Raw genomic sequence first — 144,179 nt, forward strand, 5'->3', positions numbered from 1 at the left:
TCACAGCTCAATATGCAGAGCACCTTCATACATTTCACCCCATTCCTATGCTCTTTCCATATCTATGTTATATTCCCCCCTCTTTTCTTTGAGTTTTCATAGGACACAATTGATCTTGTCACAGTAAAGCAATCTTGGGGTGTACTTACAATGACGTCTATGGGGCAGTAGTCATTTCTGCATATTGAGATGGTGGTCACTATACAGTTATATGAAAAAGTTTGGGCACCCCTATTAATCTTAAGCTTAATGTTTTATAAAAATTGGTGTTTTTGCAACAGCTATTTCAGTTTGATATATGTAATAACTGTTGGACACAGTAATGTTTCTGCCTTGAAATGAGGTTTATTGTACTAACAGAAAATGTGCAATCTGCATTCAAACAAAATTTGACAGGTGCATAAGTATGGGCACCTCACCAGAAAAGTGACATTAATACTTAGTAGATCCTCCTTTTGCAAAAATAACAGCCTCTAGTCGCTTCCTGTAGCTTTTAATGAGTTCCTGGATCCTGGATGAAGGTATTTTTGACCATTCCTCTTTACAAAACAATTCCAGTTCAGTTAAGTTTGATGGTCGCCGAGCATGGACAGCCCTCTTCAAATGATCCCACAGATGTTCAATGATATTCAGGTCTGGGGACTGGGATGGCCATTCCAGAACATTGTAATTGTTCCTCTGCATGAATGCCTGAGTAGATTTGGAGCGGTGTTTTGGATCATTGTCTTGCTGAAAGATCCATCCCCTGCGTAACTTCAACTTTGTCACTGATTCTTGAACATTATTGTCAAGAATCTGCTGATACTGAGTGGAATCCATGCGTCCTTCGACTTTAACAAGATTCCCGGTGCCAGCATTGGCCACACAGCCCCAAAGCACGATGGAACCTCCACCAAATTTTACTGTGGGTAGCAAGTGTTTTTCTTGGAATGCTGTGTTTTTTTGCCGCCATGCATAACGCCTTTTTGTATGACCAAACAACTCAATCTTGGTTTCATCAGTCCACAGGACCTTCTTCCAAGAGGAAATTGGCTTCTCCAAATGTGCTTTTGCATACCTCAGCCGACTATGTTTGTGGCGTGCTTGCAGAAAAGGCTTCTTTCGCATCACTCTCCCATACAGCTTCTCCTTGTGCAAAGTGCGTTGTATAGTTGACCGATGCACAGTGACACCATCTGCAGCAAGTTGATGCTGCAGCTCTCTGGAGGTGGTCTGAGGATTGTCGTTGACTGATCTCACCATTCTTCTTCTCTGCCTTTCTGATCTTTTTCTTGGCCTGCCACTTCTGGCCTTAACAAGAACTGTCCCTGTGTTCTTCCATTTCCTTACTATGTTCCTCACAGTGGAAACTGACAGGTTAAATCTTTGAGACAGCTTTTTGTATCCTTCCCCTGAACAACTATGTTGAATAATCTTTGTTTTCAGATCATTTGACAGTTGTTTTGAGGAGCCCATGATGCCACTCTTCAGAGGAGATTCAAACAGGAGAACAACTTGCAAGTGGCCACTTTAAGTAGCTTTTCTCATGTTTGCATACACCTGGCTATGAAGTTCAAAGCTCAATGAGGTTACAAAACCAAAAAAAGCGCTTTAATAAGTCATTCATTAAAAAGTAGGTAGGAGTATTTAAAACAAGAAAATGATAAGGGTGCCCATACTTATGCACCTGTCAAGTTTTGTTTGAATGCAGATTGCACATTTTCTGTTAGTACAATAAACCTCATTTCAAGGCAGAAACATTACTGTGTCCAACAGTTATTACATATATCAAACTGAAATAGCTGTTGCAAAAACACCAATTTTTATAAAACAATAAGCTTAACATTAATAGGGGTGCCCAAACTTTTTCATATAACTGTATATGAATGTTTTTGCATCTGTAGGTGTCGGCATCCCCTGTATATGACTCATTGCCACAATTGATATTCTTTATAGTCAGTGTTTTGGATTGCCTAGGTGCGGTGTGTAATATTTTCTATCAATGGTGTGTGTGCCCTCCTCTGTGCGGTGTCCTTCCATAACCATGGATGTACTAATAAAGGGGTTTTATGTCAATTCCTTTAATGACCTTTTGTTCGGCTTCTTTGTAGGTATTATGTAATTCTCCGAATGGTCAGCCATTCTAAGCCTGAGCAGACATATGGCAATGTAATTGATGTGTGACTGACATTGTTCTTCCCTATGTTGCGGTGACATATTTATGCTGCCATTGTGCAGTATTTGTTCTAATTAATCATCCTAAAGGTGTTTAGTGGGGTTGAGGTTGAGAACGTGTGTGAAACAGTTCTGCTCTTCTATTCCCTTAGGGTTGGAAGCTACAATTGTTTAAAATGTCTTGTGCTGAAGCATTAAGATATCTTTTCACTGGAGCTAAGGGGCCTAGACCAACCCCTAAAAACAAGGCCATACCCCCACCAGCAAACTGTACAGCGGGCATAATGCAGTTAATAGGGTAACGTTCTCCTGGCATTCACCAAATCCAGACTCGTCCATCAGATGCCAGATAGAGAAGTGTGATCCGTCACTGCACAGAACAGGTCTCCTCCAGAGTCCTGTGGTGGCGGCTTCACACCACTCCATCTGACGCTCGGCATCGTGCTTGGTGATGTAAGGCTGCATGCAGCTGCTCGGCCATGAAGCTCCTGGCGGGGGCGCAGTGTTTGTGGTGATGTTACCAATGGAGTCAGGAAAGCGTTCTGCCCTCTGCTCCTCAGCACTCAGTGACCCCGCTCTGTAATGTTCCGGGGTCTCCTGAGTTGCTGCAGTTCCTTCTACTCCTTAATAATATCACTCACATGTGATGGGGGAAGATTTAGGAGGGAAGAAATTTAATATCCAGACTTGTTACCCCGGTGGCTCCTATTACAGGACCGCGCTGGTATCAGAGAGCTCTGCACCACCAGCCGTTCTGTCATATGTTAGTAACAGCACACAGCATGGGAGGGCGGATGTTATACACCGGGGGGGCGTGGGGATTGATGTTATACACTGGTGGGGGGCGAGAGTCTTAATGTTATACAAGGCCGAGGGGCCAGATGTTATACCCTAGGGGTACGAGGGGCTAGATGTTATACATGTCCGAGGGCTGGATGTTATACACTGAGGGGCAAGGGGACGGATATTATACACCAGGGGCGAGGGGACGGATATTATACACCGGGTCGAGGGGCAGATATTATACACCGGGGCGAGAGGATTGATGTTATACACCAGGGGCGAGGGGACGGATATTATACAACAGGGGAGAGGGGATGGATATTATACACCCAGGGCGAGGGGATTGATGTTATATACTGGTGGGGGGCGAGAGTCTTAATGTTATACAACAAGGCCGAGGGGCCAGATGTTATACACTGGGGGTACAAGGGGCTAGATGTTATACAAGTCCGAGGGCTGGATATTATACACCGGGGCGAGGGGACGGATATTATACACCGGGGCGAGGGGACGGATATTATACACCGGGGCGAGGGGACGGATATTATACACCGGGGCGAGGGGACGGATATTATACACCGGGGCGAGGGGACGGATATTATACACCGGGGCGAGGGGACGGATATTATACACCGGGGGACGAGAGGCCGGATGTTATACACCAGGGGGAGGGAGCGCGGGTACAGATGTTATACACCGGGGCTGGGGGCCGGATGTTATACCCTGGGGGCCGGATGTTATGCAAAGGATGGCTTGGGGTTGGATGTTATACAGTGGGGTTGAGGGGATGGATTTTATACACTGGCGGGGGGGCGAGTGGACGGATGTTATACACCAGGGGAGGCGAGGGGACGGATTTTATAAACTGGGGGCTGAGAGTCTGGATGTTATACACCGTGGGCAATGGGACTAAATGAAAAAAGCAGAATTCGGTGACTAGGAGTTTTGTCCTATAATGTATGTGCATTTGCCTTCCCTTTAGAAACTCTCCCTCGTGATTCTGCAGTGTCTTAGAGGTTGACTATCTTTTCCTACATTGCTCAGGAGTTTCTCATGAAACAGACTTCCAGTGGCTTGCCCAACTCCGCTATTACTGGGAGAATGAGAATGTGAGAGTGCGAATCATCAACTGCAATGTGAAGTCCGCCTATGAGTACCTGGGCAACTCCCCACGCCTGGTCATCACTCCGCTCACTGACAGATGCTAGCGGACTCTGGTATGATGTTATGGGTTATGCTCAGAAATCTTTTTGACTTTTGCATGATGCATGAAACTTATTAGAAAGTTTATTGATATTTCATACCAGTTCTTTCATGTTTCATTGGTAGATCGGTGCTTTTTATCTAAATCTTGGTGGAGCTCCAGAAGGTCCGGCCGGCACAGGAAAAACTGAGACCACCAAAGATTTGGCCAAGGCGCTGGCCGTGCAGTGTGTGGTCTTTAACTGCTCTGATGGTTTGGACTACATAGCAATGTCAAAGGTACATACAATGTTAAGCTGCTCCATTGCAGATAATAAACTGACTCCAACCGATGTTCTGCTGACATGTTTTGATTATATAGTACAGACCAAAAGTTTGGACACACCTTCTCATTTAAAGATTTTTCTGTATTTTCATGACTATGAAAATTGTACATTCGCACTGAAGGCATCAAAACTATGAATTAACACATGTGGAATTATATACTTAACAAAAAAGTGTGAAACAACAGAAAATATGTCTTATATTCTTGGTTCTTAAAAGTCACAGGTTATCAGCAGCTCAGATTAGAGACCAGGTCAATGCCACACAGAGTTCTAGCAGCAGACACATCTCTACAACAACTGTTAAGAGGAGACTTTGTGCAGCAGGCCTTCATGGTAAAATAGCTGCTAGGAAACCACTGCTAAGGACAGGCAACAAGCAGAAGAGACTTGTTTGGGCTAAAGAACACAAGGAATGGACATTACACCAGTGGAAATCTGTGCTTTGGTCTGATGAGTCCAAATTTGAGATCTTTGGTTCCAACCACCGTGTCTTTGTGCGACGCAGAAAAGGTGAACAGATGGACTATACATGCCTGGTTCCCACCGTGAAGCATGGAGGAGGAGGTGTGATGGTGTGGGGGTGCTTTGCTGGTGACACTGTTTGGGATTTATTCAAAATTGAAGGCATACTGAACCAGCATGGCTACCACAGCATCTTGCAGCGGCATGCTATTCCATCCGGTTTGCGTTTAGTTGGACCATCATTTATTTTTCAAAAGGACAATGACCCCAACACACCTCCAGGCTGTGTAAGGGCTATTTGACCAAAAAGGAGATTGATGGGGTGCTACGCCAGATGACCTGGCCTCCACAGTCACCAGACCTGAACCCAATCGAGATGGTTTGGGGTGAGCTGGACCGCAGAGTGAAGGCAAAAGAGCCAACAAGTGCTAAGCATCTCTGGGAACTCCTTCAAGATTGTTGGAAGACCATTTCCGGTGACTACCTCTTGAAGCTCATCAAGAGAATGCCAAGAGTGTGCAAAGCGGTCCTCAAAGCAAAAGGTGGCTACTTTGAAGAACCTAGAATATAAGACATATTTTCAGTTGTTTCACACTTTTTTGTTAAGAATATAATTCCACCTGTGTTAATTCATAGTTTGATGCCTTCAGTGTGAATGTACAATTTTCATAGTCATGAAAATACAGAAAATCTTTAAATGAGGTGTGTCCAAACTTTTGGTCTGTACTGTATATACTTTTTTAGTTTTTCAAAGGGTTGGCATCATCGGGAGCATGGGCGTGTTTTGATGAGTTTAACCGTATTGAGCTGGAGGTGTTGTCCGTGGTGGCCCAACAGATTCTCCGCATCCAGAGAGCCATCCAGATGAAGATGGACATGTTCAACTTCGAAGGATCAGAACTGAAGCTTAACCCAAATTGCTTCGTAGCCATTACCATGAATCCCGGCTACGCGGGACGTTCTGAGCTGCCGGATAACCTCAAGGTAAAGAGTCCCAGTGCCTTGCATCAGGTCCTTCCACAACATTTCTATAGGATTAAGCTCAGGACTATGACTCGGCCATTCCAAAACTTTATGTTTATTCAACCATTCTTTTGTAGAACGACTTGTGTCTTTGGGCCATTGTCTTGCTGCATGACCCACGTTTTCTTGAGATTCAGTACATGAACTGATATCTTGATATTTTCCTTTAGCATTTGCTGATAGATTTTAGAATTCATTGTTCCATCAATGATGGCAGCCGTCCTTGGCCAAGTGCAGCAAAACAGGCCCAAAGCATGTTACGATTACCATCTTTGTGTTTCATAGATGATAGGAGGTTCTTATGCTGTAATGCAGTATTTTCTTTCTGCAAACATATAGCTTCTCACTTAAAATCTCTATCTTGGCCTCATCCTTCCACAAAGCATTATTCCAGTTACCTATTGATGTGCCCAGGTGAGTTTTAGCAGTGACATTTTAAATCGCATTACCTTTCTCCTTGCAATCCTGCCATGCTCGCCATTGTTGTTTATTGTCCTTCTGATGGTGGACTCATGAACAATTACATTAGCTAATGTGAGGAGAGGCCTTTAGTTGCTTAGAGGTTACCTTGAGTTCCTTTGTGACCTCACAGACTGATGTAGCTTTAAGTCAAATTTATGCAGTAATACAGAAATTTTTGAGGGGTTCACAAACTTTTAAGTAAATACTAGGTTTACAAAAGAAACATAAGATTTCATCAAAGGGATTATTCTCCCCCAAACCTATATGAGATTGTTCATTTCCTATGTATAATCACAACACCTGATGCCCTCATTTCTGCAAACTCCTTAATATTGATGTCCCATTCTCCTACTTTCCAAAATGGACACAGTAGAGGTGTGGAGAGAGATTTGGAAAGTGTTAAAGGAGTATTCCCATCTCCAAGATTCTATCCCAATATGTAATAGGTGTAATAATAATAAGACAAGTCTCTGTCTGCTACTATAAAATCATACAGCTCTAATTTTTGTGATCCAAATGCTTCTCGGTAAGATGGTAATGCTATCCTATACGAGATGTAAAGCGACCAACAGTTCAGAACTTACAAGAATATCTTCATTTTCATGGGGGAATTTCAGCTTCAGATTGCCAGCAGCGGTCAGCACAGCCTTTACTGCACGCATCCCATAATCATAATGGAACTGGGACGAGAGCGGCTCCGAGCACAGCCGGTAAGTCATTACCATCTTCACCGAGAGAGGTTTAGCGTGCAGAAAACCGTAAGAATAAAGGCAGATCTCCGCAATCAGAGCATAGTTGGGGACCATCATTGCTACAGTCCGGAAAAGAACCTGAAATGCGAAAACCAGATGGGTCAGTCAACAAATGAAACTAAATTACTGTAAACTAGGCATAGAGCCGGGGAACCCATTATGTCCATTTACACTATCCTCCACCCCAGACCTAAAAGTGATGTGTCTATTCCACATCAGAGGAAAGTCAGTCAAAGTGTGGCTAAAGGGGTATTCCCATCTCCAAGATCCTGTCCCAATATGTAGTAGGTATAATAATAATAATGTTTGCAAATATCTCCAATTAGAAATGTAGTATAGTTCTTCTGATTAGCTATGTTTCTTACCCCCATGTGCAGGACATTGCAGTAGCTTAGGTATCCATGGTTACGACCACTCATAGTAACAGTTAGTTACTTGCTAGTGGTCCCAGTGATGTTAACCCTTTGCTGTCTTCTATATGCCGCGATCTATAGTGATCGCAGCATATAGAAGACAGCAGGAGGAGAGGGGGTCGTCTACTTAACTCTCCGACGACCCCTGATACCTTCCAGGACCTGGCGTTGCTATGGCAGCTGGAGGTCACATGACCGCCTCCAGATCTGCCATATACGGTGTCCTGCCAGGCTCAGCCTGCAGCTGAAGCCTGGCAGGAGACACTGACTGTGAAACAGTCATCAAAGATCTCATGTAATGTAATATATGTCTATTACATTACATGAGATCAGCGATCAGAAAAATAAAAATTAATGTCCCATACAGGGACTAAGTAAAAATGTAAAAAAAAAAATGTTTTCAAACTACTAAAAAAAAAAAATCACAAAATAAATAAAAATAAATAAATAAAATATTAAACCGATAAATCCGTATATTTATGCAAAAACAAAAAAAGTACACATATTTGGTATCGCCGCATCAGAAACAACCCGAGCTATAAAACTGTTACACTAATTAACTCCTTCTGTGCACACCGTAATAAAAATAAATAAAAAACGGAGCAAAAAACTGCTTTTTCCTCATATTGCCAAACAAAAAGTGGAAAAAAATGCGATCAAAAAGCAAAATGGAAATAAAAATGGTAACGCTGAAAACGTCATCTTGTTCCGCAAAAAACAAGCCGCCATAGAGCTCCATCAGCCGAAAAATAAAAAAGTTATAACGCTCAGAATAAAGCAATGCAAAAAAATTTTTTTATATAAAATTGTTTTATTGTGTAAAAGCGCCAAAACATAAAAAAATATACAGTAAGTGTAGTATCGCTGTAAACGTAGTGACCTGAAGAATAATGCTGCCTCATCACTTTTACCACACGCAGAATGGCATAAAAAAAAACCTCAAAAAACAATTTCTGAATTGTTGGTTTTTGTTAATTTTACCTCCCAAAAAACGGAATAGAAAGCGATCAAAAAATGTCACGTACCCAAAAATGGTAGCAATAAAAATGTGAACTCGTCCCGTAAAAAACAAGCCATCACATGAGTCTGTCAGCCAAAATATGGAAAAATTATAGCTCTCAAAATATGGCGATGCAAAAACTGGATTTTGCAAAAAAAAGCGTCTTAGTGTGTTACAGCTGTCAATCATAAAATCCCGATATAAATCTGGTATCTCTGTAATCGCACCGACTCAAAGAATAAAGTAATCTCATCACTTATACCGCATGAGGAACGGCGTAAAAAATAAATAAAACCAATTCTTCACCTGCTACTGATTTGTTTATTTTGTCTCCCAACGTGCTCACCACACATCTAGATAAGTTCCCTAAGGGGTCTAGTTTCCAAAATGGTGTCACTTGTGGGGGAGCTCCAATGTTTAGGCACATCAGGAGCTCTCCAAACGCAACATGGTGTCTGCTAATTATTCAAACAAATTTTGCATTCAAAAAGTCTAATGGCGCTCCTTCCCTTCCGAACCCTGCAGTGCACCCAAACAGTGGTTTTCCCTCACATATGGGGTATCAGCGCGCTCAAGAGAAATTGCACAAACAATTTTGGGGTTCATTTTTTCCTGTTACCCCTGCGAAAATAAAAAAAATGGGGTCTAAAGTAACATTTTTGTGAAAAAAGTTAAATGTTCATTTTTTTCTTCCACATTCCAAAAATTCCTGTGAAGCACCTGAAGGGTTAATAAAGTTCTTGAATGTGGTTTTGAGCACCTTGAGGGGTGCAGTTTTTAGAATGGTGTCACTTTTGGGTATTTTCTGTCATAAAGACCCCTCAAAGTGACTTCAAATGTGATGTGGTCCCTAAAAAAAAAATGTTTTTGTAAATTTTGTTGGAAAAATGAGAAATCGCTGGTCAACTTTTAACCCTTATAGCTCCCTAACAAAAAAAATTTTGGTTCCAAAATTGTGCTGATGTAAAGTAGACATGTGGGAAATGTTATTTATTAACTATTTTGTGTGACATATCTCTCTGATTTAAGGGCATGAAAATTTAAAGTTTGAAAATTGCAAAATTTTCTAAATTTTCGCCAAATTTCCGATTTTTTCATAAATAAACGCAAGTGATATCGAAGAAATTTTACCACTATCATGAAGTACAATATGTCATGAAAAAAACAGTCTCAGAATCAGTGGGATCTGTTGAAGCGTTCCAGAGTAATTACTTCATAAATTGACAGTGGTCAGAATTGAAAAAATTGGCCCGGTCACGAAGGCAAAAACAGGCTCTGGCGTGAAGTGGTTAAAAAATTCTCGACTGCCCATATGATGATGCCATGTGTTTGGAAGCTTCTAATAGTTTTTTGGGCAACATCTGAGTTAATTAGAGACACACCTGTGGATGTATTTTAATGCACACCTGAAACACACTGCTTCTTGGTGTAGCATCATGGGAAAGTGTAAATAAATCAGCCAAGATATCAGGAAGAGAATTGTGGACTTGCACAAATCTGGCTCATCCTTGGGTACAATTTCAAGATATCTGAAGGTGCCTCGTTCATCTGTACAAACAATTATATGCAAGTACAAACAAGACTGGAATGTCCAGCCGTCATACCACTCAGGAAGGAGACAGGTTCTGTGTCCCAGAGATGAATGTGCTTTGGTCCGACATGTGCATATCAACCCCAGGACAAAAGCAAAAGACCTTGTGAAGAGGATGGCAGAAGCTAGTAAGATTGTCAGAGTGACAATTCAGAGTGAAACGAGTACTGTATCAACATGGGCTGAAAGACCACTCTGCCAGGAAGAAGCCATTACTCCAAAAGAAACATAAAAAATCCAGATTAATGTTTGCAAATGCACACAGGAACAAAGACCTTAATTTTTGGAGACATGTCCTGTGGTCTGATGAAACTAGAATTGAACTTTTTGTGCATAATGACCATCGTTAAGTTTGGAGGAAAAAGGGAGAAGCTTAGAAGCCTAAGAACACCATCCCAACTGTGAAACACGGGGGTGGCAGCATCATGTTGTGGGGTTGCTTTGCTGCAAGAGGGACTTGGTGCACATCACAAAATAGATGGCTTCATGAGAAAAGAAGATTATGTGGCAATACTGAAGCACCATCTCAAGCCATCAGCCAGGAAGTTAAAGCTTGAGCAGAAATGGGTCCTCCAAATGAGCAATGACCCGAAGCATACTGCCAAAATGGTATCAAAGTGGCTTAACCCCTTCGTGACCAAACCAATTCTTTTAAATCTAACCAGTGTCACTTTATGTAGTAATAACTCTGGAATAACATATCCCATAGCTTTTGAGACTGTTTTTTGTGATACATGATACTTTATAATAATGGTAAATTTAGGCTGATATGGTTTGCGTTTATTTATAAAAAATATCAGAAACTTGGCAAAAATGTCTTAAAAATTGCACTTTTCAAACTATGATTGATTATGCCTTTAATCCCAATAGTCATACCACACAAAAACAGTAATAAATAACATTTCCCTCATGTCTGCTTTACATCAGCACCATTTGTAAAATGTTGTTTTATTTTATTAGCATTTAGAAGATTTAAAAATGTAGCAGTTATTTTTCATTTTTTTCAAGGAAATTTACAAAACTTATTTTTATAGGGACCTGTTCAGTTTTGAAGTGACTTTGAGGCTGCGTGCCCACTGTGCGTTTTTCAAGCGTTTTTGCTGCGGAATTTTCGAAGCGAAAACGCTTAAACGCTTGGTAATGCGTGCCCTATGATCCTCAATGATAACCCGCATGTGCTGTGTGTTGGTATGTGCAACAGATGTGGACTTATTTGTTTGTGTGAAGGAGGACTTTATGCTGATCTGACAGTAGATTGCAATGTTGTGTAAAGTTTCCTTGTTTACTGTATTGTAAAAGAAAAAAAGTCTCTCTTGTATTTTCTATTTTGTTCTTACTTCCTGGTGCAGTACTGTGTAACTGTGCGTTTTTTCCTTTACCTCATGTTCTGAGAAGTAAAAGCTTGTTATCCCCTGTAATCTGCTCTGTGAAGTTTTATACTGCAACTGTGGGTATCCAGAAGCTGTGCAACACTGTGCACATGCTGCGGAAATTTACATTGCGGATTATCATTGCGGAAAAATCTGAAGCATATCCATTAATTTTGCGGAAACGCGGCGTAATTGCCGCCATTGACTTCCATTGAATTGCATAATATCTTAATGACTACATGTACACATGTGGATATTAAGTGATTCAATGTGCGGATGGTACCCAGGTCTGGAGAAGAGGAGACTCTCCTCCAGACCCGGGTACCATAGTACCTGTAGCTAAAAAAGAATAAAATAAAAAATAACATTATACTTACCTACTCATGGCCCCCGGTCTCCTGTATGGTGCGTCTTCGGCGGCTCGTGGTGGTGTAAAAGGACCTTCCATGACGTCATTTAGTCATGTGACAGGTCACGTGACCGTTGATGTCGACGGTCGCTTGACCTGTCACATGACTAAATGACGTCATGGAAAGTCCTTTTACACCATCGCGAGCCGCCCAAGACACCGGACGCACCGGAGAAGGAGACCGGAGGCTATCGGAAGGCGAGTAGAATGTGTTTTTTGTTTACCATTTTTATTCTTTTTTTAACTATTAACTTGGTCACACTATATAAATCCATGCCTATTGCATGGATTTATATAGTGTGACCAAGTTGTCAAGCACTTTTCCAAGTGATGCTAAAATCGCTTGGAAAAGCGCTTGACAACCCGCATGCAAAAACGCTTGACAAACGCTTCTACCTGGCGGGAAAAAAGCATGTAAAATCCGCATGCATTTTTCCTGCCAGGGAGATGCAGAAAAAATCCGGAGCATTTTTGCTTCGTGGGCACTTAGCCTGCGAGTCTTATATGTTGGAAACCACCCAAAAGTGTTACCATTTTAACCCCTTTAAAGCCCATGACGTACTAATACGCGTCTGTGCCCTGGGCTTTAAGAGCCTGACCCGTATTAGTAGGTCATCGCGATCGCGCGCACGCACACAGGCTGTGCGGGCGCGATCGCCGCCGGGTGTCAGCTGATTGTCACAGCTGACACCCGGTATTATGTGCAGGGAGCAGTCCCGCACCGCTCCCAGCACATTAACCTCCGCAATGCTGTGATCGAAGTCGATCGCAGCATTACGGAGGCAAGGGGAGGTGATCGGTATACTCACCTCCTCTTCCGGCCTCCAGCGCTGTCTACCGCGGCTTCCCGGGTGTCGCCATGACTTCCCGATGTCGTCATGACAACATCCGGGTCACCAGACAGCAGTAAGATTGTTTGGACATGTGCAGTGCATCTCCAAACTATCTTCTCCCTGTCCAGCGCTGACAGCCTGCATGGCACAGGGATGGTGCTCCATGCCTATGCTGTGCAGGCGATCAGAATAAAAAAAGTGAAAGTCCCACAGTGGGACAAAGTAAAAAAGTGTAAAAACTCCCAGAAAGTAAAAAAAAAAAAATTGGTAAAATATTAAAAAAAATAAAATAATAATAATCCACTAAAAATAAAAATATAATGTACCCATCAATAAATATTATTATGAAAAAACAAACAAACAATAAAAGTAGACATATTTGGTATCGCCGCGTCCGTAACGACCTGGACTATAAAACTGTTCCACTAGTTAACCCCTTCAGTGAATACGGTTAAAAATAAAAATAAAAAACAAAGCAAAAAACAATGCTTTATCATCATACCGCCAAACAAAAAATGGAATAACACGCGATCAAACAGACGAATATAAATAAAAATGGTACCGCTGAAAACGTCATCTCGTCCCGCAAAAAGCAAGCTGCCATACAGCTCCATAATCCGAAAAATCTAAAAGTTACAGCTCTCAGAATAAAGCAATGCAAAAAAATAATTTTTTCTATAAAATAGCTTTTATTGTGTAAAAGCGCCAAAACATAAAAAACAATATAAATGTGGTACCGCTGTAAACGTACTGACCCGAAGAATAAAGCTGCCTTATCAATTTTACCACACCCGGAGCAGAATAAAAAAAAAACAAAAAAAACAATTCCTGAATTGTTGGTTTTTGTTTATTCTGTCTCCCAAAAGCTGGAATAGAAAGCGATCAAAAAATGTCACATGCCTGAAAATGGCACCAATAACAACGTCAACTCATCCCGCAAAAAACAAGCCGTCACATGACTCTGTCGGCCAAAATATGGCAATGCAAAAACTAGATTTTACAAAATATGTGTCTTTTAGTGTGTTACAGCTGTCAATCATAAAAACCCAATATGATTCTGGTATCGCTGTAATCGCACCGACCCAAAGAATAAAGTAATCTCATCACTTATACCGCACGAGGAACAGCGTAAAAAATAAATAAAACCAATTCTTCACCTGCTACTGATTTGTTTATTTTGTCTCCCAATGTGCTCACCACACATCTAGATAAGTTCCCTAAGGGGTCTAGTTTCCAAAATGGTGTCACTTGTGGGAGGTTTCCACTGTTTAGGCACATCAGGGGCTCCCCAAATGCAACATGGCGTCCGCTAATTATTCAAGCAAATTTTACAATCAAAAAGTCAAATGGCGCTCCTTCCCTTCCGAGCCCTGCCGTGCACCCAAACAGTGGTTTTTCCCCACATATGGGGTATCTGCGTGCCCAGGGGAAATTGCACAACAAATTTTGGGGTCCATTTTTTCCTGTTACCCCTGCGAAAATAAAAAAAATTGGGTCTAAAGTAACATTTTTGTGAAAAAAGTTAAATGTTCATTTTTTTCTTCCACATTCCAAAAATTCCTGTGAAGCACCTGAAGGGTTAATAAAGTTCTTGAATGTGGTTTTGAGCACCTTGAGGGGTGCAGTTTTTAGAATGGTGTCACTTTTGGGTATTTTCTGTCATAAAGACCCCTCAAAGTGACTTCAAATGTGATGTGGTCCCTAAAAAAATGGTTTTGTAAATTTTGTTGGAAAAATGAGAAATCGCTGGTCAACTTTTAACCCTTATAGCTCCCTAACAAAAAACAATTTTGGTTCCAAAATTGTGCTGATGTAAAGTAGACATGTGGGAAATGTTATTTATTAACTCTTTTGTGTGACATATCTCTCTGATTTAAGGGCATAAAAATTAAAACTTTGAAAATTTCAAAATTTTCGTTTTTTTCACAAATAAACGCAAGTGATATCGAAGAAATTTTACCAAAATCATGAAGTACAATATGTCACGAAAAAACAGTCTCAGAATCAGGGGGATCCGTTGAAGCGTTCCAGAGTAATTACCTCATAAAGTGACAGTGGTCAGAATTGTAAAAATTGGCCTGGTCATTAACGTGCAAACCACCCTCGGGGGTAAAGGGGTTAAACACTGCACCCCTCAACGTATTTAAAATTGCTTTCATATAGTTCATTAACCCTTCTGGTTCTTTTCAGGAAGTAATGGAAAGTGGAATGACAAGAATGAAAAAGTTTATTTTTACAATCTAGATTTTGATAACTTCTGAACAGGCAATTATAGCCGGCATACTTTAAAGGTAGTTATTTGGCCATGAACTGCCAAGGCAAACATCAGGACCACACAATCAAGATATCAAGGTGCCGATAAAGTTAAAAGGAAGCCCCCACACTGTGTTAACTATTTAGATTCTATAATCACTATTGACAACAGAATCGAAGGGGTTAAACGTCCATGGTCTGTGCCAACACTGATCATGGCTGATGCAGCAAGTTGTCAGCTATAATGTACAGGTGACAGCTACAGGATAGTCACCTGTCGGGGAACGCTAGTCTCTTATACTGCAGATCAGTAAAAAGACGTCTATTGGTCAATAAGGGGTTAAGGATAACAAAGTCAATGTTTTGGAGCGGCCATCACAAAGCCCTGATCTTAGTCCTATTGAAAATGTATGGGCAAAGCTGAAAAGGCCGGTGCGAGCAAGACGACCTACAAACCTGGATCAGTTACAGCAGTTGTGTCAGGAGAAATGGGCCCAAATTCCGACCTAAGAGTATGTGCCCACGTAGCGTTTTACAAGCGTATATGCTGCGGACTTTCCTCAGGGTAAACGCTTGTGAAACGCTAGGTAATCTGCCCCCCATGGTCCCCAAGGGGAATCCGCAAGGTCTATGCCCATGCTGCGGATTTTTCCGCAGCGTTTTTGATGCGCGCAATAATCCACAGCATGTCAATTAATTTTGCGTTTCCGCAAGCGGAATTACCTTTGCAATGCAATAAAAAACGCAAGGCAATTCCGCATGTGGAAAACGCGCGATAAACGCAGGATAAACGCGAGTGGAATTCCACATGTAGAAAACGCGCAATAAACGCAGGATAAACGTGCGTGGAATTCCGCATGTGGAAAACGCGCGATAAACGCAGGATAAACGCGCGTGGAATTCCGGATGCGTTTTTCCGGGAGAGGACATGCGGAAATGAAGCAGAAATTTTCTGCTTCATTTCCGCAACGTGGGCACATAGCCTTATATTGTGAGAAGCTTGTGGGAGGAAATCCCAAATGTTTCACCCAAGTCATTCACTTTAAGGACAATGGTACCAAATACTAATGAAATGGATGGAAAGTTTTGACTTTGTTTTAAGCATTTTTATTACTTACTGCATTCTCGCTCTCTCATTATTCTGGCATTTGGCAAATATTACAAATGATGGTAATCCTAATTGACCTAAAACAGGAAAGGTTTATTCTGATTTCATGTCAGATATGGAGAGAAACATGCAGATACTGTGTGTCTTTTTATATAGTGTATGGAAACTTCTGGCTTCAACTGTATATGAGATATTGAAATTTAATTGGTCATATTGTAATTTATTTTGAATGAAGTGAATTCCCACATTAATTTGACATTATATAATAATGTCTTTATATTTAAATAAATCTCAAGTGATTTCAACAATACAACAGGATGTTATTTTCTTATAATAAAAAAATTAAAATAAAAAATTCTATTGTGGTGTGTTAATTTTGCAATATTGATTTCTTTATCTGTTTCATTTATGTCTCAGTGTTTGAAAAAGGCCTTTTGCATAAGGCTGAAACGTTACATTGAATTTTGGGATTTCTTTATGAAATAAAGAATTGCATTATCATTATGAATATTTGAGTGCCGAGTATCTATATATACACTGGCATGCCAGGCATGTCAATCTCCACAAGGAGAAAAATGACCCTTTAGATCCCAGTGAGAAGCCTCTCATACAGTCAAATCGGATCTCATGCTTTGTACTGACGAGGAGCAATACCCTGAAACACCGTGGCTGCAAATTGAGATTCTGGTTTGGCTTTTATCCCAAGTCATGTGACAAGGCTCGTTAAAGGGTCGATATTGACTTTTAGGATTGCTACTTCCAATAGACTTGTCACTTATCTCACTTTTAGCAAATCAGAATATACCGTAGATCATATATAATAGAAATAATCATTATCCACTGTCTGTCTTTCCAAAAGTGATAATAGGAAGTGCAGCCATATCGGTTGTGACCTTTGAATTCATTTCTCAGAAACAGACAGTGAACAGTCATTTTGTCAGGATGTTATATCAATGACTAAGTCATTAGTTTCCAAGAAGCTGCTTTAAAATTGACAAACTACTTCTTCCTATTTTTGCAGCGGTGCAATATTGCCATCTTATTAGAGAAGAGCAGTTAAAGAGAATGTGTTATCAAACAATAACCAATTGTTTAAATTACCTTTTTACATAAAATGTATTATTTTTTTTTTACTTTTTTTCCACTATAGTAACCATCTAAACTAAAAAAACACACCCACAGATCCTGCAATTATCACCCTGGCCAAAATTAGTTTCATATTTCCTGTTGTATGCAGAAGATTTTTCAGCAGTTTTATTATCATGACTGAAAATGACAATGAAAGATGACACCTCTATATAAAGCTGATAAAGTAGCCACCATTCACTATAAATGATAGTCACAGCTCACCTCCTCACCCTTCCTTCACAATGAGTCTATTCTTAGGACTAGTGGCCAGTGTGAAAATTGTAAGACTTCAGGATTGGTTTTTTTTGATTGTGATGTTAAAAAGTGAAAATCTAAAAAAAATGACATTTAAAGTAAATTTAATGTAATCCCTTCTCACCATGGACAGTTTTAGTTTTTGGGCTTTTTCTTTGTTCCTCGCCTTCTTTCTCCCCTTTCGTGTGACATAGCTGTATGAGGGCTGTTTTTTTTACCCTACAATATACTGGAAAACTGGAACAAAAATTCCAAGTGAAGTTAAATGGGATTGCGTTTTTCATTGTATTTGGGTTTTGTTTCTAAGGTTTCATTGTGCAGTGAAAATGACCTGTGAACATGATTCTTCATGTCGAGCAAACTTGAAAAACCAGATATCAAACTTGTATAGTTTTATTTTGATGGTGAAAATATTTCAGAGATTCGGTCGATAGAGCTTTATGAGGGCTTGTTAATTGCTGAGGTTTTCATTAATAACATTTTTTGGGTTATATACTTTGTTTCAATCCCACTTTTTCATGTACCAACATGGCAGCCATGGGGGCGGTCAGCAGGCTCATGGTTACCACTGAAATCCATAAGCAGCACTTTCACTTAGTGAAGGGGGGTGGAAGGCAACATCCCATGGGCATCCAAAATGGTGAACCTCTGGAACATCGCACCTTAACTACCATGGTCAGGGATTTACTGCAGCATCTAAGGGGTTAACAGCAGCAACCAGAGCTGCTCTAATAGCGGCTTTTACAGACAAATACCGGCAGTATAACACAGCTGGAATCTGCAGGTATATTGCGGGTTGAGTTGCAGAGTCCACTCCACACACTCGCACCCAACATGCACTATACATGTAGGGCAGATAGGGGTTAAACAACAGAGGACACGTTCCTTTTAAGCACTTAAGAATTTATTTATTTTTTACTTTGCAGATAGTATACTGGCATATGCTCTGTACTTAAAAAGAATGTCTGCATTAGTTAATGTCTTTTTGTTAGAAGGGCCCCAATATGCTGACTAAAGGATGATCTGTTGCTGGCAATCTCAGCGATAAGCCATTTGTTGAAAAATCTGGCAACAAGCATTTAATTCTCCTGCACTGCCACCAAAGGAAACAGGAGGTACTGCACAGTATCCAGTGAAATCAATAAGCTGACTATGTAATGAATGAAGTACTGGGACCTTCAAAGTGGGAATGACTCCATGTAACTGCTCTCTAGTCTGCATAAAATGGGTTCAGGTTTACAACGGAGAATCCCCACTATTAACCTGTATAGTGCCCCAAGTATGTGCAAGTGGTTTCTAAACCAGACAACCTCATTAAGTCTCATAACACCTTTGTCAATAAACAGGTATTCTCAAGTTACTAAGTTGCTTTAATTAGTTAAACAGCATGAAAATACACAAGTTTGCCACTGACTTGCTTTTTCTATCTGCTGTCATTCTCCTGCAATGAGAGCTTTTATCTTACATAGTGTAAAGCTCATTTCCTTGGAGTTCAGCCACTAGTAGACCTTGGTAGAGAGTGTGCAGTAGTCACATTCCAGGAGAAAAGTTAATTCCTAACATACCGTTATCTCTGTCCAGCCCATTCATTTCTATACACCAGTTAGCTGCTCCCTGCCTTCTCCCTTTAGGCTTTTGACGAGATGCTCTTATCTATCCTGTAGAATCACAATTCCTGCACCCAGTATCTAGGCTCTCATTGTCTGTGGCTGTGTGCTTGCTCATCAGAGCTATCACTCTGGGAGAAGAGCCCGTCCTGCCAGAAATCAGGAAGTAAGGAGACTGCACAGCTCTGAGCTGCTCAAGAGATCACTTATGAAAACTCCTTTTAGGCATCAAACATTTCCTTTGTTCAAATAGAAAGAATATAGATCTACATATTTTAGAATGTGTATGAACTACATGTCTGAAATAAAAATAAATGATTCTAAATAATATATATATATATATATATATATATTAAATATATATATATATATATATATATATATATATATATATATATATATATATATATACAGTACAGACCAAAAGTTTGGACACACCTCCTCATTTAAAGATTGTTCTGTATTTTCATGACTATGAAAATTGTACATTCACACTGAAGGCATCAAAACTATGAATTAACACAGGTGGAATTATATACTTAACACAAAAAATTTGGGAAACAACTGAAAATATGTCTTATATTCTAGGTTCTTCAAAGTAGCCACCTTTAGCTTTGATAACTGATTTGCACACTTTTGGCATTCTCTTGATGAGCTTCAAGAGTTAGTCACTGGAAATGGTCTTCCAACAATCTTGAAGGAGTTCCAAGAGATGCTTAGCACTTGTTGGCCCTTTTGCCTTCACTCTGCAGTCCAGCTCACCCCAAACCATCTCGATTGGGTTCAGGTCTGGTGACTGTGGAGGCCAGGTCATCTGGCGTAGCACCCCATCACTCTCAGTTTGGTCAAATAGCCCTTACACAGCCTGGAGTTGTGTTTGGGGTTATTGTCTTGTTCAAAAATAAATGATGGTCCAACTGAACGCAAACCGGATGGAATAGCATGCCGCTGCAAGATGCTGTGGTAGCCATGCTGGTTCAGTATGCCTTCAGTTTTGAATAAATCCCCAACAGTGTCACCAGCAAAGCACCCCCACACCATCACACCTCCTCCTCCATGCTTCACGGTGGGATCCAGGCATGTAGAGTCCATCCGTTCACCTTTTCTACGTCGCACAAAGACACGGTGGTTGGAACCAAAGATCTCAAATTTGGACTCATCAGACCAAAGCACAGATTTCCACTGGTCTAATGTCCATTCCTTGTGTTCTTTAGCCCAAACAAGCTCTTCTGCTTGTTGCCTGTCCTTAGCAGTGGTTTCCTAGCAGCTATTTTACCATGAAGGCCTGCTGCACAAAGTCTCCTCTTAACAGTTGTTGTAGAGATGTGTCTGCTGCTAGAACTCTGAGGAAGCCATACGGCGAGAGCGTGGGTTCGGGGCTAGGCTGACGACCTGGTGCGGGCTGCACACACATGGGTATGCATTGTTTCTGACTGTTTCTCTCTCTACTTTTTGGGGAAGCTCCTCTTATATTCATGCTTTTATGGCATGCCTAATACATTCTTTACTGAGGGCTCCCATGTATATGTATCTCACCTGTCATTAGTGGCACATTATTGCAGGGACTGTGATTATACAATCTACTGGGTAATCTATTGCATAGAGCTTTTGCATGGAACATTGAATGGATTACTACTATTATTATTTATTTTTCTTTGCGCAAGACACCTGCACTTTATGATTCATTGGGGAGATTATTACATGGACCTCTGCACGTAATATTGTATGGACTACCAATATATGTTTAACCCCCCCCTTCCCCTTTTTTTTCTCTCTGCAAAGTGCCTGGTATAAGTACTGCCCCATTTTTGTCCAATAAATGCAGCTGATCTCTGCGACCTGTGTATGTGCTGTGTGACTGGGCACTTCAGCCCTCACTGGGTACCCATCTTTACATCTTAAACTGTATGTTAAATTATGTATGCAAGTTTTTAAGAAATTGAATTAATAAAAATTATGTTTTTTATCGCTAAACTCCATGTCCTCCTCTCTTTCTGCTAGAACTCTGTGTGGCATTGACCTGGTCTCTAATCTGAGCTGCTGTTAACCTGTGATTTCTGAGGCTGGTGACTCGGATAAACTTATCCTCAGAAGCAGAGGTGACTCTTGGTCTTCCTTTCTTGGGGCGGTCCTCATGTGAGACAGTTTCTTTGTAGCGCTTGATGGTTTTTGCAACTTCACTTGGGGACACTTTCAAAGTTTGCCCAATTTTTCGGACTGACTGACATTTATTTCTTAAAGTAATGATGGCCACTCGTTTTTCTTTAATTAGCTGCTTTTTTCTTGCCATAATACAAATTCTAACAGTCTATTCAGTAGGATTCTCAGCTGTGTATCCACCTGACTTCTGCACAACTGATGCTCCCAACCTAATTTATAAGGCAAGAAATCCCACTTATTAAACCTGACAGGGCACACCTGTGAAGTGAAAACCATTTCCGGTGACTACTTCTTAAAGCTCATCAAGAGAATGCCAAGAGTGTGCAAAGCAGTCATCAAAGCAAAAGGTGGCTACTTTGAAGAACCTAGAATATAAGACATATTTTCAGTTGTTTCACACTTTTTTTGTTAAGTATATAATCCTGCATGTGTTAATTCATAGTTTTGATGCCTTCAGTCCAAAATTTATCCAAAATTAATGGGTATGCTTCAGATTTTTCCGCAATGATAATCCACAGCGTAAATTTCCGCAGCATGTGCACAGTGTTGCACAGCTTCTGGATACCCACAGTTGCAGTATAAAACTTCACAAAGCAGATTACATGGGATAACAAGCTTTTACTTCTCAGAACATGAGGTAAAGGAAAAAACGCACAGTTACACAGTACTGCACCAGGAAGTAAGAACAAAATAGAAAATACAAGAGAGACTTTTTTTCTTTCACAATACAGTAAACAAGGAAACTTTACACAACATCGCCATCTACTGTCAGATCAGCATAAAGTCCTCCTTCACACAAACAAAGAAGTCCACAACTGTTGCATATACCAACACACAGCACATGCGGGTTATCAGTGAGGACCATGGGGCACGCATTACCAAGCGTTTAAGCGTTTTCGCTTCGAAAATTCCGCAGCAAAAACGCACAGTGGGCACGCAGCCTCAAAGTCACTTCAAAACTGAACAGGTCCCTATAAAAATAAGTTTTGTAAAACTCCTTGAAAAAAATGAAAAATAACTGCTACATTTTTAAATCTTCTAAAATGCTAACAAAATAAAACAACATTTTACAAATGGTGCTGATGTAAAGCAGACATGAGGGAAATGTTATTTAGTACTGTTTTTGTGTGGTATGACTATTGGGATTAAAGGCATAATCAATCAAAGTTTGAAAAGTGCAATTTTTAAAACATTTTTGCCAAGTTTCTGATATTTTTATAAATAAACGCAAACCATATCAGCCTAAATTTACCATTGTTTTTTGTGATGCATGATACTTTATAATAGTCTCGAAAGCTATGCGATATGTTGAAGCATTCCAGAGTTATTACTATATAAAGTGACACTGGTCAGATTTAAAAAAAATTGGTTTTGTCATGAAGTGGTTAAGCCACTTTGTTACCATTTTGGCAGTATGCTTCGGGTCATTGTCCATTTGGAGGACCTATTTCTGCTCAAGCTTTAACTTCCTGGCTGATATCTTGAGATGTTGCTTCAGTATTGCCACATAATCTTCTTTTCTCATGAAGCCATCTATTTTGTGATGTGCACCAAGTCCCTCTTGCAGCAAAGCAACCCCACAACATGATGCTGCCGCCCCCGTGTTTCACAGTTGGAATGGTGTTCTTAGGCTTCTAAGCTTCTCCCTTTTTCCTCTAAACTTAACGATGGTCATTATGCACAAAAAGTTCAATTCTAGTTTCATCAGACCACAGGACATGTCTCCAAAAATTAAGGTCTGAGTTCCTGTGTGCATTTGCAAACATTAATCTGGCTTTTTTATGTTTCTTTTGGAGTAATGGCTTCTTCCTGGCAGAGTGGTCTTTCAGCCCATGTTGATACAGTACTCGTTTCACTGTGAATTGTCACTCTGACAATCTTACTAGCTTCTGCCATCCTCTTCACAAGGTCTTTTGCTTTTGTCCTGGGGTTGATATGCACATGTCGGACCAAAGCACGTTCATCTCTGGGACACAGAACCCGTCTCTTTCCTGAGTGGTATGATGGCTGGACATTCCAATCTTGTTTGAACTTGCATATAATTGTTTGTACAGATGAACGAGGCACCTTCAGATATCTTGAAATTGTACCTAAGGATAAGCCAGACTTGTGCAAGTCTGCAATTCTCTTCCTGATATCTTGGCTGATTTCTTTACACTTTCCCATGATGCTACACATAGAAGCAGTGTGTTTCAGGTGTGCATTAAAATACATCCACAGGTGTGTCTCTAATTGACTCAGATGTTGCCCAAAAAACTATTAGAAGCTTCCAAACACATGGCATCATAATATGGGCAGTCCAGAATTGTTTAAATACATAGTAATCTTAGTGTATGTAAACTTTTGACTTTGCAGTAAGTAATAAAAATGCCTTAAAACATTATCTCTCTCATTATTCTGGCATTTGGCAAATATTAAAAATGATGGTAATCCTAATTGACCTAAAATGGGAAAGGTTTATACTTATTTCATGTCAGATATTGAGAAAAACATGCATATGTGTCTTTTTATATAGTGTATGTAAACTTCTGGTTTCAACTGTATATATGTATATATGTGCACATCTCATTGCTATAGCAAATCAGTGGGAGTCATCAACAGTGATAAAGTAATAGAAAAAAGGAAGAAAATTGAATCCTTAGAGGAAAAGTAAGATAATTTGTCTAAAAAATGCCAGTGTAAGGAGGCTTTTAAGCTCCCCGGGGAGCCATTGCATGGTTTATAAGCCTCCTTACTCTGGCATTTCACTCTCCTCACTGGGATCTAAGGGGTAAAGTTTTTCCTTCTGAAGTCTCTCACACAGCTAAATCAGATCTCATGCTTTGCACTGCTGAGGGGCAACACCCCGAAACACCATGGCTGCAAATTGAGATTCTAGTTTGCCATTTATCCTAAATCATGTGGCAAGGCTTGTTAAAAGGTTGATATTGACTTTTAGGATTGCTACTTCTAATAGGTTGCACTGGAAGAGACAGTTTGCAAGTTTTAGGTGGAATTTCTCTTCAATAAAAATACTTTTTGATTACACCAGAGTTTTTTTTTCCTTTCTCTACAGACTGGACCAGTCATTGGGGAAGCCCTCACTGTTTCTTTCTGGATAGATTCCACTTCCTACCACTATGAAATGGAATAAATGCTATGTTTTAGAGAAATTAACAATAGTAATGGTAATAATCTGACACCATATGATGGCAAATCCAAGCAACATGCCGTCATTTGTAACAATGGGAAAGCCTTTTTTTAAGAGGTTGTCCAGAATAAGGATGCCATATTTCATCGCTTTGTGGAAGAATAGGTAAATCGTTTCTCATGTTATATTCTCTGAACTGTAAATCGTAAACGGTTTCACAAATTTGGTTGAATGCCAGTGGACCCAAAAAAATGCTAATTTCTAATAGTAAATTTAAAAATGACTTTTTTTTACTTTTATTTATTTCCAGATAAAGTGAAAGATCGAGGCTCTAATACAATTGGGTCAAGATTGAACCGTGTCGAGGACAAGGTAAGAAAATAAGATAAAACCATATATATTTATATTATGCACAGCTACTACTTACACATACACACATGGAGTACAGGATATACAGACAATTACCACATACTACATACAGAATATTCCTCACTCTCTGAAAAAGTGTAAAATACATAATGGTGCATCCAGACACCAATTCTACAGCGCTGCTCATACACTGCAAAGAGTCTAAATACCTGTGGTCATCTGTGACTTGCACACACAAGTTAAGGTGGCCACACACAATAACTGAACGTTGATTGCTGGTTCGGCCGTCCACTACCTCTCCCAACTCTCATACACGAGAAGGTTTGGCTTGGTTAAATGTTCATGTGTTTTCAAAGTGGAGAACTGTGAAAATCACTGCCAAACGGCTCTGGCAGCAGCTTATCACCTGAATAACAAAAGGGTCGGGCATTAAGGGTCAGGCAGTTTGAATTTTACCTCCTCTGACCTCATCTGTCAGGGAAGAGTCTGGATGTCCCCTTAGACTATTAGCTTAGTCTATTGTGTATGGAGGCTTAAAGGGGTTTTCCATTACTCAGACAACACCTTCTCAATCCATATGTGTGTCCCCCAGTAAAATAATAACACCTATACTCACCTCCAGTGCCAGCACTATTCCAGCGGTGTCTGCACTGGCTTTCCTGGGGATTGCATGTGTCATGGGTGTGTCAGAAGTGACAGGCAGTCATCCTGCAGTTGGTTGCAGGAGATCTCTTCATTTGGCCTTACAGACAACTTCTTAGAATATGTATCTCTAGGACCCAGGGGCTAGCTTCCTCGGGCTAATTAACACCCTGGCCTGGATGTATAAATACCTGTTGTGAGCCAGAGGGAGGTGCCAGCGATATTCATTGCCCCTTGTGAAGGCTTGAGCAAGAGCAGTACTTCTTCCTCTCTGGTGCTAGAGAACGTGCGCGCATTTGTCTGGAGTCGAGTAAAGCTAAGCGATTTTCCCTTGTTTGTCCCCCATTGTTGTCTTTAGTGTTCAGTGGGGATCAACTAGTGCTCATCCTTTCTGTTCCCTAGCCTGAGCCTAATGCCAGGGATAGACAGGCTGAGGTACGCGTGCGGGGATTGGTGAAGAACCAATAAAGGGACATTAGTGGAGACAGGGTGACACTAGATCAGCCTAGGAGTTCTCCACTCCCCACTTTCCCTAGTCTGGGTTCCCTTTCCCTTTTCCCTTTGTGTTGCACTTAGTCTTTCCCACACCTTACGTGACAGCATGACATTATGTCTCATGATTCCTAGGGGCAATCAGTGCTGACTTTACTCTCCCCGCCTTTGGCCAACTTGCATACATCCAGAGGAAGTGAGAGCTGTTGCTGCTCTTACTTCCTCCGGATGTACAGGCATGTGATATAACTGGAGGCAGGAAGAGTGAAGCCAGCGCTGATTGGCAGCAGGGATCACTTGACATAACAATGTCACGTGATTCCAAGGAGAGCCAATGCCGACATGGCTGGAACACTGGAGGGGAGTATAGGTGTTATTATTTTACTGAGGGCAAAAATATATATATGGAGAAGGAGATGTCCGAGTAGTAGAAAACCCCTTTAAGTGTTGGCTACTACTTTCATGGATGTGGACAGAAAGCTCTTTCTGAGTTCATTAAGTAGTTCAATCTGACAAAGGTTTCCAATAGAGTTGGTGCGAGTCAATTCGCAGGACCCAGTCCATCAGCCACATCCATAATCTGTGACCGCTGCATCGGAGCCCTGAGAACCACCTCCTACATCCCGGCATCCACAGCTGTTCTACTGATTAGCCGGCCTGATGCAATGTCACATATGCATCATGCTGTAACCATAAAGATGCAGCTAATCAGAAGAGAAGCAGGGAATCTTGGAAGGTAGAAGGCAGGTCTTGAGGCTCCTGTCCAGCATCCAAAGATTACTGACGTGGCCGATGGACCGAGTGCTGCGAAACGAATCGCACCAACTATAGTTTTCAATTAAAACAACAATGTCTAAATGGCTAACCAATATTGCATTAAAGGATCAATCTGCTTTATTTCTCCCCAAAACTGTGCCTCTCTTGTCCATGGGGTGTGTCTGGTATTGCAACTCAGCGCCCCATTGATTTGGTTAGGGATAAGCTACAATATCAGGCAGCGCTCATGGGTAGTGTGAAATGTGTATGGAGTGTGGTCTGTATCTATGCTATTCTCTTTGTTTGAAGTTTTTTTTTATACATTTGTAGGTAACTCAAATGGATCATAAACTCAATCTCATAACCGATATGATTCACCACCTGATAGCAAACCAACAAAGCGGTCAGTCTACCAACAGAACACCGCACCGGAGCAACTCTCTGAACGACGGGAGCAGCCTCTCCAGTACTCTGCCTACCTACCAACAGTTACAGTGCCAAGACGAGACCAAGATAATGCATCTTGATGAACAAACACAAACTAGTTCTTCTACTGTCCTCAATGCAGATATTCATTATTTTAATGAATGCATTTATAAGCAGAAAGTAAAATGAATGATGAAATTAGACTGAGTATCGAGTAAGTGTGTAACACTGTAAAGGACGTCTTGTCTATTCTCTGTAGATCCTATCAGGGTTCATTGAAGGTTTCTTAGAGGAAGGGACATGGAACATATGTGTATTGCTCCATGTAGAAACATGCAAGAAAGCATCTGATACATTGATGAATCCTTTCTCAGGAAGATTGTAGCTCATCGGCCTGTGGGATCGTAAATCGCTACGGGTCGTGCTGTAAAACTGGCAATACAACTGAACAATTACCCTGATTTTTTTTTTTGTATTAAAATACACTTTTTACATTGATTTTCAATTTTTGGGGGGACTAAAATGAAAATTCTTTTGAGAAAAATAGAAATAAATATTGTACTGTAGAAAATTACACTTCTTTTTTTTTACAATGTATTTTTGGTAAAAATGGTATTAAAGAGTTAATTTTTCTTTATGATTTCTGATCACAATTTTTTTTTTCTGGAATATTTTTTGACATCTGATCAAATGTATTGTATTTTCTCAAAAATGTTGATATTTGCACATTGATTGGTTTAAAGCAGTGATGGCGAATCTTTTAGAGACCGAGTGCCCAAACTGCAATCCAAAACCCACTAATTTATCACCAAGTGCCAACACGGCAATTTATCCTAAATATTGAGGTTTTACTGATACAAACAACTGATACAAAGAGCAGACGAGGGCAGCATAGAGCAGCCACAGACAGGAGCAGGGGTAAGAGACTGCAGAAATAAAGAATGTGCTCACCCACATCCTGGTATATATGCTGGCCCTACCCTCAATCCTGGTATATATGCTGGCCCTCCCCTCAATCCTGGTATATATGCTGGCCCTCCCCTCAATCCTGGTATATATGCTGGCCCTTCCCTCAATCCTGGTATATATGCTGGCCCTCCCCTCAATCCTGGTATATATGCTGGCCCTCCCCTCAATCCTGGTATATATGCTGGCCCTCCCCTCAATCCTGGTATATATGCTGGCCCTCCCCTCAATCCTGGTATATATGCTGGCCCTCCCCTCAATCCTGGTATATATGCTGGCCCTCCCCTCAATCATGGTATATATGCTGGCCCTCCCCTCAATCATGGTATATATGCTGGCCCTCCCCTCAATCATGGTATATATGCTGGCCCTCCCCTCAATCCTGGTATATATGCTGGCCCTCCCCTCAATCCTGGCATATATGCTGGCCCTCCTCTCAATCCTGGCATATATGCTGGCCCTCCCCTCAATCCTGGTATATATGCTGGCCCTCCCCTCAATCCTGGTATATATGCTGGCCCTCCCCTCAATCCTGGTATATATGCTGGCCTTCCCCTCAATCCTGGTATATATGCTGGCCCTCCCCTCAATCCTGGTATATATGCTGGCCCTCCCCTCAATCCTGGTATATATGCTGGCCCCCCCCCCTCAATCCTGGTATATATGCTGCCCCTCCCCTCAATCCTGGTATATATGCTGGCCCTCCCCTCAATCCTGGTTTATATGCTGGCCCTCCCCTCAATCCTGGTATATATGCTGCCCCCCCTCAATCCTGGTATATATGCTGGCCCTCCCCTCAATCCTGGTATATATGCTGGCCCTCCCCTCAATCCTGGTATATATGCTGGCCCTCCCCTCAATCCTGGTATATATGCTGGCCCTGCCCTCAATCCTGGTATACATGCTCCCCCCCCCCCCCCCCCAGCCGCTGTGCATCCCATATTAAAAAAAAAAAAAAAACACATAATAAACCGTCCTCCTCACCTTCCTTCTTCTCCCGCGCAGCGTCCTCTCCTGTAGTCGGCACATCTAGCTGAAGTGTATTGCAGCGCACGTACTAGCCAGGCCCGTGCGCGCTGCAGTACACGCTGCCGGCCAATCAGAGGCCAGCGGCCTCTGATTGGCCGGCAGCCGCTTCTGATTGTCCGGAAGCCGCTAGCCTCTGATTGTCCGGCCGAATTCATGCTGGCCTCTGATTGACCGGAAGCCGCTGGCCTCTGATTGACCGGCCGACGTCATGCTGGCCTCTGGCCGGCAGCCGCTGGCCTCTGATTGGCCGGCAGCGTGTATTGCAGCTCACGGGCCTGGCAAGTTCGTGCGCTGCAATACACTTCAGCTAGATGCGTTTCCGTCCGAGAGAGATCGCACATCTAGCTGCAGTAGCGGAGCTGGTGCCGGCACTCGGCGGCTCAGAGTTCTCCCCCGCCGGCCCGATCCAGTAGCGCTAGTGCTGCGGCCATGGTGCCCACCAGGAGGGCTCTGCTGCCCCCTCTGCACGCTGCCATAGGTTCCCAGCACTGGTGTAAAGCATTTCTTCTTTTACAGCTGACGACCCAAAATTGGTGATTTTCTGAAAAAAAAAAAAAAATGGCCAGTATGCATTATATATGGTGGAAGTGAGAATGTATCATCTGGATAAGGGGGTGGTCTTCACAGAGGGGTCTATGGAGAGATGTCACTTTATAAGAAGCACATAGCATGGAATACCGGGGGGAAGCCTTTTGGCTCCTTATGTTGCTCCAGTCCGGAATGCTCCACTATGGTCCATCCTTCTATAGTTCTTCTCTTACACTTTCTGCTGGTCGGTATATGGACGTATTCGCTCTATGCTGACAGGCACTCCCTTAGTATAGCCCATGTAATGCACGGCACCACAATGTTGTAGGTTCTGACTACTGTGTAAAAAAAACAACCACCCAGAGACCGGCCATAATCTTATAGTCTGGGTGTGAATACGCTGCAGGTAGAGCTACACTTTTGTTGTGGAAATTTTGGTCATTTTATTTACCTTTTTGCATTTACCCAAATGAGGCTTGTGAGAAATCCTTAAATATGCTGCAGATTTCTCCTGTATGATGCTGACCAATCATAAGCAAGCAGCAACACTCAAAGAAAAGAAGAACACGCCCCCACCATAGCTCAAAGCGGGTTTCTTAGGGTATAAAGCTACGTTCTCACAATGAGTTTTTAGTGAGTTTTTTCGCTGCATATTTTAGAAATAATGTAAGTAACCTATCTTAATGGGTGCAGAAATTCTGCAACATCAAAAACTCACCAAAAGCTCATCGTGGGAACCTAGCCTAAGATGTATAATGATGGAGAGTCCTGATCTCCTGGTCTAACCTTCTGCATGATTAGAAAGCAGAGATAACAGCTCTTAGACAAGGAAGGAGCCGCACAGCTGAGTTTCTCTGTGTCACATTGCAAACCCTTTTATTGACTCCTGATTATGGAGTGTGCCAGTATCACACTTATGTCTTCTGTGCTAAAGCAACTTGTATTCTCTCTGCAGTGATATTAGGCTGTTATTACACCTCACACAGGAGCAGTGTGTTCTGGGTTACTTCTATGGTGAAATGTAATGACAGTCTGCTCTAATCTCACTGCAGAATGAGTACAAGTTGAGCACAACGGATCTAAGTGTGATACTGACACTGTGCTCTCATTTCTGGACAGGCAGTTTGGGATAGGCGCAGTACAGCAGAGGTGAGAGTGCCATAAGAGGAGGAGAGCTGTTAGAAAGGTTTGTAATGTTGCACAACTAAACTCTCTTGTGCTGCCCCTTCACCCACAGAGACCTTAACTGAAAGGTATTAGTCAGTTGTGTGCTCTAATCATGCAGGAGGTTAGCCCAGGAGATCAGGTCTGTATCCTTACATCTTAGACACTGAGAAATCTGCTCTAAGCTATGGTGGGGATGTGATCATCTTTCTTTTCAGTGTTGTTGTCTGCTTATAATTGGTCAGCATCATGCAGGGAGAAGAATTTCGCACCCCCAGTGAAAACTCTGATAACATCTACTTGGACTTAATTTTTTTTAACTCATTAGGCGCCAAATACTTTCATTGCTAATATCTCCGCAAATGAAAGATAAAATAGAAAAAAAAACATGAAAAATTTGGTGACAGGTCCTCTTTAGGATAAGACAACCCCTTTAAATGTAAGAATTGAATTTTAGTCGAAAAAATGTATGCAACAAAAATGCCACATGTGATTTGATCCAAAAACATGCTGCATTTCAGGATGAGAGAAGCAAGTATTTGCAAAAAAAAGTTAAAAGGGGTGTTCACTGTTATGATATTGATCACTTATACTTAGGATGGACCACCAAGATCAGATTGGTAGAGTTCCAACACTCTGCCACCCCATTGATTCCATGCTGGAGCTGGTAACAGCTGATTGGTGGTGTTAGGATTTGGACACCTATCAATCTGATACTACTGACTTATATTGATGCCTTCTCCTAATTGATAAGTGGTAGCATACCCCTTTAAAACAATACGTAGTTTTTATTTAGTTGTAAGATGAAAGTGACTCTACACATTAAGGCGTGTCATGGTCTGAGCACAAAATGATTCAAAGATTAGTTGCTGGCCTCTTGACCCGAACTTAAGAGCTTAAGGCCATGTTCATACATTCAGTAATTTGGTCAGTATTTTACCTCCGTATTAGGAAGCCAAAACCAGGAGTGGAACAATTAGAGGAAAAGTATAATAGAAACACGTCACTGATGAAACTTACTGAACGTGTGAAGGTGCCTAATAGAGACGCTGTGGAGAAGGACAGGAGCGCACACAAAATAGGGCAATAGCGTCTGATAAGGGGTCGGGATAATTGATGGCAGCGCTCACCTAGAGGTGTTGTGTGCAGTCACCACAGCTATAATGGTGTAGAAAGCCGCTGCTGCCCTGTGGCTGGAGGAAAGGTTCTTCAAGAGGTGGAATGGCAAAAATGGAAGCTGGCACATTTAGGTGGGCCGTGCTGAGGGAGTGAAGAGCTTGTTTTTTTTTTATACCTTGAGAAAGGCCCTGGTCCATTGCAGAAACGCATTGATATTAATAAAAAACGTTTGGGAATCCCAAGGCTCTTCATTCCCACAGTGCAGCCCACCTAAACGTGCCAGCTTCCATTTCTGCCAATGTGGCCTAATAGACGTATATGAGGCTGTCAAAGATCGGGGCAGGAGACTCGCAAACAGCTTGTGCATCACGATCTATGACACACAGATGTGTGAATACGCCATTACTCTCATATAAGATTACCTGCATCAAGTTTCAAAGGAGCAATTGTAACCCTCTTTCAATTATTTAAAGGGATTTTCCCACAAACAAAATTCATTTTAATCAATAGATCTTGGAATAATAATAAGTTCCACAATTGGATGTGTTTAAATAAAATGTTCCTGTGCTGAGATAATCTTAGAAATATGCCCCCGCTGTGTACTGTGTAATGTCTGACCATACAGGAACATGGTCTGAACATACCACATCTCCTGGACGGGGAGGATGCAAGAGAGTATACAGACATTACAGCCGGGGATCACAGCCGATTCTTTATGTGAGGTAAAACAAGTTTTTAAACAGGCAGGGAAATGTTTTACCTCACAGAATCAGCTGCCATCCTGTGGTGTCCTGTCTGTATACTCTTTTGCTTCCTCCCATGGCCAGCTGTGTTATGTGCAGACCATGTTCGCTCCAGTGGGAGTCTGTTTATGACACGACACAGTAAAAGTGCAGTCATCACTAATGATGTCAGGTACAAAGCTATTATAGTAAGGCCCAGTGTAGTGTGGAGGTCCAATGTGACACTGAAGATGTCCGCCTAGAGATAGATGCTAGTTATTGAGCTGCAGCTGTTGATCCATGTGACGCATAGGTTCACCTTTATACACCATTTCACCCGTTTACCCAGATCATCAATCTTCAGAACGTCTTCAAATGTAGCATAAGTTTGTAAAAATGATTCTGTACTTGTATCATAGCTCAAAGCTGCATTCACACTGAATTACTACTGAATGTAAAGGTGTGGGGTGACACATGATTAGCTACAGCTTAGTTCTGCTGTACTGCTTTTTGTAGGGTCCTGTTCTGTGCTCCGGCCCTCCGTCTGTAGGTCCATTATGCATTCATTTGCTTTTCATGGCAAAAAAGGTGCAGCATGCAGCGCTATTCCTACCATCCAAACAATGCAGACCTCGAAGACCACTCAGCGGCTTGCGTCAATGGGATCCAGGGGTGCCATATGGCAATGGATCCGCAGGGATCCAGCATTGAATTTTATTTCCACTAATAACTGACTTAATGATGCCCCTTCTAACACATCAGATGACTGTATGATGCCAAGAATACAAATAAAGTAAAGAGCATAATTGATGTCCAGACACTGAACAAGCAGGCTATGCAGTAAAATTAAGAATGATCAATGGAGATATGGAAGAGAATAAGGTATAACTCAGGGCCAGTGCAAGACAAGCAATTCTATCTAGTAACAAAGTTGCTCAATTTATTATGTAGATTATAAATGGATGTAATATAAAATTGTTTTGCGGATGAATCGCTGCTCTGAGTGTTAGATTTTCAAAGTGGTAAAAGGGTTTATCTGCCAGTAATGATATTTACCTGGGGACATCCACCTATTGGAGACAGGCCATTAAAACTGGCCAAACTTTCTCCTTACTTTCTTGGCCACTGTGGGTCTTTTTGGACTGCAAATGGTTGATAAGTGTTGGTAAGAGTTTTCGAAGTATATATGTCATAAGTGTCTATGGTTGGAGAACCCCTTTAAAGAAAAACATTGGTCAACAATTTTAGGAATTGTAAGGAAGGTTAGAAGATGTTTGGCTACGGTCACAGTCTGGTGGTTTCACGTTTTATATAATTTAGGCTATGCTTGTGTTAGTTCACTATATCGCACCTCTGATCTCTCTATTGGACCATGTAAAACATAAAAAACCTATTGACAGGAGAAAGGATCTGCAGGATCGGTGATGGTAGTTACTGAGAACCCCACCAATCACTAGAGTGGGGATCCCTATCCTCTCTTATGGAGGAAATAGTATGCAGCCGTTGCCAGGCATGCGCACTGCCACACTCCATTCAGTGTCTATGGGACTGATGGGGACAGCCGAGAACATCAGCAGCCGCGCGTGTATATATATATATATATATATATATATATATATAGTACAGACCAAAAGTTTGGACAAAAGGCATCAAAACTATGAATTAACACATGTGGAATTATATACTTAACAAAAAAGTGTGAAACAACTGAAATTATGTCTTATATTCTAGGTTCTTCAAAGTAACCACCTTTTGCTTTGATGACTGCTTTGCACACTCTTGGCATTCTCTTGATGAGCTTCAAGAGGTAGTCACCGGAAATGGTTTTCACTTCACAGGTGTGCCCTGTCAGGTTTAATAAGTGGGATTTCTTGCCTTATAAATGGGGTTGGGACCATCAGTTGTGTTGTGCAGAAGTCTGATGGATACACAGCTGATAGTCCTACTGAATAGACTGTTAGAATTTGTATTATGGCAAGAAAAAAGCAGCTAAGTAAAGAAAAACGAGTGGCCATCATTACTTTAAGAAATAAAGGTCAGTCAGTCCGAAAAATTGGGAAAACTTTGAAAGTGTCCCCAAGTGCAGTTGCAGAAACCATCAAGCGCTACAAAGAAACTGGCTCACATGAGGACCGCCCCAGGAAAGGAAGACCAAGAGTCACCTCTGCTTCTGAGGATAAGTTTATCCGAGTCACCAGCCACAGAAATCGCAGGTTAACAGCAGCTCAGATTAGAGACTAGGTCAATGCCACACAGAGTTCTAGCAGAGACACATCTCTACAACAACTGTTAAGAGGAGACTTTGTGCAGCAGGCCTTCATGGTAAAATAGCTGCTAGGAAACCACTGCTAAGGACAGGCAACAATCAGAAGAGACTTGTTTGGGCTAAAGAACACAAGGAATGGACATTAGACCAGTGGAAATCTGTGCTTTGGTCTGATGAGTGTAAATTTGAGATCCTTGGTTCCAACCACCGTGTCTTTATGCGACGCAGAAAAGGTGAACGGATGGACTCTACATGCCTGGTTCCCACCGTGAAGCATGGAGGAGGAGGTGTGATGGTGTGGGGGTGCTTTGCTGGTGACACTGTTGGGGATTTATTCAAAATTGAAGGCATACTGAACCAGCATGGCTTCATTAGGAGAATATTTCTGTGTGAGCACATATAAAGGAGCAGGTGAGATTAGGGTCCCAGCACTATACACTCGCTCTCTTTCTTATTTGTGAGGTATGTACAAGGACCCTTCTTCACTGATAAAGCCATGTACAATAGTTTAGTTATTATATTCTGTAAAGTTCATTAACTTGTAAATAACTTGCAGTCTATAATGGGCCGTGTTAATAATATGATCCCACCAATAGTGACAATAAACTGTGTTGGTATAGTACTTTTTTTCTTTCATCACTAGATGGCAGTGCAGCAGTGTAAATGTGTGAGAGAACGGGATGATGGCGCCATTACTGATCACTGGCGGCATTTTCTCTGTACTGGGTAAACTGGAGATAAACCGCTCTTGTCAGCAGATAGAATATTTCAGACTTTTGCCATATTGATTAATTTGCACATAATTTTCCTGTTTACAGTTTAGGCACCTGGATGGTGGAGGCCTCCATTACACATGTGGACATCTCCGAATTCCAGGACTTAAACATCATATATATCTTGTTTTTTCACTTCAAAGTCCGTTATTATCCGTGAATAAGCCGGAGCCTTCACAATTTTACTTACTTAATAATAATCTATTAATCTTGAATAAATGCTCCAGGTCCTGGATTTTACAATTTTTCTATTATGTTCCATTATGTAAAATCAGGAGCTGACCTTCTTTATTGGTAAATCACGATGTAATTCAGATTAATGATTCTTATGATTTTGCTAATAAAAACACTATTGCATTGTACACGTGTCGTTGTGTGATTGATCTAGATCCCAGCAGCCTCAATTGTCCGCTATTATTGAGAAGTCTTGGGTGCTAGATATGGCAGTGTCATCAATCTCAAGAAGCCTTTTATTCTCACATACATGATAGAATCCAATAGTAAACATCAGCATATCCCTTCCAGGAGCGGAACGACATCGGTCACAGAGGGTGCGACCGGGCCCGTGCAGGAGGGGGGTCGGCCGCCACCAGCACCTATTTCAGTTAGAGGTGCATGCGAGGACACACATTCAGCTGAAATGTATTGAGACGCAGAGACCCTCTGTGTCCCTGCACCGCAATACACCCTGACGTTGGTGTGCCAGTCACAGGCGGGACATGACCGTAACGTCATGCACCATGCCAGCAAGACGAAGTTAGATGCCAGTTCCTTCAAGTGCTATAGAAGAATACGCTGCGAGTTGTGGGAGTGGAGGAAGGGAAGAAGAAGAATTTATTTATTTTTAAATATATTGGAGAAAGAACAGCAAACATTATTAATGGAAGGGGCACAGGATGGGGGACATTATACCAGGAAGGGTACAATAAGAAAGCACAGCAACACACTGCAAGGGACAATACATATGCAGACACTGAGAACATAAGAGCTAAACTGTATTATTGCTAAATAAAATGTACTTACAAAAAATGAAGGATCTTAGCGCACAAATTGGCCAATTCATGTATGCCCATCAACCACGACAAGGTAGCCTCCTCATGATGGGTAACTAACCTCTTAAACATGCCTCTCTTGGGCTATAAGCCTACAATATAAATGGGCAAACATGCTCTCTTAGGAGAGAAACCTACAAATTTAAGTGGGCAGGTAGAAACCAACACTAATTAAAAGCACCCTTGGGTTGATGGGTGGTTATACCAGGAAGAGTCCCAGGATGGAGTGCATTATACCAGGAAGGGTCCCAGGATGGGGAACATTATACCAGGAAAGGGCTCAGGATGGGGGACATTATACCAGGAATGTGCTCATGATGGGGGACATTATACCAGGAATGTGCTCATGATGGGGGACATTATACCAGGAATGTGCTCAGAATGGGGTACATTATACCAGGAAGATGCTCAGAATTGGGTACATTATTCCAGGAAGATGCCCAGGATGGAGTGCATTATACCAGGAAGGTGCTCAGGAAGGGTAACATTATACCAGGAAGATGCCCAGGATGGAGTGCATTATACCAGGAAGGTGCTCATGATGTAGTGCATTATACCAGGAAGGTGCTCATGATGTAGTGCATTATACCAGGAAAGGGCGCAGAATAGATCACATTATACAAGGAAGAGGCCCAAGATGTACAGTTGAAACCAGAAGTTTACATACAGTATATAAAAAGACACATATGCATGTTTTTCTCAATATCTGACATGAAATCAGAATAAACCTTTCCCGTTTTTTTTAAATGCCTTAATACATTCTCTCTCTCCTTATTCTGGCATTTGGCAAATATTAAAAATTATGGTAATCCTAATTGACCTAAAACGGGAAAGGGCATCAGCGTTCCCATGTAACTTCCCAGGCCTATGCTCTACGTGAAAGTTGAAGTCCTGAAGAGCTAGGAACCATCTAGTTACCCTGGCATTGTTACCCCTCTTTTCCCTCAACCATCTCAACAGGGCATGGTCTGACACCAACTTAAACTTCCGTCCTAGTAGGTAGTATCTTAATGTATCTACGGCCCACTTTATGGCTAAACACTCCTTTTCTACTATTGCGTAGTTTTTCTCGCAGGAGGACAGCTTCCGGCTCAGATAGAGAATGGGATGTTCTTCCCCATTTATCCATTTATCTCTTGAGAGAGTACAGCTCCTAGACCAAGCTCTAAAGCGTCTGTCTGGACCACAAACTCTTTCTTAACCCCTTTACCCCCGAGGGTGATTTGCACGTTAATGACCAGGCCAATTTTTACAATTCTGACCACTGTCACTTTATGAGGTAATTACTCTGGAAAACTTAAATGGATCCCCCTGATTCTGAGATTCTTTTTTCGTGATATATTGTACTTCATGATTGTGGTAAAATTTCTTCGATATCACTTGCGTTTATTTGTGAAAAAAATGGAAATTTGGCGAAAATGTTGAAAATTTTGCAATTTTCAAAATTTGAATTTTTATGCCCTTAAATCAGAGAGATGTGTCACACAAAATAGTTAATAAGTAACATTTCCCACATGTCTACTTTACATCAGCACAATTTTGGAACCACATTTTTTTTTTGTTAGGGAGCTATAAGGGTTAAAAGTTGACCAGCGATTTCTCATTTTTCCAACAAAATTTACAAAACCATTTTTTTAGGGACCACATCACATTTGAAGTCACTTTGAGAGGTCTTTATGACAGAAAATACCCAAAAGTGACACCATTCTATAAACTGCACCCCTCAAGGTGCTCAATACCACATTCAAGAACTTTATTAACCCTTCAGGTGCTTCACAGGAATTTTTGGAATGTGGAAGAAAAAAATGAACATTTAACTTTTTTCACAAAAATGTTAGATAAGACCCATTTTTTTTATTTTTGCAGGGGTACCAAGAAAAAATGGACCCCAAAATTTGTTGTGCAATTTCCCCTGGGCACGCAGATACCCCATATGTGGGGAAAAAATACTGTTTGGGCGCACGGCAGGGCTTGGAAGGGAAGGAGCGCCATTTGACTTTTTGATTGGAATATTTGCTTGAATAATTAGCGGACGCCATGTCGCGTTTGGAGAGCCCCTGTGTGCCTAAACATTGGGGCTCCCCCATAAGTGAACCCATTTTGGAAACTAGACCCCACAAGGCACCTTTCTAGATGCATAGTGAGCACTTGGAACCCCCAGGTGCTTCACAAATTGATTCGTAAAAATGAAAAAGTGGAAAAAAAAACACTTTTTTATTTTTACGGATTAATTTGTGAAGCACCTGGGGGTTCCAAGTGCTCAATATGCTTCTAGATAGGTGCCTTGGGGGGTCTAGTTTCCAAAATGGGGTCACTTGTGGGGGAACTCCAATGTTTAGGCACACAGGGGCTCTCCAAACGCAACATAGTTTCAACTTGTTAGCGGACACCATGTCGCATTTGGAGAGCCCCTGTGTGCCTAAACATTGGATCTCCCCCACAAGTGACCCCATTTTGGAAACTAGACCCCTCAGGGAACTTATCTAGATGTGTGGTGAGCACTTTGAACCCCCAAGTGTTTTGCAAAGGTTTATGACGTAGAGCCGTGAAAAAAAATATTTTTTTTTTCCACAAAAATGCTCTTTTAGCCGCAATATTTTTATTTTCACAAGGGTACTAGGAGAGATTGGATCCCAAAAGTTGTTGTGCAATTTCTTCTGAGTACGCTGATACCCCATGTGTTGGAGAAAACTACTGTTTGGGCGCATGTCAGGGCTCGGAAGGGAAGGAGTGACGCTATGGAATGCAGACTTTGATGGAATGGTCTGCGGGCGTCATGTCACGTTCTCAGAGCCCCTGATGTGCCTAAACAGTGGAAATGCCCAACAAGTGCCCCCTTTTTGGAACAGATACCTGATTTGTCAATTTTATAATGTAGTGTTATACGCCAGTTGTGTAGGACAACCTGACAAAAACTACACAACTGAAGTATGACAACCTGACGAACATTACGTCAGCTGTGTAGTGTTCGTCAGGTTGTCATACATCAGAAATTAATTCAATAGTCCATGGAAGTATGGTACCTTTTGAAGCAGTCTTTCATGCAGAGGCCAGGTTTGTCGGGGCAGGTGTCACATTGGTAAATGGTGTCCTTGCGTATTCCCCTTCGGTAACACACTCGGCACTTCTTTTGTGACTTACCTTTTTTTCCGCTGTGAGGGAACTGCCCCAGGAAATGCTGGCCAGGTACAATTCTAGGTCCTTCAGTTCCAGAAGTAGAGGGGCCCGCTCCACCACCACTGCCAAATATCAGGGCCTTGATAACTGTCTCCTGGAAGTGAAGGTACGACGTAGAAGTCTGGCCTGCACATTTTGACTGAAGGAAAGCGTTGTGCATTGCCATCTGAACAATGTGCACGGCCGGCTTCTTATACCATACCTTGGCCTTTCTCAAAGCACTGTACGGCTGGAGGACTTGATCGGAGATCAACTCCCCCCATGTACTTGTTGTACCCCACTACACAGTCTGGTTTGGCGACCTGTGTAGTGGAACCTCTTACAGTGCTGAGGGTGCTGCCATCACCATGTATGGTGGTCAAGAGAAGGACATCCCTCTTGTCCTTGTACTTGACCACCAACAGGTGGTCGCTACATTGGGCTCTGCTCTCACCCCTTCTGAGCAGCTGCCCAATTAGCGCCTTTGGAAGGCCTTTCTGATTTTTGCGGACAGTACCGCAAGCTGCGGTATGTCGCGCAGAGAGGGACTTGAAGAGCGGGTTACTTGTATAAAAGTTATCCACGTACAGGTGATAACCTTTATCCAGCAGTGGGTGCACCAAGTCCCACACAATTTTCCCACTCACTCCCAGAACAGGGGGGCATTCAGGGGGTTCAATCCAGGAGTCCTTCCCTTCATAAACTCTAAACTTGTGAGTGTACCCTGAGGTACTCCCCCAAAGTTTATACAGCTTGATCCCGTACCTGGACATTTTACTGGGCAGGTACTGCCGGAATCCAAGCCGCCCCTTAAAAGAAATTAAGGACTCATCCATGCAGATGTCCCTTTGGGGCACGTGCACTTCACCAAACTTGTTGAAGTGCTCGATGACCGGCCGAACTTTGAAAAGACGATCAAAGTTTGGGTCATCGCATGCAGGACACATTGCATTATCTTGGTAATGCAAGAACTTGCGGATGGCCTCAAAACGTGTCTGGGTCATGACCATTCGGAACACTGGAGTGTTATACAAAACGTCAACACTCCAGTATTGCCGAACCTCTGTTTTTTTCAGGATCCCCATATGAAGGACCAGGCCCCAAAACTTCATCATTTCTTCTACGTCTACAGGAGACCAGTTAGAAAATGATGAAGAGGGGTTTTGTTCCAAAAATTGATGAGCATACAAATTAGTTTGGCCCACCATGAGGTTTATAAAATCCTCAGAGAAAAAGACTTTGAAAAAGTCTATTTCTGTGAGGCCGGTGGTGTCAAACTTGATTCCTGATTCCGCCACGAAATCAGGAATCAGTGGCTCAACATTTTCGGGGGGCGAGGTCCATATGGGGTCAGTAGTGGGGGGCGCTGGAACATCTTCTCTCCTGCGACGACTGCGGGGCGGTCCAGCAGCACCTGAGGAGGAAGAGGAGGAAGAAGAGGAGGAAGAGGAGGACGATGAGGCGTCGGAAAAGTAAAGAAATGTGGGATCCTCACCCTCGCTGTCAGTCTCAGTGTCGGAGGCAACAATAGCGTATGCCTCCTCCGCTGAATAGCAAGTTTGGGATGAGCCAGACATTTTTTTTTCTCGTGTATGTGGTGCATGTGTGTCAGTACTTTATTTAGAGTGTGTGTGTGTCAGTGTGCTTGGTGTGAATATTTTTTTTCTGAAAAAAAAAAGAGAAAAAAAGGAACTATCGTAGGTGGTGCAAACAGCGAGCACGAGTGCGGATCGGTGAACTATGTCACCTATCAACTCTCGGCAGATGCTGAGTGTGTGCGTGGATGTGGTGCAAAGGTGTGGGGGGGGGAGAATTGACAGGGGCAAGAAAATGTCCTGAAAAGCAGCGAGCACGGATGTTGATCAGTGACGTAGACACTGCTCAGCGCTCGGCCGCTGCAGGACGCACGTAAAAAAAACAAAACTGGGGGGGAGGAGGATTGGGGGTAAAAGGAGGGGGGGGGGAGGAGGGGGGAGAGGGGTGGATGAGGGGAGAACAGAGATGGACTTACCAAAGTCTTCTCTGTTCTTCTTTCAGCAGGATCAGCAGCAGGTTCTGGAAGAGGCTCTGGAGCAGGATCCGCAGCAGCTGGATAAGGAGCTGGAGACCCAGGACCCTGGAGACAGCAGCAGGACGCCGAAGCTGGAGACCCAGCAACCTGGAGACAGCAGCAGGATGCCGGAGCTGGAGATCCAGGACCCTGGAGACCGCAGCAGGATGCCGGAGCAGCAGCAGCGACTGGAGCAGGTAGGAGAAAGGTCTTGTAGTGTAACAGAAGATTCTGTGGCACTACAAGGCCCAGCACAGCGCAGATCAGACGTGACCGCTCTGTAGAAATCCTCACCAAGTGTGAGGATCTGCAGGGCGGTCACAGGGGGGTGACAGGGTGGTGACCAGCCGGTGACCTGCCTGTCACCTCCCGGTCAGGTACTCTGATTGGTGCGATCGATGATGACATCGATCGCACCAATCAGAGATGGCAGGGGCCTGGGCAGCATCACAGGGGGTCACAAAGAGGTGACAGGCAGGTCACAAGCCGGTCATCGCCCTGTGACCGCCCTGTCACCTGTGTTCAGGTACTCTGATTGGAGCGATCGATGTCATCATCGATCGCTCCAATCAGACCTGGCTGGGGCTTATTTGACATCACAGGGGGTCATGGGGAGGTGACAAGCAGGGTTACTAGGCAACAGCCTAGGATCAGTGCTCTTAGGAGCACCGATCCTAGGCTGCACATCACTGTTTCCGGCAATCTGATTGCCGGAAACAGTGAGAAATGCTGTGATTGGCTGTTCAGAATTGAACAGCCAATCACAGCGATCGTGGGTGTGAAGGGGCGGCGACACCCCCAAGATGCTGGCGCCATCTACCCTAAGGTAAGATGGCACCGGAATTTTAATGCTATCACCGCGACTTCAGTCGCGGTGCCGCATTAAAGATAGGGCGTATTAATACGTATCTGGTCCATAAGGCCCAGGGAACAGATACGTACTAATATGCCCTATGTCGTAAAGGGGTTAAAGTCTGGTGCGACCAGGACCGGTTGTTTACACAGTGCTGACTTCAACAGTAGGAATGTGGTCTCTGTTTTCTCCGTCCACTTCCCCATGGTTGACCTGGTGCCTTTTAGGAGATCCGTCAGTGGTGCAGCCATCATGGCAAAATTTGGGTTAAACTGCCGGTAATATCCCACCATTCCCAGGAATGCTCTCACTTGCTTCTTGGAGAGCAGTTGCGGGCAGGTCTGGATTGCCTCCACTTTATTAACTTGCGGCTTTATTTCGCCTCTCCCGACGACATAGCCCAAGTACTTGGCCTCCTCTTTTCCAAAGGTGCATTTTTTCAGATTTATTGCAAATCCCGCCTTCCTTAGAGCATCCAGAATGGGCTGTAATTTAGGTCTAAAGTCTGGGCTAAAAACTACAATGTCGTCAAGGTAGGCTGCGGCATACTTCTTATGTGGGGCTATGATCCGATCCATAGCCCTCTGGAAGGTGGCTGAGGCCCCCTGTAACCCGAATGGCATCCAAGTGTATTGAAAGCACCCATCTGGGTGTAGAGAAAACCGTCTTCTCCTTGGCCACCTGGGACATGGGGATCTGCCGATAGCCCTTCGTCAGGTCGAGAGTGGTGATGTATCTCGCCGGTCCAAGCCTTTCGATGAGTTCGTCAACGCGGGGCATCGGGTACGCATCACACTTGGACACCTCATTCAGCCGGCGCTAGTCATTACAAAACCTCCACTCTCCGTTGGGTTTTGGTACGAGGACGATTGGGCTCGACCACCCACTCTTTGACTCCTCTATCACATCGAGGTCTAACCTCCTTTTCACCTCGGCCTAGATCATTTCCCGGCGTGCTTCCGGAACCCGATACGGCTTCAGATTCACTCTTACATGTGGTTCCGTTAACTCGTCATGCTCTACCACCTGAGTATGCTCCGGCAACTCTGAGAACAGCTCCCGATTTCACTGTAGTAGTTCTCGACACTCTTGCTTCTGGGCTGGCAATAGAGTCTCTGAAATAGTGACCTCTTCCACCTTGCCTTCGGGAGCGGCTCCCAGGCAAGGAGTTTCCACAGGCTCCCGGTTCCGCCACAGCTTGAGCAAGTTCACATGGTATACTTGGTGCGGCTTTCTTCAGCCATGCTGGTGGACTCGGAGTTCACTTAACTGAGTTTCTCCACCACTTCATATGGGCCCTGCCACTTGGCCAGGAACTTACTTTCGACAGTGGAAATGAGAACCAGAACACTATCCCTGATCAAGGTCACCAGACTCCTGGAGTCCAACAGCCCATCACTCCATTAACGGACATGGCACACCCCTGCGGCCCCTCGCCGTGTCGACAGTCCACACTGCATGTTGGGTAAGCATAGTATGAACATCATCTGCCTAGGCTCAGCAGATGTATGACACTGGGCGGCTACGTGTCCCGGACTGCGACATCGCCAACAAATCACATCCTTCACAACAGACCTTGCAGTCTCATCAGTGGAAATGGAATGCCATCAGTTGTAGCTCTGAATCCCTTCCATGGTGAACCCATCCCCTTTTGGGCACTCCAGTAAGGGTAGGTGGCTATGTCGGGTTTCCCCAGGGATTTTTCGACCACTTGGTATCTTTCTACCAGACCTACGAGATTGTCTGCGTCCGAGGGTCACCTTGGGCAAACCAGGTCTGCATTGGCCTGGTTAGGGAATGGATGAACCTGTCCATCACCACACGCTCAACCATCTGGGCAGGAGAGGAAGACACTGGCTGCAGCCATTTTTGTACAAGATGTAACAAGTCGAACATCTATGAGCGTGGAGATCTGTCGCCAGCATACGCCCAGTGGTGGACCCTTTGTGCTCTGACAGACATAGTCACTCCTGAGCGTGCCAATATTTTGGTTTTTAATTTGGCGTATTCCTTTGCGTCCTGTAAAGTCAGATCGTAATAAGCCTTCTGCGGCTAGAATTGGGGGCTTTGTGGGCAGTACACAATGTTAGTACTAGTATAGTTGGCTATCATACAGTGTGAGGAGTATTATACTGTGTACACAGGAGATGTGGGCCATTATAGTGTATAGTAGATGGTGGCCCGATTCTAATGCATCGGGTATTCTAGAATAGGTATGCGGCCGACCGGGCGCAATCAGCAGAGCTGTGTTTAAATTTGGGGCCAAAATCGCTGATTGGTCGCGTTCGGCAACCGCGACCAATCAGCAAAGCGGTGTTTAAATTTGGCGGCAATATCGATGATTGGTCGCGGGCGGCGGCCGCGACCAATCAGCGAACCATGTTAGTGAGGACTGGAGAGCGTGTTTACATTTGGCACCAAAATCGCTGATTAGTCGCGACCAATCAGCAGAGCGGTGTTTAAATTTGGCGCCAATACTGCTGACTGGTAGCGGCCTCCGACCGCGACCAATCAGCAGAGCGATGCAGAGCGGGGTTTAAATTTGGCGCCAAAATCGCTGATTGGTCGCCGGCCGCGACCAAACAGCAGAGTGTTGTTTAAATTTGGCGCCAAAATCGCTGATTGGTCGAGGCCAGCGACCGCGACCAATCAGCAGAGCGTTGTTTAAATTTGGCGCCAATCTCGCTGATTAGTCGCGACCAATCAGCAAAGAGGTGTTTAAATTTGGCGACAATAGTGCTGATTGGTCGCGGCCGGCGACCGCGACCAATCAGCAGAGCGATGCAGAGCGGGGTTTAAATTTGGCGCCAAAATCGCTGATTGGTCGCCGGCTGCGACCAATCAGCAGAGCGGTGTTTAAATTTGGCACAAAAAGCGCAGATTGGTCGCGGCCGGTGGTTGCTGACATCCAATTGGTCGCGGACGCTATTTAAAATTGCAGCACAAATCGGTGATTGGTCGCTGTCTTGGCCCGCGACCAATGACTGATCTTGGCGCCAAAGTTAAACACCGCTGTGCTGATTGGTCGCCGACGCTGACCTCGACCAATCACCGATTTGGGCGCCAAATTTAAATATCGGCCGCGACCAATCACCGATTTTGGCGTCAAATTTAAATATAGGCACCGACCAATCACCGATCTTGGCTCCACATTTAAACACCGCTGTGGTGATTGGTCGCGGCCGATATTTAAATTTGACGCCCAAATCGGTGATTGGTCGCGGCCAGCGTCGGCGACCAATCAGCACAGCGGTGTTTAAGTTTTGCGCTAAGATCAGTGATTGGTCGGGTCCGAAGACCGCGACCAATCATCGAATCGTCTTGGTGAGGACCGGGGAGCGGCGCTGCCTGTGCGACTACTTACGCTGCGAGAACCCGGGACATCGCGGGCGCTCGCAGCAGAAGTATCCCGACCCGCAGCGCCGCTCCCCGGTCCTCCCTTCCGCATGGAGGTCAGCGGCGCCGGCGGTCCTTCCGTTGATACCGGCCGGGAGATGAGCGCCTCGCGCCGCTCATCTCCCGGCTGCATCTCCGTCCCGCAGATGGGTCCGGCGGTCGGGTTCCTTCTGCTGTTGCCTGCCGGGAGATGAGCGCCTCGCGGCGCTCATCTCCCGGCTGCATCGCCGCTCAGCTCCGTCCCGCAGATGAGCCGCTAACGGCCGCCATCTTTTTTTAGAAATCCCCCGGCGCTGATTGGCCGCTGCCGGACCAATGAGCGACGCAGGATTTCCTGGACAGACAGACAGACGGGATAAGACGATTATATATATAGATATGGGAACTATGCGGACATCCTGGTGTAGAGAGCATTATACTGAGTATTGGGGGCTTTGAGGATATTATACTGTATTAGAACTACAGTAGAGTTGTAGGAAACTATTAAAAGGTAGTTGCAAAAACAAAGAAAATATCCATCTATCCATCTATCTATTATCATCTATCTGTCTGTACTTCATGTCTGAGTGTCTATTTATCTCTCTACTAGAGATGCGTCAAACTGCTAAAATTCAATGAGACAAATTCACTTGAATTCGGCCAGAAAATGTGATTTGCGGCAAATGTATTCAACGCAAATTGAATTACTGGTAAACTTGTGATGGGTAGATGTGACACCCCAGGGGTCTGGTTGCCACAGTGATAGAGATATTACGTCTGAGAGCAGGTGGGAGGTCTCTTGGTCAGGGATCCTATGCATGCCACACCTCCTGCCCAGTCCTGGGAGGGGAAGAACTTCCCCTATATAAACCTAGGGCTGAGGCAGGGTTAGTGAGTAGAGAAGAAGTAGAGACAGAGAAAAGGAGCAAATATAGGAACAGAACATCAGGAGCTCTGTGGGAGCAGTGTTACAAGGAGTCAGGGGCTGGCAGCTGCAGAGCTCGCCCTGACTGAGAAGATTTCTTACCGGACCCGGAGTCCGAGGCTGTGGGGACTAACTCCTACCCAGCAGCAGAATCCGTCAGGCAGGGGATTCCAGGTCCTCTGGCCAAGAAACCCGAAGGCACGGTCACACGCATGGGACCAGCACCGCCGTCGTGGAGCGGAAGCTACTAGAAGGCCCCGAGTCACCGGCCATACGGGTGAGCACCACACGGTACAATGAGGGACGTGGGCTACTTATACCCGCCTCTAGCAAGGTAGCCAGAAGAGTACAGTTAGTTTGGGAGGCCTACAACTCCGCCTGGCCAGGGGAGATCCCATCTGCTCAAGGACTGACCAGGCCCCAATCGCTAGCCAGTACTCCGGGAGGGTCTATCTTTGTCACCAGTAAAGACCCTGAACTACAACGTACCGTCTCCGAGTGGTTCCTGCTACCCCCATCATCCACGTCGGCTGCCCTGAGGCCATACCCCTCCCGTTGGGGGTTATACTATCACGCTGCACAATCCTACCACCGGCCTCAGCGGTCTGCCCTGCAGCAGCAGCTCCTTAGCTGTACTCAACGGGTGGCGTAGTCGTCCAACATCTACCGCTGATACATCGCCGCTCAGTTTGACTCCCTGGGCACGGACCGGGTCACCGCCACGAGACTACAACCCTCAACAGATCCGGCTCCGGGTAAGCTCCCGCGTGCGCAACGCAGCGCGACACAGGCCCAGGGGCGCGTCAACTTTTGGCGTAGTCGGCAGGATTTCGTGCCCGCAACCACCGGGTACTGCGTGCCTGAAAAAGACTGTTCAAACTTACCTGTGGTGAAGATTCCCGCCATCCGGCGCCATCTTCAGCCTTCTTCCCGCCATCGGTGAAGATTCCCGCCATCCGGCGCCATTTTCAGCCTTCTTCCCGCCTTCCGTGGAGTTTTCCCGCCGTTGGACGCCATCTTGAAGACGTCGCGCGGGAAGAAGAGGGGCGTGGACTCCGAAAGCGCGCGAGAACTGAAGCCCCGCCTCACGTCCGGACGTCGCGTAAGGTCCTGGAAGGAGCCCAGCAGACGCCGACGTCACAGGAGCGCGACGGAAGGTCCTCAACCCTGACGATCTACTGCGGAGCCGCGGCCTACGGAAGAGGATCATCGCAAGGTAGGCCACGGTCCACTAGGGGGGAGGAGGATGTCGGATACGGAGGAGAGCTTCACTGCCTCAACCCCCGCCAGCGCCACCGCTGCTGCAGTCATGCCTTTCACCATGCCCTATATCCCGGGAGCGGCCTGGCTACCCCAGTACTCAGGGGAGTCACATACCCTGCATGACTTTAGAGAAAAGCTGGATAGCCTCTTCCAGGTGTACCCCCTCACAGAAGAGCAAAAAGTGAGCATCCTGGTGGCCCAATTAACTGGGGCAGCCCGAAGGGAGGTAAAGTCCTGGCCACCTGGGGGGAGGACTGTCGCAGGGATACTAACCCGGCTGAGGGACACCTTTGATACCCGCACCTCAGCCGAGATCAAGCTTAGATTCTACGGGTGCAAGCAGCGAGCACACGAGAGTATAAGGGACTATGCCCTGAACCTACAAGAGGCCCTGAGAGCCATTAAGCAGACCGACCCTGACGGCGTGGGAGACGAGGACAGGCTGTTGACTGAACAATTTATAGAGGGTTTATATTGCAATGCCCACCGAACCCAGTTGCGGGCAATGGCCTTACAGGACCCTCATCTGGGATTTGCACAGTTCAAGGACAGAGCCATCCGGGTGCTCCGAGAACCGGCACCAGGTGGCGTTGTGACCCACAGACGCCCCACTACCACTTACCACCAGGAGGCGGCACCCTTGTCGGCAGGGCCTGTGGGAGCTGATGCGCAGGCTTTGAACAATGACCCGGCTCCAGACCTGCACCATCAGGTCCAAGAGCTAGCTAAAAGCGTTGCTGCGCTAACCCGAACTGTGCAGTCTTTACAGGTTTCCACTCCAGGGAAGATCCAGCTGGCATCCGGACCGGAGGACATCCCGTGGCGTCGACCAAGGAGGACCCCACCGGCCAGAGGGAGACCTAGCGACCGATACAACGAGGACGGACGACCCATCTGCCGCCGCTGCAATCAACCCGGACATATGGCAAGGTACTGTCCTTTAAACTGGCACAACCTGGGGTAGAGGGCCAACCCCCAGGAAAAAGATCACCAGGCCCATCGAACTGGCGCGACAAATATGTGGGAGGACGTCCAGTCTTACCCGTGGTACTGGATGGCATTCCTATGAGTGCCCTACTGGACACCGGGTCACAGGTCACCACCATCCCGTACGTGCTCTTCAAGCAGTACTGGAATGACTCGGATATCACCCGCTACCCTGACGACGACTTGAGTATCATCGCCAGCAATGGTCAGCCCGTGCCACAGATTGGATTTAAAGAGGTGACCATTAAAATCGGTAGAGTCGAACTGGCAGCACAGGGACTGATCATTGTAGACATTGACAAACACGAGAGTCACCCAAAGATAACTCTAGGAACTAATGTAATTGAAAATTGTCTTGCAGAGGTGATTTTCCTTTTACAGCAGGTTGCCAAGAACGCCAGCTCCGGCGAGCAGCGAGTGCTCCAAAAAGAGATCCGGGCACTGATGCGACGGCAACAGGTGGAACTCTCCGGCGGTGAGATTGGTAGCGTGAGAATGTGTGACCCTTTCCCTATTGCCATGCCCCCAAAAAGTGAAATGATGATTTGGTGCCGGGCAGCTATTGGTCTGAGAGGTAGAGATTACCAGGCAATGGTAGAACCAGTTTACTCAGACAGTAGGCCCACCATCATGACAGCACGGGGGGTGGTTAATGTACGCCATGGGAGGGTGCCCGTTCGCATAATCAATATCGGGAAGAGGGAAGTGTACCTGCCCCGGTATGCCACGCTAGCCAAATTATATACCATTAACCAAAATGCTATACAATCTGTGGAACCCTTGCCTCCATCTCACCCGGAGGAAGGTAACGGCTCTAAGAAAACAATGGAGGACTGGTGTCAGCAACTACATTTGGGTACTGACTCCACTCCCTCACACCAGAAACAGGGAGTCTATCGGGTGGTTCAAGAGTACGAGAGAGTGTTTAGTAAACACCCGTTAGACTTCGGGCGAGTCAAGGGGGTAGAACACCACATCCCCACGGGAGACCATCCTCCCATAAAAGAGAGGTATCGACCCGTACCCCCTGCACACTACCAACACGCCAAGGGGATGCTTAGAGACATGAAGGAGGCTGGGGTGATCAGGGATAGCTGTAGCCCCTGGGCAGCTCCACTAGTCTTAGTCAAAAAGAAAGACAACACCATGAGGATGTGTGTAGATTACCGGAAAATCAACCGTATCACACACAAGGATGCGTACCCCTTACCAAGGATAGAGGAGTCTTTGGCTGCTTTAAGATCTGCTAACTTCTTCTCTACCTTGGATCTCACTAGTGGGTACTGGCAGGTTCCTGTAGCAGAGGCGGACCGGGAGAAGACCGCATTCACCACCCCGATGGGACTTAGCGAGTTTACCTGTATGCCGTTCGGACTCTGCAACGCACCAGGAACCTTCCAACGATTAATGGAGTGCTGTCTGGGCCACAGAAACTTCGAGACGGTCCTGTTGTACCTGGACGATGTCATCGTATATTCTAAGACTTATGAGGACCACCTGAAACACCTGGCGGAAGTGTTCGAAGCTCTGGCAAGCTACGGCCTAAAGGTGAAACCCTCCAAGTGTCACCTCCTGAAACCAAAGGTGCAGTACCTGGGACACGTGGTGAGCGCTGACGGAGTGGCTCCCGACCCTGATAAGATCACCGCAATTAAGGAATGGCCAAGTCCCTCCAGTGTAAAGGAAGTGCGGCAGTTCCTCGGGTTGGTAGGCTACTACCGCAGGTTCATCCCCGGTTTCACCAAAAAGGCAGCTCCTATGCAGGACCTCCTGATAGGCCAGTCCCGGAAGGCCAAGAACCAGAAGCCGCCCTTCAGATGGGAGAAGTTGGAAGAAGAGTCCTTCCGCCAGCTGAAGATGGCCCTCACGGGGGATGAAATCCTGGCGTACCCGGATTACAGCCAGCCCTTTATCCTCTACACCGACGCAAGTAACATCGGGCTAGGAGCCGTGCTGTCCCAGATCCAGCAGGGGAAAGAGCGAGTAATCGCTTACGCCAGCCGAAAACTGCGACCCACCGAAAGAAACCCTGAGAATTACAGCTCATTTCAGCTAGAGTTCCTGGCAGTGGTGTGGGCAGTCACCGAACGCTTTAAGCACTACCTCGCTTCTTCCCGGTTCGTCGTGTACACGGATAACAACCCGTTGACACACCTGGACATGGCAAGACTCGGTGCCCTAGAGCAGAGATGGATGGCCCGCCTGTCCAACTATGAGTTCACCATCAAATACCGGGCAGGACACTCCAATACCAACGCGGACGCCCTGTCCAGGATGCCAAACCTACCGGACGTAGGAGAAGATCCAGAGGGACTGGAAGAAGTCGAACTCCCCGCGTTTCACCGTCATGGGACTATCCAGTATTCCCATCGGGTAAGGAGTAAGCAAGGCGTTACGCTTAACCCCTTACCTCACTACAACTGGGCGGAAACGCAAGACAGTGACCCTGCCGTCCGGCTGGTGAAGGAGATGCTGACTCGGCCAGAGGCTCGCCTTGACCCAGACGCTCCGGAGGAAGCCAAGCAACTGTGGGCAGAAAAGAGTAGACTGTTCCTTTACAAGGGGAAGTTGTGCCGCAGGATGGTTAACTCCCGGACGCATGAACTAATCTGGCAAGTAGTGGTGCCACGACGAGACGCAGCCATGGTGATGGAGGCATACCACGATGGAGCTGGGCATTTCGGGTGGAAGAAGCTGGAGTTCCTGCTGCGCGGGCGGTTCCATTGGGTAGGCATGAGGGGAACCATCGAGAGGTGGTGCAGAGACTGTGGCCCGTGCAACCTGAGGAGGAAGGACCGTGCCAGCCAGAAGACTCCCCTGCAGTCCATCGTCACTCGGCAGCCGTTGGAACTGGTAGCCTTGGATCATGTAAAACTGACCCCAAGCAGAAGTGGCTACGTCTTCGCACTAACCATCGTGGATCACTACTCCCGGTTCTTGGTTGTCGTCCCCGTCAAGGACTTAACAGCTCGAACAGCAGCTAGAGCCTTCCAGCAGCATTTCTGCCGTCCACACGGGTACCCGGACCAAGTGTTGACAGACCAGGGACCTGCCTTTGAAGCGGAGGTCTTCCAAGAATTCTGCACTCTGTATGGCTGCCGGAAGATAAGGACGACACCCTATTGTAGCGCTGGCGTCCCTGCCCTCTGCTAGGCAGGGACGCTGCTCCCCTCACCGCTCTGCTCCGTGCCCGGCGTCCTCTCCCCGCTCTGCTGTCAGCGCGCGCTCCTTCCCGGCGTCCTCCTCCCGCTCTGCTCTCAGCGCGCGCTCCTTCCCGGCCCCTGTGCTTAGGGCGCGCGCGCGCTCCCCTCCTCTTAAAGGGACCGCGCGCGCCGTCCTAAGGAGTCCCCGGCCAATGGCCGGAGGACTTCATCATATATAAGGCACCTCCTCCAAGATGGAGGTGCCCGAGCAATGTTGTTTGCACCTGTGTCTCACCTGTGCTTCAGCCCTCAGGTCCCGTTGCCAGTTACCTGCCAGTTACCTGCCAGTTTCCTGCCAGTTTCCTGCCAGTTTCCTGCTAGTTACCTGCCTGATTCCTGCCTGAATACTTGTTACCTGTCTGCCAGTCTGAGGTCCGACGGTCTGCCTTACTACTCCTGTCAGTCTGTCTAAAGGACCAGCCTGCCCGCTCACCTGGGAGCGCATATCAGCTACCTGCCTGCTTGCCTGAGGTCCGACGGTCTGCCTTACTACTCCGGTCAGTCTGTCTATGGACCAGCTTGCCCGCTCACCTGGGAGCGCTTCTCCGTTATCTGCCTGCTTGCCAGCCCGGAGGCTCCGTTGTCACGTGCTGTGACCACCAGCTATCTCAGAGACTCTTGCCCGCTCACTTGGGAGCGCATCTCCGTTACCTGCCTACTTGCCAGCCCGGAGGTCCCGTTGTCACGTGCGGTGACCACCAGCTATTCCAGAGACTCTTGCCCGCTCACCTGGGAGCGCTTCTCCGTTACCTACCTGCCTGCCAGCCCGGAGGTTCCGCCGTCACGTGCCGTGACCACCTGCTATTCCAGAGACTCTCGCTTGCTCACCTGGGAGCACACATCTACCACCTGCCTGCTAGCCTACCCGGAGGCTCTGCCATCACAGGTCGTACCTACCCCTTACCCAGAGACTGCCCTGATCACTTGCCGTAACTCCCTGTCCGTTCACCCAGAGACTGCCACCCGCTCCCTTACAAGGGCCGCCCCCTTGTATAATAGCTCAGAGGTTCCGCCTCCCGGTCCCGTTACAGTTTGCTCGGGCCATGGAACCCGGTGGCACCCAAGCTCCCTCGCTCTCGGACCTCTGTCTTGAACTGTCCCGTCAGAAGTCCCAACAGGAGGCCATCCTGGGTCATCTGCGGAATGTTAATACTCGCCTGAACACCCTGTCTGATCCACCAACAACCTCCGCCAGTGCCATATCTTGCAATCCGGCAGCTCCGCTGCCCACTAATACTATGGTATCCTACCCCGGACCCCGGCTTTCTGCACCTCCTCGCTTCGGAGGCGACCCCGTCCAGGCTCGGGGCTTCATAAATCAGTGCACCCTGCACTTTGAACTTTTGTCCCATCAGTTTAATTCCGACCGGGCCAAAATTGCCTTTATCATGTCCCATCTCACCGGGGAGGCCCTGGCCTGGCTAAATCCTCTATGGGAGAGAGGAGACCCCCTGGTGTCCAACTTGCCTGCTTTTCTCTCGGCTTTCCGGAAAGTCTTCGACGAACCCGGACGGAAGACCTCATCCGCATCCTCTCTGCTACGCCTCCGTCAGGAGGGTCTCACCGTGGGCCAATATGCCATACGGTTCCGCACCCTTGCCTCGGAGCTGGCCTGGGATAACGACGCTCTGGTATCCGTCTTCTGGGAGGGTCTGTCCGGTCGTATTAAAGATGAACTTGCTGGTCGGGACATTCCTACCTCTCTCGATGATCTAATAACCCTTGCCACCCGGATTGACCTACGGTTCCAGGAGCGTGCCAAAGAGGTCACCCGTGAGAGAAGGATTCCACGTTTAGCTCCTACTTTCCAGAAACCCGTCATTCCCTCCATCTCTCCCCAGGTACACTCTCCTGAGCCTATGCAGGTCGACCAGACCAAGATGGTCAAAACCCGTCAGGACTCACGCCGTGCCGAGGGGAGCTGCTTCTACTGTGGCAGTAAGGAGCACCGGATCCGTGCCTGCCCGGAGAGGTCGGAAAACGCCTGTGTCTAGGTTCGCTCAGAGAGGTCCACCTAGACAAGAATAAATCCTCTCCATCCCTGCTGTTGTCAGTTTCGATCATCTACGGGGAGAACCGTTATTTCGAACTAGCCCAACTTGACTCTGGAGCAGCCGGGAACCTTATTTCACAGTCCCTGGTTGAGAAATACCGCATCCCTACCAAACCTCTGGCTGTACCCTTGTCTGTCGCTGCCGTGGATGGGGGCCTCTTACCTCGCCCCATTCAACTCATCACCGAATCCATTACCCTGCAGGTGGGAATGCTGCATTCTGAAAGTATCTCCTTTCATGTTCTGCCTGGACTCTCTCACGCCCTCTTGCTAGGTCTGCCCTGGCTCCAGAGACATGCACCCGTGCTAGACTGGCAAACCGGAGAGGTCCTTCGCTGGGGACAAGACTGTCATAAAACCTGCCTGGTTCCCGTCCATCCCGTCCGTCCCTCTCCTACCCCAGCTAATCTACCTGGACTTCCGATTCCTTATTGGTCTTATGCAGATGTCTTTAATAAAAAGGAGGCAGAGACATTACCACCACATAGACCATACGACTGTCCCATCGATCTGCTACCCGGTACTACTCCTCCCCGTGGGCGTATCTATCCTTTATCCGCTGCTGAGACCCGGTCAATGTCCGAATATATTGAGGAGAATCTGGCCAGAGGATTCATCCGGAAATCTACCTCCCCGGCGGGAGCAGGCTTCTTTTTCGTCAAAAAGAAGGACGGCTCTCTCCGTCCCTGTATAGACTATAGAGGCCTAAACCTGATCACGGTGAAGAATAAGTACCCCCTTCCGCTCATTCCAGAATTATTTGATCGCCTGAGGGGGGCTAGGATCTTCACCAAACTGGACCTTCGTGGGGCGTACAACCTGGTTCGTATTCGTCAGGGGGATGAATGGAAGACGGCATTCAACACCCGGGACGGCCACTATGAATACCTGGTAATGCCCTTTGGTCTCTGTAACGCTCCTGCCGTCTTTCAAGAGTTGGTCAATGACATCTTCCGGGACCTTCTCTACTCCTGCGTAGTGGTGTACCTGGACGACATCTTGGTCTTCTCTCCGGATCTCCAGACTCACCGGAGGGACGTTCGTCAGGTCCTGCTCAGGCTAAGGCAGAACCATCTCTACGCTAAATTTGAGAAGTGCCTCTTTGAGCAGACCTCGCTTCCGTTTCTGGGCTACATTATCTCTCAGACCGGCCTACAAATGGATCCTGAGAAACTGTCTGCCATCGAGAAATGGCCCCGACCGGAGGGGTTGAAGGCCATTCAGCGATTCCTGGGCTTCGCCAACTACTACCGCCTCTTCATTCCACACTTCTCTTCCCGGACGGCCCCAATTTCTGCGCTCACCCGTAAAGGTACTAATCCCAAAGAGTGGCCACCCGAAGCAGAGGAGGCCTTTCTTTCCCTTAAACAGGCCTTCTCTTCCGCCCCGGTGCTGCATCGCCCAGATGGCAACAAACAGTTCTTCCTGGAAGTTGACGCCTCCTCCTCTGGAGCCGGAGCGGTACTTACTCAAAAATCATCTTCCGGGAGGATGGTAACTTGTGGCTTCTTCTCTAAACTCTTCTCCTCCTCTGAGCGCAACTATTCCATAGGAGACCGAGAGTTATTGGCCATCAAACTGGCATTGGAGGAGTGGCGTTACCTGCTCGAGGGGGCTCTTCACCCGGTAATAATTTACACTGACCACAAGAACTTGGCTTACCTCCAGCATGCCCAGAGACTTAACCCGCGCCAAGCCCGGTGGTCCTTGTTTTTTGCTCGTTTTGATTTTGTCCTTCATTTTCGCCCGGCTGACAAAAACGTCAAGGCGGACGCCTTGTCTCGGTCCTTTCTGGTGTCTGATCTCGAGGAGGATCCGAAACATATCATCGATCCCGCCAGAGTAATGCAGGTGGCTCCCGTGAGTCTAAATCGTCTTCCTCCTGGTAAGACGTTCGTACCAGTACCTGATCGGGAGAAGATCCTACACTGGGGTCATTCGTCTAAACTAGCTGGCCACGCCGGTCAGAAAAAGACACTCCAGCTTATTACCCGGCACTACTGGTGGCCTAACCTGCACAAGGATGTAATAGACTTTGTTTCTGCCTGTGTGTCCTGCGCCCGCAACAAAGTTCCGAGACACCTGCCGGCCGGCCGCCTCCTACCTCTGCCAGTACCTGCTGCCCCCTGGCAGCATATAGCGATGGACTTCATTACTGATCTACCCGTCTCTGCCGGTTGTACGGTCATTTGGGTGGTCGCTGACCGCTTCTCCAAGATGGCTCACTTCATTCCACTGCCAGGTCTTCCGTCTGCACCCGAGCTGGCTAAAGACTTTATCCACCACATCTTCCGTCTTCATGGCCTGCCCCGTCACATCGTGTCGGATCGTGGGGTACAGTTCACTTCCCGTTTCTGGAGAGCCACTTGTAAATTGCTGGACGTCACCCTGGACTTCTCCTCCGCTTACCACCCACAGTCTAATGGTCAAGTGGAGCGGATCAATCAGAACCTGACCAGTTACCTTCGGCACTTCGTTAATGCCCACCATTCTGACTGGGTGGATCTCCTGCCATGGGCCGAATTCTCGTACAACAATCACGAGAGCGAGTCTTCCTCCAAATCCCCGTTTTTTATAGTCTACGGTCAGCATCCTCGGATCCCGTTTCCCGTCTCCACCTCGGCGGACAATCCGGCTGCGGAATCTCTTGTTAACAAATTTTCCTCCATATGGGAGAGTACCCGGTCCGCACTCCTTCTGTCATCCGAGCGTATGAAAAGACACGCTGACAAAAAACGTCTGGACCCTCCTCAATTCCGCCCTGGGGATAAAGTCTGGCTCTCGTCCAAATATGTCCGGCTCAAGATCCCTTCCTATAAGTTAGGGCCTCGGTTCATCGGCCCACTGGAGGTCATCAGTCAGATCAACCCGGTGGCCTATAAATTGAAACTCCCGGCCAACTTACGGATCCCTAACTCCTTCCATGTGTCTCTCCTCAAACCTGTAGTGCTTAACTCTTTTTCCAAGTCTACAGGTACGCCTCCTGCTCCGGTTTCTGCTGAGGACGAGTTTGAGGTAGAGAACATTCTTGCCACCAAAAGGGTAAGAGGAAAGACCTTTTTTCTGGTAGATTGGAAGGGGTTTGGTCCTGAGGAGAGAACGTGGGAGCCCCGGGAGAACATCCATGCCCCTCTCATCCTAGCTAAATTTCTGTCTGGCCTAAAAAAGGGGGGGCCTAAAGGGGGGGGTACTGTAGCGCTGGCGTCCCTGCCCTCTGCTAGGCAGGGACGCTGCTCCCCTCACCGCTCTGCTCCGTGCCCGGCGTCCTCTCCCCGCTCTGCTGTCAGCGCGCGCTCCGTCCCGGCGTCCTCCTCCTGCTCTGCTGTCAGCGCGCGCTCCTTCCCGGCGTCCTCCTCCCGCTCTGCTCTCAGCGCGCGCTCCTTCCCAGCCCCTGTGCTTAGGGCGTGCGCGCGCGCGCTCCCCTCCTCTTAAAGGGACCGCGCGCGCCGTCCTAAGGAGTCCCCGGCCAATGGCCGGAGGACTTCATCATATATAAGGCACCTCCTCCAAGATGGAGGTGCCCGAGCAATGTTGTTTGCACCTGTGTCTCACCTGTGCTTCAGCCCTCAGGTCCCGTTGCCAGTTACCTGCCAGTTACCTGCCAGTTTCCTGCCAGTTTCCTGCTAGTTACCTGCCTGATTCCTGCCTGAATACTTGTTACCTGTCTGCCAGTCTGAGGTCCGACGGTCTGCCTTACTACTCCTGTCAGTCTGTCTAAAGGACCAGCCTGCCCGCTCACCTGGGAGCGCATATCAGCTACCTGCCTGCTTGCCTGAGGTCCGACGGTCTGCCTTACTACTCCGGTCAGTCTGTCTATGGACCAGCTTGCCCGCTCACCTGGGAGCGCTTCTCCGTTATCTGCCTGCTTGCCAGCCCGGAGGCTCCGTTGTCACGTGCTGTGACCACCAGCTATCTCAGAGACTCTTGCCCGCTCACTTGGGAGCGCATCTCCGTTACCTGCCTACTTGCCAGCCCGGAGGTCCCGTTGTCACGTGCGGTGACCACCAGCTATTCCAGAGACTCTTGCCCGCTCACCTGGGAGCGCTTCTCCGTTACCTACCTGCCTGCCAGCCCGGAGGTTCCGCCGTCACGTGCCGTGACCACCTGCTATTCCAGAGACTCTCGCTTGCTCACCTGGGAGCACACATCTACCACCTGCCTGCTAGCCTACCCGGAGGCTCTGCCATCACAGGTCGTACCTACCCCTTACCCAGAGACTGCCCTGATCACTTGCCGTAACTCCCTGTCCGTTCACCCAGAGACTGCCACCCGCTCCCTTACAAGGGCCGCCCCCTTGTATAATAGCTCAGAGGTTCCGCCTCCCGGTCCCGTTACACCTATCATCCGCAAACTAATGGACTTTGTGAGAAAATGAACCAGGTGGTGATAGATCTTCTGAAAACATTGCCCCTGGAAGAACGCAGTCTGTGGCCTGAGAGGCTGCCCGACCTAGTGGACCTATACAACCACATCCCGGTAGGTTCCACCAACTGTACCCCGGCTTACCTGATGAGGGCAAGACCTGGGAAGCTACCTGTTGACCTGGAGATGGGAGTCCTGACACCCAAGGACACTTCACCAGAAGCAGACTGGGACACAGAGAGGCAGCAGCAGTACCGGAAAGTACAGGAGAGCGTGGAGCGAAGTCTCTGTCAAGCTAGGGAAAGACAAGAGAAAACTTACAACCAGTGTGCTCCCGCTGTTCCCCTGGTACCCGGAGAGCAGGTCTTGAAGAGGAAAAGGCGGCTCCACAAGTTGGACGACCAGTGGGAGAAGGACCCGTACACCGTACTGCCCTCAAGCCACGACAACCCAAAGGTCTGTACCATCAGTAAAGACGGAGGGGAAACCACAACCATTGTATCCCGGGATCACCTGAAGAAGTGTCCCGAACAGCTACGGAACCCTGAAGAGGAACAAGAAGACCCTCGACCCGTAGAGGAAAGGGAAGATATGGTTAGTACTGTGCTCGGAGACTTCCCTCGGTCTTGGACTCAAGTCAATGGCGCAGTTGTGGTACCCGTACTCACCTTCCTCCAACCAGCATCCCAAGCACCTACGGAGCAACAGCTAGAGCTGGAAGAACAGCCGGTCCAGGAGGCAGAAGACCCCACACCAGCAGACCAGGAGGATCAACCCTCTGCTTATAGTGAACCTGCCATGCCTCTAGTGAGCCAAAGGGCCCGTGGACAGCTGCCCAGTTTACCCTTGACAGTTCCTACACCCTGTAGTTCGGGGCTAGACAGTCAGCTCCGTAGGTCCACTAGGGCCACTAGAGGCCAGTTACCCGCACGATGGAGGATTTGAAGTGTATAAGTTGTTTTATTTATGGTTACCTGTTTTTCTTGTTGCTTGTAAATAATTATGTGTTTCTAGTTATTTTTAGGAGTCCTTGGTGGATTTACCGGGAATCCTTGTACAATTAGTTGGAGCGTAACCCAGGATGGACTAAAAGACTGATAAGGACTCGGGGCAGGACAGACCCCTACCTGGTTACGTCTCCCTGTTTTGGTGAAATGGACACCTTTGTTTTCTTCAAAACTGCACCCGGTTGCGGACACGCCGTAACCATCTTTATGTGTTTTTCTTATCGTATTATTATTGTTTATACCTTGTTATGTTTTTTTCTAAAAATATGTTTAGTCCCGGAGTACTAAAGTTCACTAGGGGGGAATGTGACACCCCAGGGGTCTGGTTGCCACAGTGATAGAGATATTACGTCTGAGAGCAGGTGGGAGGTCTCTTGGTCAGGGATCCTATGCATGCCACACCTCCTGCCCAGTCCTGGGAGGGGAAGAACTTCCCCTATATAAACCTAGGGCTGAGGCAGGGTTAGTGAGTAGAGAAGAAGTAGAGACAGAGAAAAGGAGCAAATATAGGAACAGAACATCAGGAGCTCTGTGGGAGCAGTGTTACAAGGAGTCAGGGGCTGGCAGCTGCAGAGCTCGCCCTGACTGAGAAGATTTCTTACCGGACCCGGAGTCCAAGGCTGTGGGGACTAACTCCTACCCAGCAGCAGAATCCGTCAGGCAGGGGATTCCAGGTCCTCTGGCCAAGAAACCCGAAGGCACGGTCACACGCATGGGACAGGCACCGCCGTCGTGGAGCGGAAGCTACTAGAAGGCCCCGAGTCACCGGCCATACGGGTGAGCACCACACGGTACAATGAGGGACGTGGGCTACTTATACCCGCCTCTAGCAAGGTAGCCAGAAGAGTACAGTTAGTTTGGGAGGCCTACAACTCCGCCTGGCCAGGGGAGATCCCATCTGCTCAAGGACTGACCAGGCCCCAATCGCTAGCCAGTACTCCGGGAGGGTCTATCTTTGTCACCAGTAAAGACCCTGAACTACGCCGTACCGTCTCCGAGTGGTTCCTGCTACCCCCATCATCCACGTCGGCTGCCCTGAGGCCATACCCCTCCTGTTGGGGGTTATACTATCACGCTGCACAATCCTACCACCGGCCTCAGCGGTCTGCCCTGCAGCAGCAGCTCCTTAGCTGTACTCAACGGGTGGCGTAGTCGTCCAACATCTACCGCTGATACATCGCCGCTCAGTTTGACTCCCTGGGCACGGACCGGGTCACCGCCACGAGACTACAACCCTCAACAGATCCGGCTCCGGGTAAGCTCCCGCGTGCGCAACGCAGCGCGACACAGGCCCAGGGGCGCGTCATAGATGTTACATAAGATGTTGTTAAGCATCCAGCAACTAGGGTGGTTAACAGGGTGCAGCTAAGGTGAGTGGTCAGGCCTGCCCCAGTGAGACTGGGTAGTGTCAGTTCTGAGCTGGAGAGCCAGCTTAAGGCTGTGTGCCCACGATGCGTTTTTTAAGCGTTTCCGCAGCGGCAAAAACGCTGCAAAAATGCATGGTAGAAAGCCTGCCATGTTCCCCAATGGTAATCCGCATGTGCTTTGCACATGCTGCGGAAATTTCCGCTGCGGGTTATCATTGTGGGAAAAAACGCAGCACTACCAAATATTTTGCGGAAGCACAGCGTTTTTGCCGTCACTGACTTTCATTGGAACGCATGGAATCCGCATCACTACATCAGTAGATGCGGAATCCAAACGTTTCAGTGTGCGGATGGTACCAGGGTCTGGAGGACAGGAGACTCTCCTCCAGACCCAGGTACCATAGAACCTGTAAAAGAAAGAATAAAATATATATTATACTTACCTTCTGATGGTCCCCGCTGCGATCGTCTTCACTTGCCGGCAGATCGCGGTGGACTGAAGGACCTGCGCTGACATCATAGTCATGTGACGGCAGGTCCTTCGGTGTAGTGTACCGCGAGCTGGGCATCGTGGGCACCTATCCTTAAGGATGCAGACCTCTTCATCAGGCTGATGAGGATACTGGGACTCTCCCACTGTGACTGCCATTTAGTTGCTAGTGGTATCTATAGTAGAAAGTAGTGGAGAAAGGAGTAAACTGTTGTTTAGCAAAAGCAAGGATTGAACACCACATCTGAGGACTGGACTCATCTTTCCATTCTAATCGCCTCATCGTACCTCACAGCACTAGAAGGTAAAGTCTGTGACACTGTGGACCGGGGAATGCTGGTGGGAGCATTGCTGTTGTGGGAGTATAGAAGTGTGCTACTAAAGAGACTTGATCTGTGCTGTACTGTACTAGTAAGAAAGACTGTTTATTAATCTGCTTTTAAGAAGAAACTATTTGTTACTGGAGCCTGTTGCTCAAGGGACTTAAATTGCACTGGCCGTGCGGCTTCATTAAATGCGACTGTTCATGAGGACTCATGTCAAATGTGTCTGGTTAGCAAGTGAATCCAGCTATATGTCTGTGCCTGAGGGTCAATGCCCCTGTATGACTGAGAGAAACTGCAGTATATGGTCACCCTGAGTAACGGTTCGCCCAGGATTCCAAAGAATTCATGAACCTGTCTCTCCGCTATCTAAACCTTGCGGTGTGCACGTAACATTGGTGGCCCGTACGGGGAGTCCTGAGCGGGAATTAGCGTATAGGAGGAAGAAGAGGCAAAGTGTCTGGAAAAACATAGCAGCAAAGCACCTCAATTCAACCCTGGTATACCGGTGAAAAGGGAAGACAGCCAGTGATGACTGGGAAGAAATAAGGAGATAAAATACAGAGAAACAGGCACCTGCAAAATGCAAGACTTGACACATATTGTACAGTTAAAATGGTGTCTGTTTTTGTTAAAAGCACAGTGGGGAAGAAGAAGGACATCCCATCTTGTAGGAGTATATGATAAAAGAGCGCCAAACAGGGCCAAACCTCCTGCAGTGGAACAAGCTGGGGAAGGCTGGCCTCAGAGAAAAGACACCCCAACCACCAGCATGTTGGACCAATGGCCAGTGAGGTACTGTCCCAGAGGAGGAGGAGTAAGAGTGAGCTGGAGCTCTTCTGGCCAGAAGAACTCCATTCTGGTCAGGAGTGAAAAGGAGAGGAGAGTGCGAGTCATAGTGCCTGCCAGTATGTCGGAGCTAGGAAGGTGTGCTATGTCCCAGCAGTCTGCAGCAAGAAGAGAAGCAGGGGAGGACGCAGCCCTTCATCACCTCACCCACAACTGCGAGGTACCGGGCAATACCCAGTCAGGCCAGGGCACGGCCGCACCGCCTCATCAGAATCCGGAGGCAGCCCGAAGGCAGGAGTTGGGACCCCGAGGTCTGCCGTCAGACCCTGTGCCCATCCCACCACCAACTGTGGACCGTGAGCCGATGTCCGGAGCCCCGGCTGTCATCCGGCCGCAGGCCACCGCGTATTCCTGCCCAGCACCGGACCCACCTGAAGGACCGCTGCTTGTTCCAGAACCATTCCGACCAGTACCGGACTCACCGGAGGACCTGCTGCCCACAGGTACCCTGACCGTGACCCGGCCCACCGCACTGGAAGCCACCACTGGGGCCGTGACGTCCGCCCCGACCTCCGCTCTCGAGAGAGGGACGGGACTTCTGATCGGGACCAGCGTGCACAGCGGGACCGGAAGGAAGATGGCGGCGCTCTGTGTTCCTGCCGGTGAGTCACTAGCCCCCGCTCTCCAACTGATACCAGTAGTGATGATCCGCTCGGGGACCGCCACTCACCCAGCGCAAGGGTGAGGGAACCCCCGGCCTCATTCCATACCCATATGATGGTCACCACCAAGCAGGGACCGGTCGTATAGCCGCCAGCGGAGGAAGAGGAGTTGGATTACTCTCTGTTAGCATTACCTGGAGAGCAGTGGATGACCAAACTGCCACCTCCACGGGGTCCATTCTCACCCCCTAGGGCCTACTGTGTGAATCCCAAGTATGGGGGAGTGAGGGGATGGATCCGGGAAATACATGATATAGCCTGGATAGCCAGAGGAGGTGAAAGGATGGGGGCCTGGAGGAAACAGGAGTCATATGCGTTCCCCTTGCCTATCAACACCAGGAAACCAGTACCTACCCTACCACCTACTCCACCAGGGGCACCTATCCCACCACCTGCCGATGTTGTTGCTCAGCCTGGCCAGGCTGAAAGGTCTGTTCCTGTGCCCATCATCTCCAAAGAAGAACAGGAAGAATACAACTTCCAACAACGCCTGGCTGCATGGAAAGAAAAGATCATCCAGGAGAAGAGACGGATGGAGGAGTGTGCCCAGGAGTGGAGAGAGTACCCGGGAAGGGACTGCCTGGAGGATCGGATGATCAGAGGTACGGTCATAAATTTTTATCAGCTAAAGGGATTTGGCTTCGCCTGGACATATTTGTCAACAGGAGGTCGGTGGAGAGGGATTATGCCCTAGGACGGACCCGGAGTCTCTGGCCAGGAGACAAGGTCAGATTCTTAAAGATGTGGGGACCTCGGGGCTGGTACACCATTTCAGTCTCCCGCATAGTTGAAATGGAGTAGTACCACCCCGAGGATTGGGCAGATGCAGAAGAACCAAGAGCTTCGTGTCAAATGAGAGGACTCTTCCCCATCTCTACTGGGCCCCGCTTCAGGATTCGTCCCAACTGGGAGAGCAAACCTGTCCCTCAGGCCACAACCAAGGAGGGGGCCACTTCTGCTGGGGTGGCAAGAGAGGAACCCCTCCCAGCATCAGTTCAACTCCCCACTATCAATGCCGCGCAGTGTCCATTTACTGTGGACTGGTGCCAACCAAAGAATAAAAAGGACTAGGACAGTGTTGCTCTCTCTCAAAAAGAAAAAAAATCACCGAGTTGTGTTGGTTGCACGCCGTGTTCCAGTGATAGTTCCTCATCTCTGCCTAGGTAATGTGACGTGTTCTTTCCTTGAAGGCTGGTAAAGCCACCAGAGACTGTGACCACAGTAGAAGGACCGCTACTGCTTTCCTGTTAAGGCCGGATAGGCCTATGGTATATTAAAAACTACGGTAGTAGCTGGACAAGTTGATATTTATTTTTGGTTTTGCCTTATTTTTTTTATTTGCACCTGTTGTGTCCTTTTCTGCTGGATATGCGGGCACCTCAAGCGAGTTGGGGAGTCTTCACTCTCAACTTATGGACTGTGCCGTATCCTGTCCAGGAACTGTTTTCCAAATTTCACTTTATGGACTGTGCCTTAGATGTTTACAAGAAACGGACATTGTTTCTGCCCCCGTTTTAAAGGACTGTCTCCCTTGCCTGTTCCAGGGTCCTTACCTAGAAGGACCGAGGACCCCGTGCCTTAAGAAACAAAGGACTGTGTTCTTAAAGTGGCACACTCCCTCAAGAAAATGGGTTGTGTTGAAAATATGTGTTCTATTTGATGCCAAATATTTTACAAAGACTATGCTATATTTAACATTTTTGCACTTGAATTTGAAAAATGTTGAGTGGTAGTTAGGGAGAGCCGGTTGAAGACGAGCAAAAAGCTCCAGCTGAAGAATAGTTATTGGTTAAAATTGTGGTTAAATCTGTGTATTTCTTGCAGGAGACCGATTGACAAGAGATGTAGATAGGGTAAGTGTGCTGTATGTGTAAATTGCTTAAAGGGGTCCATAGTGCCTAACTACCAACTCACCTTTAAGTAAAGAGGCAGTATTGGGGGAACACTATCTGAGGATAGTTAGGGGAGAACTACCACAACTCCAAGAGGCTGGTTAAGGTAACCAGGTAGAAGGCAACTGTCGAGGACGACATTCAAAAAGGAGGGAAGAGTGTGACAGGTAGATATTACATAAGGTGTTGATAAGCGTACCTGTCAGCAGAATTGTGCTTAGTAAACTACATACACTGTCAGGTGGGTGCCAATGATACCTTTGATTATGAAATCCGTCCAGTGGTTCTTTTATAATCTTTAGTTTCAGTTCTGCCATAATGATATGCATGTGCTCTGGTGCTCTGCTTCTGTATTCATGTATTCCTATCTCTGGCCTCTGACAAGTCTCTGTGCTTTCAATGACCTGCCTACTATTTTAAATACTGGCTGTGTAATTTCTCTGCCCATGTGAAATCTACATATCCCAAAATGTCCGCCCAACACCCACGCATGCGCTGTAGCAACTTTCGGTTGCCAAGAGATACTACTGCGCACGCACAAGCACCATTTTGCTTTTGGAAAAAGAGCGTGGGTGCAGAAATATGGCGCCGCATGTGCGCAGTAGCATCTCTCGGCAACCGAAAGATGCTACTGCGCGGGCATCGGGCTGCCATTTTGGGATATGTAAATTTCACATGGGCAGGGAAATTACACAGTCAGTATTTAAAATAGTAGGCAGGTCACTGAAAGCACAGTGACCTGTCAGAGGCCAGAGATAGGAATACATGAATACATAATGAGAGCACCAGAGCACATGCATATCATTATGGCAGAACTGTAAATAAAGATTACAAAAGAACCGCTGGACGGATTTCATCATGAAAGGTATCATTTTACTCAGTGTAACGGAGTCCACCTGTCAGTCTATGTAATTTACTAAGCACAATCCTGCTGGCAGGTGCGCTTTAAGCATCCAGCAACTAGGGGGGTTAACAAGGTGCAGCTAAGGGGAGTGGTCAGGCCTGCCCCAGTGAGACTGGGTAGTGTCAGTTCTGAGCTGGAGAGCGAGCTTAAAGAAGTTGTCCACTACTTTCACATTGATGCCCTATCCAAAAGATAGGTCATCAATGTATGATCGGCCGTGATGCCGTACCCGGCACCCCTGCTGATCAGCTGTCATCGGTGCCGCCGCCGGCCAGAAGTGCTTACCTGCGGTGCTTGGCCGTCCATCTGTAGTGGCCGCCGCGGGAAACTGCACATCCACCTCCCATTGAATTGAATAGGAGGCAGATGTGCAGTAACAAGCACTGGCCACTGTAACTTGATGGCCAGGTAAGCACTTCCTGCCGGCGGCTGCCGCCACCAATAACAGCCGATCGGCAGGGGTGTCGGGTGCAGGACCCCAGACGATCATACATTGATGCCCTATTCTACAGATAAGGCATCAATATGAAAGTAGTGGACAAACCCTTTAAAAGATACAGACCTCTTCACCAGGCTGATCAGGGTTCTGGGACTCTCCCACTGTGACTGCCTTTTAATTGCTAGTGGTATCTACAAGAGAAAGTAGTGGAGAAAGGAGTTAACTGTTGTTTAGCAGAAGCAAGGATTGAACACCACATCTGAGGACTGGACTCATCCTTGCGTTCTAACCATCCTTCGTACCTCACTGCACTAGAGGCTAAAGCCTATGACACAGTGGACCGGGGACTGCTGGTGGGATCATTACTGTTATGGGGCATAGAAGTGTGCTGCTAAAGAGACTTGATCTGTGATGTACTGTGCTAGTAAGAAAGACTGTTTGTTAATGTGCCTTTAAGATGAAACTGTTTGTTACTGGAGCCTGTTGCTCAAGAGACTTAAATTGCACTGGCCATGTGTGGCACCCCAGGGGTCCGGTTGCCACAGTGGCATTGCCTCCCTCACAAGAGGTGATGCCGTGCCTGGAAGTAAGTAGGGGTCCCCTAATCAGGTTTTGCTAAGCACGCAACACTTTCCTGGCTCCAGACCAGCAAGGGGAGCTCCTACCCTTGGCAACTGGGATCTGGAGGCGGGGTTAGTGAGTCTTAGTGTGAGGAGTTGAAGTCAGGACATCGAAGAGAGAGGAGCTGGGGACTGGAGCTGCGCGGCAGCTCACCCCAGAAGGAACGGCACAGAAGAACCGGACACCAGAGTCTGAGGCTGTGGGGCACTGAAGGCCCAGCAACAGAAACCGGAGGGCAGGAGATTGCAGGTCTCCTGACCCCATCAGACGCCCGGAGGCTCAGCAGCACTACAGGGCCCAGCACCGCCACGTGGGAGCGATGCACCAGCAAGGCCCGAGCTGCCTGCCATACGGGTGAGCACAGAACCGTTGCACTCAGGAACGAGGGCCACCGCACAGCTACAAGCAGCAGGGCCATAGAGTTTAGTGGAAAGGGAAGGCCTCCAACTTCACCTGGCAAGGAGGATTCTTTACTTGCTTCCAGGCTGCCCGGACTTCCACTTCTAGCCAGTACCCTAGTCCAGGCTTGTCTACTCACCACCAGTAAAGATAAGAGGAAACCGTCATTAAGTTGTGGACTGATTATTGCTGTGCCATCAACCCCTGCACTACAATGCCCAGCACCACCTATAACATCCACACTGCCCTGGAGCTAAGCTCTACCCGTGGAGAGCCACACAATCCCTGCTGCACTAACATCAGCTCCAGAGGACCTGCTCCGCAGCGGCGGCTCCCTGTAGCCGCATACCACAGGTGGCGTCACAAACTTTATACAAACACTATAAATCCCCTATAAATAAACCCCTTTTATTGACCACCCTTGGTCACGGACCGGGTCTCCGCCACTGTGACATCCCCCAGCATCTATCGGCCCGGCACCGGGTACCCCAAGGCCCAGTGGGTGCGTCACATGTGGCTTCATTAAATGCAACTGTTCAACTGTTCATGAGGACTCGTGTACTAGCCTGTACCCCCAGCTCACTATCAATGTGCCAAAGGAATGTTGCAGGAGATGAAGGAGGCTGGGGTGATCAGAGATAGTTGTAGCCCCTGGGCAGCTCCATTAGTTCTCGTTAGAAAGAAGGATGGTACCATGAGGATGTGTGTTGATTACAGGCAAATTAACCGCATTACACATAATGATGCCTACCCATTACCCAGAATTGAGGAGTCATTAGCTGCACTAAGATCTGCTAATTATTTCTCCACTTTGGATCTCACCAGTGGGTACTGGCAGGTTCCTGTGGCAGAGGCGGACAAAGAAAAGACTGCGTTTACCACGCCAATGGGCCTCAGCGAGTTCAACTGCATGCCATTCGGGCTCTGCAACGCCCCAGGAACCTTCCAGCGGTTAATGGAGTTCTGCCTAGGACACAAGAACTTCGAAACTGTCCTGCTCTACCTGGACGACGTAATTGTCTACTCAAAGACATATGAAGACCACCTGGAGCACCTGGCCGAGGTGTTCGAAGCCCTATCTGGTTTTGGGCTGAAGGTAAAGCCGTCCAAATGCCACCTGTTGAAGCCCAAGGTGCAGTACCTAGGTCATGTGGTAAGCGCCGAAGGTGTAGTGCCAGACCCTGAAAAAGTCACCGTAATCAAGGACTGGCCCAGACCCTCCACTATCAAGGAAGTGCGGCAGTTCCTCGGGCTGGTAGGCTACTACAGAAGATTTATCAAGGGTTTCACCAAGATAGCAGCACTCATGCAGGACCTCCTGGTAGGCCAGTCCAAGAAGGCCAAGAACCCGAAACCTCCGTTCAAATGGGATAAACCAGAAGACGAATCTTTCACCCGACTGAAGATGGCTCTGACCGGAGACGAAGTCCTGGCCTACCCCGACTATGGCCAACCCTTTATATTTCATACCGATGCCAGCAACGTGGGATTGGGAGCGGTGCTGTCCCAGGTACAGCAAGGCAGAGAGCGAGTGATTGCATATGCCAGCAGGAAGCTCTGGCCCACGGAAAGGAACCCCGACAACTACAGTTCCTTCAAGTTGGAGTTTCTCGCCATAGTCTGGTCTGTAACAGAGCGCTTCAAACACTATCTCGCCTCCTCCAGATTTACAGTCTTCACAGATAACAACCCGCTGACGCACCTGGAGACTGCGAAGCTTGGTGCCCTAGAACAACGATGAATGGCCCGACTGTCTAACTACGAGTTTACCATCAAGTATCGGGCGGGGCAAAAAAATGCAAATGCTGATGCGATGTCCAGGATGCCCAACTTGCCAGATGGGGGAGAAGACCTAGAAGAGCTGGAGGAGATAGAGATACCCGCTTTCTATCGTCATGTGGTGACCCAGTGCTCCCACTGTGTGAGGGACAAGCGCCCCGCCAACAGAGAGGCCATGTTCAACCCATTGCCCCACCATGGATGGGCAGAGACGCAGGATAGCGACCCGCTGTCCGCCTAGTCAAGGAGTTGCTGATGCAAGCTGACTCGCACCCTGATCCAGATGCTCCACAGGAGACCCAACAGTTGTGGAAGGAAAAGGGCAAACTGTTCATCTACGAAGGAAAGCTGTGTCGAAGAAGCATCAACTCCCGGACACATGAACTGGTCTGGCAGGTGGTAGTCCCGAGGCGGGATGCGTTAATGGTCGTAGAAGCGTACCACGATGGAGCAGGACACTTCGGGTGGAAGAAGTTGGAAGTCCTGCTACGTGAGAGATTCTACTGGGCTGGCATGAGGAAAGGAATTAAGAGATGGTGTCGAGAATGTGGTCCATGCAACCTGAGACGAAAAGACCGTGACAGCAAGAGGGCTCCCCTGCAGCCCATAATCAGCAAACAGCCACTTGAACTGGTAGCCTTGGACCACGTGAAGCTAGCCCCAAGCCGGTCAGGCTATGTCTATGCTTTCACCATAGTAGACCACTACTCCCGGTTCTTGGTAGTAGTGCCAGTGAAAGACCAGACGGCTCAGATGGAAGCCAAAGCGTTCCAACAGCACTTTTGTCGCCCGCACAGTTACCCTGAACGGGTACTTACCGACCAAGGTCCAGCCTTTGAAACAGAAGTGTTCCAGGAATTCTGTAACTTGTACGGCTGCAAGAAAATCAGAACGACGCCGTATCATCCCCAGACTAACGGGTTGTGTAAAAAGATGAACCAGGTGGTGATAGACCTGTTGAAGATGTTGCCCCTTGAAGAATGTAGCCTGTGGCCAGAGAAGTTACCAGATTTGGTGGACCTATATAATCACATCCCGGTGAACTCCACCAACTGTACATCCGCTTACCTGATGAGAGCAAGACCTGGTAAGCTACCCATTGACTTAGACATGGGAGTCTTAACACCAGAGACGTTCAAAAGGTCAGCTCCATGCCCGCTGCAGAAACTAAAGTGTAAGAGAATAAAAGTGTATGTTGTATATAGTTGTACCCGTTAAATAAAATGGAAAAGTATATTTGTTAAATTTATGGACAATTGGACCACAGGACTAGGTGTGGTCAGGACAATGTTGGATATAGTTACTAACAGGCCTAGAAAATAAACCGCAGGCGTGGCTGAAGACCAGGCCCAACGAAAGAGTGCCCCGAAGCCATGCCCAGGGATGACACACAAAGTGGGTTGATGCAGTTCCCACCAGCCAAATTACAGTTACCAGGATTGTGGCGTAAAGACTAAGCGCCGTAGTGACTGCTTTCAAATTTTGTTGGGTTTTTGTAATTTTTGACTGTTGTAACCTGTTTGAATTGTTAATTGTTAATTTTAAAGGTATCCTCAGTCCAGGAGTAGTGAAGTTAACTAGGGGGGAATGTGGCACCCCAGGGGTCCGGTTGCCACAGTGGCATTGCCTCCCTCACAAGAGGTTATGCCATGCCTGGAAGTAAGTAGGGGTCCCCTAATCAGGTTTTGCTAAGCATGCAACACTTTCCTGGCTCAAGACCAGCAAGGGGAGTTCCTCCACTTGGCAACTGGGATCTGGAGGCGGGGTTAGTGAGACTTAGTGTGAGGAGTTGAAGTCAGGACATCGAAGAGAGAGGAGCTGGGGACTGGAGCTGCACGGCAGCTCACCCCAGAAGGACCAGCACAGAAGAACCGGACACCGGAGTCCGAGGCTGTGGGGCACTGAAGGCCCAGCAGCAGAAACCGGAGGGCAAGAGATTGTAGGTCTCCTGGCCCCATCAGACGGCCGGAGGCTCAGCAGCACTGCAGGGCCCAGCACCGCCACGTGGGAGCGACGCACCAGCAAGGCCCGAGCTGCCTGCCATACGGGTGAGCACAGAACCGTTGCACTCAGGGACGAGGGCCACCGCACAGCTACAAGCAGCAGGGCCAAAGAGTTTATTGGAAAGGGAAGGCCTCCAACTTCACCTGGCAAGGAGGATTCTTTACTTGCTTCCAGGCTGCCCGGACTTCCACTTTTAGCCAGTACCCTAGTCCCGGCTTGTCTACTCACCAGCAGTAAAGATAAGAGGAAACCGTCATTAAGTTGTGGACTGATTATTGCTGCGCCATCAATCCCTGCACTACAACGCCCAGCACCACCTATAACATCCACACTGCCCTGGAGCTAAGCTCTACCTGTGGAGATCCACACCATCCCTGCTGCACTAACATCAGCTCCAGAGGACCTGCTCCGCAGCGGCGGCTTCCTGTAGCCGCATACCACAGGTGGCGTAACAAACTTTATACAAACACTATAAATCCCCTATAAATAAACCCCTTTTATTGACCGCCCTGGGTCACGGACCGCGTCACCACCACTGTAACATCCCCCAGCATCTACCGGCCCGGCACCGGGTACCCCAAGGCCCAGGGGGCGCGTCACATGCGGCTTCATTAAATGCAACTGTTTAACTGTTCATGAGGACTCGTGTCAAATGTGTCTGGTCAGCAAGTGAATCCAGTTACATGTCTGTGCCTGAGGGCAAGTACCCCTGTATGACTGAGAGAAGCTGCAGCACATGGTCTATGGTCGCCCTGAGTAAACAGTTCCCCAAGGATTCCAAAGAATTCATGAAACCTGTCTCGCCCCTATCTAAACCTAGCGGTGTGCATGTAACAAAATCTTTCTATTTCTCTCTGAGGTCTCTCCAGAATGCAGGGCACAATAAACAGACAGGTTATAAAAGAAGTACAATATACTTATGTTGCACCTCTCCTGTCTCTGCCCAGTCCTCCGCTGGCTCGCTTACTCCCTTTCTCCCATCTGACTTCACTCTTCAGAACCTCCAGTGCTCACTGGGACTTAAATGACGTCCTGTTGAGCGTCACCCAGTGATGTCATGATGTCTCTTGATGCCTAATGAGCATTGAATTGCAAAAATTTGGGTTCTGGAAAATCCAATTTTTTGTGAAATTTGAAGCAGAGAGACAAAAATAAGACAGCCCCCAAAAAGGGAATGGTATTATAGTATCTAGTTTTGCATTTTGCATGAGTTCTTGTAAATACTGCTATCATAAGGCGGTATCTGCAGCCCATTCAGGTTGCACAGGTTGTCCAGTGCCTAAAGGATAACAAAGAGGTTTGCCATGTCTTTCAGCACAGTCTCCAGAGCATGGAGGAGATTCCAGGTCACTGTCTGTGGCACATTATTATTATTATTATTTGGCACTTTTCATGTGAAAAAGGGGGTATACATAGCAAACACAATTGCAAAAATCTTGAACAAAAACACAATGGCAAACTGGTACTGGAGGAGAGAGGACCCTACCTGCGATGTCTCACAATCTTCAAGGGATGGGTGAGGATACAGTAGGTGAGGGTAGAGCTGGTCATGCAGCGGTGTGGTGGAGCAATGATTACTGCAGGTTGTAGGCTTTTCGGAAGAGGTGGGTTTTCAGGTTCCTTTAGAAGGTTTCCTCAGTAGGCAAGAGTCTGATGCTTTGGGGTAGAGAGTTCCAGAGTAGGGGGGTTACACGGGAGAAATCTTGTATGCGATTGTGAGAAGAAAAGATAAGAGGGGAGTAGAGAAGGAGATCTTGTGAGGATCGTAGGTTGCGTGTAGGTGTGTACCGGGAGACTAGGTCACAGAAGTATGGAGGAGAAAGGTTGTGGATGGCTTTGTATGCCACGGTTAGGGTTTTGAACTGGAGTCTCTGGGCAATGAGGAGTCAGTGAAGCATTTGACAGAGAGGAGAGGCTGGGGAGTAGGCGGGAGGCAGGTGGATTAGTCGGGCAGCAGAGTTTAGGATAGATTGGAGGCGTACGGGAGTGTTAGCGGGGAGGCCACAGAGCAGGATTTTGTAGTAGTCGGGGCGGGAGATGATGAGGGCGTGCACTAGTGTTTTTGCAGATTCATGGTTGAGGAATATGCGGATCCGGGAGATGTTTTTGAGTTGGAGTCGGCAGGAAGAGGAAAGGGCTTTGATATGTGGTTTGAAGGAGAGGTTAGAGTCCAGGGTTACCCTGAGGCAGCGAGCTTATGGGACTGGGGAAAGTGGACAGCCATTGATTTTGATGGATATGACTCGCCCCCAGGGCCATGGGGTACTCGGCAGCCGGGCCTTATGGCTGCTTGCAGGGGGGATATCACGGTGGCTGGCCCGGTTCGTGACCCAGGGCGGTCAGTGCAAAAAGGGGATATAATTGTTAGGGACATTTTGTGACGCTGACTCGCCCCCGGGGGCCTGCAGCTGATCGCCAGGGTTATCACGGTGACTGGCCCAGGGCGGTCAGTGCTCAAAGGGGTATCAATTATTAGTAGAAGTTCAGAGAGTTCGTGACGCCACCTGTGGTGTCTGGTGACGATCCTCTGAGACAGATGTCAAGGCAGCTAAAGATGGTACAGCTCCCCAGAGGCGGAGCGGGCCTCAGGGCAGTGTAAATAGATGAATGGTGCACTGGGCGTTGTAGTGCGGTGATGGAAAATGGCGCCGGTGAAGAAACAGACAGAGGCTATTCGATGCAGTCGTCCAAGGTTTTACTTACAGTTCTTAGGCAATTCACAAGTGCACTTTACAGGTGAAGGCCTCCCGCGTCGCGCTGCGTTCACCAGGTAGGGGTTGAGTCCTTCCTCAAGCAGCTTAGGAGTGCCTGGCAGAACCCTACTTTGACCATCTTTACACTTGGTCCTTCTCACCGCTGCCCTACGCTGCCCACTCTCAATCCCGCTGGGGTATGCTGAAGTCCTTCCTGTACGTCGGATCCGGGACCAACCTGACCCCCTGGGGATTAGAATGAAGCAAACCGATCCCTCCTGACACCTGGCAGGAGCGGGGCGTACGGGTGCCGTCCTGCACGCGCCGTACCACCTGGGATCCTTTTTGGAGAATGGAGCCTACTCCCTGCTCCACTCCGGAGCCTCTATCCTGAGCCCTAACTTGCGGAACAGAGTTCTGACTGAGCCTCTGCTCCCAGACAGTCTTCACTAACTGGCCTCAACTCCAAATATGGCTTCCTATTATATACCTACTGTATAAGTGCTTCCTGTATCTGCTTCCTACACCCACATCCACTACTGGTTCCCCCTACCTTTGGATTCCCCCCTACTCCAGCCAGGGTCGGGGCTCAGCAGAAACTACATTGCGTCTTGCTCCTCCTGCTGGCCTGGAGTGGTGTAGTGTTGGATGTGGGTGTTTGGGGTTCCGTGCAGCACACCTATCTTACCTGAGAGAAGGAAGACACCACACCTCTGGGTGAGGTGCAGTATCTCTGTGGCGACCGAACCCTCAGGGGCGCCACAATGCCACCTGTGGTACCTGGTGAGGATCACCAGCACTGCAACAGTCCTCTGAGGCAGATGTTAGGGCAGCTAGAGATGGAACGGCTCCCCACAGGTGGAGCAGGCCTCAGGGCAGTGTAAGCGATGCAGGTTGCGCTGGGCGTTGTGGTGCAGGGGGAACGATGGCGCAGTGGGAGTAACGGACAGAGACAGGGAATTTGCTTCGTTACCTTTACTCATGCAATTGTTAGGTATGGTCCAGGGTACTCCATAGGATAGGTGCACTTCAGGACTTCGCCCCACTGAGCGGGTATAAGGCGGCCTCCTGATCCGTGTTTGCCTCTGTGTATGCTCCTGGCCAGCCTGCAACTGGGCCTAGATTATGTGTTACTTCACCTGTTGCTCAGAAGTAGGACCTCAGGTTGGTAACCACTTTCCCTGGATGTCGGGGCCTTCGTGGTTCCTGGTCCTGTGTGTGTCTAGCTTTCAAGTTTTGCCAGGGACTTGTAGTCCTCCTGGGATTCCGGTTGACCCTACTGGGTGTAAAGAGTCCCTGTAGGCACGGACCCAGAGTCCGGTATGTATAACGGGGTGAGCTTACAATGCTCCTCTGCCCCCTTGGTTCCACTCTCCTTTCTTCCTCGTCGTCGGCCACACTCGGGGACGTCACTACTCGGCAGCTGACGTGCTGCGTCTTCACCGCCCTCTGAGCATCGGCACGCTCTCAGACTCTCTCTGTCTGACTGCTCTGTTCTGCTCTGAGCACTGACTAAACTCAGACTGACTCTGACTAACTAACTCTGACTAACCAACTGAGCTGCCTGGCTCCACCTTCCCTTTATATGTCCCTATCAGGGCTCCCTCTGCTGGTATGAGGTGGAAGGTGGAGGTGTGTGAATGTAGTGAGGGCCTCTTGTGGAGAAGTCCATCCATGCACCCATATGGGTCTGTGGCACCAAAGTCAGATGGGGGGGGCTGAGTGAAATGGGGGAAAGATGATGAATTCTGTTTTATCCATGTTAAGTTTTAGAAATCTAGCAGAGAAGAAGGATGAGATAGCGAACAGACATTGTGGGGTTCTGGTTAGTAAGGAGGTGATATCAGGTCCAGAGAGGTACATCTGTGTGTCGTTAGCATAGAGATGATACTGAAAGCCGTGGGACTCTATGAGCTGTCCCAGGCCGAGGGTGTAGATGGAGAAGAGCAGGGGTCCTATGACTGAACCTTGGGGAACACCGACAGATAGGGTGCGAGATGAGGAGGTGGTGTGTGAGTGAGAAACACTGAAGGTTCTGTCTGTTAAGTATGACTGGATCCAAGATAGGGCCAAGTCTTTGATACCAAGAGATGAGAGAGTCTGTAGTAATAGGGAATGGTCCACTGTGTCAAGGGCAGATGACAGTTCCAGGAGGAGAAGGACAGAATAGTGTCGCTTGGATTTGGCGGTTAGTAGGTCGTTGGTGACTTTAGTCAGGGTAGTTTCAGTAGAATGGTGCGGTTGGAAGCCAGATTGTAAGCGGTCAAAGAGGGAGCAGGAAGAGAGGTGGGAGGACAGTTCAAAATGGACGTGTTGTTCCAGTAGTTTTGAGGCATAGGGGAGAAGTGATATGGGGCGATAGCTAGTCAGAGAGGATGGGTCAAGGGAGGGTTTTTTGAGGATGGGTGTGATGGAGGCATGTTTGAAACATGAGGGGAAGACACCAGTTGTTAGTGACAGGTTGAAGAGGTGGGTTAGAGTTGGGATGAAGACTGTAAGGTTAGGGATGAGGTGGAATGGGATAGGGTCAAGTTCACAGGTGGTGAGGTGTGACTTAGAGAGTAAGGAGGAAAGTTGATCTTCCGAACTGGCGGAGAAGCTGGTTTTGGAGGAGGAGGATTGAGAAGATATGAGGAGGGGCTGTGGGGACTTTAGGAAAAAGCTTTGTCTGATGGTATCAATCTTCTGCTTGAAGAATGAGGCGAAGTCCTCGGCTGAGATGAAAGTAGAGGGAGGAGGCGATGGGGGCGGAGGAGAGAATTGAAAGTGTTGAATAGCTGTTAAGGGTTGTGTGACAGGGAAGTTATGAGAGATGAGAAGTAGGTTTGTTTTGCTGCAGTGAGTGTGGACTTGAAAGTAGTGAAGGACTGTTTGAATGCGATAGAGTGCTCGTTGGAGTGGGACTTTTCCCATTTCTGCTCAGCAACCCTGGAGGTCAGTCTCAGTTCTTTTCAGGCTGGTGTGCCAGGGTTGCCTGTTGATTGTGCGAGCTTTGTTATATGTAAGGGGGGTGACCGAATTTAGAGCTGTAGCTGTTGTGGTGCTATATGAAGCAGCAGCAACATCTGCATTGTGTAAGGAACTTATGTCTGTAAGAGGGAGAAGGGATTAAGAGAGTGAGTGTAGGTCAAGGTGTTTGAGATTTCTGCAAGGGTATGTGACGCGCCCCCTGGGCCAGTGTTGTTGGGGATACCCGGAGCCGGATCAGATGGGGGTTGTAGTCTCCGAGTGGCTGTGACCCGGTCCGTGTCCAGGGTGTCAAGCTCAGTGTGTGGCAGTCCTTATGATGTTACTAGATGTTCTTTTGTGTCGACTACGCCACCCGTTGAATTGCGGTCAGTACGGCCGCCGCTGCAGCAGGGTCCGCTGAGGCTGGTGATGTATGTGCAGCTCAGGTAGTATAACCCCCAACGGGAGGGGTATAGCCTCAGGGGGTCAGTTGCAGAGGATGGGGGTTGTGGTGGTGCAGCGGGGATGGAAATGAGAGTCAGAGTCGGGCTGTGCAGTTCAGGGTTTGTTTACTTACTGCAGTTGTTCTGGTCACTCCGGCCTTAAGTGACCACCCGAGCCGTGCTGCGTCCACCAGGTCCTGGACTCGACCAACCCCCAGGTGATTCTGGAGCGTGGTCCTGAGCTCCCTTTCTGTCCTGTCCTCTTCTCTGGCCTTCCCCACCAGGGATCCACCTATGTCCGGCTCCCTCGGGCCTCTTGGTGGTAAACCCTTGTCTCTGAGTTCCCTGACCCTATTCCTGGTCTGCCTTCCGGGTGGATTTAGTGGGTGATCGTGGCAGATCAATCCTGCCCACGACCTCCGGTTCCTGGCTAAGGTGTGCTGTAGCCTCTGCCAGCTTGGGATCCGGTACCCTGTTGCCAACTCTTCACCCTCTGGTCTAATTTGGGCTCTTGGAGTTCCTTCTTTCTCCCCCTCTGGGTCTTTCTTTCTCCTCTCTCACTCTTGGCCTTGGGGCTGCTCTGCTCCTCTGCTTTCCTCCACTGCTCTGCAAAAGACTGACAGACTGACCAGCCTTCTGCAAAAGACTCCTCTGCAAAGACTTACTGACTGACCCTGATCTAAGATGGTGCCCACCTTATATACTCCCTCTATGTGTGAGCTCAGGTGACCAGCACCCAATGAGCTCCTAGCACTACCCAGACTGCTCCCCCTATCTGCCCCTACACTACTGGGATTTTCCACCCCCCTCCCACTCCAGCCAGGAACAGACACTGTCGTACCTGCACATTTCTCTAGTGGGAGTACCATCGGTCTGTTCCTCGGAAATGGGATGTGTGTAGTGCATGCAGCTAACTGAGCTCAGTTCCACACTCCATCCTTACCCGGGAGTGGAATATCACACCTCTGGCTTGAGGTGTAATACCCCTGTAGCAGCCGAATCCTCAGGGTGCTACATTCCCCCCTGGTAAATCACAGCACGTCCTCGGGCTGTAAGATATAAACATCCACAAACATACATTTTTTTTCATAAAACATAAACATATAAAACATAAAACATCATCAGCAGCAATAAACTTTTCATATAAACAGTCTTGTCTTCTGGTACCTCCGGTCACGGTGCAACTTGTGACCGGGTAAAGTGCGACAGTCTCTCTTGGAATAAAACAGTTCTCTATAAAACCGGTAGGGGCGCCTTAAAAAGCGCAACTATATACAAGGGAATTATGGCCGCTCTCAGTCCTCGGCCAGGTATTAGGAACTAGGGATGACCGCTCTCAGTCCTCGGTCAGTGGGAATAGGGACACACGGGGTTAACAGTTCACTCTTGGCTGGTCCCAACGGGGACTATATTTTAACTAGCAGCAGTAACAGTTCTTATACCCTGACGGGTAACTTTATACAGTCTCTTCACTACCGTACTCAACGACGGCGTCCTCCTGCTCTTTCTTTGTGGACAGTTTCAGTTTCAGACCCGTCCGGGTCCTCTTGCTCCTCCTCACACCGCAACTCCTCCTCCGTCAGGCGATGCACATGGAGGGCGTAGGGTCCTTTGGCACACTTGTGCCGGGTGAAGGTGACCTCGTCCCCTAAATACAGGTCACGACCTCTGTGTCCCTCCGGTAGGTGGGACTCAACGTCTCTCCTGGTCACGAAGACGTCGCCTGGGGTGCGGTGATCCCTGATGAAACCCCACCCATGCTGCAGATTGAACTTTATCACAGTCCCGATGGTACGGGGACCATGCGCTGCACGGGGGTTTCTCCTGGTCCGGCTCTTCTGCTCCGCGCTCCTTATTTGGGCTTGTTGTTCCCGGACCCGCCTCTCTCTCCGCTCCCTCTCAAAGACCTCGAGCTGCTGCCGGCAGCACTCTGCACGCTCCGCTGCGGCCGCCCGAGTCTCCTGAGTGAACCCCATGAGGTCTTCTCCGGTGGGGTCCCACTCAAACTGTGCCTCCTCCAGCGGGGGTGAGGTCCTCTTTACAGGCTTCGGAGCCGGAATCAGGGGCTCATCTAGGGGTCTTTCTTTCCGGAGTTGGGGATGGTGAAACTCCAGTGGCCATATGAAGGGCTGCCCATCCGGGCACGTATGCTGGGCCAACAGGTCTTCACCCAGGTGCGGTACTTTAGGTGCTATGGGCGCTGTGGTGGTAGCGGCGCCCGGGTTGACCAGGCCTTGCGACCAGGCCTGGGGCACCTTAAAGGCAAAGGGCACCGTAAGAACGGCGGCGCCCTGGGTTATTCGGCCCTGCGACCAGGCCGGTGGCTCCGCGGAGGTAGGGGGCGCTGTTGGTATTGCGGCGCCCGGGGGTACTAGGCCTTGCGACCAGGCCGATGGTACTTCCTGCTTGGCCACGCTCGGGGTCGAGGCGTGTGACGTCACAGGGGTCGCGGCTTCCGTTTGAGGCCTAGTCTGCGGCGGTGACGTTGCAGCGACGGGCACGGCAGGGGGTACTTCGGGCTCTGCGACGGGGAGCTGGGGCAGGCACGCGGTTTCCCGGCTCGGGGTTGTGACGTCCCCTTTACCTGCCTCCATTCGTTCGGCTCCCTTCTCGGCGCCGTCTCCGGCCTTCAGTCCTCCTGCGCCATCCTCAGAGGCGGTCTGTCTCCTCGTCTCGGGTGGCGTGCTCCGCTGACGAGTCTCGGTCTGCTGGGCCATCTCTCGGCTCCACTCCGCCAACGTCTCTCGTTGCACCCGGGCCATCCTCCGTGCGAGGCCCTCCAGCGCGGTCTGTGCACACTCCCGGTCTCGGGGGAGCTGTGCTAGGATCTCCAGCAGGCCTTCTGGAGTGGCGGCGACCTGCAACAGGCTCCTGACCACTGGGTCGGTGCTGCCTGGAGTGGCGGCCCGCATCAGGCTCCTGACCACTGGGTCGGTGCTGCCTGGCTCTCCCTCCATCTCTGGGTGTGCTTTCTCTGGACTCTCTTCCAGACGTCTTGTCTCCGGGTGCGCTCTCTCCAGACTGCTCCAAGCGACACCCATCTTTGTTCTCTTGTTCTGTCTCCGCCCACATTGGGGGTGGTCCCGGGGCAACTTCAGTTCCAGGGGCAGTTCTCTTACGCTGATGGACACTTCCAGCATCACAGTCTCTGTTGGTGGGCGCGGTTTCCGCTTTTGGCGCCATTCTTCGACCTGGCCCACGATGGGAGGTGGCCTTTTGCCACCCTCTGGCACGCCCATAATGGCGTCCGCTCCCCCAAGGCGGGAAATCTTCGGAAATGGCGGGAATCGTCTCCCAGTGGCGGGAAACTCCATGGATGGCGGGAAAAAGCTGCAAATGGCGGACAACCGGCGGGAAACGACCTGTGATGGGGCCCGATGGCGGGGACCCTCCGGAACCGGCAGGAGACTTCTTTTTAAGGTAACGGTGTACTTTTCTTCAGGCACGCAGTACCCGGTTGTTGCGGGCACGTTATCCTGCCGACTACGCCAAAGTTGACGCGCCCCCTGGGCCAGTGTTGTTGGGGATACCCGGAGCCGGATCAGATGGGGGTTGTAGTCTCCGAGTGGCTGTGACCCGGTCCGTGCCCAGGGTGTCAAGCTCAGTGTGTGGCAGTCCTTATGATGTTACTAGATGTTCTTTTGTGTCGACTACGCCACCCGTTGAATTGCGGTCAGTACGGCCGCCGCTGCAGCAGGGTCCGCTGAGGCTGGTGATGTATGTGCAGCTCAGGTAGTATAACCCCCAACGGGAGGGGTATAGCCTCAGGGGGTCAGTTGCAGAGGATGGGGGTTGTGGTGGTGCAGCGGGGATGGAAATGAGAGTCAGAGTCGGGCTGTGCAGTTCAGGGTTTGTTTACTTACTGCAGTTGTTCTGGTCACTCCGGCCTTAAGTGACCACCCGAGCCGTGCTGCGTCCACCAGGTCCTGGACTCGACCAACCCCCAGGTGATTCTGGAGCGTGGTCCTGAGCTCCCTTTCTGTCCTGTCCTCTTCTCTGGCCTTCCCCACCAGGGATCCACCTATGTCCGGCTCCCTCGGGCCTCTTGGTGGTAAACCCTTGTCTCTGGGTTCCCTGACCCTATTCCTGGTCTGCCTTCCGGGTGGATTTAGTGGGTGATCGTGGCAGATCAATCCTGCCCACGACCTCCGGTTCCTGGCTAAGGTGTGCTGTAGCCTCTGCCAGCTTGGGATCCGGTACCCTGTTGCCAACTCTTCACCCTCTGGTCTAATTTGGGCTCTTGGAGTTCCTTCTTTCTCCCCCTCTGGGTCTTTCTTTCTCCTCTCTCACTCTTGGCCTTGGGGCTGCTCTGCTCCTCTGCTTTCCTCCACTGCTCTGCAAAAGACTGACAGACTGACCAGCCTTCTGCAAAAGACTCCTCTGCAAAGACTTACTGACTGACCCTGATCTAAGATGGTGCCCACCTTATATACTCCCTCTATGTGTGAGCTCAGGTGACCAGCACCCAATGAGCTCCTAGCACTACCCAGACTGCTCCCCCTATCTGCCCCTACACTACTGGGATTTTCCACCCCCCCTCCCACTCCAGCCAGGAACAGACACTGTCGTACCTGCACATTTCTCTAGTGGGAGTACCATCGGTCTGTTCCTCGGAAATGGGATGTGTGTAGTGCATGCAGCTAACTGAGCTCAGTTCCACACTCCATCCTTACCCGGGAGTGGAATATCACACCTCTGGCTTGAGGTGTAATACCCCTGTAGCAGCCGAATCCTCAGGGTGCTACATATGCAAGTTTGTCAAGTGGGGATTGTGCACCTGGAGAGGAGAGGGAAGAGAATGTTAGTAGGTTGTGGTCAGATAGAGGGAGAGGTGAGTTGGAGAGGTTAGATAAGGAACAGAGGCGGATGAAGATGAGGTTCAGTGTGTGGCCATCTTTTTGGGTGGCTGCGGAAGACCATTGAGAAGGAAGGAGGAAGTGAGGGATAGAAGCTTAGAGACAGATGAGTGGGAAGTGTCAATGGGGATGTTGAATTCACCCATGATGATGGTGGGGATGTCAGCGGAAAGGAAGTGAAGCAGCCAGGTGGTGAAGTGGTCGAAGAAATTGGTGGCTGGCCCTGGAAATGACAGCCAGTTGGAGGTTGGAGGGGGAGTAGATGTGTAAACAGTGCGCCTCGAAAGAGGGGAAAGTAACAGAGGGCGACAGTGGAATTGGGGAGAAGGAGCAGTTATCTGACAGGAGGATACCAATTCCTCCGCCATGATTGCCGCTGGAGTGTGGGAAAGATGGGATCCACCATAGGAAAGTGCAGCTGGAGAACCTGTGTCAGAGGGGGTGAGCCAGGTTTCTGTGATGCCGAGGAAGGAGAGTTTGTTAGTAATGAAAAGATCATGGATGTAGGAAAGTTTGTAGCAGACAGAGCGAGTGTCCAGAGAGCTCCTGTTAGTGGGACTGGGGAAGCGGGGGCTGGACGGATGGGTATAAGGTTAGAGAGGTTATGGAAATTTGTGGTAGGTTGTGGGTAGGAGGTAGAAGTGACTGTGGGGATGTGGTGAGGAAAGCCAGGATTTGGAGAGATATCGCCAGCAGTGAAGAGGAGAAGAGAAAATGTTAGTAGGTGGGAGCAGGAGAGAGCATGAAGTGGCTGTCTGTGTTTGGAGACAGAGGATTGAATATTAAAGAAGAATTCTGAAGAGGAGGTGAATTGAAGGGGTAGGATGGGGGGAGAGATCAACAGTTCATTACGAGGTGTAGGTATTAGGGGGGTTAGTAGAAAGTAGAGGACTATAGGGGAGAGAGTGAAAACACATAGAAATATTGCTTATTGTGAATGTGTACTATCTTTCAGTGCATAGTTAAAGAGGGTATAAAGTGTGGTTACCTGACTCCTGCAATGACTAACTGCCAAATGTAATAACTGCCCACACTTGGCGCCGATGACATTCAGCGCAAGACACGTGCATGTGACGCGCCCCCTGGGTCGTGGGGTACCCGGTGCCGGGCCGTTAGATGCTGGGGGAATATCTCAGTGGCGGTGACCCGGTCCGTGACCCAGAGCGGTCAATAAAAGGGGTTATGTATAGGGGATTTATAGAGTTTTTATAGAGTTCATGATGCCACCTGTGGAATGCGTCTAACGGGAGCCGCCGCTGCAGAGCAGTCCTCTGAAGCTGATGTTACTGCAGCAGGGATGGTGCGGCTCTCCACAGGAAGAGCTAGCTCCAGGGCAGTGTAGATGATGTTGCAGGTTGTGCTGGGCGTTGAAGTGCAGGGGTTGATGGCGCAGCAAGAAACACAGAGACAAGATAGTGCCGTCCCAGGGTCTTTACTCACAGTTGTTGCAGTCCAGATTACAGGCGCCAAAGCAATCTCCCTCGTCGTGCTGCGCTTACTCAGTGAGGGGCTCAGTCCACCCTCAGATAGCTCCGGAGTACACAGCAGGACCCCCTTCTGTGTCTTCTCTCTGGCTGTCTCCTTGAACCTCATACCAAGTGTTCCAGTCTAGTACCTGCGGGCCTTGGGGGACAACGTCTGCTCCATCCCCTGGGTCCTATATAGCTACCTTCCTGGTGAGACTGGTATGGAATGTTGGCTACAGGACATAAAGTTCTGCAGCCTCCGGTTTCTAGCTGAGACGTGCAATCTTCTACTAGTTGAGGGACCAGTTCCCTGTGTGCAGCCTGACCCCTCAACCTCCCGGTAGATTCGGGCGCACGGGTGGCTTCTCGCATTGCCCGTACCCCTGGGGTCCTCTCTTCTGTTCCTGGAGCCTTTCTGCTCCATCTACTCTCTTCTCTCCTTCTCTTCAACCTTGGGCCTCACTGATTAGGCCCGGCTCTGGAGCAGAGCTCCTACAGAGCCCCTGCACCTTCCACTCTCCTCCTCTGACTGAACTGACTTTCTAAGATGGCTTCACTATTTTATATCTTTCTTCTATGTGCTCCCCTTAACTACGTCCTCCACCCACACCCACTACATGGTTCCCCCTTACTAGCCCCCCCCCCCACTCCAGCCAGGGTCCAGGGATTGTGCTCTCCTGTAGGAGCAATCTCGCCCTGCCCTCTGAAGTGTGGTGTAATGAATGCAGGTGTTAGGGTCCTGAGCTGTACTCCTTCCTTGCCTGAGGGTGAGATACCACACTTCTGGGTGAGATGCAGTACCTCTGTGGCGACCGAACCCTCAGGGGCGCTACACATGCACCCCACACACGTGCACCCCTTAAGCAGCTTCTAAATTTATGGAGCAGAACTGTAGAAGAGCATCAACTGAACATCAGGACCAATATCTGCTCCTTTGTGTAAGGATGAACAGGAGGACTGCAAAGGCCCTACAACATAACCTGAAGCACATTACACCCAAAATTGTCAGAAACAGACTCCATGAGGGCGGTATGAGGGCCCGACGTCCTGTAATAGGACCTTACTCACAGCTCAGCACCTTGCAACTCAATTGGCATACACCTGAGAACACCAGAATTGTCAGGTCCTACGTTCTCTGTACAGGTGATAGCAGGTTCACATTGAGCAAGTGATAGATGTGAAAGTCTGGAGACGCCGTGGTGAATGTTATTCAGTCTGCACCGTCACCCAGCATGATGGGCACCATGTGATAGCCAACGGCAACCTGACTGCTGTTAGGTACACGGATAAAATCCTTAGAGCCAATGTCAGACCTTACCGTGGTGCAGTGGACTGTTGGTTCCTCCTAGTGCAGGACAATACCCTTCCTCATGTGCCATACTGGGAAGGCAGTTCCTGGATGATGAAAACATTGATGAGCTCACTTTCCCCAGACCCAGGTGCAAACCGGGTACAACTTGTGTAGCTACACAGGGGTCCAAAAGGTAAGAGGGGCCACTACCACTTCCAAAACAGGTGGAATTGTCTGTGTCCACTCATGCCCAGACCTGAATCCAATTGTGAATCTTTAAATCATTATGTATCGATGCATCCAATGCCGGGGTCTGGGAGGCTGTGGTTGGTGTTACCGAAAAGGATGATTGCAACAGACTCCATGGATGGGCAGCTTATGACTGGTAGTGAACAGAAGGGCGGCTATATTAAAGGGGCCAGAGCCGTACTTATAAGCAGAGGCCCACATGACGGTGATTGGGCCAGGAGAGAAAAATAAAGTTTGAATGGGGTCTATGGGATTGGATCAATAGGGAGTGGGAGGGGATAGTAAAAGGGAGTATAAAAGGAAAAGTGTGGGAAAAGGGGCCATTCCTGTGGGGACAGCAATGGGAAAAGTCTCACCTGCACACCCTCTTTTTTCAGGGAATTTAGAGATATCTAATGGAAATATATAGTACAGACCAAAAGTTTGGACACACCTTCTCATTTAAAGATTTTACTGTATTTTCATGACGATGAAAATTGTACATTCACACTGAAGACATCAAAACTATGAAATAACACATGTGGAATTATATACTTAACAAAAAAGTGTGAAACAACTGAAAATATGTCTTATATTCTAGGTTCTTCAAAGTAGCCACCTTTTGCTTTGATGACTGCTTTGCATACTCTTGGCATTCTCTTGATGAGCTTCAAGAGGTAGTCACTGGAAATGGTTTTCACTTCACAGATGTCCCCTGTCAGGTTTAATAAGTGGAATTTCTTGCCTTATAAATGGGGTTGGGACCAACAGTTGTGTTGTGCAGAAGGCAGGTGGAGACACAGCTGATAGTCCTACTGAATAGACTGTAAGAATTTGTATTATGGCAAGAAAAAAGCAGCTAAGTAAAGAAAAACGAGTGGCCATCATTACTTTAAAAAATGAAGGTCAGTCAGTGCGAAAAATTGGGAAAACTTAGAAAGTGTCCCCAAGTGCAGTTGCAGTAACCATCAAGCGCTACAAAGAAACTGGCTCACATGAGGACCGCCCCAAGAAAGGAAGACCAAGAGTCACCTCTGCTTCTGAGGATAAGTTTATCCGAGTCACCAGCCTCAGAAATCTCCGGTTAACAGCAGCTCAGATTAGAGACCAGGTCAATGCCATACAGAGTTCTAGCAGCAGACACATCTCTACAACAACTGTTAAGAGGAGACTTTGTGCAGCAGGCCTTCATGGTAAAATAGCTGCTAGGAAACCACTGCTAAGGACAGGCAACAAGCAGAAGAGACTTGTTTGGGCTAAAGAACACAAGGAATGGACATTAGACCAGTGGAAAGGTGAACGGATGGACTCTACATGCCTGGTTCCCACCGTGAAGCATGGAGGAGGAGGTGTGATGGTGTGGGGGTGCTTTGTTGGTGACACTGTTGGGGATTTATTCAAAATTGAAGGCATACTGAACCAGCATGGCTACCACAGCGTCTTGCAGCAGCATGCTATTCCATCCGGTTTGCGTTTAGTTGGACCATCATTTATTTTTCAACAGGACAATGACCCCAAACACACCTCCAGGCTGTGTAAGGGCTATTTGACCAAGAAGGAGAGTGATGGGGTGCTACGCCAGATGACCTGGCCTCCGCAGTCACCAGACCTGTACCCAATCGAGATGATTTGGGGTGAGCTGGATCGCAGAGTGAAGGCAAAAGGGCCAACAAGAGCTAAGCATCTCTGGGAACTCCTTCAAGATTGTTGGAAGACCATTTCCGGTGACTACCTCTTGAAGCTCATCAAGAGAATGCCCAGATTGTGCAAAGCAGTCATCAAAGCAAAAGGTGGCTACTTTGAAGAACCTAGACTATAAGATATATTTTCAGTTGTTCCACACTTTTTTGTTAACTATTTAATTCCACATGTGTTAATTCATAGTTTTGATGCCTTCAGTGTGAATGTACAATTTTCACAGTCATGAAAATACAGAAAAATCTTTAAATGAGAAGGTGTGTCCAAACTTTTGGTCTGTACTGTATATTGTTATGTTTTATGACTCGGGCTTATGATGAAGGTTATAAATTTTTACTGTGAGTCACAGTGGCTGGGGCAGTAGGGGGTGTAACATACCTGGCGGCGCCCTTGCATGGTGGTCCATCTCCCACTGTGCAAGAGCGCGCACTTGATCTCCAGTCCAGAATGTCTCTCTGGCTTCCCTCCATGCTGTCTGTTTGTGTCTGTTTCTGCTGCTTAAGGGCGGCGCCCGATCACTTCCTGCTTTTTGTACCTGCTGTGGGTCACACCCCTTGTGCGTCCTCAGCCTATTGCTGTCTGTCACCTGGTATATAACCCAGCTGCTCCAATCAATCCCCGCCTGAGCATTGTGTTTCATTCAGTGTGTGCTTTCACTCTGAAGGTGCCAGGTCCCGTTCTGTGTTCTCTTGCCTGCCTATCCTGGAGGCTGTATTTCCAGGCCTGTCTGAACACGCTCCTAGCCTGTTCCTCCCGCCTTCTAGGGGCCGATTACCTAGACCCGCTCCTGTATCTTGTCTGTCCTGTCTGAACACGCTCCTAGCCTGTTCCTCCTGCCTTCTAGGGGCCGATTACCTAGACCCGCTCCTGTATCTTGTCTGTCCTGTCTGAACACGCTCCTTGCCTGTTCGTCCCGCCTCTCTGGGGGCCGTATTCCCAGACCCGCTCCTGTATCCCGCTGCAGTGTCGGTCTCTTCCGCACACTCAGTTCCAGTCTGAACTCTCTCCTATCCTTTACCTGTTTTGCCTCTATGTCCGTTCCTTTCCTTTTTCTGCAGAGTCTGAACTCGTACCTAACTCCTGCTTGTTGTCTCTGTACTCCCGTTTGTGTGTTTGTGGTCCACTCGCTGCTTCACTGCAGGTACCTTGTGGGTGTCTGGCTCTGCCTTTCCCTTCCTGTCTGTTCCGTGTGAACAGAGCCCTGTTCCCCCTGCTCAGTCTCGCTCTGCTCTGACTCCTTTGCTCACTGCTCCGGCAGTCTCGTCCTGCTCTGCTCTTGCTCACCGCTCCAGGCGGTCTCGTCCTGCTCTGCTCTTGCTCACCGCTCCAGGCGGTCTCGTCCTGCTCTGCTCTTGCTCACCGCTCCAGGCGGTCTCGTCCTGCTCTGCTCTTGCTCACCGCTCCAGGCGGTCTCGTCCTGCTCTGCTCTTGCTCACCGCTCCAGGCGGTCTCGTCCTACTCTGTTCTTGCTCACCGCTCCAGGCGGTCTCGTCCTGCCCTGCTCTTGCTCACCGCTCCAGGCGGTCTCGTCCTGCCCTGCTCTTGCTCACCTCTCCAGGCGGTCTCGTCCTGCCCTGCTCTTGCTCACCGCTCCGGGCGGTCTCGTCCTGCCCTGCTCTCGCTCTCCTCTCTGGGCGGCCTCACTCTGCTGTGTTTGTCCGCCACATCTGTGGTTCTGTTCCAGAGTCCCAGTGTGTACTGGGTCCTATCCCGCCTGTGTTCCTACCTGCTAGTGCCTTCGTGTCTGCACTCTAGCCGTGCTTGCCTGTACCCCCCTGCCTGCATACCCGCCTGCCTGCATACCAGTCGTGCCTGCCTATTCCCACCAGTCTGTGTGCCAGCCTAACCAGTCTGTTCCTGTATTCCCCTGTGTGGGTCAACAGCCGTGTCCGGGGTCTGTCCTGGAGTAGCACCTGGTCCCTCTGCTCGGTTCCTCCTTGGTGCACTGGCGACGTATGCCGTCGTGCGACCCTGGTCGGATCGGGTGAATACCTAGTTACGCCCCTCCAGGCATTCACTCTCCGGCACGGTCCAGTGGAATCACACGCACACGCCGCTCAGCCCGGGCGTGTGCATTACAGCATGCTCAGGCCATGGTTCCCGTTGAGCCCCACGGCCTTCGCTCTCTGAGACGTTTTCCAGCGAATACATGCATTAAAAATAAATAAATACAATTTTTTTTTCTCTAGCTGAGTTCCTGGCTAATTACGCACCCGTCCAGATGGATCTATCTGCTCTCGTTCCTGCGGATCCGCCACGTTACTATGGGGATCCAAGACAAAGTCGTGCATTTGTGGAGCAATGCATGCTACACTTCAAGTTCTACCCTCTATGTTTTCCCACCGATCGGGTTAAGGTGGCATTCATTATGTCTAACCTAGCGGGTGATGCCTTGGAATGGATCAACCCCCTATGGGAAACACAGGATCCTATCGTCCTGGACATAATGGCCTTCCTGGTGGCCTTTCTAATGGTCTTCGATGATCCTAACCCGGAGGCTCCTGCTGAAGCTTCACTTCGCAATATCCCGGAGCAGCCCCGATGGGTAATGTGTGTGGGTAGCGCAATAGTCCTCCAGCCCAATGAGACTACTGCCCACCCAGAATCCTCACAGGGTGACTCCGCTCTCCGGAATACTTCTCCCAACCTCAAGAGGCAGTCCAGACATGTTAGACGTAGAGGCAAGCCGTCACGCCAGGGTCTGTCCTCCCTGAGACCTCCTGACCCCAACCTTGAAGTCCCTACTGAAGCTTCATCTCCCTGTGTCCCGGAGAAGCCCCAACAGGTAATGTGCGTGGGTAGTGCACCAGTTCTCCTGCCCGAAGAGACTACTGCCCATCCAGACTCCACACAGGAGAACTTCCTGCACCCGGCATCAGATGCTTCACCCACTTTAACCGGTGTGCATGTCCAAGGATGCTCCGAAGCTGTGATTACCTCAGAGTCTGTGCACCTCTACTACCTGGCGGAGGACCCCCAGTTGCCTCCTGAATCCTCCGGGATACCACTCGATGACAAATGGAGAGAGACTTCTCTACACCTGGTACTCGATACTTTGTCCGCTCCGTCCTGTGAGCCTGACAATGGGTACCCCAAAGTAGTAGTTACCCCCGAGTCTCTACACCCCTCCGACCAGGCGGAGGACCTCCAGTTGTCTCCAGAACCCTTCGGGGTGCTACCTGGTAGCGAAAGGACAGAGACTCTCCTATACTCTGTACCTGATACCTCGCTCGCTTCGTCCAGTGAGTCCAACCTAGTGTACTCTGAAGCAGAGGTTACCCATGAGTCTCTACACCCCTCCGACCAGGCGGAGGACCTCCAGTTGTCTCCAGAACCCTTCGGGGTGCTACCTGGTAGCGAAAGGACAGAGACTCTCCTATACTCTGTACCTGATACCTCGCTCGCTTCGTCCAGTGAGTCCAACCTAGTGTACTCTGAAGCAGGGGTTACCCATGAGTCTCTACACCCCTCCGACCAGGCGGAGGACCTCCAGTTGTCTCCGGAACCCTTCGGGGTGCTACCTGGTAGCGAAAGGACAGAGACTCTCCTATACTCTGTACCTGATACCTCGCTCGCTTCGTCCAGTGAGTCCAACCTAGTGTACTCTGAAGCAGAGGTTACCCATGAGTCTCTACACCCCTCTGACCAGGCGGAGGACCTCCAGTTGTCTCCAGAACCCTTCGGGGTGCTACCTGGTAGCGAAAGGACAGAGACTCTCCTATACTCTGTACCTGATACCTCGCTCGCTTCGTTCAGTAAGTCCAACCTAGTGTACTCCGAAGCAGAGGTTACTCCCGAGTCTCTACACCCCTCCGACCGGGCGGAGGACCTCCAGTTGTCTCCAGAACCCTTCGGGGTGCCACCTGGTGGTGAATGGACAGAGACTTTCCTATACTCGGTACCCGATACCTCGCCTGCTTCGTCCAGTGAGTCCGACCTAGTGTACTCTGAAGCAGATGTTTTCTCCGAGCCTCTGCACTCTTCTGACCCGGCGGAGGACCTCCAGTTGTTTCCTGAATCCTCCGGGGTACCACCAGATAACAAAGAGACAGTGATTTTTCCTCATCCTGTACCTGATAACCCGTCTATTTCTTCCTGTGAGCTTGACAAGATGTACCTCGAAGCAGAGTTTACCCCCAAGTCTCTGCTACCCTCCAACCCGGTGGAGGACTTCCAGTTGTCTCCTGTACCCTCTGGGGTGCCACCTGAAAATATGTGGAGAGAGACTTCCTTGTGTGCTGTTCCTGGTACTCCACCCGTTTCGTCTGTTGCTGAGGATGGCTGGATAGGAGGTAGCATCCTAGCTAACCAGATGAGACCAGTTTTTCCTGTGGACAGTGGGAGTGATCTCCTTAAAGTGAAGGATTGGCCCTCGAATTCCCTGCGGAAGATTCTGGCAGGCCTGAAGAAGAGGGGGCATAAGGGGGGGTACTGTAACATACCTGGCGGCACCCTTGCATGGTGGTCCATCTCCCACTGTGCAAGAGCGCGCACTTGATCTCCAGTCCAGAATGTCTCTCTGGCTTCCCTCCATGCTGTCTGTTTGTGTCTGTTTCTGCTGCTTAAGGGCGGCGCCCGATCACTTCCTGCTTTTTGTACCTGCTGTGGGTCACACCCCTTGTGCGTCCTCAGCCTATTGCTGTCTGTCACCTGGTATATAACCCAGCTGCTCCAATCAATCCCCGCCTGAGCATTGTGTTTCATTCAGTGTGTGCTTTCACTCTGAAGGTGCCAGGTCCCGTTTTGTGTTCTCTTGCCTGCCTATCCTGGAGGCTGTATTTCCAGGCCTGTCTGAACACGCTCCTAGTCTGTTCCTCCCGCCTTCTAGGGGCCGATTACCTAGACCCGCTCCTGTATCTTGTCTGTCCTGTCTGAACACGCTCCTAGCCTGTTCCTCCTGCCTTCTAGGGGCCGATTACCTAGACCCGCTCCTGTATCTTGTCTGTCCTGTCTGAACACGCTCCTTGCCTGTTCGTCCCGCCTCTCTGGGGGCCGTATTCCCAGACCCGCTCCTGTATCCCGCTGCAGTGTCGGTCTCTTCCGCACACTCAGTTCCAGTCTGAACTCTCTCCTATCCTTTACCTGTTTTGCCTCTATGTCCGTTCCTTTCCTTTTTCTGCAGAGTCTGAACTCGTACCTAACTCCTGCTTGTTGTCTCTGTACTCCCGTTTGTGTGTTTGTGGTCCACTCGCTGCTTCACTGCAGGTACCTTGTGGGTGTCTGGCTCTGCCTTTCCCTTCCTGTCTGTTCCGTGTGAACAGAGTCCTGTTCCCCCTGCTCAGTCTCGCTCTGCTCTGACTCCTTTGCTCACTGCTCCGGCAGTCTCGTCCTGCTCTGCTCTTGCTCACCGCTCCAGGCGGTCTCGTCCTGCTCTGCTCTTGCTCACCGCTCCAGGCGGTCTCGTCCTGCTCTGCTCTTGCTCACCGCTCCAGGCGGTCTCGTCCTGCTCTGCTCTTGCTCACCGCTCCAGGCGGTCTCGTCCTACTCTGTTCTTGCTCACCGCTCCAGGCGGTCTCGTCCTGCCCTGCTCTTGCTCACCGCTCCAGGCGGTCTCGTCCTGCCCTGCTCTTGCTCACCTCTCCAGGCGGTCTCGTCCTGCCCTTCTCTTGCTCACCGCTCCGGGCGGTCTCGTCCTGCCCTGCTCTCGCTCTCCTCTCTGGGCGGCCTCACTCTGCTGTGTTTGTCCGCCACATCTGTGGTTCTGTTCCAGAGTCCCAGTGTGTACTGGGTCCTATCCCGCCTGTGTTCCTACCTGCTAGTGCCTTCCTGTCTGCACTCTAGCCGTGCTTGCCTGTACCCCCCTGCCTGCATACCCGCCTGCCTGCATACCAGTCGTGCCTGCCTATTCCCACCAGTCTGTGTGCCAGCCTAACCAGTCTGTTCCTGTATTCCCCTGTGTGGGTCAACAGCCGTGTCCGGGGTCTGTCCTGGAGTAGCACCTGGTCCCTCTGCTCGGTTCCTCCTTGGTGCACTGGCGTCTTATGCCTTCGTGCGACCCTGGTCGGATCGGGTGAATACCTAGTTACGCCCCTCCAGGCATTCACTCTCCGGCATGGTCCAGTGGAATCACATGCACACGCCGCTCAGCCCGGGCGTGTGCATTACAGGGGGGGTCTTTGGGGTTGGTGGAATTTTTTATGGGTGGGAATTTACAGAGATGGTTCCCTTCAGGATGGAATTACTAATTGGCTGATCTGGCACTTAGTGGGGCTCTGGACAGGGGTGTACTCTTGGAGCCAGTGGTGGTGTTTCCTTTACCACTGATTGTGGTGTGGTGCCCTTGAGCTTAGGGTCACGGCTGAGAGTAAAATAATTCTATGGAAAAATGCTTTGTTCTACATGTGCCGGATCTTGTAGCCCCAAGGACCTCCGCCAATTCTCTCATTGGTTATTGTTGTTTGTTAATAAATGGCCGATATGGCAAATTATATCCAAAAAAGAAAGTCTCCTGTGTATCATTTATTATAAGTTAAGTGGTATGAGACACTGCTTGGGGAGAAAGAAAATAATTAATATGAGGGATGGTTTCAGGAGAACGATTTGTGCCATACACCGTCATGATCACAGATATATTTTTTTAAATGTCAGAAATGTATTTTTTAACATTTTGATTTATTTGATTAACAGTTCTGCACACAGAGATATTCCCCTAAGGCCACATTCACACATTCAGTATTTGGTCAGTATTTTACATCAGTATTTGTAAGTTAAAACCAGGAGTGGGTGATAAATACAGAAGTAGTCACGTGTTTCTATTATACTTTAACTCTGATTCTTCCACTCCTGGTTTTGGCTTACAGATACTGATGCAAAATACTGAGCAAATACCGAATGTGTGAATGTGGCCTAAGAAAGACAAAACCTCACTTTTATTTTTGTAAATATTCAGGTTTCGGATTTTATTAACCTTTATGATTAACCAGCAGCACTGTAGTTGTTCAATACTAAAATGAATCATTAAAAATAAAAATTGTGCACCCCGTGTATATCTGTATACTGTATGTATACATCTGCAAAAGTTTGGTTCCCCATCCTTCAAATTTGATATCTATCTATCTATCATTGTGACATTAGAATAAAAATGATGTCACAAGTGATGTGATGACATCACCGCATTCTATATCCCAGTGTTCCGTCCTAAGGGAAACCACTGCCTTACAGACTCCCAAGGGTGAGGCAGCCCCTTTTGTTTTTTGTGACAAACGAAGCAAAAATTGATTTTAAAATGGATAATTACAGAAGAGCCCAAAGAGATCGGGTTCTCAGAGAGAAGAGAGGAATAAATGAAGAGCAGGTACTATTGTTCGCTTTAGGGCGAAAAGACTTTATACTACCGGACATTGAAACTGACGCCTCAAAAATGGCGTCCAAACGTCAAATTCTAGACAAAATGAGAAAGACCAAAAGACATGAGATCCTTACAGAGAGAAGGAAAATGGAGACCCTCACGGAGTCTCACTCTGCAGCCTCCGCTGAGCTTCAGAAGGCCATTCTTATCTCCTTGAAAAAACTCGGAGATCTGGTCCCTGAAATACGGAGGAGAAACAAAGAAGCCATCCTCAATAAGAGGAGAAACATCAATGCAGAGTTAGAGCTGGAAGAGGTTCTCCAAGAGACACCGAGACAAGTGACATCCTCCAGATCTGAAAGTCTGGAGGCACCGAAACTACAAAGAGTGGCAGCCCAGAAGAGGATCAGGAACAGCAGAGACTGGGTTGTCCAATGTAGAAGACGTCTCATCTATGCCAACCCCATTATAAATGGGAATGGTGCATTACGGAGGTCGAGGTCATCAGCTGAAAACATCTCCATCCCAGAGAACAAACAGCTGAGTGTTTCTCCACCAAACACATCACTGGATACAGATGGACCAGGTAAGATGGATCTGCTCAGTGTAATAAGACTGGGGGTGAGGAGGATTATACTCCTAATATTATGTACTGGCATCAATTATCACAAGTGCAGAAAAACTGTCCTTGTTGCCCATAGCAACCAATCACAATGCAGCTTTCATTGTTCCATAGAATGTTAAGAGATGGAATCTATGCTGTGATTCGTTGCTATGGACAACAGGGACATTTTTATTATTGGACAGTTTTGATAAATGAGAGCCCAAATATTAGACATTTCCTGCTCATTTGCATAATTCTATTTAAAATTATAATATTTTCTTTTAGCTATATTTGTTAACCCCTTCTTGACCGGGTAACATTTCGTTGTTTTTTCCTTCCTCCTTCGAAAACCCATAACTATTTATTTTTTAATTTGTCTCCCAATGTAGCTGTATGCGGACTTGATTTTTTAGTGGACCGAGCTGTAGTTTTGAACATTATTTATTTTACTATTCAATGTTCTGGAAAATGGGGAAAAAGATTCAAAATGAAAAAGTGATTCCGCCATTGTTTTTTTTTACTGTGTTCATTGAGTGGTAAAAATGACCTGACAAAATGATTCTCCATGTCAGTTACAACTATGATAATGCTGAACAGGCATAGGGGTTATAATTCACTGAACTGGTAGAAGAAAATTAGGAATTTTATAAAAAATAAATTGGTTTGTGTCCCTATATTCTGAGACATTATATCTTTTGGATTTTGATAGCTGGATGGAGCTGTGCGAGGACTTGATTTGGTTTTTTTTTGCGTGACAAGTTGTAGCTTTTATAGATAACTTTCTCGGGTAGACAAGACATTGTGATATATTTTATTACAATTTATTAGATGTATACTGCGCCCTCACAAAAACACTATTCTGGTCTTTACATTTATTTTCTCATTTCAGTGTTTACTGTTTGGGTTAATTAATGTTCCGGATGTGGTTATACTAGATATTCAAATTATTACTATTATTATTATTAATGGGGAAGTATTTTTTTTACATTTTATTATTTTTTTTACTTTTTTTTGTTACTTCTTTTCTTTAGTCTCCTTTGGGGACTTGAACCTGCGATTTTCTGATCGCTTCTACTAGATACTGTGATAGAACTGAATATAGCTAAATTAAAAATCTCATATGAAAGCCAGGCTGGTCTTAACAGGAAGAGGAAAAGACAGGGGCTTTCAGCAGGCTCAGATATTCATTTCCAATAATGTGTTCACTAAGGGGTTCAAATTTTTTATATCATCTCAGCAGATGGAATCGATAAGACGCCCTACGACACAACGGACATACCGGCACAAAGCCTTGATGATGCCAGTTTACAGATTTCTGACCCAAGAGAACTGGTCCACACAGACCAACCTATAGACTTTTCCAATCTCGAGTTCTGGAAAGTTCTTGGAAAAGGAAACTATGGAAAAGTAAGTATCAATTTATATTGTCCGTGTTCCCAATGTATCCTGCACCAGATACACAGGAGAGATGTACATATTCATTACAGGATGCTCATATGTAATGATAATTGGGATTAACTAGTGAACTACTACACAGTAATAGATGAGAGTTTGGTCTGATCTGTTGTGATTTTTCTCCAGGTCGTCTTGGCATCAGATCCAGTCAGTGAAGGACTGCTGGCCATCAAAATCATGGACAAAAGTTCTTGTGAGGACTTAATCTCTACAGAGCTAGAAGTCCTGAGAATGGCTGCCGGGTGCCCCTACCTAATGACTATGCGGGCGTTTAGGGAAACACCTACGGAGTATGAAATAGCCATGGACTATATGGTCGGAGGAGACCTGTTTGGCCACATGAAAGATTCAATAATGTTTAACACAAAGACAATAAGGTAAATGTCCGGTACTGAATGTGAATAATCCGCTGCCGGCACATTGTAGTCTTAGATCAATGGACAATGACAACAGGAGAAACTAATGATGTGAAAAGGACACGTGTGTGATCTCCTCATGTTCTCTGTATGATTGTGCATGTAACCACTGATCCATCCTTTCTACTCCACAGACTCTTTGCGGCAGAGATGGTGTGCGGACTCCAGTTCCTGCATGAACGCGGCGTCATACATAGGTAATCATTTCACCTTCATAAATCTGTCACCTGTGACTCTCTGTTGTCTCCTTACATATCTATTGTAGAAAGTTCTTTCCATGAATTGTCCTCACAATCAGTGTCTGCTCCTTCTCCCTGCAGTGACCTGAAGCCAGAGAACATCCTCCTCCAAGACACCGGACACATCAAAATCTCAGACTTTGGCTTAGCAGCCATGAATGTATTTGAGGGTGACATAGTGGAATATACTGCTGGCACTAAGGGTTACATAGCGCCCGAGGTAAGGAACATCTCTGTGTGATTGATGTCGATAGTAGGATTGAGGGATAATCTGATCCCAATGTATTCTGCTCATATCTAATCACAGACGGGTCCTCATAGTCTCTGTGTGTAAATCCCCTTCCCGGTATATTCAGATTCTCTCCAATCTCATGTTCCCATAGGTAATGGACGGTGAAGGATACAACCATCTGGCAGACTCCTTTTCCTTTGGCGTAATCTTATATGACGCGCCCCCTGGGACATATTCCTTTTTGAGGGGAATACCCGGCACCGGATCAGATGGGGTGTTGTAGTCTCCGAGCGGCTGTGACCCGGTCCCATGCCCAGGGCGTCAAGCTATGTGTTATGTGGCAGTCCTTACTGATGTTATTAGAGTTCTTTTTGTGTCGACTACGCCACCCGTTGTAATGCGGTCACTGTGGCCGCCGCTGCAGCAGGGTCCGCTGAGGCTGATGGTGGATGTGCAGCTTGGTGGGATAACCCCCAACGGGAGGGGTATAGCCTCAGAGGGGACAGGCGCAGAGGATGGGGGTTGTGGTGGTGCAGCATAGATGATAAAGGAAGACAGAGTCGGGTTGTGCAGTTAAGGGTTTTACTCACTGCTGATGTTCCTGGTCACTCTAGCTCCAAGTGACCACCCGAGCCGTGCTGCGTCCACCAGGTCCTGGATCCGGCCAACCCCCAAACAAGTCCGGAGCGTGGCCCTGAGCTCCCCCTCTGTCCTTTCTTCAGCCGTCCCCACCAGTGATTCACCTAAGTCCAGCTCCCTCGGGCCTTCTGTTGGGCAACCTTTGGCCTTAGGTTCCCTGACCCTTCCTGTGGTGTGCCTTCAGGGTGAATGTAGTGGGTGACCGTGACAGACACTGCCCACGGTCTCCGGTCTCTGGCTGGGGAATGTCTTTACCCCCACCAGCTTGGGTTCCGGTACCCTCTTGCTGACTCCTCACCCGGTGCTCTAATTTGGGTTCTTGGGTCCCTTCTTTGTCTCCCTCTGGGTCTTTCTTCACTCCACTCTCTCTCTTCAGGGCCTCTCTTTCTTTCAGCTGCTCCTCTGCCAGCTTCCGCTCCTCCTCTCCTGCTGACTTGTCCTCTGCACTGACTGACTCTCTGCGTCTGACAGGCTCCTCTGCGTCTGACCCTGATCCTAGTTGGTGCCCTCCTTATATATCCCTCTATGTGTGAGCTCAGGTGACCAGCACCCAATGAGCTCCTATCACTACCCAGACTGCTCCCCCTATCTGCCCCTACACTACATGGGATGTTCCTCCCCCCTCCCACTCCAGCCAGGAACAGGCTCGGTCGCACCTGCACATTTCTAAGTGGGAGTGCCGTCGGCCTGCTCCCCGGAAATGGGATGTATGTAGTGCATGCAGTCTATCTGAGCTCAGTTCCACACTCCATCCTTACCCGGGAGTGGAATATCACACCTCTGGCTGAGGTGCAATACCCCTGTAGCAGCCGGATCCTCAGGGTGCTACATTCCCCCCTGGCAAATCACAGCACGTCCTCGGGCTGTAAAGACATAAAACACCATAACATACAAAATTTTTTTTTTTTTTCATATAAACATATAAAACATATAAAACATTATATAAAACAGTAGATATATTTATATAAATAACATTCTCGTCGTCTCTTTCCTTCTTCCTCCTCTGGTCACCGTGCAACTCGTGACCAGGTAAAGTGCGACCGAAAAGCAGTTTCTCATAAAACCAGTAGGGGGCGCCTTAGAAAGCGCAACTATGTACAGGGGAGTTTGGCCGTTCTCAGTCCCCGGCCAAGTAAAGGGATGGCTGCTCACAGTCCTCAGCCTGGTTTGGGTAGGGGACACACGGGTTAAACTGTTCACTGGTCCCTACGGGGACTAAACTTTAAAGCAGCCACGGTTACTTGGGTACCCCGACAGGTAACTATATACAGTCCTTTGTACTATCTCAGTCATAGTACCTTCTAGCCTTGAACCCGTCCGGGTCTTCTGGCTCCTCCTCCCTACACCGCAACTCCTCCTCTGTCAGGCGATGCACGTGGAGGGCGTAAGGTCCCTTGGCACACTTGTGCCGGGTGAACGTTACCTCGTCACCGACGTAGAGGTCACGGCCTTTGTGACCCTCTGGCAGGTGGGACTCGACATCCCGTCGGGTAACGAAGACGTCACCCATGGTGTTCCGGTCCTTTATGAAGCCCCACCCATGCTGCGCATTAAACTTTATTACCGTCCCGATGGTACGGGGACGATCTGCTGCATAGGGGTCCCTTCTGGTCCGACTCTTTTGCTCCGCGCTGCGGGTCCGGGCCCATTGCTCTCTGACCCGCCTCTCCTCCCGTTCTCTCTTAAACTCGGCCAGCTGTTGACGGCAACACTCTGTGCGTTCAGCTGCAGCTGCCCGAGTCTCTCCGGTGAACCCCATCAAATCTTCTCCCGTGGGGTCCCACACGAATTGGGCTTCTTCTAGTGGAGGCGAGACCCGAGTCACGGGCTTTGGAGCCGGGATCAGGGGCTCACACAGGGGACCTAACTTCTTTTGTCGCTCCAGTTCCAAGAATTCTTCGGGCCAGATGAAGGGCCGCCCGTCCGGCCACGCTAGCTGGCTGAAGGGGTCCTCTCCCAGATTTGGCACCCTTGATGTTACGGGTGCGGGCGCGATGGTGGGGGCGCCCAGGTTGCCCAGGCCTTGCGGCCAGGCCGGGGGCATCTGGAAGGTAAATGGAACTGTTAACACGGCGGCACCCTGGGCCACCTGGCCTTGCGACCAGGCCGGAGGCTCCGCGGAGGTAGATGGCTCTGCTGGGGATGCGGCGCCCGGAAACGCTAGGCCTTGCGACCAGGCCGGAGGCTTCCCTTCCTTCGCCACGCTCCGGGTCACGACGCGTGACGTCACTGGGGTCGCGACGGCGGCTTCCGGTCGGGGCCTAGTCGGTGGCGGTGTCATGGCGGTCTCGGGTACGGCAGGGGGACTTTCGGGCTCTGCGACGGGGAGCTGGGGCAGGTAAGTGGTCTTCCGGTATGGGGTATAGGCATCCCCCTTACCTGCTGCCATGCGTCTCGCTCCCTCTTCTGCGCCGTCTCCGGCCTTGGGTCCTCCCGCGTCATCCGCAGAGGTAGTCGGTGTCTTCTTCCAAGGGAGCGGGTTCCGTGGACGGGTTCCAGCTTGCTGGGCCATCTCCCGGCCCCACTCCGCCAGGATCTCCCTCTGCACTCGGGCCATCCTTCCCGCGAGGCCCTCCAGGGCACTCCGCGCGCACTCCCGATCTCGGGGAAGCTGCGCCAGGATCTCCGCTAAGCCTAGCGGGGTTGTTGACTCTAGCAGGCTCCTGACCATCGGGTCGGTGCTGCTCTGCTCTTCTTCCGGCAGGCTCCTGGCCAGCGGGCCGGTGCTGCTCTGCTCTCCTCTTTCTTCCTTTTGCAGGCTCCTGGCCAGCGGGCCGGTGCTGCACTGCTGCCGCTCCATTCCCGGGTCTACTCTTTCTCTCCTCGACTCCGGGTGCTCTTGCTCTGGACACCTCGCCTCCGGGTGCGCTCGTTCTAGACTGCTCCAAGCGACACCCATCTTTGCTCTTTTCTTTCGTCTCCTCCCACTTCGAGGGCGGTCCCGGGGCAACTCGGTGACTGTCAGCTCCAGGGGTAGTTCTTTCACGCTGACTGACACCTCCAGCATCACAGTCTCTGTTGGTGGGGGCGGTTTCCACTTTTGGCGCCATTTTCTGTCCCGGCCCACGATGGGAGGTGGCCTCTTGCCCTCCTTTGGCACGCCCATAATGGCGTCCGCTGCTCTTCCAAGGCGGGAAATCTGCGGTTTTGGCGGGAATCGCTTCCCAGTGGCGGGAAACTCTGCAGATGGCGGGAACAAGCTGGAAATGGCGGACAATCGGCGGGAAACGACTGGTGATGGAGTCCGATGGCGTGGACCCTCCGGAACCGGCAGGAGTCTTCTTTCTGAGGTAAACTTGCACTTTTCTTCAGGCACGCAGTACCCGGGTGTTGCGGGCACGTAATCCTGCCGACTACGCCAAAGTTGACGCGCCCCCTGGGACATATTCCTTTTTGAGGGGAATACCCGGCACCGGATCAGATGGGGTGTTGTAGTCTCCGAGCGGCTGTGACCCGGTCCCGTGCCCAGGGCGTCAAGCTATGTGTTATGTGGCAGTCCTTACTGATGTTATTAGAGTTCTTTTTGTGTCGACTACGCCACCCGTTGTAATGCGGTCACTGTGGCCGCCGCTGCAGCAGGGTCCGCTGAGGCTGATGGTGGATGTGCAGCTTGGTGGGATAACCCCCAACGGGAGGGGTATAGCCTCAGAGGGGACAGGCGCAGAGGATGGGGGTTGTGGTGGTGCAGCATAGATGATAAAGGAAGACAGAGTCGGGTTGTGCAGTTAAGGGTTTTACTCACTGCTGATGTTCCTGGTCACTCTAGCTCCAAGAGACCACCCGAGCCGTGCTGCGTCCACCAGGTCCTGGATCCGGCCAACCCCCAAACAAGTCCGGAGCGTGGCCCTGAGCTCCCCCTCTGTCCTTTCTTCAGCCGTCCCCACCAGTGATTCACCTAAGTCCAGCTCCCTCGGGCCTTCTGTTGGGCAACCTTTGGCCTTAGGTTCCCTGACCCTTCCTGTGGTGTGCCTTCAGGGTGAATGTAGTGGGTGACCGTGACAGACACTGCCCACGGTCTCCGGTCTCTGGCTGGGGAATGTCTTTACCCCCACCAGCTTGGGTTCCGGTACCCTCTTGCTGACTCCTCACCCGGTGCTCTAATTTGGGTTCTTGGGTCCCTTCTTTGTCTCCCTCTGGGTCTTTCTTCACTCCACTCTCTCTCTTCAGGGCCTCTCTTTCTTTCAGCTGCTCCTCTGCCAGCTTCCGCTCCTCCTCTCCTGCTGACTTGTCCTCTGCACTGACTGACTCTCTGCGTCTGACAGGCTCCTCTGCGTCTGACCCTGATCCTAGTTGGTGCCCTCCTTATATATCCCTCTATGTGTGAGCTCAGGTGACCAGCACCCAATGAGCTCCTATCACTACCCAGACTGCTCCCCCTATCTGCCCCTACACTACATGGGATGTTCCTCCCCCCTCCCACTCCAGCCAGGAACAGGCTCGGTCGCACCTGCACATTTCTAAGTGGGAGTGCCGTCGGCCTGCTCCCCGGAAATGGGATGTATGTAGTGCATGCAGTCTATCTGAGCTCAGTTCCACACTCCATCCTTACCCGGGAGTGGAATATCACACCTCTGGCTGAGGTGCAATACCCCTGTAGCAGCCGGATCCTCAGGGTGCTACATATATATGATGACTGTAGGTGACTGGCCATTCTATACCAGAGGCACAATGGACGAATACCACCAGTCTCTGTATGACGACATCCCTTCTTTTCCATCTGGGATCTGCTGTCATACCATGGATATCATAAAACGAGTGAGTAAGATCAGATGGACAATGATAATGGGGATTACAAGAAGATATAGAAGATAAGATATGGACAGTCCATAGACATTGTGTAATAATTTATCAGTAATAATACATAATATAATGACTAATGCTTTGTTTTCATTTTCTAGCTCCTCTGCAAAACTCCATCTGCCCGATCTGCCATTACATCATCCATCAGATCGCATCCGTTTTTCTATTCTTTACACTGGAGCGATGTGGAGTCCGGCAGAGCCGACCCACCATTCCCATATTACTATGTAAGTACAGCACATACAGACATCCAAAGTGTTATCACTACCCAGTAACACACTTACCCACTATACACTGTATCTACACACTTTCTTTTTATATATTTGCATAATATTAACAACTTTTATGCATAAAAATAAATATATAAAACATCTATGTTGCTTTTGGTTATATTTCTGACATGCTTTTTGGTATTTTTATTAATATCATGATAAGGTATTTTGCTGCCTTAGGCAGATGACGCAAATGGCTTCCCCCCCAAGAAAAGGAATAGGTGAGAAACTATGGTAACTGGACCTCTAACTTCCTCGTCTGATCCATCAGGTAACAAGCTCTGATGACCACTTCCTTTACAATGTCAGACCCAAGAATAGTCATGGAAACTAATATAGCTTAATTATAATGGGGGCCGTTTGGTTTCAATTAATGAGATACAATAGATGCAGCTTGTAACAAAACCGATGGTTGTTCTACTGCCGTATTCCTGTGTGGCGCCATCCTCTAACAGGGGGCAGACTGTCCATAGCCTACGTATTGCGGGAATTACCGCCAGAACATCGACCTGATTACAGCTCCTCTGCTCCTGTCCTGGGGGCAGCGTTCACATTGTCTTAAAGACACAAATGCATTTCAATGCAGAGAGGGAATGAGAACCAGGGCGCAGGCGTTGAGCGGTGTTAGTGACCCACTGACTCCGCTCACCTTTGTTCCTGTGTACCGGCTGTCAGCATGCTGAATGTTTGCGGCAGGAGGAAGGTGCCAGTTGACTGCAGGCGTTCAATAATGTCAATTTTTTTTCTTAAACTGCTCCCCCCTCAGAGAGGTAGCGTCCTAGGCGGGTGCCTACCCCTTCTCCCGGCCCTGCACTGGTGGTTCAGTTTGGATCCTCTTGCAGGAATAGTGCCATACACTATTGCAGTCAGTACAATGGAAATCATTGACTTGTCAAATTTAAAGGCTTTTTTGCGAAGAAGAGAAAAATGAAGACTGTTTACTGGGTTTTTTCAACCATAGCTGTGATTAAAGCAATGCTCCTTTGCTCATAGGGGAAATCAGTTTTATCAATCGCTTTGTTGGGGAGCTGTCCACTCCATTCTGGTCTTTCGGTCGTCCCACGTTACTTCTGACTCTCAGAATCCTACAGGATCTTATACGCGGTGTGGAAGACAATTTCTCTATATAATGAGCCTTGATGTGACTCTCACAAGAATGCAAAGTGAGATTCATTCACCTCTACATCACTAGTCAGAGCTGTAGACACCAGGTTAATTTAATGAAATATCAGACCACCACTTTCAGGCCATATTCACACGTTCAGTATTTGGTCAGTATTTTACCTCAGTATTTCTAAGTCCAAACCAGGTGAGGAACAATCAGAGGAAAAGTATAATAGAAACACGTCACCATTTCTGCATTTATCACCCACTCCTGGTTTTGCCTTACACATACTGATGTAAAATACTGACCAAATACTGAATGTGTGAACGTGGCATGACATTTATTGCACTAGTCCATGTGCCGTCTGTTTTTAATAACAGTTCCGTGTCTAATCCGTGAGACTCAGAGCAGGTTCTATTCTCATTCATTTTGCAGATCAGACTCAGCCATTAAAGTCTAAGGAAATCCATGTACAACGGATGAAGCACTGAAGACTTTTCTTTTCCTTTAGTGCTCCATCAGTGTTTCATCCATTTTTAATAGATCCATTAATAGTCAATGGATAAATAAAAGTTCAGACTGTCTACCTGCTTCAGTTTTTACAAATGTATGAGGAAAAAATATATCTATACAACACGGATATAAAATGGAGACAATGCGGAGACACATGGGAGAAAAAGGTTCTGTTTTACAAGGATATAGAAATAGACAAGGATTTGTGAATGTAGCGTCCTCTGAAGAATAGGTAAAATCCATCAAGCTAAAGACAAGACAGACTGATAACTCAGTGAGGAATACAATAGAAGCTGCCTATTGAAGTCTATGGAGAGGCTCCGGACATCACTAGGTAGGCTTCATTTCTACACATGAGCTTGATGTATCATCCATTACTTTTTCTGTACATTTATTAGCATTTGTTATGTTTGTAGCATGGTATTCTACAGTTAGCATTACTAGTCGTATATGCCTTTATATATGACGCGCCCCCTGGGCCGTGTGTGTGGGAATACCCGGAGCCGGGTCTCTGTGTGATGTCAGGGGTTGTAGTCTCCGTGGCGGCGACCCGGTCCCGTGGCTCAGGGTGGTCAAACCAGTGGCGGATCTGTTTACTAGGTTTTTAATGTTGAAATGTCCGACTACGCCACCCGTGGATTGCGATCACTGAGAACCGCCGCTGCAGGGCACACCGCTGAGGCTGATGTTGTGTGCGCAGCAGGGGGTAGTATAACTCCCCACGGGAGGAGTATAGCCTCAGGGCAGCATGTGTAGATGGTGAGGGTTGTGGTGCATAGGCGCAGCAGAAATGACTCAAAGTCCATGCAGTGCAGTTCAGGGTCTTTACTGTTGGTGATGAAGGAGACCCTGCTGGGAGTACTGGCTAACATTAGAGGCCTGGTCAGTCTGTGAGCAAACAAGAATCCCCCTGGCCAGGTGGAGGTGTAGGCCTTCCCGTCTAACTGCACTCTTCCTGGCTACCTTGCTGTAGTCGTGTAGTAGCCCACGTCCCTGAGTGTACCGTGTGGTGCTCACCCGTATGGCTGGTGACTTGGGGCCTTTGGTTCCTTCCGCTCCTCGATGGCGGTGCCGGTCACTTGCGTGTGACTGAGCCTCCGGGCTTTCTGCGGCCAGAGGACCTGAAATCCCCTGCCAGGTTGTTTCTGCTGCTGGATGTGAATATCCTCACAGCCTCGGACTCCGGTGTCCGGTTCTCTGCGTCTTCTGCCAGGACGAGCTCTGCTGCTCCAGTCCCTGGCTTTCAGCTCCTGTCTGCTACAGGGCTGCTTGCTGCTCTATCCCTCTCTCTGGAACTAACTAGCTAACCTCGCCCCAGATCCAGTTTATAAAGGGTAGGTTCCTCCCCTCCCTGGACTGGGGCCGGAGGCGTTGCATGCAAATGTGCTCCTGACCAGGAAAACCCATGCTCGCTCTCAGACATGGTATTTCTACCACTGTGGCAACCAGACCCCCTGGGGTGCCACATTCCCCCCTAGTAAACTTTAGTACTCCGGGACTAAACACTTTTTTTTTTTGAAAACACACATAACAGGGTATAAACAATAACACAACAATATATGTACAAGGAGTTCAGTCCTGATAGGTCACGGCGCTTCCGTAACCAGGTGTCCATGTCACCCAAGATGCATTTTGAGGGACCTGTCCCAAACCCTCCACGTAGGCCCTGGGGCGGCTACAGGGCATCGATGATCCGGCGTTGGACCACGTCTTCAGCCACCTCCACAGGTTTTTGTTCTGTGGTCTGGCCCAAAAGGGGCACTTAACAGGTGCAACTATTTACAAGGTACAGTTCCGGTTATTCATTGTCCATAACCTGTCCGTCCATAGACCCTGTCGGGTAACTTGAGAAACATAATCAGTATTGAGGTAACAAACATAAAACATTACAACATTTGCAATATACAGGTATATATCATTTCTCCTAGATTCTCCAGCGAGCGGGCTTCTGACCTCTAGTGCTCCTTGTTGACCTACGTAACACACTATCTGATGGTGTTATTTCTGGGTCCCCTGTTTCCACCCCTTGTGTAGTGGGCTCGCTAGTGTCTGCACTACAGGTGTTTGGAGATGTTACGGGTCGGTTGGGCAGCTTTCTGCGTACTCTTTGGCTTACCACGGGCACAGCAGGCTCACTACTAGCAGAGGGTTGATTCTCCTGGACTGCTGGTATGGAATCCTCTGCCTCCGGGGCCGGTTGCTCTTCCAATACTACTTGCTCTTCTGTAGGCCCTTGAGGGGCTGGCTGGAGAAAGGTAAGGACGGGTACCACAATAGCGTTGTTAATTTGTGTCCAGGACCGGGGAAATTCTCCGAGTACTGTACTGACCATTTCTTCCCTTTCCTCTGCGGGTTGAGGGCTATCTTGGTCTTCATCAGTGCTTTACAGCTGCTCGGGACACTTCTTCAGGTGGTCTCTAGAGACAGTGGCTGTGGTCTCTCCTCCATCCTTACTGATAACGCATACTTTCGGGTTTTCATGACTTGAGGGCAGTACTGTGTACGGGTCTTTCTCCCACTGGTCATCCAACTTATGGAGCCGCCTCTTCCTCTTCAAGACCTGCTCTCCAGGTGCCAGGGGAACAGCGGGAGCATGCTGGTTGTAAGTCCTCTCTTGCCTTTCTCTTGCTTGAGACAAACTTCTCTCAACACTCTCCTGCACTTTCCGGTACTGCTGCTGCCGTTCTGTATCCCAGTCTGCCTCTGGCGATGTATCCTCGGGTGTCAGGACTCCCATATCCAGGTCAATAAGCAGCTTACCAGGTCTTGCTCTCATTAGGTAAGCCGGGGTGCAGTTGGTGGAATTTACTGGGATGTGGTTATACAAGTCCACCAGATCAGGCAGTTTTTCAGGACACAGACTGCGTTCTTCCAGGGGCAACGTTTTCAGCAAGTCTATCACCACCTGGTTCATCTTCTCACACAATTCGTTGGTTTGGGGGTGATAGGGCGTTGTCCTTATCTTCTTGCAGCCATAGAGGTTGCAGAACTCCTAGAAGACCTCCGCTTCGAAAGCTGGACCTTGGTCAGTCAACACTTGCTCTGGATACCCGTGTGGATGGCAGAAGTGCTGCTGGAAGGCTCTAGCTGCTGTCTGAGCTGTTAAGTCCTTGACAGGGACAACCACCAGGAACTGGGAGTAGTGGTCTACGATGGTGAGAGCGTAGACGTACCCGGACCTACTTGGAGCCAGCTTCACATGGTCCAGGGCTACCAGTTCTAGTGGCTCCTTGGTGATGATGGGCTGCAGGGGAGTCTTCTGGCTGGCACGGTCCTTTCTTCTCAGGTTGCACGGGCCGCAGTCTCTGCACCATCTCTCAATGGCCCCTCTCATGCCTACCCAGAAGAACCGTTCACGCAACAGGAACTCCAACTTCTTCCATCCAAAGTGACCTGCTCCATCGTGGTATGCCTCCAGGACCATAGCCGCGTCTCGTCTCGGGACCACTACCTGCCAGGTCAGCTCATGTGTCCGGTAGTTAACAATTCTCCGGCACAGCTTCCCCTTGTAGAGAAGCAGTTTACTCTTCTCCTTCCACAGCTGTTTGGTCTCTTCCGGAGCGTCTGGGTCAAGGCGGGCATCAGCCTGTGTCAGCATCTCCTTTACCAGGCGGACGGCTGGGTCACTGTCTTGCGTCTCCGCCCAGCTGTAGTGGGGTAAGGGATTGAACGTGGCAGAGTGCTTGTCCCTTACATAGTGGGAACACTGGGTAATCTCATGACGGTGGAACGCAGGGAGTTCAATCTCTTCCAGTTCTTCTGGATCTTCCCCTCCGTCCGGCAAGTTCGGCATCCTGGACAGGGCGTCTGCGTTGGCATTTGTGCGTCCCGTCTGGTATTTGATTGTAAATTCATAGTTGGATAGGCGGGCCATCCATCTCTGCTCCAGGGCACCAAGTTTCGCAGTGTCCAGGTGTGTCAACGGGTTGTTGTCCGTGTACACGGTGAACTTGGAAGAGGCAAGGTAATGTTTAAAGCGTTCTGTAACTGCCCACACCACTGCCAGGAACTCTAGCTTGAAGGAGCTATAATTTTCGGGGTTTCTCTCTGTAGCCCGGAGCTTCCTGCTGGCATAAGCAATTACCCGTTCTCTGCCCTGTTGGATCTGGGACAGCACCGCCCCTAGTCCGATGTTGCTCGCGTCCGTGTGGTGGATGAAAGGCTGGACGTAATCAGGGTAAGCCAGGACCTCATCCCCCGTGAGGGCCATCTTCAGCTGGCGGAAAGACTCATCCTCCAGCTTGTCCCATTTGAAGGGTGGCTTCTGATTCTTGGTCTTTGACTGACCCAACAGGAGGTTTTGCATAGGGGCTGCCATTTTGGTGAACCCGGGGATGAATCTTCGGTAGTAGCCTACCAACCCGAGGAACTGCCGCACTTCCTTTATGCTGGAGGGTCTTGGCCAGTCCTTAATCACTGTAATTTTATCAGGGTCTGGAGCTACTCCGTCAGCACTCACCATGTGTCCCAGGTACTGTAGTTTTGGTTTCAGTAGATGACACTTGGAGGGTTTCACCTTTAGGCCGTAGCCTGCCAGGGCGTCAAACATCTCTGCCAGGTGTTTCAGATGGTCCTCATATGTTTTGGAATACACGATGATATCGTCCAGGTATAGCAGGACCGTCTCGAAATTCCTGTGCCCCAGGCAGCACTCCATCAACCGCTGGAAGGTTCCTGGTGCGTTGCAGAGCCCGAATGGCATACAGTTGAATTCGCTGAGAACCATCGGGGTGGTGAACGCGGTCTTCTCCTTGTCTGCCTCTGCTACAGGAACCTGCCAGTACCCGCTAGTAAGATCCAAAGTGGAGAAGAAGTTAGCAGACTTTAATGCAGCTAAAGATTCCTCTATCCTAGGTAACGGGTACGCATCTTTGTGTGTGATACGGTTGACCTTTCTGTAATCTACACACATTCTCATGGTGCCATCTTTCTTTTTCACAAGAACTAGTGGAGCTGCCCAGGGGCTACAGCTGTCCCTGATTACCCCAGCCTCCTTCATGTCTCGCAACATCCCCTTGGTATTCTGATAGTGTGCAGGGGGTACAGGTCGGTATCTTTCCTTTATGGGTGGATGGTCTCCTGTGGGGATGTGGTGTTCTACCCCCTTTACTTGCCCAAAGTCTAGCGGGTGTTTGCTAAAGACTCTTTCGCACTCCTGCACCACCCGGTAGACTCCCTGTTTTTGGTGTGAGGGAGTGGAGTCGGTGCCCACATGCAGCTTCTGACACCAGTCCTCCATTCGTTTCTTGGAGCCGTTACCCTCCTCTAGTTGAGATGGAGGCAAGGGTTCCACGGCCTTTATGGAGTTTTGGTTAACGGTGAACAATTTGGCTAGAGTGGCATACCGGGGCAAGTATACTTCTCTTTCCCCAATGTTTAGGATGCGGACGGGTACCCTCCCATGGCATACATCGACCACCCCCCGTGCCGTCAAAATGGTGGGCCTACTGTCTGAGTAGACGGGTTCTACCATGGCTTGGTAGTCCCTTCCTCTTAACCCGATTGCTGTCCGGCACCAGATCATCATCTCACTCTTTGGGGGCATGGCGATAGGGAACGGGTCACTCATCCTTACACTACCAATCTCACCACCAGACAGTTCTACCTGCTGCCTTTTCATCAGGGCTCTGATCTCTTTTTGTGGGACATGCTACTGGCTGGAGCTGGCGTTCACCGCAACCTGCTGTAATATGACAATTATCTCTGCAAGACAATTTTCAATAACATTAGTACCCAAGGTTATCTTAGGGTGGCTTTCACGACGGTCAATGTCCACAATAATCAGTCCTTGCGCTGGCAGTTCAACTTTACCAATCTTTATGGTCACTTCCTTGAATCCCACCTGCGGCACGGGCTGACCATGGCTTGCGATGATGCTCAAATCGTCATCTGGGTAGCGGGTAATATCTGAGTCATTCCAGTACCGCTTAAAGAGCACATAGGGGATGGTGGTTACCTGTGACCCGGTGTTCAGTAGTGCACTCATAGGAATGCCATCCAGCACCACAGGCAAGACCGGTCGTCCCCCTACGTACTTATCATGCCAGCTCGATGGGCCTGATGATCTTATGCCTGGGGGTCGGTCCTCTGCCCCAGGTCGGGCCCATTTAAATGACAGTACCTTGCCATATGTCCTGGTTGGTTGCAGCGACGGCAGATGGGTTGTCTGTCCTGGTCAGAGCGGTCGCTGGGCCTTCCTCTGAATGATGGGATCCTCCTCCGTTGGCTCCAAGGGACATCCTCCGGACTGGAAGCCAGCTGGATCTTTCCTGGGGAAGACACCTGTAAAGACTGCACAGTTCTTGTTAGCGCGGCAACGCTTTTGGTCAGATCTTGGACCTGATGGTGCAGGTCTACAGCCGGGGCTTTGTCCAAAGCCTGTGCATCAGCTCCCACAGGCTCTGCAGGCAAGGGTGCCGCCTCCTGGTGATAGGTGATAGCAGGGCGCCTGTGGGTTACAGCGCCACCTGGTGCCGGTTCTCGGAGCACCCGGATGGCCCTGTCTTTAAACTGCGCAAAGTCCAAATCAAGGTTCTGCAAGGACATTACACGCAACTGGGTTCGGTGGGCGCTGGACAGTAGACCCTCAATGAACTGTTCAGTCAACAGCTTATCCTCATTCCGCACGCTGTCAGGGTCTGCCTACTTAATGGCTCTCAGGGCCTCCTGCAAATTCAAAGCATAGTACCGTATACTGTCTTGTGCCCGCTGTTTGCATCCATAAAATTTTAGCTTGATCTCTGCTGAGGTGCGGGTATCAAAAGTGCCAGTATTTCCTTTACAGTCCCCTTTTCCCTGGCTGACCAGGACTTCACTTCTCTTTGGGCTGCTTCAATTAACTGACCTATCAGGATGCTCACTTTATGTTCCTCGGACAGGGGGTATACTTTGAATAGGCTATACAGTCTTTCTTTAAAGTTGCTCAGGGTATGCGACTCCCCTGAGTACTGGGGTAACCATGCCGCTCCAGGGATATACGGCATCGTGAACGGCATCACTGCGGCAGCAGCCGCGCTGGCGGTAGGAGCTCCCTCCATTCCTGGTGTCTTCCTCCCCCCTAGTTAACCATGGCCTACCTTCCATTGCTTCTTCTCGTAGGCCGCGGCTCCGCAGGCGATCGTCGGGGTCGAGGACCTTGCGTCGCGCGCTGGTGACGTCGGTGTCCGCTGGGCTCCTTCCAGGAACTTGCGCAGTGTCAGTACGTAAGGCGGGGCTTCAGCTCTTGCGCGCTTTTGGCGTCCACGCCCCTCTTCTTCCCGCGCGGCGTCCCAAAAATGGCGCCCAATAGTGGGAAAATGGCTGCGGATGGCGGTAAAACGTCTGCGGATGGCGGGAAACTTCACCACGGTAAGTATCACAGTCTTTCTTCAGGCACGCAGTACCCGATGGTTGCGGGCACGAGATCCTGCCAACTACGCCAAAGTTGATGCGCCCCCTGGGCCATGTGTGTGGGAATACCCGGAGCCGGGTCTCTGTGTGATGTCAGGGGTTGTAGTCTCCGTGGCGGCGACCCGGTCCCGTGGCTCAGGGTGGTCAAACCAGTGGCGGATCTGTTTACTTGGTTTTTAATGTTGAAATGTCCGACTACGCCACCTGTGGATTGCGGTCACTGAGAACCGCCGCTGCGGGGCACACCGCTGAGGCTGATGTTGTGTGCGCAGCAGGGGGTAGTATAACTCCCCACGGGAGGAGTATAGCCTCAGGGCAGCGTGTGTAGATGGTGAGGGTTGTGGTGCATAGGCGCAGCAGAAATGACTCAAAGTCCGTGCAGTGTAGTTCAGGGTCTTTACTGTTGGTGATGAAGGAGACCCTGCTGGGAGTACTGGCTAGCATTAGAGGGCTGGTCAGTCTGTGAGCGAACAAGAATCCCCCTGGCCAGGTGGAGGTGTAGGCCTTCCCGTCTGACTGCACTCTTCCTGGCTACCTTGCTCTAGTCGTGTAGTAACCCACGTCCCTGAGTGTACCGTGTGGTGCTCACCCGTATGGCTGGTGACTTTGGGCCTTTGGTTCCTTCCGCTCCTCGATGGCGGTGCCGGTCCCTTGCGTGTGACTGAGCCTCCGGGCTTTCTACGGCCAGAGGACCTGAAATCCCCTGCCAGGTGGTTTCTGCTGCTGGATGTGAATATCCTCACAGCCTCGGACTCCGGTGTCCGGTTCTCTGCGTCTTCTGCCAGGACGAGCTCTGCTGCTCCAGTCCCTGTCTCTCAGCTCCTGTCTCCTACAGGGCTCCTTGCTGCTCTGTCCCTCTCTCTGGAACTAACTAACTAACCCCGCCCCCAGATCCAGTTTATAAATGGCAGGTTCCTCCCCTCCCTGGACTGGGGCAGGAAGCGTTGCATGCAAATGTGCTCCTGACCAGGAAAACCCATGCTCGCTCTCAGATATGGTATTTCTACCACTGTGGCAACCAGACCCCCTGGGGTGCCACATATACATATATTTTCACACTTTTTGAATGGGCTATGTATGGACTAGCTTTGGTTGTACTCAGGGCCTGTTTTAGAGATAGTGGGGCCCCAAATGCTCACATATTGCACCATCACACAGAAATATTTTGGTTGTATTTACATGCGCTGAGTTCAGGCCATTAAACGAGCGCGATCGACAATATTGAAGTCATTCGACGCTTGTTTCCCGGGTTCTTTACACCGGCTGAGGAAGAATGATGGGGACAGAACAGTCACTAGTAGATCAATCTGTCCCCTTACAGTATCATTTTATTAGCAGTATATCTGCAGATTACACCAAACGATGTGCTGCTGAGAACAATGAGCTTTGTTTTGGCATAAACAATCCAATCACTCCATGAATAGGCAGCATTGTGCTCCTTAAGTACAATATGCCCCATAGTACTCCATATAGTATAATGTGCCCCATAATCCTCTATACAGTATAATGTACTCTCTATAGTTCTCAATACTGTATAATGCAGCCCTCATATAGTACAATGCACTCCCCATAGTCCTCAATACAGTACAATGCAGCCCCATAGAGTATAATGCTGCCCCATAGAGTACATATACTATAATGCACCCCCCATAGCCCTCCAGCCTTGTGACCACCATGTTCTCAATGATGTAAAAAAATAAATACAATACTCACCTCTCCCCGTTCCCCCACTGCTCCGGTCTGTGCAGCATGTCTTCTTGGCCTCAGCAGCTCCACTGCCTGGCACACAATTAAGTGACATAAATGACGCGCCCCCTGGGCCGTGGGGAGACCCGGAGCCGGGCCTGTAGATGCTGGGGGTTGTAGTCACTGTGGCAGCGACCCGGTCCGTGACCCAGGGCGGTCAAACCAGGGTAATCTATGTGTCTCAGTTATTGATAGTCTGACTATGCCACCTGTGGATTGCGGTTATTGGTAACCGCCGCTGCAGGGCAGTCCGCTGAAGCTCGTGGTATGCGCAGCAAGGTAGTGTAACTCCTCACAGGAAGAGTGTAGCTTCAGGGCAGCGTGTATGGATGATGGTGGTGATAGTGCCTGGATCAGTAATAATAACACGGAGTCTTTGCAGTGCAGTCCTAGGGTCTTTACTGGTGGTAATTATATAGGCCCCAACGGGAGTACTTGCTAGGGATGAGGGCCTGGTCAGTCTGGGAGCAATCCTAGAATCCCCTGGCCAGGTGGAGTTGTAGGCCTGCCGTTCCGACTGTACTCTTTTGGCTATCCCGCTTATAGTCGTGCTGTAGCCCACGTCCCTGAGTGTAACGTGCTGCTCACCCGTATGGCTGGCGACTCGGATCCCGTGTATTCCTCGCTCCTCTGTGGTGGTACTGGTCCTTTCGTGTGGCTGAGCCTCCGGGCTTCTGTCAGCCAGGAGACCTGCAATCTCCTGCCTTGCGGTTTCTGCTGCTGGATATACAATCCTCACAGCCTCGGACTCTGGTGTCAGGTCTTCTGTATCCACTGGCCAGGACGAGCTCTGCACAGCTCCAGTCCTCAGCTCCTTGCTCCTTAGTCCTAACTGACTCCTGACACTGAACTAGACTCTCACTAGACTGACTAACCCCGCCTCCAGATCCAGTTATATAGGGCAGGATCCTCCCCTTTTCTGGTCTGGAGCAGGAGGTGTTGCATGTAGTGCGTTCCCTGACCAGGAAACTCCTGTTTTGCTCCCAGACATGGTATTACTACCACTGTGGCAACCAGACCCTCTGGGGTGCCACATTCCACCCTAGTAAATTTCAGTGCTCCGGGACTGAACATATTTTGCAAAAATGCAACAGGTAACAATACATTAACATATTTACAACCATTAGAGTCTTTAAAGGTCACGGTATCATCCGCAACCAGGTGTCCATTTCACTGAAACAAGGTGCAATCAGAGGGACCTGTCCCAAACCCTCAACGTAGGCCCTAGGGGGGCTACAGGGCATTGATGATCCGGAGTTGGACCACATCTTCAGCCACCTCCACGGGTTTTTGTTCTGTGGTCTGGCACCAAAGGGGCACTTTACAGGTGCAACTATTTACAGGCAGAGTTTTTGGTTATTCATTGTCCATAACCTGAAAGTCTTTTTGGACCCTGTAGGGTAACTGGAAAAGCATATTCAATACACACACAAAACAATTCAACATTACAGTTATAGTTACATTTAAATTTTCCAACGAGCAGGAATTTGACCTCTGGTGATTCTGGTGGACCTGCGCAACACACTGTCTGTCTGTGTTCCACTCTGGTCCCCTTTCCCTACCCCTGGTGTGGTGGGCACTGTGTGACCTGCACTACTGGTATTTTGAGGTGTCACTGGTAGGTTGGGCAGCTTCCTACGGATCCTTTGGCTTACTGTGGGTACGACAGGCTCGCTACTAGCAGAGGGTAGATTCTCCTGGTCTGCTGATGAGGAATCTTCTGTCTCCGGGGCCAATGGTTCTTCCAACTCTACTGAGACTTCTGTAGGTGCTTGAGGTGCTGGTTGGAGAAATGTAAGGACAGGCACAACAATGGCATTATTCACTTGTATCCATGACCGGGGAAATTCTCTGAGTACCGTGCTGACCATTTCTTACACTTCCTCTGCGGGTTGAGGGATATCTTGGCCTTCTTCAGCATGCTGTAGCTGCTCGGGACATTTCTTCAGGTGGTCTCTGGAAACTGTTGCTGTTGTCTCACCTCCGTCCTTACTTATGAGGCACACCTTGGTATTATCATGACTTGATGGTAGAATGGTGTACGGCTCTTTTTCCCACTGGTCATCCAACTTGTGGAGTCGCCTCTTCCTCTTTAGGACTTGCTCTCCAGGTGACAAGGGGGCAGCAGGTGCATGTTGATTGTAAGTCCTCTCTTGCCTTTCTCTTGCTTGGAACTGACTTCTTTCAACACTTTCCTGTACCTTGCAGTATTGCTGTTGCCGCTCAGTGTCCCAATCTGCGTCTGGTGAGGCGTCCTCTGGTGTCAGAACTCCCATATCCAGATCGATGGGCAGCTTACCAGGTCTCGCTCTCATCAGGTAAGCTGGTGTGCAGTTGGTGGAATTCACTGGGATATGATTGTAGAGGTCCACTAGGTCTAGCAACTTTTCTGGCCACAGACTGCATTCCTCCAGGGGCAATGTCTTCAGTAGGTCTATCACCACCTGGTTCATCTTTTCACACATCCTGTTGGTCTGGGGGTGATAAGGCGTTGTCCTGATCTTCTTGCAGCCGTACAGGTTGCAGAACTCCTGGAATACCTCCGCTTCGAAGGCCGGACCTTGGTCAGTTAGCACACGTTCTGGGTAACCATGCGGGCGGCAGAAGTGCTGTTGGAAAGCTCTGGCTGCTGTCTGAGCTGTTTGGTCCTTGACTGGCACTACTACCAGGAACCGGGAGTAGTGATCTACGATGGTGAGAGCGTAGACATAGCCTGACCTGCTTGGGGACAGCTTCACATGGTCTAGGGCTACCAGTTCGAGCGGCTGCTTGGTGATGATGGGCTGCAGGGGAGCGCCCTGGCTGTCACGGTCTTTCCTTCTCAGGTTGCACGGTCCGCAGTCTCGACACCACCTCTCGATTGCTCCTCTCATGCCGACCCAATAGAACCGTTCACGCAGCAGGACTTCCAGCTTTTTCCATCCGAAGTGTCCTGCTCCATCGTGGTACACTTCCAAGACCATAGACGCGTCCCGCCTTGGGACTACCACCTGCCAGACCAGCTCATGCGTCTGGGAGTTGACAGTTCTTCGACACAGCTTCCCTTCATAGATGAACAGCTGACTCTTCTCTTTCCACAGCTGTTTGGTCTCCTCTGGAGCATCTGGGTCAGGGTATGAGTCGGCTCGTGTCAGCAACTCTTTGACTAGGTGGACGGCCGGGTCACTGTCTTGTGTTTCTGCCCAGCCGTGGTGGGGCAAGGGATTGAACGTGGCCTCTTTGGTGGAAGAGTACCTGTCTTTCACACAGTGGGAGCACTGAGTTATCCCATGATGGTGGAAAGCGGGGATTTCTATCTCTTCCAGTTCTTCTGGGTCTTCTCCCCCATCTGGCAAGTTAGGCATCCTGGACAGTGCATCTGCATTGGCATTCTTGCGCCCAGCCCGGTACTTGATGGTGAACTCATAATTGGAGAGTCGGGCCATCCATCTCTGCTCCAGGGCACCAAGTTTCGCAGTGTCCAGGTGTGTCAGCGGGTTTTTGTCTGTGAATACGGTGAACTTGGAAGAGGCAAGGTAATGTTTAAAGCGCTTTGTCACTGCCCATACCACTGCGAGGAACTCTAGCTTGAAGGAGCTGTAATTTTCAGGGTTCCTTTCTGAGGGCCGGAGCTTCCTGCTGGCATAAGTGATTACCCGTTCTCTGCCCTGCTGGATCTGGGACAGCACCGCTCCCAGTCCCACGTTGCTCGCGTCCGTGTGGAGGATGAATGGCTGGCCATAATCAGGGTAAGCCAGGATCTCGTCCCCCGTGAGGGCCATTTTCAGCTGGTGGAAGGACTCATCTTCCAGCTTGTCCCATTTGAATGGCGGCTTCTGGTTTTTGGCCTTCCTGGACTGGCCTATCAGGAGGTCCAGCATGGGTGCTGCCATCTTGGTGAGGCCTGGAATAAATCTTCGGTAGTAGCCTACCAACCCGAGGAACTGCCGCACTTCCTTTACGGTGGAGGGTCTTGGCCAGTCCTTGATTACTGTGATTTTATCGGGATCTGGAGCTACACCGTCAGCGCTCACCCCATGCCTCAGGTACTGTACCTTGGGCTTCAGCAGATGACATTTTGAGGGCTTCACCTTTAGACCAAAGCCAGCCAGTGAGTCAAACACTTCCGCCAGGTGCTTCAGATGGTTCTCATACGTCTGGGAGTATACAATGACGTCATCCAGGTACAGCAGGACTGTCTCAAAATTCTTATGTCCCAGATAGCACTCCATCAACCGCTGGAAGGTTCCTGGGGCGTTGCAGAGCTAGAATGGCATGCAGTTGAACTCGCTGAGGCCCATCAGGGAGGTGAATGCGGTCTTTTCCTTATCCACCTCTGCTACAGGAACCTGCCAATACCCACTAGTAAGAGCCAAAGTGGAGAAATAGTTAGCAGACTTTAATGCAGCTAGTGATTCCTCTATTCTGGGTAACGGGTATGTATCTTTGTGTGTTATGCGGTTGATTTTCCTGTAGTCTACACACATTCTCATAGCGCCATCCTTTTTCTTTACAAGAACTAATGGAGCTGCCCAGGGGCTACAACTGTCTCTTATTACCCCAGCCTCCTTCATTTCTCGCAACATCCCTTTGGCATTTTGGTAGTGTGCAGGGGGTACAGGCCGGTACCTTTCTTTAATGGGTGGATGGTCTCCCGTGGGGATATGGTGTTGAACCCCTTTTACCTGCCCGAAGTCAAGTGGATGTTTACAGAAGACCCTTTTGTATTCCTGTACCACCCGGTACACTCCTTGTTTTCAGTGTGGAGAGGTGGAGTCAGTGCCCACATGCAGCTTCTGGCACCAGTCCTCCATTTGTTCCTTGGAGCCGTTATCCTCTGCCTGTTGGGATGGAGGCAAGGGTTCCACTGTCTTTATAGAATTCTGGTTGACAGTGAACTGTTTGGCTAGAGTGGCATACCGGGGCAAATGGACTTCTCTCTCCCCAATGTTTAGGATGCGGACGGGTACCCTCCCATGGCGGACATCAACCACCCCCCAGGCTGTCAAAATGGTGGGCCTACTGTCAGAGTAGACGGGCTCTACCATGGCCTGGTAATCTCTACCCCTTAGACCAATAGCTGCCCGGCACCATATCATAATTTCACTTCTTAGGGGCATGGCAATAGGGAATGGGTCACTCATCCTGACACTGCCAATTTCACCACCAGACAGTTCTACCTGTTGTCTTTTCATCAGGGCTCTGATCTCTCTTTGTAGAACCGGCTGCTGGCTGGATCTGGCGGTCTCCGCAACCTGCTGTAACAAGACAATTATCTCTGCAAGACAATTTTCAATGACATTAGTGCCCATGGTTATCATGGGATGACTTTCTCGGCGATCAATGTCGACAATAATCAGTCCTTGTGCTGGCAGTTCCACTTTGCCAACTTTATGGTCACTTCTTTGAACCCCACCTGAGGTACGGGTTGACCATTGCTGGCATAAAGGCTCAAATGTTCATCTGGATGGTGGGTAATATCAGAGTCAGTCCAGTACCGTTTGAAAAGAATGTAGGGGATGGTGGTCACTTGGGATCCAGTGTGCAGCAACGCGCTCATTGGAAAGCCGTCCAGCACGATAGGTAGGACCGGTCGTCCTCCCACATATTTGTCTCGCCAGCTTGATGGGCCTGGTGGTCTTATGCCTGGGGGTTGGCCCTCTGCCCCAGGTTTTGCTCGTTTAAATGACAGTACCTTGCATAATGTCCTGGCTGGTTGCAGCGGCGGCAGATGGGTTGTCCGTCCTGGTCGTAGCGGTCGCTGTTCCTCCCTCTGGATGGTGGAATCCTCTTCTGTTGGCGCCACGGGATGTCCTCCGGACTGGAAGCCAGCTGGATCTTTCCTTTGGGATACACCTGCAAGGACTGTACAGTTTTGGTTAGTGCTGCTACACTTTTAGTTAGCTCTTGGACCTGATGGTGCAGGTCTGTTGACGGGGCACTGTCCAGAGTTTGCGCATCAGCTCCTACAGGCTTCGGGGAAAAGGGTGCCACCTCCTGGTGGTAGGTGATATCTGGGCGGCGGTGAGCTGTAGCGCCACCTGGTGCTGGTTCTCGTAGCACCCAGATGGCCCTGTCCTTAAACTTAGCAAAGTCTAAGTCAGGGTTTTGCAGAGCCACTATGCGCAGCTGGGTTCGGTGGGCGCTGGACAGTAAACCCTCAATAAACTGCTCAGTTAACAGTCTGTTTTCATCACGCACACTGTCAGGGTCTACCTGTTTGATGGCCCTCAGCGCCTCCTGCAGGTTTAAAGCATAGTTCCATACACTGTCCTGTGCCCGTTGTCAGACCATGCCCCGTTGAGATGGTTGAGGGAAAAGAGGGGTAACAATGCCAGGGTAACTAGATGGTTCCTAGCTCTTCAGGACTTCAACTTTCACGTAGAGCATAGGCCTGGGAAGTTACATGGGAACGCTGATGCCCTTTCCCGTTTTAGGTCAATTAGGATTACCATAATTTTTAATATTTGCCAAATGCCAGAATAAGGAGAGAGAGAATGTATTAAGGCATTTAAAAAAACGGGAAAGGTTTATTCTGATTTCATGTCAGATATTGAGAAAAACATGCATATGTGTCTTTTTATATACTGTATGTAAACTTCTGGTTTCAACTGTACATCTTGGGCCTCTTCCTTGTATAATGTGCTCTATTCTGCTCTATTCCTGGTATAATGCACTCCATCCTGAGCACCTTCCTGGTGTAATGCACTACATCCTGAGCACCTTCGTGGTATAATGCACTACATCCTTGGCACCTTCCTGGTATAATGTTACCCTTCCTGAGCACCTCCTGGTATAATGCACTCCATCCTGGGCATCTTCCTGGTATAATGTACCCCATTCTGAGCACATTCCTGGTATAATGTCCCCCATCCTGAGCACATTCCTGGTATAATGTCCCCCATCCTGGGCCCTTTCCTGGTATAATGTTCCCCATCCTGGGACCCTTCTTGGTATAATGCACTCCATCCTGGGACCCTTCCTGGTATAATGCACTCCATCCTGGAACCCTTTCTGGTATAATGCACTCCATCCTGGAACCCTTCCTGGTATAAGCACCCATCAGCCCACGGGTGCTTTTAATTAGTGTTGGTTTCTACCTGCCCACTTAAATTTGTAGGTTTCTATCCCAAGAGAGGCATGTTTGCCCATTAATATTGTAGGCTTATAGCCCAAGAGAGGCATGTTTAAGAGGTTAGTTAACCATCATGCGGAGGCTACCTTGTCGTGGTTGATGGGCATACATGAATTGGCCAATTTGTGCGCTAAGATCCTTCATTTTTTTAAGTACATTTTATTTAGCAATAATGCAGTTTAGCTCTTATGTTCTCAGTGTCTGCATATGTATTGTCCCTTGCAGTGTGTTGCTGTGCTTTCTTATTGTACCCTTCCTGGTATAATGTCCCCCATCCTGTGCCCCTTCCATTAATAATGTTTGCTGTTCTTCTCCAATACATTTAAAAATAAATAAATTATTCTTCTTCCCTTCCTCCACTCCCACAACTCGCAGCGTATTCTTCTATAGCACTTGAAGGAACTGGCATCTAACTTCGTCTTGCTGGCATGGTGCATGACGTCACGGTCATGTGCGACCTGTGACTGGCACACCAACGTCAACAGCCGGCCTCTGATTGGCTGGCAGGGTGTATTGCGGTGCAGGGACACAGATGGTCTCTGCGTCTCAATACATTTCAGCTGAATGTGTGTCCTTGCATGCACCTCTAACTGAAATAGGTGCTGGTGGCGGCCGACCCCCCTCCTGCCATATCTAGCAGCCAAGACTTCTCAATAATAGCGGACAATTGAGGCTGCTGGGATCTAGATCAATCACACAACGACACGTGTACAATGCAATAGTGTTTTTATTAGCAAAATCATAAGAATCATTAACCTGAATTACATCGTAATTTACTAATAAAGAAGGTCAGCTCCTGATTTTACATAATGATCAGTAATGGCGCCATCATCCCATTCTCTCACACATTTACACTGCTGCACTGCCATCTAGTGATGAAAAATAAAAAGTACAATACCAACACAGTTTATTGTCAAATTGGTCATACAGAGTCACTATTGGTGGGATCATATTATTAACACGGCTCAGACCAAAGCACAGATTTCCACTGGTCTAATGTCCATTCCTTGTGTTCTTTAGCCCAAACAAGTCTCTTCTGCTTGTTGCCTGTCCTTAGCAGTGGTTTCCTAGCAGCTATTTTACCATGAAGGCCTGCTGCACAAAGTCTCCTCTTAACAGTTGTTGAAGAGATGTGTCTGCTGCTAGAACTCTGTGTGGCATTGACCTGGTCTCTAATCTGAGTTGATGTTAACCTGCGATTTCTGAGGCTGGTGACTCGGATAAACTTATCCTCAGAAGCAGAGGTGACTCTTGGTCTTCCTTTTCTGGGGCGGTCCTCATGTGAGCCAGTTTCTTTGTAGCACTTGACGGTTTTTGCAACTGCACTTGGGGACACTTTCAAAGTTTTCCCAATTTTTCGCACTGACTGACCTTAATTTCTTAAAGTAATGATGGCCACTCGTTTTTCTTTACTTAGAATTTGTATTATGGCAAGAAAAAAGCAGCTAACAGTCTATTCAGTAGGACTATCAGCTATGTATCCACCAGACTTCTACACAACACAACTGATGGTCCCACATTTATAAGGCAAGAAATCCCGCTTATTAAACCTGACAGGGCACACCTGTGAAGTGAAGACCATTTCCGGTGACTACCTCTTGAAGCTCATCAAGAGAATGCCAAGAGTGTGCAAAGCAGTCATCAAAGCAAAAGGTGGTTACTTTGAAAAACCTATAATATAAGACATAATTTCAGTTGTTTCACACTTTTTTGTTAAGTATATAATTCCACATGTGTTAATTCATAGTTTTGATGCCTTCAGTGTGAATGTACAATTTTCATAGTCATGAAAATACAGAAAAATCTTTAAATGAGAAGGTGTGTCCAAACTTTTGGTCTGTACTGTGTATATATATATATATATATATATATATATATATATATATATATATATATATATATATATATATATTATATATATACGCGGCTGCTGATGTTCTCGGCTGTCCCCATCAGTCCCATAGACACTGAATGGAGTGTGGCAGTGCGCATGCCTGGCAACGGCTCCATACTATTTCCTCCATAAGAGAGGATAGGGATCCCCACTCTAGTGATTGGTGGGGTTCCCAGTAACTACCATCACCGATCCTGCAGATCCTTTCTCCTGTCAATAGGTTTTTTATGTTTTACATGGTCCAATAGAGAGATCAGAGGTGCGATATAGTGAACTAACACATGCAAAGCCTAAATTATATAAAATGTGAAACCACCAGACTGTGACCGTAGCCAAACATCTTCTAACCTTCCTTACAATTCCTAAAATTGTTGACCAATGTTTTTCTTTAAAGGGGTTCTCCAACCATAGACACTTATGACATATACTAGATGGTGGCCCGATTCGAACGCATCGGGTATTCTAGAATAGGTAAGCGGCCGACGGGGCGCAATTAGCAGAGAGGTGTTTAAATTTGGCGCCCAAATCGCTGATTGGTCGCGTTAAGCAACCGCGACCAATCAGCAAAACGGTGTTTAAATTTGGCGGCAATATCGGCGATTGGTTGCGGGCGGCAGCCGCGACCAATCTGCGAACCGTGTTAGTGAGGACTGGAGAGCGTGTTTAAATTTAAATTAGTCGCGACCAATCAGCAGAGCGGTGTTTAAATTTGACGCCAATACTGCTGATTGGTCGCGGCCGCCGACCGCGACCAATCAGCAGAGCGATACAGAGCGGGGTTTAAATTTGGCACCAAAATCGCTGATTGGTCGCAACCAATCAGCGATTTTGGCGCAAAATTTAAACAACGCTCTGCTGATTGGTCGCGGCCGTCAGACGCGACTAATCAGCGACTTTGTGGCCAAATTTAAACCCCGCTCTGCATCGCTCTGCTGATTGGTCGCTGTCGCCGGCCTCGACCAATCAGCAGAGCATTGTTTAAATTTGGTGCCAAAATCGCTGATTGGTCGCGGCCGGCGACCGCGACCAATCAGCAAAGCGATGCAGAGCGGGGTTTAAATTTGGCGCCAAAATCGCTGATTGGTCGCCGGCGGGGACCAATCATCAGAGCGGTGTTTAAATTTGGCGCCAAAATCGCTGATTAGTCGCGGCTGACGGCCGCGACCAATCAGCAGAGAGTTGTTTAAATTTTGCGCCAATACTGCTGATTGATCTCGGCCAGCGACCGCGATCAATCAGCAGAGCGTTGTTTAAATTTGGCGCCAATCTTGCTGATTGGACGCGTCTGGTGTCCGCGACCAATCACCAGAGCGTTGTTTAAATTTGGCGCCAATCTCGCTGATTGGACGCGTCTGGTGTCCGCGACCAATCAGCAGAGCGTTGTTTAAATTTGGCGCCAAGCTCGCTGATTGGTCGCGGCTGGCGTCCACGACCAATTAGCACAGCAGTGTTTAAATGTGGCGGCAAGATCAGTGATTGGTCGCGGCCGCTATTTAAATGTGGCGCCCAAATCGGTGATTGGTCGCGTGCACCGCCAGCGACCAATCTGCGATTTTTAACACAAATGTCCGGATCTTTGTAACACCATGCGGATACTGTGGGGACATCAGCGGCTAGGGTGTGAAGGGAGGACCGGGGAGCGGCGCTGCGCGTCGGGATACTTCTGCTGCGAGCACCCGCTCATGTCCCGTGTTCTCGCAGCGGAAGTATCCGCACAGGCAGCGCCGCTGACATCCATGCGGCAAGGGTGTGAAGGGAGGACCGGGGAGCGGCGCTGACATCCAATTGGTCGCAGCCGCTATTTAAATGTGCCGCACAAATCGGTGATTGGTCGCGGTCTTGGCCCGCGACCAATCACTGATCTTGCGGCTAAAGTTAACCACTACTGTGCTGATTGGTCGTGGCCGATATTTAAATTTCGCACCCAAATCGGTGATTGGTCGCGGGCAGCGTCCGCAACCAATCAGCACAGCGGTATTTAACTTTTGCGCTAAGATCAGTGATTGGTCGGGTCCGAAGACCGCGACCAATCATCGAATCGTCTTGGTGAGGGCCGGGCAGCGGCGCTGCCTGTGCGGCTACTTCCGCTGCGAGAACCCGGGACATGAGCGGGCGCTCGCAGCAGAAGTATCCCGACCCGCAGCGCCGCTCCCCGGTCCTCCCTTCCGCATGGATGTCAGCGAGGCCGGCGGTCCTTCCGCTGCTGCCGGCCGAGACATGAGCGCCTCGCGCCGCTCATCTCAAGGCTGCATCGCCGTCCCGCAGATGGGTCCGGCGGTCGGAGTCCTCCTGCTGGTACCGGTCGGGAGATGAGTGCCTCGTGGCGCTCATCTCCCGGCTGCAACGCCGCTGAGCTCCGTCCCGCAGAAGAGCCGCTAACGGCCGCCATCTTTTTTCTGAAATCCCGCGGCGCTGATTGGCCGCTGCCGGACCAATGAGCGACGCGGGATTTCCTGGACAGACAGACAGACAGACAGACAGACAGACAGACAGACAGACAGACAGACAGACGGGATAAGACAATTATATAGTAGATACTTCGAAAACTCTTACCAACACTTATCAACCATTTGCAGTCCAAAAAGCCCCTCAGTGGCCAAGAAAGTAAGGAGAAAGTTTGGCCAGTTTTAATGGCCTGTCTCCAATAGGTGGATGTCCCCAGGTAAATATCATTACTGGCAGATAAACCCTTTTACCACTTTGAAAATCTAACACTCAGAGCAGTGAATCATCCGCAAAACAATTTTATATTACATCCATTTATAATCTACATAATAAATTGAGCAACTTTGTTACTAGATAGAATTGCTTGTCTTGCACTGGCCCTGAGTTATACCTTATTCTCTTCCATATCTCCATTGATCATTCTTAATTTTACTGCATAGCCTGCTTGTTCAGTGTCTGGACAGCAATTATGCTCTTTACTTTATTTGTATTGTTGGCATCATACAGTCATCTGATGTGTTAGAAGGGGCATCATTAAGTCAGTTATTCGGGGAAATAAAATTCAATGCTGGATCCCTGCGGATCCATTGCCATATGGCACCCCTGGATCCCATTGACGCAAGCCGCTGAGTGGTCTTCGAGGTCTGCATTGTATGGATGGTAAGGAATAGCGCTGCATGCTGCACCTTTTTTGCCATGAAAAGCAAATGAATGCATAATGGACCTACAGACGGAGGGCCGGAGCACAGGACAGGACCCTACAAAAAGCAGTACAGCAGAACTAAGCTGTAGCTAATCATGTGTCACCCCACACCTTTACATTCAGTAGTAATTCAGTGTGAATGCAGCTTTGAGCTATGATACAAGTACAGAATCATTTTTTACAAACTTATGCTACATTTGAAGACGTTCTGAAGATTGATGATCTGGGTAAACGGGTGAAATGGTGTATAAAGGTGAACCCATGCGTTACATGGATCAACAGCTGCAGCTCAATAACTAGCATCTATCTCTAGGCGGACATCTTCAGTGTCACATTGGACTTCCACACTACACTGGGCCTTACTATAATAGCTTTGTACCTGACATCATTACTGATGACTGCACTTTTACTGTGTCGTGTCATAAACAGACTCCCACTGGAGCGAACATGGTCTGCACATAACACAGCTGGCCATGGGAGGAAGCAAAAGAGTATACAGACAGGACACCACAGGATGGCAGCTGATTCTGTGAGGTAAAACATTTCCCTGCCTGTTTAAAAACTTGTTTTACCTCACAAAGAATCGGCTGTGATCCCCTGCTGTAATGTCTGTATACTCTTTTGCATCCTCCCCGTCCAGGAGATGTGGTATGTTCAGACCATGTTCCTGTATGGTCAGACATTACACAGTACACAGCAGGGGCATATTTCTAAGATTATCTCAGCACCGGAACATTTTATTTAAACACATCCAATTGTGGAACTTATTATTATTCCAAGATCTATTGATTAAAATGAATTTTGTTTGTGGAAAAATCCCTTTAACCCCTTAATAACATCTGACGTACTAATACGCGTCTGTGCCCTGGGACTTAAGAGCCAGACCCGTATTAGTACGTCATGGCGATCGCGCGCGCACACAGGCTGTGCGGGCGCGATCGCCGCCGGGTGTCAGCTGATTGTCACAGCTGACACCCGGTACTATGTGCAGGGAGCGGTCCTGCACCGCTCCCAGCACATTAACCCCCGCGATGCTGCGATCGAAGTCGATCGCGGCATTGCGGGGGCAAGGGGAGGTGATCGGCGATACTCACCTCCTCTTCCGGCTTCCAGCGCAGTCTGCAAAGGCTTCCCGGGTGTTGCCATGACGACCCGATGTCGTCATGACAACATCCGGGTCACCAGAGAGCAGGAAGATTGCTTGGGCATGCGCAGTGCATCTCCAAGCAATCTTCACACTGTGCACTTCTGACAGCCTTCATGGCATAGGGATGGTGCTTCATTCCTGTGCCATGCAGGCGATCAGAAAAAAAGAAGTGAAAGTCCCAGAGTGGGACAAAGTAATAAAGTGTATAAACTGTGTGAAAGTGGAAAAAAAAAAAGTGCAAAAATATTATAAAAAAATAAAAAAAATAATACACCAAAAATAAAAATATAATGTACCCATCAATAATTATTATTATAAAAAAAAAAAAAAAAAAAAAACAACAATAAAAGTACACATATTTGGTATCGCCGCGTCCGGAAAAACCCGACCTATAAAGTTGTCCCACTAGTTAACCCCTTCAGTGAACACGGTAAAAAAAAAAAAAAAAAAAACCGAAGCAAAAAACAATGCTTTATCACCATACCGCCAAATAAAAAGTGGAATAACACGCGATCAAAAAGACGCATATAAATAAAAATGATACCGCTGAAAACGTCATCTCGTCCCGCAAAAAACAAGCCGCCATACAGCTCCATCAGCCGAAAAATAAAAAAGTTATAGCTCTCAGAATAAAGCGATACTAAAAAATATTTTTTTCTATAAAATAGCTTTTATTGTGTATAAGCGCCAAAACATAGAAAAATGATACAAATGTGGTACCGCTGTAAACGTACTGACCCGAAGAATAAAGCTACCTCATAAATTTTACCACACGCGGAACAGAATAAAATAAAAAAAAAAAAAAACAATTCCTGAATTGTTGGTTTTTGTTTATTGTGCCTCCCAAAAATCGGAATAGAAAGCGATCAAAAAATGTCACGTGCCTGAAAATGGCACCAATACCAACGTCAAATCATCTCGCAAAAAACGAGCCGTCACATGACTGTCTGGCAAAATCTGGAAAAATTATAGCTCTCAAAATATGGCGATGCAAAAACTAGATTTTACAAAAAATGCGTCTTTTAGTGTGTGACAGCTGTCAGTCATAAAAACCCCATATGATTCTGGCATTGCTGTAATCACACCGACCCGAAGAATAAAGTCGTCTAATCACTTATACCGCACAAGGAACGGCGTCAAAAATAAACTCTTGGGTTAGGATTGGGCTAGGGTTGTGCTGGGGCTAGGGTTGTGCTGGGGCTAGGGCTGGGGTTGGGATTTTTTTCAAAAGTAAGAAAAAAAGATGACGATATGGCGACTAGTGTTGAGAGCAAGTGCTCGCTACTTGAGTTTGCATCGGGTGCTCTGGTATGCATTGAGTATCGTGGGTATTTGAGTGACATGCTCGAGTCTCTGCCCCATATGCTTCGCGGCCTAAAAACTTTACGGGGATTGCCTGCCATGCACGAGCGATCCCCGCATGTTTTTTTTTGGGTGTCTAATAACCGTGAAACATGCGGAGCAGGGACTCGAGCATGTCACTCGAGCACACGCTGTACATGGTGCATACCTGAGTACCCGATGCAAACTCAAGTAGCGAGCACTTGCGCTCAAGAATAATGACAACTTATTCAATATGATGACCTAATGTAAACAAATTCTGTGCCGTACCTCTGGGTTCAAAATGTTCACTATACACCTTAATAAAATCCTTGAGGGGTATAGTTTCCAAAATGGGGACACTAGTGGGGGAGCTCCACTGTTTAGGCACATCACGGGCTCTCCAAACGCGACATGGTGTCCGCTAACAAATTGAATGGAAAATCGGCTCAAATTGTTAGCGGACGCCATGTTGCGTTTGGAGAGCCCCTGTGTGCCCAAACATTGGAGCCCCCCCACAAGTGACCCCATTTTGGAAACTAGACCCCCCAAGGCACCTATCTAGATGCATAGTGAGCACTTGGAATCCCCAGGTGCTTCACAAATTGATTCGTAAAAATGAAAAAGTGAAAAAAAAAACACTTTTTCATTTTTATGAATCAATTTGTGAAGCACCTGCGGTTCCAAGAACTCAAAGAACACTGGATTTTGGCTGTTGGAGCTGAAAAGAGGACATCGGTAAACCAGGGGAGGAGTCCTGAGGAGATCATTTGCATATTTCCACTGCATTTTGGGGTAAGTGAAGAGTCTCCGCGAGCTCAAAGAACACTGGATTTTGGCTGTTGGAGCTGAAAAGAGGACATCGGTAAACCAGGGGAGGAGTCCTGAGGAGATCATTTGCATATTTCCACTGCATTTTGGGGTAAGTGAAGAGTCTCCGCGAGCTCAAAGAACACTGGATTTTGGCTGTTGGAGCTGAAAAGAGGACATCGGTAAACCAGGGGAGGAGTCCTGAGGAGATCATTTGCATATTTCCACTGCATTTTGGGGTAAGTGAAGAGTCTCCGCGAGCTCAAAGAACACTGGATTTTGGCTGTTGGAGCTGAAAAGAGGACATCGGTAAACCAGGGGAGGAGTCCTGAGGAGATCATTTGCATATTTCCACTGCATTTTGGGGTAAGTGAAGAGTCTCCGCGAGCTCAAAGAACACTGGATTTTGGCTGTTGGAGCTGAAAAGAGGACATCGGTAAACCAGGGGAGGAGTCCTGAGGAGATCATTTGCATATTTCCACTGCATTTTGGGGTAAGTGAAGAGTCTCCGCGAGCTCAAAGAACACTGGATTTTGGCTGTTGGAGCTGAAAAGAGGACATCGGTAAACCAGGGGAGGAGTCCTGAGGAGATCATTTGCATATTTCCACTGCATTTTGGGGTAAGTGAAGAGTCTCCGCGAGCTCAAAGAACACTGGATTTTGGCTGTTGGAGCTGAAAAGAGGACATCGGTAAACCAGGGGAGGAGTCCTGAGGAGATCATTTGCATATTTCCACTGCATTTTGGGGTAAGTGAAGAGTCTCCGCGAGCTCAAAGAACACTGGATTTTGGCTGTTGGAGCTGAAAAGAGGACATCGGTAAACCAGGGGAGGAGTCCTGAGGAGATCATTTGCATATTTCCACTGCATTTTGGGGTAAGTGAAGAGTCTCCGCGAGCTCAAAGAACACTGGATTTTGGCTGTTGGAGCTGAAAAGAGGACATCGGTAAACCAGGGGAGGAGTCCTGAGGAGATCATTTGCATATTTCCACTGCATTTTGGGGTAAGTGAAGAGTCTCCGCGAGCTCAAAGAACACTGGATTTTGGCTGTTGGAGCTGAAAAGAGGACATCGGTAAACCAGGGGAGGAGTCCTGAGGAGATCATTTGCATATTTCCACTGCATTTTGGGGTAAGTGAAGAGTCTCCGCGAGCTCAAAGAACACTGGATTTTGGCTGTTGGAGCTGAAAAGAGGACATCGGTAAACCAGGGGAGGAGTCCTGAGGAGATCATTTGCATATTTCCACTGCATTTTGGGGTAAGTGAAGAGTCTCCGCGAGCTCAAAGAACACTGGATTTTGGCTGTTGGAGCTGAAAAGAGGACATCGGTAAACCAGGGGAGGAGTCCTGAGGAGATCATTTGCATATTTCCACTGCATTTTGGGGTAAGTGAAGAGTCTCCGCGAGCTCAAAGAACACTGGATTTTGGCTGTTGGAGCTGAAAAGAGGACATCGGTAAACCAGGGGAGGAGTCCTGAGGAGATCATTTGCATATTTCCACTGCATTTTGGGGTAAGTGAAGAGTCTCCGCGAGCTCAAAGAACACTGGATTTTGGCTGTTGGAGCTGAAAAGAGGACATCGGTAAACCAGGGGAGGAGTCCTGAGGAGATCATTTGCATATTTCCACTGCATTTTGGGGTAAGTGAAGAGTCTCCGCGAGCTCAAAGAACACTGGATTTTGGCTGTTGGAGCTGAAAAGAGGACATCGGTAAACCAGGGGAGGAGTCCTGAGGAGATCATTTGCATATTTCCACTGCATTTTGGGGTAAGTGAAGAGTCTCCGCGAGCTCAAAGAACACTGGATTTTGGCTGTTGGAGCTGAAAAGAGGACATCGGTAAACCAGGGGAGGAGTCCTGAGGAGATCATTTGCATATTTCCACTGCATTTTGGGGTAAGTGAAGAGTCTCCGCGAGCTCAAAGAACACTGGATTTTGGCTGTTGGAGCTGAAAAGAGGACATCGGTAAACCAGGGGAGGAGTCCTGAGGAGATCATTTGCATATTTCCACTGCATTTTGGGGTAAGTGAAGAGTCTCCGCGAGCTCAAAGAACACTGGATTTTGGCTGTTGGAGCTGAAAAGAGGACATCGGTAAACCAGGGGAGGAGTCCTGAGGAGATCATTTGCATATTTCCACTGCATTTTGGGGTAAGTGAAGAGTCTCCGCGAGCTCAAAGAACACTGGATTTTGGCTGTTGGAGCTGAAAAGAGGACATCGGTAAACCAGGGGAGGAGTCCTGAGGAGATCATTTGCATATTTCCACTGCATTTTGGGGTAAGTGAAGAGTCTCCGCGAGCTCAAAGAACACTGGATTTTGGCTGTTGGAGCTGAAAAGAGGACATCGGTAAACCAGGGGAGGAGTCCTGAGGAGATCATTTGCATATTTCCACTGCATTTTGGGGTAAGTGAAGAGTCTCCGCGAGCTCAAAGAACACTGGATTTTGGCTGTTGGAGCTGAAAAGAGGACATCGGTAAACCAGGGGAGGAGTCCTGAGGAGATCATTTGCATATTTCCACTGCATTTTGGGGTAAGTGAAGAGTCTCCGCGAGCTCAAAGAACACTGGATTTTGGCTGTTGGAGCTGAAAAGAGGACATCGGTAAACCAGGGGAGGAGTCCTGAGGAGATCATTTGCATATTTCCACTGCATTTTGGGGTAAGTGAAGAGTCTCCGCGAGCTCAAAGAACACTGGATTTTGGCTGTTGGAGCTGAAAAGAGGACATCGGTAAACCAGGGGAGGAGTCCTGAGGAGATCATTTGCATATTTCCACTGCATTTTGGGGTAAGTGAAGAGTCTCCGCGAGCTCAAAGAACACTGGATTTTGGCTGTTGGAGCTGAAAAGAGGACATCGGTAAACCAGGGGAGGAGTCCTGAGGAGATCATTTGCATATTTCCACTGCATTTTGGGGTAAGTGAAGAGTCTCCGCGAGCTCAAAGAACACTGGATTTTGGCTGTTGGAGCTGAAAAGAGGACATCGGTAAACCAGGGGAGGAGTCCTGAGGAGATCATTTGCATATTTCCACTGCATTTTGGGGTAAGTGAAGAGTCTCCGCGAGCTCAAAGAACACTGGATTTTGGCTGTTGGAGCTGAAAAGAGGACATCGGTAAACCAGGGGAGGAGTCCTGAGGAGATCATTTGCATATTTCCACTGCATTTTGGGGTAAGTGAAGAGTCTCCGCGAGCTCAAAGAACACTGGATTTTGGCTGTTGGAGCTGAAAAGAGGACATCGGTAAACCAGGGGAGGAGTCCTGAGGAGATCATTTGCATATTTCCACTGCATTTTGGGGTAAGTGAAGAGTCTCCGCGAGCTCAAAGAACACTGGATTTTGGCTGTTGGAGCTGAAAAGAAGACATCGGTAAACCGCGCGCCTAACGGCGCGCGCATTTTGAAGCATTTTTCTCTGTTTTCAGAACATTAACAGTAAGAATATGGAAGAGTCCAGGAGCCATTTGGTGAGCTGCATATCCTGCTACATGTTCACAGACTTGCCAGTGGAAAAGCCAAACTTCACATGCCAGAAATGCAAGCTTGTGTCCCTGTTGGAGGAAAAGTTGCGAAATCTAGAAGAGAGGTTAACTACCTTGAAAATCATTAAGGAAGGTGAAGAGTTCTTAGACAGAGCAGAATTATCTCTTCATGATTCAGAAAGAGAAGAAATTCGAACTGCACCTGACGAAACAGAAGAATGGAAGCATGTGACCCACAGAAGCAGGAGGATCGAGAGGCAGTCAGCACCCATACTGCTCAGGAACCAGTACCAGGCTCTCACGCAGGAGAACCTTGAAGAAATACAGCAAGATAAGACTTTGCCAGCAACGAATAACCTTGTAAGTCCTCAGAATCCTCCTGGATGGAGAAAGAAGAATGTTGTGAAGAAAAAACGAAGAGTGGTGGTCATGGGGGATTCCCTGTTAAGAGGAACAGAGGCCGCTATCTGCAGACCAGACATAACCTCAAAAGAAATGTGCTGTCTTCCTGGAGCAAAAATTAAAGATGTGTCTGACAGGATATCAAGACTCTTCAGACCTACAGATCACTACCCATTCCTGCTAATACATGTGGGGACAAATGACACCGCAAGAAAGGACCTGGAAACCATCTGCAGTGACTTTGAAGACTTAGGCAAGAAAGTGAAAGAATTGGGAGCGCAGGTGGTCTTCTCATCCATCCTCCCAGTGGATGACCATGGAACAATGAGGTGGAATAAGATTCTACAGGTGAACAACTGGCTACGTCGATGGTGCCGTCAACAAGGATTTGGATTTCTGGATCACGGGATGAATTACCTATACGATGGACTACTTGCTAGAGATGGGGTGCACCTTACGAAGACTGGAAAACATGTATTTGGAAGTTGCCTTGCTACACTCATCAGGAGAGCTTTAAACTAGAACAATGTGGGAAGGGAAGCAAAAGGCCAGAAAAAGCCATACAGCTGACAAATACTATTGAGATCTCTGCTACTGGAAGTGGAAAGAAAGAACAAAGACAAAAAAATCTAAATAAAAATATGGGAGGAAGAGAAACCAATCACAAACTAAAATGTTTTTATACAAATGCACAAAGCATGGGCAACAAACAAGGAGAATTGGAACTACTAATGCAGGAAAAGAAATATGATGTCATTGGAATCACTGAAACTTGGTGGGACGATACACATGATTGGAATAAAAGGCTAAAAGGATACAACTTATTTGCAAAAAACAGAATTGATAAACGAGGAGGAGGTGTCGCATTGTATGTTAGAAAAGCGTATATCTGCACAGAGATTGAAGCTTCAGAGACTGGGAGTTCTGTGGAAACTGTTTGGGTAAGAATACAAGTAGAGAACAACGGAAAGGACACCATTGTAGGCATTTACTACAGGCCACCTGGGCAAGCTGAAGATATGGATGAACTCTATGTATCAAATGACCAAGTTCTCCAAAAAATATGACGTAGTGGTCATGGGAGATTTCAACTATCCAAACATTTGTTGGGAATCTCTCTCAAGTAAAACTAACAGGTCAAGCAAATTCTTATCCTCTCTTGCTGACAACTTTATCTTCCAAAAGGTAGGGGAGAAAACAAGGGGATCTGCTACTTTGGATCTAATCCTTATAAACAGGGAGGAAATGGTTGAGGAGGTAAAGGTGGCTGGGACCCTAGGAGGCAGCGATCATGCTATTATAGAATATTGGATAACTAGAGGAGGAAGACATGTGAAGACTCAAACTTCAAGGTTAGATTTTAGAAAGGCAGATTTTAAGAGACTCAAAGAGAATAGGAGGGATCCAATGGCTGGATGTCCTTAAGGACAAAAATGTCCAGGAAGGATGGGAAATTTTTAAAAATGAGATTCTCAAAGCACAATCGTTAACAATCCCGAAAAGTAGGAAGAATGGGAAGCATTTAAGGAAACCAGGATGGATGAACACAGAACTTAAACACATGCTAAAAAGAAAGAAAGAAATGTTTATTAAATGGAAAGAGGGAGGCATATCTAAAGAAGATTATAATGCAGTCTGTAGATCCTGCAGGGCACGTATCAGGTTAGCTAAAGCTGACAATGAATTAAGGCTTGCAAGAGATGTCAAAAGCAATAAAAAAGGATTTTGGGGGTATGTCAAAAGTAAAAGAAAAGTCAAAGATGCTATAGGATTTTTACAAGATGAAAATGTAGAAATGGTAAGAGAGGATGTTGAGAAGGCCGAACTTTTTAATTCCTATTTTGCATCTGTTTTCTCTCAGAAAGAAAATGTAACATCAACTGATTTTCACTGTCCTTTTAAAGGAATAGAAGAATCCAAGTTATCTGTAAACAGAAAGATTGTGAGGGAATATTTAGCTAACATAAATGAGTTCAAGTCTCCAGGTCCAGATGAATTACACCCCAGAGTACTGAAGGAGATCGTAGAAGAAATTTTAGAACCACTCTCCATAATCTTTGAAAATTCTTGGAGAACAGGAGAAGTCCCAGAAGACTGGAGAAGAGCAAATGTTGTTCCTATCTTCAAAAAGGGGAAGAAGGTGGACCCAGGGAACTATAGGCCGGTGAGTCTGACTTCTATACCAGGAAAGATCTTTGAACAAATTATTAAACAACATGTATGTAAGTACCTGGATAAGAATGAAGTGATTAACCAGAGTCAGCATGGGTTTGTAACTAACAAGTCATGTCAGACTAACTTAATTTCCTTCTATGACAGAATCACTGACTGGGTGGATCAGGGAAATGCTGTAGATATAGTATATCTTGACTTCAACAAAGCATTTGACAAAGTATCTCACACTATCCTTATTGAAAAAATGACCAAGTATGCAATGGACCAGGCAACTGTTAGGTGGATTCATAACTGGCTTAGTGATCGGACTCAAAGGGTGGTTGTAAATGGCTTCACATCCAGCTGGATGAATGTCTCAAGTGGGATACCACAGGGCTCTGTCCTGGGACCTGTATTGTTCAACATCTTCATCAATGATTTAGATGAAGGAATTGAGGGTAAACTGATTAAATTTGCTGATGACACAAAGCTAGGAGGGATAGCTAATACTAGAGAAGAGAGAGAGAGGATTCAAAAAGACCTAAATAAACTGGAGCAGTAGGCAGCAACCAACAGAATGGTTTTTAACAGGGAAAAATGCAAAGTACTACATCTGGGCAATAAAAATGAAAAAAGCATATACAGAATGGGAGGAATAGAGCTAAGCAACAGTACATGTGAAAAAGACTTAGGTATACTAATAGATCATAGACTGAACATGAGTCAACAGTGTGATGCAGCAGCAAAAAAGGCAAATACAATTCTGGGATGTATTAACAGAAGCATACAGTCTAGATCACGTGAAGTCATTATCGGTCTTTACTCCTCTTTGGTCAGACCTCATCTGGAATACTGTGTACAGTTTTGGGCACCACATTTTAAAAAAGACATAGACAAACTGGAACAAGTTCAGAGAAGAGCGACCAGAATGGTGACTGGTCTGCAAACCATGTCCTATGAGGAACGGTTGCAGGATTTGGGAATGTTTAGCTTGCAAAAAAGAAGACTGAGAGGAGACTTAATAGCTGTCTACAAATATGTCAAGGGCTGTCACATTGTAGAAGGATCATCTTTATTCTCATTTGCACAGGGAAAGACTAGAAGCAACGGGATGAAACTAAATGGGAGGAGACACAGATTAGATATTAGAAAAAACTTTTTGACAGTTAGGGTGATTAATGAGTGGAACAGGCTGCCACGAGAGGTGGTGAGTTCCCCTTCAATGGACGTCTTCGAACAGAGGCTGGACAGACATCTGTCTGAGATGATTTAGTGAATCCTGCTTTGAGCAGGGGGTTGGACCAGATGACCCAGGAGGTCCCTTCCAACTCTACCATTCTATGATTCTACATATTTTCAGTTGTTTCACACTTTTTTGTTAAGTATATAATTCCACATGTGTTAATTCATAGTTTTGATGCCTTCAGTGTGAATGTACAATTTTCATAGTCATGAAAATACAGAAAAATCTTTAAATGAGAAGGTGTGTCCAAACTTTTGGTCTGTACTGTATTTAGAATCATTTATTTTTATTTCAGACATGTAGTTCATACACATTCTAAAATATGTAGATCTATATTCTTTCTATTTGAACAAAGGAAATGTTTGATGCCTAAAAGGAGTTTTCATAAGTGATCTCTTGAGCAGCTCAGAGCTGTGCAGTCTCCTTACTTCCTGATTTCTGGCAGGACGGGCTCTTCTCCCTGAGTGATAGCTCTGATGAGCAGCAGAGCTGTAGTATTATTAGGACTATAAAGCTCAGCACAAGTTCTGCTGTAACACATTCAGCCATCAGTGGTTGGTTCTGGAATGTACTCTATCAATATCACTATTTTTTACACATAGAGACAACAGGGTATTTGAGCAAGCACACAGCCACAGACAATGAGAGCCTAGATACTGGGTGCAGGAATTGTGATTCTACAGGATGGATAAGAGCATCTCGTCAAGAGCCAAAAGGGAGAAGGCAGGGAGCAGCTAACTGGTGTATAGAAATGAATGGGCTGGACAGAGATAACGGTATGTTAGGAGTTAACTTTTCTCCTGGAATGTGACTACTGCACACTCTCTACCAAGGTCTACTAGTTGCTGAACTCCATGGAAATGAGCTTTACACTATGTAAGATAAAAGCTCTCATTGCAGGAGAATGACAGCAGATAGAAAAAGCAAGTCAGTGGCAAACTTGTGTATTTTCATGCTGTTTAACGAATTAAAGCAATTTAGTAATTTGAGAATACCTGTTTATTGACAAAGGTGTTATGAGACTTAATGAGGTTGTCTGGTTTAGAAACACTTGCACATACTTGGGGCACTATACAGGTTAATAGTGGGGATTCTCCGTTGTAAACCTGAACCCATTTTATGCAGACTAGAGAGCAGTTACATGGAGTCATTCCCACTTTGAAGGTCCCAGTACTTCATTCATTACATAGTCAGCTTATTGATTTCACTGGATACTGTGCAGTACCTCCTCTTTCTTTTGGTGGCAGTGCAAGAGAATTAAATGCTTGTTGCCAGATTTTTCAACAAATGGCTTATCGCTGAGATTGCCAGCAACAGATCATCCTTTAGTCAGCATATTGGGGCCCTTCTAACAAAAAGACATTAACTAATGCAGACATTCCCTTTAAGTACAAAGCATATGCCAGTATACTATCTGCAAAGTAAAAAATAAATACATTCTTAAGTGCTTAAAAGGAACGTGTCCTCTGTTGTTTAACCCCTATCTGCCCTACATGTATAGTGCATGTTGGGTGCGAGTGTGTGGAGTGGACTCTGCAACTCCACCCGCAATATACCTGCAGATTCCAGCTGTGTTATACTGCCGGTATTTGTCTGTAAAAGCCGCTATTAGAGCAGCTCTGGTTGCTGCTGTTAACCCCTTAGATGCTGCAGTAAATCCCTGACCGTGGTAGTTAAGGTGCGATGTCCCAGAGGTTCACCATTTTGGATGCCCATGGGATGTTGCCTTCCACCCCCCTTCACCAAGTGAAAGTGCTGCTTATGGATTTCAGTGGCAACCATGAGCCTGCTGACCGCCCCCATGGCTGCCATGTTGGTACATGAAAAAGTGGGATTGAAACATCGTATATAACCCAAAAATGTTATTAATGAAAACCTCAGCAATTAACAAGCCCTCATAAAGCTCTATCGACCGAATCGCTGAAATATTTTCACCATCAAAATAAAACTATACAAGTTTGATATCTGGTTTTTCAAGTTTGCTCGACATGAAGAATCATGTTCACAGGTCATTTTCACTGCACAATGAAACCTTAGAAACAAAACCCAAATACAATGAAAAACGCAATCCCATTTAACTTCGCTTGGAATTTTTGTTCCAGTTTTCCAGTATATTGTAGGGTAAAAAAAACAGCCCTCATACAGCTATGTCACACGAAAGGGGAGAAAGAAGGCGAGGAACAAAGAAAAAGCCCAAAAACTAAAACTGTCCATGGTGAGAAGGGATTACATTAAATTTACTTTAAATGTCATTTTTTTTAGCTTTTCACTTTTTAACATCACAATCAAAAAAACCAATCCTGAAGTCTTACAATTTTCACACTGGCCACTAGTCCTAAGAATAGACTCATTGTGAAAGAAGGGTGAGGAGGTGAGCTGTGACTCATTTCTTGTGAATGGTGGCTACTTTATCTGCTTTATATAGAGGTGTCATCTTTCATTGTCATTTTCAGTCATGATAATAAAACTGATGAAAAATCTTCTGCATGCAACAGGAAATATGAAACTAATTTTGGCCAGGGTGATAATTGCAGGATCTGTGGGTGTGTTTTTTTAGTTTAGATGGTTACTATAGTGAAAAAAAAAGTAAAAAAATAAAAAATAAATTTCATGTATAAAGGTAATTTAAACAATTGGTTATTGTTTGATAACACATTCTCTTTAACTGCTCTTCTCTAATAAGATGGCAATATTGCACCGCTGCAAAAATAGGAAGAAGTAGTTTGTCAATTTTAAAGCAGCTTCTTGGAAACTAATGACTTAGTCATTGATATAACATCCTGACAAAATGACTGTTCACGGTCTGTTTCTGAGAAATTAATTCAAAGGTCACAACCGATATGGCTGCACTTCCTATTATCACTTTTGGAAAGACAGACAGTGGATAATGATTATTTCTATTATATATGATCTACGGTATATTCTGATTTGCTAAAAGTGAGATAAGTGACAAGTCTATTGGAAGTAGCAATTCTAAAAGTCAATATCGACCCTTTAACGAGCCTTGTCACATGACTTGGGATAAAAGCCAAACCAGAATCTCAATTTGCAGCCACGGTGTTTCAGGGTATTGCTCCTCGTCAGTACAAAGCATGAGATCCGATTTGACTGTATGAGAGGCTTCTCACTGGGATCTAAAGTGTCATTTTTCTCCTTGTGGAGATTGACATGCCTGGCATGCCAGTGTATATATAGATACTCGGCACTCAAATATTCATAATGATAATGCAATTCTTTATTTCATAAAGAAATCCCAAAATTCAATGTAACGTTTCAGCCTTATGCAAAAGGCCTTTTTCAAACACTGAGACATACAGTGGGTACGGAAAGTATTCAGACCCCTTTAAATTTTTCACTCTGTTTCATTGAAGCCATTTGGTAAATTCTAAAAAGTTCTTTTTTTTCTCATTAAAGTACACTCTACACCCCATGTTGATTGAAAAAAAACAGAAATGTAGAAATTTTTGCAAATTTATTAAAAAAGAAAAACTGAAATATCACATGGTCATAAGTATTCAGACCCTTTGCTCAGACACTCATATTTAAGTCACATGCTGTCCATTTCATTGTGATCCTCCTTGAGATGGTTCTACTCCTTCATTGGAGTCCAGCTGTGTTTAATTAAACTGATAGGACTTGATTTGGAAAGGCACACACCTGTCTATATAAGACCTCACAGTTCACAGTGCATGTCAGACCAAATGAGAATCATGAGCTCAAAGGAACCCCCAAGGAGCTCAGAGACAGAATTGTGGCAAGGCACAGATCTGGCCAAGGTTACAAAAAAATTTCTGCATTACTCAAGGTTCCTAAGAGCACAGTGGCCTCCATAATCCTTAAATGGAAGAAGTTTGGGACCACCAGAAGTCTTCTTAGACCTGGCCATCCAGCCAAACTCAGCAATCATAGGAGAAGAGCCTTGGTGAGAGAGGTAAAGAAGAACCCCAAGATCACTGTGGCTGAGCTCCAGAGATGCAGTAGGGAGATGGGAGAAAGTTCCACAAAGTCAACTATCACTGCAGCCCTCCACCAGTCGGGTCTTTATGGCAGAGTGGCCCGACGGAAGCCTCTCCTCAGTGCAAGACATATGAAAGCCCTCAGAGTTTGCTCAAAAACACATGAAAGACTCCCAGACTATGAGAAATAAGATTCTCTGGTCTGATGAGATGAAGATAGAACTTTTTGGTGATAATTCTAAGTGGCGTGTGTGGAGAAAACAAGGCACTGCTCATCACCTGCCCGATACAATCCCAACAGTGAAACATGGTGGTGGCAGCATCATGCTATGAGGGTGTTTTTCAGCTGCAGGGACAGGAAGACTGGTTGCAATTGAAGGAAACATGAATGCGGCCAAGTACAGAGATATCCTGGATGAAAACCTCATCCAGAGTGCTCTGGACCTCAGACTTGGCCGAAGGCTCACCTTCCAACAAGACTATGACTCTAAGCACACCGCTAAAATAACAAAGGAGTGGCTTCAGAACAACTCTGTGACCATTCTTGACTGGCCCAGCCAGAGCCCTGACCTAAACACAATTGAGCATTTCTGGAGAGACCTGAAAATGGCTGTCCACCAACGTTCACCATCCAACCTGATGGAATTGGAGATGATCCGCAAGGAAGAATGGCAGAGGATCCCCAATTCCAGGTGTGAAAAACTTTTTGCATCATTCCCAAGAAGACTCATGGCTGTACTAGCTCAAAAGGGGGCTTCTACTCAATACTGAGGAAAGGGTCTGAATACTTATGACCATGTGATATTTCAGTTTTTCTTTTTTAATAAATTTGCAAAAAATTCTACATTTCTGTTTTTTTTTCAGTCAAGATGGGGTGCAGAGTGTACTATAATGAGAAAAAAAATGAACTTTTTAGAATTTACCAAATGGCTGCAATGAAACAAAGAGTGAAAAATTTAAAGGGGTCTGAATACTTTCCGTACCCACTGTAAATGAAACAGATAAAGAAATCAATATTACAAAATTAACACACCACAATAGAATTTTTTATTTTAATTTTTTTATTATAAGAAAATAACATCCTGTTGTATTGTTGAAATCACTTGAGATTTATTTAAATATAAAGACATTATTATATAATGTCAAATTAATGTGGGAATTCACTTACTTCATGCAAAATAAATTACAATATGAACAATTAAATTTCAATATCTCATATACAGTTGAAACCAGAAGTTTCCATACACTATATAAAAAGACACACAGTATATGCATGTTTCTCTCCATATCTGACATGAAATCAGAATAAACCTTTCCTGTTTTAGGTCAATTAGGATTACCATCATTTGTAATATTTGCCAAATGCCAGAATAATGAGAGAGCGAGAATGCAGTAAGTAATAAAAATGCTTAAAACAAAGTCAAAGCTTTCCATCCATTTCATTAGTATTTGGTACCATTGTCCTTAAAGTGAATGACTTGGGTCAAACATTTGGGATTTCCTCCCACAAGCTTCTCACAATATAAGGCTATGTGCCCACGCTGCGGAAATGAAGCAGAAAATTTCTGCTTCATTTCCGCACGTCCTCTCCCGGAAAAACGCATGCGGAATTCCACGCGGGTTTATCCTGCGTTTATCGCGCGTTTTCCACATGCGGAATTCCACGCGCGTTTATCCTGCGTTTATCGCGCGTTTTCCACATGTGGAATTCCACGCGCGTTTATCCTGCGTTTATCACGCGTTTTCCACATGCGGAATTCCACGCGCGTTTATCCTGCGTTTATCACGCGTTTTCCACATGTGGAATTCCACGCGCGTTTATCCTGCGTTTATCGCGCGTTTTCCACATGCGGAATTGCCTTGCGTTTTTTATTGCATTGCAAAGGTAATTCCGCTTGTGGAAACGCAAAATTAATTGACATGCTGTGGATTATTGCGCGCATCAAAAACGCTGCGGAAAAATCCGCAGCATGGGCATAGAACTTGCGGATTCCCCTTGGGGACCATGGGGGACAGATTACCTAGCGTTTCACAAGCGTTTACCCTGAGGAAAGTCCGCAGCATATACGCTTGTAAAACTCTACGTGGGCACATACTCTTAGGTCGGAATTTGGGCCCATTTCTCCTGACACAACTGGTGTAACTGATCCAGGTTTGTAGGTCGTCTTGCTCGCACCGGCCTTTTCAGCTTTGCCCATACATTTTCAATAGGACTAAGATCAGGGCTTTGTGATGGCCGCTCCAAAACATTGACTTTGTTATCCTTAACCCCTTATTGACCAATAGACGTCTTTTTACTGATCTGCAGTATAAGAGGCTAGCGTTCCCCGACAGGTGACTATCCTGTAGCTGTCACCTGTACATTATAGCTGACAACTTGCTGCATCAGCCATGATCAGTGTTGGCACAGACCATGGACATTTAACCCCTTCGATTCTGTTGTCAATAGTGATTATAGAATCTAAATAGTTAACACAGTGTGGGGGCTTCCTTTTAACTTTATCGGCACCTTGATATCTTGATTGTGTGGTCCTGATGTTTGCCTTGGCAGTTCATGGCCAAATAACTACCTTTAACCCCTTAATAACATCTGACGTACTAATACGCGTCTGTGCCCTGGGACTTAAGAGCCAGACCCGTATTAGTACGTCATATCTTTAATGCGGCACCGCAACTTAAGTCGCGGTGACAGCATTAAAGTTACGGTGCCATCTTACCTCCTGGTAGATGGCGTCATCATCCCGGGGGCTGTCGCCGCCCCCCCGCACCAGCGATCGCTGTGATTGGCTGTTCAAATCTGAACAGCCAATCACAGCATTTCTCACTGTTTCCGGCAATGTGATTGCCGGAAACAGTGATCTGCAGCCTAGGATCGGTGCTCCAATGAGCACCGATCCTAGACTGTTGCTAGGACACCCCAGCCCTGGCCCCGGACTGCTATGATCGGTGCGATCGCCGATCACATCGATCGCACCGATCGTAGCGCGACCGCGCGGTGACAGGGCGGTCATGGGGCGGTGACCGGCTTGTGACCTGCCTGTCACCGCCCCATGACCCCCTGTAATGTGATTCAAGCCCCCAGACTGCTGTGATTGGAGCGATCGATGAGGACATCGATCGCTCCAATGAGAGTACCTGAATACAGGTGACCAGGCGGTCACAGGGAGGTGTCACCCCTCTGTGACCCCCTGTGGTGCGTGCTCTGCTCCAGCCATGTCTGATTGGTGCAATCAGTGTCACCAATCAGATGGCTGGGGCACAACATGCACCACAGGGGGTCACAGAGGGGTGACACCTCCCTGTGACCGCCTGGTCACCTGTATTCAGGTACTCTCATTGGAGCGATCGATGTCATCAATGATTGCTCCAATCAGATTACCTCCACCTGTCACCACCCCATCATCACCCTGTGACCGCCCTGCAGACCCTCACATTTGGTGAGGATTTCTACAGAGCGATCACATCTGATGTGTCTGTGCTGGGCCTTGTAGTGCCACAGAATATTCTGTGA

This window comes from Phyllobates terribilis, unplaced genomic scaffold (assembly GCF_046119375.1).
Source record: "Phyllobates terribilis strain yellow unplaced genomic scaffold, ASM4611937v1 Scaffold_577__1_contigs__length_1036042, whole genome shotgun sequence".
Lineage (NCBI taxonomy): Eukaryota > Metazoa > Chordata > Amphibia > Anura > Dendrobatidae > Phyllobates > Phyllobates terribilis.